General features: G+C 56.3%; 4 protein-coding genes and 2 long non-coding RNA genes across 40 annotated transcripts; 3 read left to right on the top strand and 3 right to left on the bottom strand.

Annotated features, from left to right (window-relative positions):
• Nucleotides 1-4,166: 4,166 nt before the first annotated feature.
• BRD1 (bromodomain containing 1) lies at nt 4,167-39,052 on the bottom strand. 10 transcript variants are annotated; one of them, XM_033865815.2, is made up of 13 exons: nt 38,930-39,052; nt 34,558-35,935; nt 26,797-26,953; nt 21,813-21,944; nt 21,299-21,427; nt 20,650-20,962; nt 18,916-19,176; nt 13,722-14,216; nt 7,564-7,699; nt 7,011-7,138; nt 6,585-6,694; nt 6,244-6,398; nt 4,167-5,611 (listed from the first exon to the last, which is right to left on the bottom strand). In XM_033865815.2, exons 2-13 carry the CDS (start codon nt 35,919-35,921, stop codon nt 5,428-5,430), a joined length of 3,564 nt encoding a protein of 1,187 aa, XP_033721706.1. In that variant the 5' UTR covers nt 35,922-35,935; nt 38,930-39,052; the 3' UTR covers nt 4,167-5,427. The 10 variants fall into 10 exon arrangements, 9 of the variants coding, with proteins under 9 accessions (XP_033721706.1, XP_033721708.1, XP_033721707.1 ...); XM_033865817.2 differs by having other exon boundaries at nt 13,722-13,826; XM_033865816.2 differs by having other exon boundaries at nt 18,973-19,176.
• Nucleotides 39,053-63,348: 24,296 nt separating this feature from the next.
• Nucleotides 63,349-100,769, top strand: ZBED4 (zinc finger BED-type containing 4). Of its 14 annotated transcripts, XM_073788031.1 has the most exons (6): nt 63,349-63,499; nt 65,452-65,530; nt 70,150-70,279; nt 72,444-72,646; nt 78,988-79,090; nt 84,928-100,769. In XM_073788031.1, exon 6 carries the CDS (start codon nt 85,268-85,270, stop codon nt 88,793-88,795), a length of 3,528 nt encoding a protein of 1,175 aa, XP_073644132.1. In that variant the 5' UTR covers nt 63,349-63,499; nt 65,452-65,530; nt 70,150-70,279; nt 72,444-72,646; nt 78,988-79,090; nt 84,928-85,267; the 3' UTR covers nt 88,796-100,769. The 14 variants fall into 14 exon arrangements, with proteins under 14 accessions (XP_073644132.1, XP_033721695.1, XP_073644130.1 ...); XM_033865804.2 differs by lacking the exon at nt 78,988-79,090 and having other exon boundaries at nt 72,503-72,646; XM_073788029.1 differs by lacking the exon at nt 78,988-79,090.
• On the bottom strand, nt 99,322-112,087 carry ALG12 (ALG12 alpha-1,6-mannosyltransferase). 2 transcript variants are annotated; one of them, XM_073788034.1, is made up of 9 exons: nt 109,424-112,087; nt 109,218-109,350; nt 107,678-107,851; nt 106,882-107,076; nt 106,325-106,428; nt 105,533-105,756; nt 104,886-105,055; nt 104,647-104,798; nt 99,322-103,974 (listed from the first exon to the last, which is right to left on the bottom strand). In XM_073788034.1, the coding sequence occupies exons 1-9, from the start codon at nt 109,589-109,591 to the stop codon at nt 103,930-103,932; spliced, it is 1,365 nt and encodes a 454-aa protein (XP_073644135.1). In that variant the 5' UTR covers nt 109,592-112,087; the 3' UTR covers nt 99,322-103,929. The 2 variants fall into 2 exon arrangements, with proteins under 2 accessions (XP_073644135.1, XP_019788685.1); XM_019933126.3 differs by having other exon boundaries at nt 99,322-104,646; nt 104,723-104,798; nt 109,424-112,084.
• Nucleotides 112,088-112,477: 390 nt separating this feature from the next.
• CRELD2 (cysteine rich with EGF like domains 2) lies at nt 112,478-120,912 on the top strand. Of its 2 annotated transcripts, none has more exons than XM_073788035.1 (10): nt 112,478-112,750; nt 113,070-113,152; nt 113,691-113,801; nt 114,094-114,185; nt 114,884-115,060; nt 116,586-116,681; nt 117,570-117,698; nt 118,711-118,806; nt 119,230-119,376; nt 120,634-120,912. In XM_073788035.1, the coding sequence occupies exons 1-10, from the start codon at nt 112,628-112,630 to the stop codon at nt 120,681-120,683; spliced, it is 1,104 nt and encodes a 367-aa protein (XP_073644136.1). In that variant the 5' UTR covers nt 112,478-112,627; the 3' UTR covers nt 120,684-120,912. The 2 variants fall into 2 exon arrangements, with proteins under 2 accessions (XP_073644136.1, XP_033721689.1); XM_033865798.2 differs by having other exon boundaries at nt 112,479-112,750; nt 117,615-117,698.
• Nucleotides 120,913-126,580: 5,668 nt separating this feature from the next.
• Nucleotides 126,581-136,072, top strand: LOC141275794 (uncharacterized). Of its 11 annotated transcripts, none has more exons than XR_012324105.1 (4): nt 126,582-127,110; nt 127,425-134,167; nt 134,245-134,368; nt 134,684-136,072. It is a non-coding gene; the product is annotated as an uncharacterized lncRNA (long non-coding RNA). The 11 variants fall into 11 exon arrangements; XR_012324107.1 differs by having other exon boundaries at nt 126,582-131,402; nt 132,397-134,167; XR_012324102.1 differs by having other exon boundaries at nt 126,582-132,481; nt 133,036-134,167.
• Nucleotides 135,678-137,244, bottom strand: LOC117314093 (uncharacterized). The gene is made up of 2 exons (XR_004528757.2): nt 136,202-137,244; nt 135,678-136,026 (listed from the first exon to the last, which is right to left on the bottom strand). It is a non-coding gene; the product is annotated as an uncharacterized lncRNA (long non-coding RNA).
• Between the last annotated feature and the right edge of the window lie 1,541 nt (nt 137,245-138,785).

The raw sequence follows: 138,785 nt of genomic DNA, 5'->3' as shown, positions 1-138,785 counted from the left end.
CTGTAGTTTCTCCCCAAATCTGCAGCAAAGGGCCAAGTCCCCCACCCAAGCTTGACAAATCACCACTTGTGTCTCGGTGAGCCACAGATGGAGTCTCAGAGCACTGATGAATTTTTAATTTTCAATATCTTTGTGTATATTGCTTTTTAAGACCAAAGAAAATAACTCCACCAGGATATCAAAGCATTTATTTTTAAATACAAGTCTCGTGTGTGAACTGGCGGAGATAACCATGAAATTGCGCCCACGCTGAGCCCTGTAAGTCAGCAGCAGTCAGTGTTTTGACCACACCACAGCCGAGTTTGTTTTTATTGAAATGATGCATTTGTAAGGTGAGCGTCTGGGTTATAAACAGCTGGTATGGGAGAGTAGAGGAGGCAACATGATGTGCCCCGAGGAGTTCCCCCCCGCCCCCAGTCAGCCCAGGCCCCTCCGGGCCATCCCAGTGTCCCCCGACCCGAGGCCGATTCCCTGCAGCCCCTGCTGCCCAGCCACCCAGGGGAGCACGTCTGTCCACTCGGCATCTCCATCCTTTTACACGGAGACCAGGCGCGGCTGCGCGACAGCCTTCATGGGACCCCAGGCTGGGCCCCGCCAGCCTCACTTGGAGGGACCCTCTCAGCCACCTGGCTCTGGGCACACTCAGTTCCCACAAATGCAAGCAAGTCCCCTCTTCGACACAAACAGCGGCATAGCCTGCCCATTCTTCCCCGCTCTGCTTCTTACACTTTATTTCGAAGATTTTCCGCATCAGTTTATACAGCCCTTCCTCACTCTGCGACAGCTGCCGGGGACTCCACCGCGTGCTGTGTCTCCGTTGATCTTGGCAGTCCCCTGTGGACAGACATGTAGGTTGTTTCTAACCTTTCACTTTTACCAAAATGCTGCCACCTGACAGAGTCACGTCACGCTGGTGAGAATATAACTGAAGGATCAATGCCCAGAGGTAGAAGCACTGGGTCAAAGGGCGTTAGTCTGATGACTGGTGTGGATTCCTCCCCAGGGGGATCAGCTCAGCCGCTCACCCACCAGCAGCGTCTGAGAAGGCTCGTCCCCCTCCCTCGGACGTTTCCTGTGGTTTTGTTTTCTTTGCCAACCTGACAATTTAAAAATGGCCTCTAGGGAGCAGTTTTACTTTGCATTTCTATTACTATGAGTGAAATGAAGCATTTTTTAATATGTTTAGAATCATTTGTATTCACTTTTCTGGGAAATGAGTCCATTGTTGGCCTATTTTTTTCTATCCTATTGGTGGTCTTTTTAAAACTGATTTGTAGCACTTTTATTTCTTAAGGAAATGAGCCCTCTTTCTGTGGTTTGAGTTGCAAATATTCTTCCTTGTGAGTCATGGGATGTTTTTGACCACACCCACATGAACTTTTTAAGTTTACATTGTTAAATACGTTGATACTTTCTTTTGTGGTTTCTGGAGGCTGTGTCGTATTTTAAAAGATCATCTTCACTCCATGGTAGTAAATAATCACTCCACGATTTTTTCTGGAATTTTAATGATTTCATCTTGACCGATATGAGATTTACCTGCTCTAAAGAAAACAGCTGTGGCTTTAAAAGGTAACGTTTCTATCACATAAAAAAATCTTCAGGCCTGGTAGTGTCGACAAAAAAATTAATCAGTCGAGGGCTTCCTTGGTGGCGCAGTGGATAAGAATCCGCCTGCCAATGCAGGGGACGCAGGCTCGGTCCCTGGTCGGGGAACTAAGATCCCACATGCCGCGGGGCAACTGAGCCCGCACGCCACAACTACTGAGCTCGTGCGCCACAACAAGAGAGCCCACGTGCCACAACTGCAGAGCCCACGCGCTGCAACTAGAGAGAAGCCCGCGCATCACCGCGAAGAGCCCCGCGCGCCACAATGAAAAGATCCCGCCTGCCTCAGTGAAGATCCTGCGCGCCGCAACTAAGACACAATGCAGCCAAAATTATTAAATTAAATTAAAAGTAAATAAATAAAGAAAAATTAATCGGTTGATCTACAAAAGAAATGGAACATTTTATTCGAGCCAAATTTGAGGATTATAACCCGGGGAGGAGCATCTCAGAAAGCTCTGAGAACTGTTCCACCCACTAGAAGTCAAGGCACAGTTATATAAGGTTTTTGAGACAGAGGGCTGTACATCAAATGACGTATTATTGACAATTTACACAATCCCGATCTAAGCGTCATCGGGCCCTTAGGAGATGGAGAAGGAAATTTATCTTTAAGGAGCTGTCGTGTTGATGCTGGGAGAATACTGCTCTTTATGGCTGAGCAGGCATTTCTGCCAGTGGGGAAGGTGTGGTCGATGCAACATGCAGATACACAACTCGCAGCGAGGGGGAGAGAGGGGGCCAAAGGGCAGAAAAACATTGTTTAAATTTTTTTTGTCTTGCCATAAAATATGAATTGCATTTCACAACAGGAAAGCTCTGTGCTTACGTCAAAGGCCCAAGCCCCATCAAGCCTGTGGCTCTGCCGCCTTCCACATGGTCCAAAATGGCTGCTCCAGTTCCAGCCGCCACATCCACATTCCAGCCAGCAGGAGGAAACTCCTCCCACATGGAGGACATTTCCTGGAAGTGATGCTCCCAGGTACTTCCCATTCATCTTGTCTCCTGGCCTCACCTCACTGCAAGGGAGCTCCCCTGGGGGTCCCAGGAGGGGCCGGGGTCCGAGCAAGGGTGGCAAGATCTGACCCCACAAGTCTGTGGGGTGCAGGGGTGTGTGGACAGTCCCTCCCCAGCCTGGGGCCAGCCCCTGGTTTGGGGGAAAGGGTTTGGGGGAGACCTCTGTCCCCCATCCCCCAAGAAGCCAAACCCACCTGGTCCAGGAGTGGGGAGTCTGCCCTACCCGCAGAGCACGCCTGGAAGGGGGACACCGAGAGGACACGTCTGGGGTGGGGGACCCCAGAGAGGGCTTGTTGGGGGTACGTGAGGATCCCTGTCTGCTTCGGGGAAACCCTGAGTGCCGCCCACAGAACTGGGGAGGAGGCCACACCGCGTGGTTGGACCCTGCCTGGGGGGACAGGGCCGGGAGCCCCAGTCACACGATGAGCACCGTCTACACTGCCTTGGACACGAAACGCCCCAGCGCCGGGCTGTAGTTCTGCCCCTGCGCTGGGAGCTGGATGCCGGGGCCACGCAGGCCTGCCACGTGGGCACTCCGGAGGCTTGGGCCCCACTGCTCAGACCACAAGACCCCAGTGTCCCCCAGAGTCCCCAGCCCTGCGGCCTCAAGTCTGCAGGGCCAGGGCCCCAGGCAGCTGGTCACACGGGACTAACTGCAGGTCTCGAGGAGAGACCACCGGCCTCCCGGGGGGCTGGGCTCCAGCCTGAGGCGCCCCAGTGTCCCTGCTGGGTCCTCGCCCCCAGCTGCCCTTACAGACCCCCCTGCGCTCTGAAGCTGCCCCTTCTGCCCACCTGCCCAGAGGCCCTCCAAGAAGGAAGCCACAGCCAGGAGCCCCAGGGCCCCCGGGGCTTGATCCAAGAGGGCAGTGGGACCCAGGAGGTCCTGCTAAGGACGCGGGGCGCCCTCAGCCCCACCTGCCAGGCCCCTGCTCGGGGTTGGGGCCGCGGCACAGCCACGCCCTGGGTGGGGTCGGGCGGCCAGTGCTGGGTCGAGTGAGCTTCTGAGACGGGGGCTCCTTGGGGCTGCCCCGGACTGGCAGGGGCCCCAGGTACGGGTGAGGAGCTCCCGGGACACTGACTTCGGTGCTGACACCACACAGCCCCAGGCGAACGGGGACAGGCTGGACGCCCGCCCAGTGGGCCCGAGCGGCGGCAAGGGCCAGCTCCAGCAGGGCGGGCTGAGCTGAGCGCGCAGGAGGCCCCACCAACAAGCCCGGACACGTCCTGGCGGCCAGGATGGCGGGGCTCCGTGGAAACCACAGCAGCAGGACTCGGCGCCAGAGGACACCACCAGCAGAGCTCAGGCCGCGGCAGCCCCTCGCGACCTTCAGCGTGACCGTGACTTGGGACAGTGGGGGCAGAGGAGGCCCCAGGTGCAGCTCCAGGCTCCGGCGTGAAGACCCCGTCCCTCCATCCCTCCCGTCCCTTCTCCGACCACAGCCGGGGGCCTCGCCCGCGGTGACGTGGCCCCAACAGGCCTTCCTCGAGGACCCCAGAACCACAGCAGAGAGAAAGCGTCCGTCAGACACGGGACAAAACTATCAAAGGAAGACGTTTTATTTTCAAGTTTCTATGGAGATGTTACAAACGATGCAGACTTAAAAGAAAAAAAAACATTTAAAAATTTTAAACTACCATTTTAAAATAAAAATATGATTAGGTAAGATAATAAATAATGACATCCCGCGACACTTTGAGATGAAGGTGTGTCGCGTGCCTCGGCTGCAGGGACCCTCGCCCAGCCCCGGCCCCGCCCGGCCGCCAGGCTGCACGCCCACCCGGCATTCTAATGGTGTAGGAATGAAAGGGACACACCGTCCAAATCTTGACTTTATTTTTTAATATAAAAAATGCCATTTTGGAAACCCACCCTACCTTTTCCCCTAACATAATGCTTTACCTCTTAAAAATAAAAAATAAAGTACTAATTCTATATACATCACGTGTACCATACAAAAATGTATCCAAAGTTTCTATTGCTACCAAAGTGTTCTAAATTAAAACAAGTTACAGAAAGCCCCTCATTGTAAACAAAAGATTACAAGTTACAAAATCAAAGAACACAGCCAGAGTCATCTGTACAACAACCAACACATCCTGCTCCCGAAGCAAGTTGGATTTTATGTCCTGTATAAAACGCATATCAATATACTTCTGCCAATTTATCTCTCGTTATAAAGCAAATGATACACTTTCTACAATAAATAATCCGCTGGGAGGCACGCCCGTGGGAGGCTGGCGCGGACAGGCGGAGGCTGGCGCGTGGTCGAGGCTGGCGAGGCCCAGAGGAGGCGCTGCCCCAGCCCTCACGGGGGCGGCGGAGTGTTTTTGGTGATTTGCAAGTGATGCGCGCGGCATAAGTTTATTCTCCACCTCTTTCCACAAAGTACCATTCAAAATAATGTCATTTTCTTTCTTAAAATACACATTTGTCATTGTAAATTTACATCCCGTCTATTAAATAAGTGGTACTCTGTGTAAAGAGCATGATTTACAAAATTATTAAACATTCAAAAGTCTTTAAAAAAAAAAAAAACAAAAAACAGCTACAGATCAAAGAAAGTGAGGCCGGCAGCGCCCTCTGGAGCGACCCGTGAGGGGCACAGAGCTGCACTCGGGGGACGCGCCCACGCCATTCACAGAGCGCCCAGACAGGGATGATTTCATAGAAAACTGGGAAATAAAACCTCCCCCTCCCTGGGAGAAAGAATTAAACTACACCTAAAAATCAGAATAAGTTAAGTGGTGAACAATATACAGTATGTACAGCGTATCGACACTATGGACAAGGCCACAGCCGCGTCAGTCTATGTCGCTGAGGTCACTGGCCGGCTCCCCGTGCACGCGGCTCAGGTGGTTCATGGCGCGGTCGAAGGCGATCCTCACCGCCTTCCGGATGCTGGAGTTCCTCCCCTCCATCATCTTCAACTTGTCTATCGTCTCGTCAATGCCAAGGGGAACCATCTTGGACTTCGGGAGCCACTGCCTTTGAAGGAAGAGAATGCACTGTGAGGATGCGCAAGCGCCAACCTGCCCCTCGGCCACCGCACACACACCCAGCCTCCACGCCATCGCGCACTTCAGGCCAAGCGGCACCGCGGAAAGCGCCCGAGCACGGGATCAGTGGTCACCTCCTCTATCAGCGTCACTTCCCGGGGGTCCGCTGCAGCCCTCGGCCGTCCACGCCACACCTGAGTGGCCACCACGGGGCACACGCACACACACAGACACACGCACGACACGTGCACTCACACGGCAAGGAGTGGAGGGCAGGGCCACGGGTCCGGAAGACCCACTGAGCCACAGGGAATGCAGCAAGGGGGTTGCCCGGGTCGGGGGGCAGCAAGACACACAAGCCCAATGCAGCCGCGCGGGACACCGCGGCCGGCTCCCCACCGAGCAGCCTCGGGCACAGAAAGGGCCACAGTGCGGAGGACAGACGAGCCCGGCGCCAGAAGGGCGGGGGGGCAGTTCCCGCGGGCACTCAGGTCAGGGTCTGGACCGCGGCCCGTCGGGGGCCAAGGCAGGGGCATCCGCTGGCAGAGCACAGGGGTCTGGGAGCCCGTGGGAGGCCCGTCGGGACCACACGGACCCACCCAGGGCCCGGCGGGCACTCACCAGCTTCTCTTGTTGTCGAAGAACAGGACGAGGAAGAGCTTTTCGTCCGCCTTGGTCTGCATGTGCTCGCCGACCTTCAGCACGTCCAGCGGCGGCGCCGGGATGGTGACCCCGTTGTGGTGGCCAGGCACACGCGGCATCTTGGGGTCGATGATCTGCCGAGGGAGGACACGGGGTCGCGGCGCAGCCCTCGCACCCCGTGCCCTGGAGCAGGCCAGGGCCTGACGAGAGGGGGGTCTCAAGGAACTCTGCCCACACCCCGACACCCCCGTGTGCGTCTCCCGGCAGGTGGTCACAGGACGCCTGTCCCCAGGGCCCGGGGACACGGCCACGTGGCTCACCAGGGCCGGGTACGAGGGGTAGCCGCTGCACTTGGCCCACACGACCTTCAGGGGCTCGAGGACGGAGGCCGCGGCGTCAGTTGAAATCCACATGCTGTTCTGACCAACTTCTGAGGAGAAGAGGGAGAGAAAGGAGTCAGAGGGGCAGGGCCCCCGGGACCCAACACGCTGCACAGCTGAGGCCGCCCCAGGGTGGCAAGACGGGCCTTGGGGGTGCGACCGGCCCGGCCTGAGGGCGCGAGAGCCCGGGGGAGGCAGAAGGCCGGCCCAGCGCCCACAGTGGTGCTTAGGGCCTCCGCACCCGCCCTCAAGCCGCGACTCCGAGTCGCCCTGCACCCCACCCCTCCCCCAGCTCTAAGGCCTCCGGCCCCCAGGTCCCCAGCATCTCCCACTCCGCGCACAAGACGGTGGCGGGCGTGGACGCACCGGCCGCGATCCGGGCTGCCTTGGCGTAGTTCCCGTTCTCGATGCAGGAAATCAGCGCGCTGCGGTCCTCCAGCGTGTGCCTGCGGACCAGGGCGGGCTTGCCCCGGCCGCACGGGGGCGCGCTAAAGCTTCAGGAGGGAAAGAGGGGCCCATCAGAGCCCGGCCGCGGGCCCTGCACGAGGGGAGGCGGGGAGGGGTCAGGAGGGAAGGGAGACGGCAGGGCCGTGCTGGCCACCTTTTTTTTTTGGGCCCCACTGTGTGGGATCTTAATTCCCCGACCAGGGATCACTCCCGGGCCCGGCAGTGAGAGTCCTAACCACTGGACACCAGGGAATTCCCAGCCACCAACTTGGTAAAGGCAAGACTCGGCAGGAAAACACCAAGTATAGACGTCACTCAAGTTAGACTTCTATGGGGTTTGCCTTCCCACTTCTGGTGAAATTCTACAAAGCAGATCACTGCGGAAGAGACACTGCCCCCGAGGGAGGGACGGAGGGAGGGAGGGAGGGACGGAGGGAGGGCGGGCGAGAGGGCGGCTCGGGGTGGGGCCCACCTGGAGTCGCAGAGCGGGCTGCTGCTGGAGGAGACGCTGGACTCGGAGGCGCAGCGGCGGCGGGGCGCGGCCGTTCTCCCCGGGGCACCGCCCAGCTCCTGCTCGCCCCTCGCGGCCCCAAAGCCATTGGTGAGCCCTGCAACACAGGCGCACGCGGCCCTGAGCTCAGCTCCCCGCGGCAGGTGCCCGCACCACCACCATCTCTAAACCGGGGACAACGCCAGACAATCGCGCCCTGCCCACCCCAGCACCCAGCACGCTCAGAACACGGGGACAGGGGCACGGGGGCACCGAACGGAGATGACAAGGCACGGCGAAGTCAGGGCACACTGGTCTCCAGAAGGTGCTCTTAAAAACAGGCCCCACAAAGGCAAGGAGGGCCTCCTGCGACTCCTTCCTGGACGGTCAACGCCCGCCGACAGAGGCCCCAAGTCTGGGCGGGGGCCCCCGGGGGGTGGGGGGAGGGGAGCCACGGGCTTCTGGGGGATCAGCACGTCCATGTCTAAGGAAAACCTTCTTTCAAAACAAAGCACTAGCAGGAGCCCCCAAAAACGCTCACGACCTCCTGAAATCCAAGACAAGCGTCTCGTTCACGTGGGCGCCCTGTGTCCAGACGCCACCGAGACCACCAGCACCAAGGCACACGGGTGAGGACGCGCCACCAGGGGGCCAGAACCCCCCAGCAGCCCAACAAGCCAACGGCTTCACCTTAGCACCTGAGAAGTGTTTCAATCGAGGCAAATCTCAAAGCCAAACCACACATCCTGCCCCCAAAAAGTCTGACGCCAGCAGGAGGCAGGAAGGACACCCCAGGTCAGAAGGGGCCGCGAGCTGCCGCCTTTGTCCAGCGCTGCCAGGCCCAGCCCGGCCCCTCTGGGTGCGGCGGCTGCAGGGAAGGCGTGTTTTTTCCCCAGAAAAGAATCCCACTCCTCGTGCTTCAAAATTTTTTAAATCCATTTTTTCAAAAAATTTTTGAAGTAGTTAAGCCAGATTACAGGGGATTCTCATCTGCTTCACGTTACTTTCCTGCAAACAAAGGGAGGTGAGTAAACCTAGACAGACATCCGCGGGCAAGTACAAATGCAGGAACAGAGCGCGCTCTGCTGCTCCCGAAGAGAACAGAGCCCCCGACTCTCCCTAAGCGAGCCAGTCAGACGTCCTGCTCCATCTCCGTCAGACCTAACACCACTAGCTACAGGAAAAGCTTAGCGTTTTCCGTTTCAAACCTAATTCACATTGTACCTGCAGGCAATGGCGGGTGCTGCACTCATCTTCAGAACTTGGACCAAACCACCTCAGGAAGGCAGGCCCATGAAACAGAGCGGCTGGGCCAAGGCTGCGGGGCTGAACCATGGCCGCTTCTGGTGGTCCCAGCCCGTGGGGCCCAGGTCCACCAGGAGGGGCCACGCTCACGCAGGCGCAAGCCCAGCACCAGCGCTGCTACAAGATCCCACCTGTACCCCCCGGGGAGGGCCCAGGACAGCACCCGACACTGGGCCAGGTCCAGACGCACCGTGTGGCGACAGCCCAGGGGTCAAGGTCACGCAGCCACCAAGCTGCTCCAAGCACAGCCAGCGTGGACGGCCTCCCCCTGCGCCCAACCTCCCGCCGGCAAAGCTGGCTGCCCATCCGCCTCTCCTGGCAGAGCAGGAAGAGGAGCCCTAGAAGGTGACGGGGAGTCTCACCGCCTGTGACAGGTACCCGGCACCTGGGAAGAGCTGGGGCGAGCAGTGCATGGGGCCTGCCATCCGCGACCCCCCCCATCCCAAGGCAGGAGGCGGCAGCCAGGAATGGCAAAAGGAAGGGCAGCGCACCCGTCACAGGACACGCGTGGTGAAGGTCAGACGAAGGACAGGCCTCCTGACTACGGAGAAAGGAGAGGGGAAAGCGGCCCCGGCTCCAGGGCACCGAGCAAGCCTGCACTCATGTCGTCCCCGGGAGACGGCACAGGCATCACCCACATGGCACGCATGGTGACAAGTGACACCAGGGGAGAAGACCCAGAAGTGGGGAGTCCTCAGCTGGGAAACAAGAGGACACACGCCTCCAGGGTGACCAGCTAGTCACGTATGGTTTTCCCCGTGTCACGCACTGAGCAGCAGACAAGCCCAAGGGCACGAGGCCACGTGGCCAGAGCAGGGCCAGCCTCCGCAAGCCACCCCACGCCACCCAGAGACCTGCAGGGACCTGAAATGCCACTCAGCAGGGCAGGGTCACAGGTCTGCACAGAAGTGGGCCCAGAGCCACAGGCAGACACAGGTGCCCCCGTGGTGCCTCCGAGAGCCAGGTTAGTGCCGGGTGAAAAGTGCCTTCAGGGACCGGCCAACGCCCCCCAGACATGAGCTGCACCCCCAGAGCCCCTGGGGATCAGGGCTGACGCCTCGGGCGATAGAGGAGGCACCCCGGAGTCGAAACTCCCTTCTCTGCCCCAAAGGAGGGCATGCCGAGCGGGGAGCCCCGGCCCAGCTGCAGCTCAAGGCCGTCCAGGCGCCCCCAGGCCTCCCGAGACGCGGGTCATTAGTGGCTGCAGCGACCTCCATCCTGAACGCCTCGCACCTGCCGGGTGGCAAGAAGCCTCCAGGTGCTCCCACAGGGGTGCCGAGCACCCGAGGTCCACCCCACCACGCCCTCGCCGGGCCGTGAAGACCTCCTGGACGGCAGCCCAGCAAGAGGCACAGCGACAGGAGCGGCTGCGCCCCCTGCCACCACACGGTGTGGACGCAAGGGGTCCCCTCACACGACACAGTGCCAGGGCCAGTGCGCACAGGGACTGCAGCCGGCCGGTCGGAGCAGGGGGCATGCCTGTTATTTTGGCTCCAAGATTTTATTTTTACTGTTGGCAACAGAATTGCATTTTTTATGCGTTTTTCCACCTTTCAATAAAAACACAGAAGCACATCAAGTAAGATCCCAACACCCTGCTTTTGCCCAGACCGGCTCCAAGAAGACGCAGCAGCGTGCAAGGCTCGCCAGGACGCCCAGCACGGGACGCCCCCAGGCCCGCAGCCAAGACGGCCGCTCGTGGCGACCAGAGACAGAACTGTGCCTCCCCGAGAGCCCCGGGACGAGCGGGAGAAGAAGCCAGAGGAGAGACAAGCGAGGGCGGGCGGGCCCGGCGGGAGCCAGGAGGCGCTAACAGCAGACAGCGAGGGGACACGGGGCTGATGCCACGTGGTCCGGCACCGTGTGTGGCCTGCACAGTCCTTCCCGAGCCCAGCGCCCAACCCAGAGCCCCTGGTCATCTCAGACCGGTCCTGTGCCGGCCAAGGGCGGGTCAGAAGCTCTATCCACGCGAGTCATCTGTGGACGCAGCACGCTCTCCAGGCACCTCGGCCCAAGGCTTCCTTCTGCATCGTCACCCTATCCACGGGGAGGCCGAGCGACGTCCCAGCCAGGTCCCAGACAGCTGGAGGACAGGCGCCGCCCCGGCACCTGCGGGCTTCTGGCTGACTTACAGAGGGGCGGGGGGGGGCGGGGGGCACGGCTCCTCCGAGGGCTGCTGTTTGTGTTTTTGTTTGGAGGGCGGCTGAACGGGTGCTTCCAATGTCATCCACAAGAACTGGGTGAAATGCAAGGGTGCAGGGATCCTTCTGCGTTCCAAAATGACCGCATTGCACAACTCCAGTCCAAGGTAAGAGAAAATAATTAGGATTCAAAGAGTGAACTACCCAGCGTGTTAGTTAAAACGAGAACCTGGAAACCAGCGAAAAAGCCGTTCAGTCGGAACGCAGGCCCCGCAGAGCAGCCTCCTGCCCGAGCAGCCTGCAGACACGGCGACAGACGCAAGCGCACACGGCCCGCCACGCGCACGACGGGAGCCGCGCGCAGGCATCTCAGGCGAGGAGACGGGCAGCACGGTGTCCTGGCCTGGGGCCCACGAGCCAGCGGTCACAGAAAGAAGCCGGGAGACCACGCAGGGCCTGGCGGCACGGCTCCAGGAGCAGCAGCCAGCGTGCCGACGCCGCCCGCGGGCGCTTCCGAGGAGAGGCCTGAGTGCCCGGAACGAACAAGGCGGGGTTCACCCTAACCTGGAGGCCTTGCAGCACACTGTGGACACCCGCGGGCTCCCTACGAGGCAGAGCACGCAGACGGACCCTTGGAAAACAGAAGGTTCGGAATACCCCAAATCCCGAGACTGCAAAGACTGCCGCTCGGGGCAAGGGACCCGGCCGCGGAGCCCACGAGACGCCCGGGCGACGGGCCAGCCGAGGGCCGAGCAGACACTGAGGACTCACCGCACACCACTGCAGGCACCGCCGTTCTGGAATGGGAAGCAAAGGGCTCCGTCTGAGCCAGGCCATAGGGGTCGACACCTCGGACGCGCCCCGGCCCTCATGCAAAGCCTGCGGGAAACTCCCGACCTCAACCATCACCACTGAACACCTGCAAGATCCTCGGCTCAGCCGCGAAAACCGGAAGGAGCGGACGTGATTTTCTACACACGGAAACCGGAAGGAGCGGACGTGATTTTCTACACACGGAAACCGGAAGGAGCGGACGTAATTTTCTACACACGGAAACCGGGAGAAGCGGACGTGATTTTCTACACACGGAAACCGGGAGGAGCGGACGTGATTTTCTACACACGGAAACCGGGAGGAGCGGACGTGATTTTCTACACACGGAAACCGGGAGGAGCGGACGTGATTTTCTACACACGGAAACCGGGAGGAGCAGACGTGACTTTCTACACACGGAAACCGGAAGGAGCGGACGTGATTTTCTACAAGGGACCTTTGGTGAGGGAGTCCAACAGGGCCCCGAAAGCCCGGCGGTTGAAGGCCCATGGAGGGCAACGGTTCCAGAAGAACAGCCGGGCGGCGAGGGCCACGTCGGGGCCTGGCAGCCCACCCCCCGGACACCAGCTTCGCCAGGGGCCCCTGACCGCAGTGCCCTGCGAACGGTGCACCAGAACACGACGCCCTGACTCGCCTCCCGGTGCAGATGCCGGGACCCTCCAGTGCGCTTGAAAACCAAGCCGAGGCTCTTTCGCTAAATTCGGCCGAGAAAGGCCCCAGGCTAGTTAAGGAGCCCCGAGCACTGACACAGGCTCCACTGTATCTGTACCCTGGACACACTCAAGCAGCTGGCAGCACTCAGAAATAAAGTTTTAACAAATTATCAAAAAACACCAACTTGATATTGATCCATCGAACTAAAAGCACAAAATGTAACGTTTCAATAACCCTAATCACGTGTGCAAAAGTTTACTGTGGAAGGACAGCCAGCCAAGCGACACACCTCCCCGCACGCCGGGCTGCAACCGCCCGCCCCTCCAGGGTGGACGCCCGGGACCGAGGCACCCAGCCGGCCCCACGAACCCGTGGCTCAAACTGAGTCAACCGCCGGAGGAGGAGACGCACTTCTTTGCCTGGATGCGGCAGACAGAGCAGCAGCGGACACGAGCCGGCTCTGGTCCACGTCCGGGACCAAAGGGAGCTCAGACCGCCCCCAGGAGACAGCCCCGCGGGCCCGCCGCCGTGGAGGGGCGCGGACGGCAACCGGCTAGGCGACCAGCACAGACACCCCTCGCCTCCTGGCGGCACGGCTGGAAACTGGCTCTGAGAGAGCGGGAAGGTGCCTCGGCAAACAAAGCCGGAGGGAAATTCCTGGCGCAGGGCCAGCGCAGGGGTGTCTGGGTGAGTGAGTGACACGATTAAGCCGTAGAAGATTAGTAGCAAATGAGAAACACTTTCAAGTGTTATCTCAGCAGGAGATAACCCATCGTGGGTGTACCAACCAAGCCACACAGGGCAGCGAGAAAACGTCAAAGGACGCTTTAAGCAAGTGGGTGACACGCCGCATTTAGCCCAGACCCTGTGGGCCTCAGAAGGGAGGCCTGCGGGACGCCCGCCGTCACCTGCTGCACCTGGACCCAACCACACGGACAGCACAGCCAAGCGCCAGCCACGCTCAGAAGGCGGCCTGGGTCCAGGCTCTCCAAGGGGAGGGACAAGCAGGGCCCCCAGCCCCCAGGCCCCCCAAGGTGGCGCCACCTCAGACTTATGATTCAGGGCTTCTCAAAGCAAAACACCATCTGTCTTCTTACGTGGACAACAAAGTGCAAAACACCGAAGCTGCTGGCACACCCCACCCCCCACCCCCGCCGCCCACTCCCGCCCCGCCCCGAGACAGAACGCGGCCGGCGCGGCATTTACCTGTGTCCAGGCGCTTTCCCGGGGACCCCTCCTCCACCTCGGAGTCGCCGCAGGTGCTTCGCGACCTTTTTCTTGGCTGCAGAAGAGTCTCCAACCTCGGAAGGACTACAGACAAAAAGGTTTTGGTCCCTAGCTGAGGAGAAGTTGGCTGGGTTTCAGTGTTCTTGGCAGACTTTGGGGGGCTTACACTTTTCGATTTGCAGAAGAGAACAGAAGTGCGTCTGTTTACATCGCTTGATGGCTCCGCCACCGCGGAGGCCGCCGCCGGCGCATCGCCACTACTGGCGAGGGTGGGCTCTGGAGGGTGTCCGATTACCAGTGCGCTCTGAGTGCAAGTGCTATGTGATTCATTACCAAATGTGACTCTTTTGAATAGTTTACTCTGCTCTGGGTTGAGTTCTACTGGTTTGAGGGTTGGTGGTTCTGAATTAGTCTCCGAGTTTGAAGGAAGAGGTAATGCATCTGATGGTTCAAGTTTAGGGGGAGATTTATCTCCTGAAAAAATTATAAATAAAGTGATTTTTGAAAACTGATAATTATAAAATCTATTATAAAACTTACTATAAATGTGAAGTCCACCAAAATACTAATTCAATCAAGGAAACACAGCATCACACACAACTGTCTGCAAGCAGCCGCGGGTTACCCTGTGTGCGCTTCCCTGACACCGAGGCCGCGGCGCCTGGCGCCCAGGTGTCCAGAGCTACCCTCTGAAGACAACCCTGAGGACCACCGCACGTGCGCCAGCGTCAAGTCATCATTCGAGTTCATGACAGTTTCTGCAATCAACATCCACTTACCTTGAGGAAGAAAAATATTTCACGTAACTAAGGGGCTCTAAGCGGGCATTCCCACAGTCCTGACCTGGTCCACAAGGTTAGCAGACAGAGGAAACAGCACGTAGACCTGACTTCTGACCAGGGCACTCTAAGTCGTGTCAAAACCAGGGAGTGGTGAGTGGCTGCGAACGATCCAGGAGAGCAGGAACACTTCCCACTCTGTTCTCAGATACACTAACTTCTGTGCCACCTCCAGAGACATTACAACCTAAGTTCTTTCTCCTAAGTCTGACTTTAAATATAAAAACACAACCTCTGGACAAAGACTGTTTTAACCTCTTAAGAAAAAGGCTTTAAAAGTTACTAACATGGGAACAAGACGCCTGAGAGCCGGCCTGTCAGCCCCGGGCCCCGAGAGGCTGGAGAAGCCTCCCCAGGGAGGGCTGGCCGGGGCGGGCACAGCCTCTGGGATAAAGCCACCGAGGCTGCTCTCCAGGCAAGGCGGATACTGGCTTCAGGACGTATGACATAAAACCAGAAGACACTAAGTAGTACGTATCATCACAAAGTACAGTTTCTATTTTATGAAACCTGCACAGCTCCCCAAAACCGTCTAGAACACATAAGGTTAATATTTTAAATCCAAAGTCATTCTGAAAATGAAAAGCTACACAACTTCTAAGGTTCGTTTACGTCTCTGAGCAAATGTTTCGAGAATTCTCCCAACTTATGGTGAGGAGAGCCTGCCAGGCTCGGAGCCCAGGAGGGTGGCACGGAACTGCAGGAGCACTCTGCCCAGGCAGCTGTGGTCAGGCTCTGCCCCAGAGGGGCCTTCGCTTTCAACCGCCGCTCAAAGCCTGTTAAGGCACGTGACAGCGACGCAGAAAATGAGCAGAGCGCCTCTCCTGGACCACAAGCTGTTAGAAGCATCAGTTTCAGGAGACACTGACTCATCTTGCGCATGTGTGGAAACGCTAGGGCCTGAGGCCCACTGCTGGCGCGCGGCTGGTGAGGAACCTCCCCCGCCCGCTGCTCGTGACCACGTGGGGAACACTGACCAGGTGGGAACTAGGGACATGCAGAGTGACCGCTGGGAGGCTTCCTGTCACTCACTAGGAACACCAAGGGCATCTTCCCAGGGGTGGGGCCCTCCTCCCTCCCTTTCCCCCACCCGCCCCCAGACCCACAAGGGCTCTCGTGCTGACCTGACAACAAGGTGTCAGCATCTGCCACAGCCTCAGCAGGCAGGGGGACGCAGGGGTGGCAGTGCCGCCCCCCCCCAGGCCCCCCCACTCAGCAAGCGCGCTAGGCGACCTCAGGCCCCACCCCCAGGCTTGGCCGCTCCTGCTGGGGCAGCCGCCGCCCCGCAGCCCCCCGCAGGCGCCCACGGCCCTGGCCGCCCACACACGAGGCCCCGGACCACGTGGTCCACAGCGGACTGCGCCCACACCCAGCCTGTGCCAGCCGCGGGGAACGGGGGGGCTCTTCAGAGGGGCCACCCGACCCTCCCCTCCCTGAAGGCTACGCTATGGCACAGGGCCCTGCAGTCTGCCGGGGCGGCTCACAGAGGCATGTTCCCAGGCCTCTGAGGGCCGCGCAGATGCAGAGTGGGCGTCAAGGACAGAAGCTGCTCAGGTGACCCGGTGCAAACCACCCCCACCACCAGCTGCGGGACCCTCGCAGGCCACTGGCCCCAAGCCTCCGTGCCCTCGTCCGTCAGACGAGGACAGACAGCACAGTGACCAATGACCCCGCCGCGCTCGCCACGCTCAGAGCAGGTGCCAAGCAGAGCCCTGGGGGGGGGCGTGGGGGTGCACACGGAGCCGACATGACAGCGCAAGTCCCTGTACAGTCACTGGCTGCGAACAATCACGCCGCTTAAACGCTCGTGAAAAGCGCTCGATTAACTTCTAGAACAAACGCTCTTCGTTCGTGGCATAAACGAATGCAGAGCACCTGAAATCCTGTTCACAGGAGCTCATCACACACAGAACAGCCCGGCGGCTCCACTCGGGGCACCCCACCTGCCCCACTGCTTCGGGGCATCTGCAGGGCAGCTTCTCCACCGTCCACACCCGTGGCGCCAACCCGCCCAAGAGACGCTTCCAAAGCAAAGCCACAAACGGCCCGGGGAACCAGCGAGGCACCTGTCTGGACGCCGTGCCACCGACCCTCCCGAGTCAGGGGCCCCTGTCCTCACTCGAGCCTCCAGCTGACCCTGGCAGCCCCTCTGGAGCCTCCAGGGAAAGAGACGGGCGCAGGCTTAAAACAGCGGAGACAGGGCTCGAACCCGACACTGGACCAAAGCCCCGACAGCTAGAGGCAGAGGCCCCTCAGCGACCCAGGCCCACGGCCTCGGCCATGCCGTCCTCACTGCCCTGCCCGCACCCCCCAGCTGCTCGACGGAAACCTCACCGTGTGTGAAACCGACGACCCGGGCACGAGGCTCCCCGGCTGACGGCCCCAGACCAGCACCGCACAGACGGGCAGAGTCCGCGGGCGCCCGCCCCAAGGTGCGCGGAGCCCCACGCCCGCCGCCCCTGCCTGGCGCCTGACGCCAGCATCTCCTCCCTGCTCAGGTTTCCAACAGAAACCCGTGAACATTAAATCACAACTAAGACCGCGTTTGATGTTGAGAAATCACCACTCTTTCAAGCGCGACGGATCGATATTGTGGTCCTGAGTCTTTCAGAAGATTCTTGAGTTTTGCCCCGGGACGGTGATCCCAAGTACACGTTTCTACACTCGCTCACAAACGGTTGCTTCCGCCGCCTCCACCAACCTCTGTGTCAGCCACACGACTCCAGCCCCAATGTCTGGAGGCCACGCCGCTTCTTCACGGGGGGCGCCCCCCACCCTCCCTGACAAGCCCGGCTGTTTCTCCTCTCCACCCACACCTCTCCTTCCACGTGTCGCTCCTAACCAGCACGGCTCCAGGCCTCCCTGCTCACATCTGCCGGCCGCGCCTCCACCTGCTTCCTCCGATGTGGGCCAGCCCCACGGAACAGCGAGAGGGGCCGCCAGGGACGCCTGCCCAGCAGGAGAGCTCAGAAGCTGATGGCGGACCAACCTGTCGACACATTCTCCCCCCAACCCACTCTTTTGCACAAGAAGAGAAACGCATGCCCTCAGCCGGAGGGGCAGCTCGGGCAGCGGGAAGGGGCCAGCTGGCAGGCAAGCAGGTGCCCATGCCAGAACCCACGCTCCAGGCCCACCCTGCACCCCGAGGACCCCTGAAGGCACAGAAGGGGGCACAGCCCGGGAACCCAGGTAGGCCCGGCTGTCGAAGGTCCCCTTGGGCAAGAGCTCCTCAGAACCAGAGCCCCAAGAGGCAGGGCCGGCGCAGGTGGTGGCAGGGAGGCTCCCCCAGACTCTACGGACCTAACGTAACTCCCAGAACCCAGGAGAAGCTGCAGAGCCTGCAGCTGACAGCGCAGCCATGCACACAGAGAGGCCATCGCGAGGAAAAGTCTGCAGGAGTGACTCAGGGTCGCTCTCTAAGGGAAGAGAGCTCAGGGTTCCAGGTCCTTCCTGCCCCACTGCTGCCTCAGGCAACTGGATAAAAAAGGAGGGGGACACGCAGGACCCTGCTCCGCCAGAGGGACGCCCAGCGCCAGCCCACTCATGGGCGCCCATGCAGAGGCACACGCGGTCACCGCCAGGACGTGGCAGGTCCACAAGGCTGGCACCCGTCCACAGCACACCACAGTTCTTTTAAAAAGATAAGCTGTAGAACAACCTGGCGTCTGGTTTGATTAACGTCTTTGTTATTCTTATCTGGAAGCGGTGGGGAAAAAAATCAGAAAGACCGTAAAACAGCGGCCAACTGCTGTGCTCGCAGGGAGTCTGACTCCACGTGTCGCTGCCTGAAACGTGCTGACCCTCAGGTGAGGCAAGGAGAGCATGGGGGGGGCCCTCGGCCCGTCCTAGAGCTCCAGCCCCCGGAGGGCACCTCCCAGAGCCCAGGCTGAACTGGCGTCCACGGCCCGTCCTGCCGGGGAGGGGGCTCCTCTGGGCGCGCGTCCGGCCCAGCCCTGTGCCCCACACGCTCGGCCCACGACGGAGCACGGGAGGGACCTTCGCACCCCCCAGGCCCTCCGCCCTCCCAGAAGTGAGTCAGTGAGGGCTGAGCGCACCCCGCGCAGGTCACCAGGCACCCAGTGCAACGACTCTGCTCCACTATCCTGACCCGACACACAGTGGGGCCCCTGTCACTCTCCAACCACCCTGGCAAGGCTGCGGACGACATAGACGGTGCTCCTGAAATAGTTTTCCGGAACCAAGCTGAGAAAAAAGTCTCATTCCATGCCCCAGACTCTCGTTAGTGCCCAAACGCGGCGCGGACGGCACGGACGGCCTGGCGTGTGCCCGGAGGTTTCCGAGCGCTCCTGGCCCGCGCCCCCGAGCGTGCTTACCTTCCTCCCCGGTCTCCTGCCCCAGCTGAGCACCGTCCTCTTCAAAGCCTGCAGTACCTGACTCGGCGGCCGGGGGCTGGCTGTGCTGCTGGCTCAGCTGGCTCCGAAGGGCGGCGATCTCCTTCTTCAGCAACTTGGCCCGCTTGCTCCGCGACCCGCTGGACTTCATGGAGCACGTAAGGTCCAGCATGTCCAGCAGCTCCCGCAGCTGCTCCTCCAGGACCATGTGGGCCCTACTGGCCGGGCTCAGCAACCTGTCCACTGGAAGCAGAGGCACGGCCATCAGAAGCCTCAGACCACCCGGCCGGCCCCACCGGGGAGCCCCGGGCCCCCATCTGCGCGTGGCGCCCACGAGGGCCGCCGCCAGGGGCGTACACTGGAGCAGGGGCGGCGCCCAGGGACGCCGAGCCCTCCTGCTGAGACCAGCCGCCCAGGCCAAGCGAAGACTCCGAGAAAGGGCCCAAGGGAGGTGTGGACTCCCCGAGGGCGCCAGCGTGGGGCGTCTGCGCATCGCGACTGGTGTCTGACCTCAAGTCTCAGGCCCAGGCTGCCGTCTGGCTTTTCTAAAACTGGGCTGCAAAATTCACAGATAATTTGGAGTTTGGGGCACATTTACTACAAAAACCGCTAGCAATTTCCATTTCAGCCAAACACCAAAATTCATAAAGCACAGATTATCTTAAATCAGTGAGAAGCGGGCAAGAAACAAAACAAGTCTACAGAAGCCCCTGCAGATAAAACTGGGACAAAAACGGCAGCGCGCGGCCGCCCAGACAAAGGAACACACCTCCCCCACAGGCACACCTGTTACTAAAGCGCCACCTCGTCCACGAAGGGAACGAGACGACGGCATAGGGAGACACAGCAGAAGGCACCCGACAAAAGCCCGCAGGTAAGAAGGTTCACGGAAACAGAAGGCACGTCGCTTGAGGAGCTCACCACAGCGTCTGGCCCGCCCTCGTGCACCCCAATGCTGAAGGAGGGGCGGGTTAGACTTTGCATCCCTAATTCTATCCTCAGTGAAACCTGGGTGCGGAAGCATACGCAAGCACTTGTGGTGGCTCGCCCGGCTGTTTCCTGCAAGGCCCGACCTCCGCGGCCCCGCGCCCCTGCCCGCCCAGGGCTCCTGTGGGGGCAGAGCCGTGCAGCAAGGCAGCAGCTTCCAAGGGTCGGACGAGTCAGCGGACGGCAGGCCCCCCAAGGCCACGGCGCAAGGAGTGCACCGCCGGGGAGAGGGCCCCGTGGCTGTGCCCTGCTAACTTCCAAGCACAGCGACAGCCTTGCTCTGGCCACAGACGCCCTCCCAAGTCCGTAGGGCCCACATGGGCCCAAGGCCCCGGCTACACTGCTTCCTCGTCTGTATCAGGCCGACCCAGGCCGTCCTGCTCGGGGCCACAGGCCACGCGTCTCTCTCAAGTGGGACCCTGAAACGTGGCTGCCCTGAACAGAGATGCACTGACTGTGAAACACACACCACGCAGCAAAGAGGCAATGGGAAGCCAGTGGAGGCGGCCCTCCGTGATCTTTATGTCACTTACACGTTAAAATCGCCACGAGACACGGTGGGTTAAAAACACGTCACTAAAATAAGTTTCGCCTGTTTTCCGCTTTTTCATGAGGCTACTAGGAAGCCTCAAGTCAGTGTGTGGCTCCCACCCCCTTTCTCCTGGGCCTACCCGTACGGCGTCTGCGGGGGGAGCACCCTCCCGCCTGTTCCCGGACAGCCGCGCTTACCGTCGTCCCAGGAGAAAGGCCGCCGGGGGGCCGCGGGGGGCCGCTCGGGCAGGTGCATCCCTGAGGCCTCCTCGAAGCCGACGCTGTCGGCCTGGCGCCTGGCCTGCCTGAGCACCACGCCACCCTGGTCACGCAGCCGCACGGCCGCCCGGTAGAACACCGTGTCCTTGGCGTTGTACTTCATGCAGTTGTCCACGATGAGGTCAAAGTCCTCCTCCAACTCCCTGAGAGTCCGGTACCCTTGCGCTTCTAACCGTTTCCGCATCGTGGCAAAGTCCATAGGGTGTTTAATGTGATCCAGATAATCCGGAACCTGATTCCAGGGAAGAAAACAGCCGTTTACAGACAAAACAGGATTCATCCGTGCTACGTAACCAGCACGGCTGCCACCTAAGGCAGCCCCACGCGCACATACACACATGAACACGCACACACGCCATGCTCACACAGTACCGAGCGGCAGCAGTGAGACACACCGAACTGAAGCCTGGGTCCTTCCAAGGACCCTCCCAGCCAAGGCCCCTAAAGCACAAACGCAGGAACCCGTCCCCTGGCCGGGCAGACACACACTGGGAAGGGCTCCTTCTTCATCCCTTTGGTCACCGCAGACATGAGGAAGGACGGGGAACGCGAGGGCGAGGACACCCACCTCCTTCAGGCTCACTGGCTGGGCAAATATCCGGGCCGGGTCCTTCTCCTGCAGCTGGTCCAGCACGGAGCGCAGCAGCACGGTGAGCGGGGTCAGCCGCAGCTCCAGGGCCACCTGCTCCAGCTTCACCTGGGGGCCAGCGCACGCGGTCTCAGGGCCCGAGGGGACCCTCCCGCTGAGAAGCCACTTGTTCCTGCCTCAAGTGCTCAACACCACCCTGTGGCCGACGTGGCCCACTTTACGGGCACACACGGCGCCCCTTCCTGCCCGTGCTTCCCGGGACCGCAATGGACACCACACCACCCCAGGCCAGCCAGCCTCCTTCAAGACAGGTCAGTGCCACCCCCCCAAAGCCACTGGCACCCAGGGCGACGGTCACCCGGCCTGCACGGGCCTGCACCCCTCACCAGGGAGGACGGCTTGGAGGAGGCAGGGGGGCGAGGACTGCGGGCCCAGGGGACAAGCAGCTGCACGCCCCGCCCCGCCCCCGGACGCCCCGCCCCCGCGGCCTCACCTGCTCCCTCTTGAGCTTCTCGCGCTTGCGCAGGAGCTCAATGAGCAGGCGCGCGCGCTCCAGGTCGTGCCGCAGCCGCTGCCAGTACTTCAGCTTCTCTTTGGCAGCTTGAATCTCCTCGTCGTTTTCTCTCTGAAGAGAGGAATGGAGTCGGCCTCGTCCCCCGCACAGACCCGCCGAGGAAGGGCTCCACGGCCCAGGCGCCACCTCCCCAGCGTCTCAGCCCCGCGCACGTCCTTCCTGGGGACACGCGTGCGCACCCTGCCAGCCCATCTCCAGGCCAGCGCTGGTGGGGAGGGATGGGGCTGAGCAGCGAGGGCTGGGGACCAGGGCACGCCGGTGGAGAGACCTGGCCGCCCGGGCGGCGCGCCCTCCGGGCAGCCTCGGCTAGGCGCTCCCAAGACCCTCGCCCAGCCAGGCCGCCCAGCCCTCCCACGCACACGTCCTCACTTCCTTCCCGCCCCAGCGCTGCGCAGGCGCTCGGGCCCTCAGCGCGCTCCTCCCGGAGGGTCAGGACTGCTGCCCGTCCCCAGCCCCAGGCGCCCACCCTCTACCGCCTGCGCCCAACACCACCAGGAAGCCCACGTGCCCAGGCTCAGCCCACCCTGTGCCGGCATCTCAGCGGAAGGCTTGCCTGACCACAGCTCCGGGAGGAGGGGGCAGTCGGGCTCCTCACCTCCCCACACCAGCCCCGCGAAGGCTTCCAGCGGGTGTCTGGGGCCCTCCCGATTACAGCAGTCCCGAAGCCGAGTCCGACTTATGCACGGGGCTCCCCTTCCCTGTTGCCGTCGTGGACACACGCACCTCCAGCCTCAGCTAAGGCAGCAGCGCCGGCACTGTTGCCGGAACACGCGGCACAACTCTCAGGCCCTCTTCTCTCCCCGGTCCCTTCTGCCCCTCGGGTTTCCACCCCCATCCAGACAGAGCGGAAACAGCACAGCCAGCAGGCGGGGTCCGGCCCCCGACGCTTATCGCAGTCCTATCCCAGTCCGAAGCCTGAACCTGGCAGCAGGGGGCGCTCTGCCCCGAGGGCGGAAACGGTGAGGATCGACCCTGAGGCCACCACACAGGGGTTGACACTGCCCTCTAGGACCTTGGAGTCTGAAGGCAAAGAACCAATGACGAGCTGCAAGGCACCTCTCTTCTCGCTCTACGGGGAAACGCAGCAGAGCGAGGCCCAGGAGGCCGGGTGCGGGGACATGGGCTGGCCCTGGGCCTCCTCTCCGCCAGGCGTCCTCCAGGCTCCACCAGATTCCAATCACTGGGCTTGTTTTTACGTTATCTGAAATTCTCAGGCATCAACCAGGAGTTAACAGTAACATCGGCTGTATGAACAAAGTCAGTAAATAAATACATTGAAAGGTGGGCTTAGAAAACCAAATTCCCCAAGAGCATCTGAAAATCACCTTGTCCGTTAGTCTGAAACAGACACTGAAAATATCAGCTAAAAGGATGTTTAGCTGATAATGAGGGAGAGGAAGGCAGGTAAGCCCCAACAAGCCCCTGGTGCCCATCTGCTGTGCGCACTGCCCGCTACTGCCCGGCTGCAGGGCTGAAGGGCCGCCAAGGGCGGCTCTCCCCGCGTACCACGGCCCCACCACGCAGGAACCACTGGCAGGACCTGACTGAGGCCCACGCCTCTTCTGCACGAAAGGGCCTGAGTTTCTGACTCTGCTCAAGTGGTCTTACTTCACCTAAAACCAACCCTGGGAAGTTCCACAAACTGGGGCGGTGATGAAGCCATTTCTGGTTCCAAAAAACTCTCAGGAAAGAGGCTCTTAGAGGACGGCTTGCAGTCGAGCCGAGGTCCACCCAACACAGGAGGGGAGGACACCCACCGCCTGGAAGGGAGACGCCAAGACCCCCCCCAGGGTCAGGACCACCTAGGTCGGATCAAAACCCTGTGCTGGAGGCACAGGGCAGGCCAGCTCTGCGGGGTGAGGCCCTGGCACACGCACCCGACTCCCCAGACATCACCAAGGGCCTAAAGACCCTGAGGGACAGCCACCCCGGCCCCTGAAGCTGACGCCAGCGGCAGCAAGGCAGACAGCGAGTGGCCCTGCCCCAGCAGAGCAGGACAACCGTGTTGTCCCAAAGCCACCAGAGAGCGGACAGGGGACGCTCTCCCGCCAGGGGGCGCATCGGGGTGAGTGGGCGGGCATGCTCGCTCAAAGGCAGGACAGGAGGGACAGGAGCCACACCCCACCCCAGCACTCGCTGCAGGCCCTCACCCCCAGCAGGCTCTGCAGGATGGCGGAGGACAGGCTCCAGGGAGGGTCACCGCCAAGGGGACCCGCTCTCAACAGACCACCGAGGAGGCAGCACCCAACAACCCGAGGCGCCTCGTCTGCCCCAGGCCAGCTCATTCCATCTGTCTGTCTGTCCCCAACCAGAAGGCGGCCACGGGAGGGAAGGGCTGCACGTGCCCTCTTCCAGAGCCCGGCTCAGGGCTAAATGAGTCAGCTTAACCTCTAATACCAAGTAATTTTAAGGTTTCAAAGAACATCAAAAATCACACCAAGCCCTGAACGTCCCGTGTGGAACATTAATGTTTCGGACGTCCGCACAAGTCAACTTTGCTAGAACGCGATGGAAGAAGGAGCTGGGTGCCGCCCTTCCACCCGTCCGCCTCCTGTCCTTCCCACGAAGCGGGAGCTCACGCCCCCAGCGTGGCGGGTGGCAGGCCGCCCCGCGTCCGTGTCCCTGCCCACACAGGCCACACAGCTGGGCTCTGTAAGACCCAGTCAGAGCCCTCTCCTGGCCAAGCCAAGGTACACCTCAGGGCTCAGTGTAAGTCATAAGGACCCAGATCTCTGTGGTTCCTCCCAATTCCTTCTGCCAAGAGAGCTGACGCTTCCCCTTCCCGTTTCCTGTGGGTGAATCCTCCCATCGTTACAAATCTACCTCGTGTGGGGCAGGATGGGAATACAACACGACTGGTCTCGAACCCTCGTGCCGGCCTCCTGAGAGCACATGCTCCACCAGGAGTGACCCCCCACCCCGCTCCCCTGAGGTGCAGGCAGGCCCCTCGCGTGCACACGCCTCCAACCCCCCAGCTTCCTGCCCCCAAACCCAGCCCAGGTCCCACCGGCAACCACATAGGCCCCGGGCCGCCACTCCCAGCGCGGTTCACCCTGCACCCCCCCAGGGCCCCGAGACGAGACTCCTGGGGCTGCATTCTCCACGTCTCCCATTTCTCTGCCGTCACCCAGGCGAGGACGAAGCCCTCCGTCCTGCCTCGCTGCCCCGATCTTGCGACACCTGCTTACCCGCCACCCCAGAGGCCTGCAGACTCTGGGCCCCCGCCCCCGCCCCCCTTTCCTGGAGCTCCCGAGACAGCACCCAAGCAAGCCAGCTGACCTCAGTCCCCATGGTTCCAGCCCTGCGGCCTCCTGAACGGCCCCCAGCCCACAGCTGGCCCTCCCGGCCCACGGGCACGTGTTCCGACACAGCCCTGACCGAGACCCGAACTCCAGGCCCGATGCAGAGGAGGGAGGAGCGCGCAGGGCGCCACTAACTAAGGCCCGGGTCTGACGGAAGGCTGAGGGTGAGCCCCAGGGGCCAGGCCCCCACCGGTGAGCACGGGCGCCCCCGGCCCGCAGGGTCGGCAGCACGACCAACACAAGCAGTCAGCGGTCCTGACGCTGGATGGAGGGGGCAGGCGGGCGCGGGACAGCTGAGCACCCGGCAGGCCAGCAGGGCTCAGGACGCGGCACCTCCCGGCCCCTCTGTGCGCACGTCCACCGTAGCCGCAGCCCAGGGCTCAGGGAGCCGCTTGGTGTGCAAGGTCCACCCGAGCAAACAAGGGCGGCAGCACTGCGTCTGCACAGAGGCCTGTGCCACGTCTCGGGGGAGGGGACTCAGATGGCACTGCGGGCACCAGGACCCCCAGGGGAGAGACGGCCCCAACAGCACACCCTCGGGGGCAGCGGGTCTGAGAAGCACACCCTGTAGCCTTGCGGTGCCTCCTTTCCTAGGGATGGAGGAGGGTCGGGGACACGGCCCACCCCACAGAGGCCCAGGATCTTAACGGTTCCTCTGGATTCCAGAAAGCCTTAAGACGTCAAACTGAGCGTCTAAGTGTGTTAGTAACATTCAATGACCTACGCTGTGAGCACGACAGGACTGGGAAGATCGAGAGAAGGGGCTCCCTAGCAAGGACGTCGCCGCTGGCGAGGTGGAGAGGGCAGCGCTCAGCCCGGGCCTCACGCCGGGACCAAGGAGAAGCGACAGCAGTCGGGAAGCAGCAACTCCCGAAACACCGGGATGAAAACAGCGGCTGATTCCCTCAATGTGGGGACCCCAGGGATGGGGACCCTCACAGCTGCCAGGCAGTTCTGCCCCGACCAGAACTCAGCGGAGGGAGCTCCCTTCACGCCAGGAACCCAGATGCCGGACGCAGCGCCCGGGCCCCTCTGACTGATGATGCACAGGGACAGACGGCAGAGCCTTCAGGGCGCGGCGGGAGCCAAAGCGATCCAACGGGAACCGGTTGGGGGGGGCCCCCGCTGTGCGCCCGAGTCTAGAAGGCTGCGCCCTCAGCACACACGGGCAGACGACTCTTGCTTGTTTTGGGGCATCGCACAGAGTCGACCCCTTCCTTTCTAAATCCATCCTTTCAGAGAAACGCTCTACAACACCAGATGGGTCTATGAACGCAGATCAACCGCTAAGACGTAAGCGCTAGTCTGGTTTTGTTCTTTGCTCCCCCCCTCACTTGTCTTGGCCCTCGTCGCCCTCGGCATGGCCCCCAAGTTACATCGCTCCCGCACGGCGCCCCCTGTCCCCTGCCGCTCCACCCCCGGCAGGCATCCCAGCGTGCAGAGTCGGGAAAGAGGCAGACGGAGGCACTGCCTGCACCCCCCGGGCTAACGCCGGCACGCGGTCCCCTAGCCCGAGAGGCCGGCCACACACCTGAGCCTGCCTCCTCCGAGCTCCTCGGCGGCACTGGAGGCTGAGGGACACCGGGGGCGCGGGCACGTACCTGCTGCGTGTTTCTGTGGGACTGCAGGCTGGACTGGAGTCTGCGCAGCAGGGGGGCTCCGTTCCTCGACAGCCTTTTGAGGAGCCAGTAGCTGTGGGCGCGCTCAACAAACTGCTTCTTCCGCTGAATGGCCACCTGATTCGCAATCCTATTTAATCTAGAACACGGAAAAACTCAGAGTTTAGCTGTAAAGCAAGACAATGGTGCGCTCTCATCATGGAAACGAGAAACCACAGCGTTACTGTTAACACACCGCGTGCATCCCACCGCACCTCTCAGCGGCGGTGCCCTCACGGCCACCACCGCCTCCCTGGTTCTCCGCCTACCCGCAGGCTGCGTCCACCCGTGGTCACTCCAGCGACCCTTGGAGCACACGTCTAAGAAGAAAAACGGGTGGAGCCCTGGGTGTTTCCGCTTCCTCTGAGTCGCACATCCACACGCACCGACCTCCACCAGGTGTGGCCGACCCTGCAGAGTCACCCACTCTCACGGGGCTCGGGGCCGTGGCGCCCTGGTCCCCTCAAGAGGGAAAGCAATGGCATAAATGGAGGCAGAAGCAGCGGAGGGGGGCAGCTACCCTTCCCCAAAACGACCGTGAGCGTCCCCAAGCCGCCTGCGACACTCCACCCTTTCAAGGACTGCAAAGCGTGAAGGATTTGTAACAACACTTGCACGAGGGGACGCGAAAACGGCGTAAAACCCTTGGAAGCCAGCAGGACAGCTTCCTGGTCCCTGCCGTCACCCTGCTGCTGAAACATCCTCAGGAAGACGAGCGGGGCAGCCGAGAACTGAACCTCGACAGGACAAGGAGGCTTCCCCACTGTGCACCAAACGTCAACATTTCAGGTCAGAAATTAAGGAATTTCAAGAGCACATTTTTTGAAAAGCACGATCCTGAGCTGCACAGAACTGTGCCGACACCCTCGGCTCTGCCGCGTCCAGACCCACGACGGTCCTCCTCCTTCAAGCAGTGGATGCGGCTCGAGCCTCGGTGCCGAAGGCCACGCGCCACACAGGGCAGCCCTGCCCAGGGTGCCCGGGGGAGATCCACCAAAGGGGCAGCTCCACACCAAGCACAGGCCAGGGGTCAGCGAGAGCAGCCAGGCAGACGCAGAGCCCAAGCCCCAGCGTGCCCACAGGCCCACCCGCTCGGGACACCTGGTCACGCGTTGCTACCAGAGGCAAGGCTGGAATGCCTGCCAGCAGCGGCCAGAGCATCTCCGCTGTCCCATGATGGCTCTAGCAGAGGGCACCGGGGACCCCAGGGCTCCTCGTCTGCGGACGGGGCTGTGTTCACCTTGGGCACCCCGGAGTCGCCCTTCCGTTGGGGGCTGTTTTCACCTTTTTGACAGCGGCTTGACGGAGGGGCAGCAAAGTGCATGCATCTTAACGCACAGAGCTCGGGGGTCTCTACACACGCAGACGCGTGTTCTAACACGCACTCAGTTATTGCAACAGTCAAATGGGGCAGCACAGATACAAGGCTGACTCGTCATGTGCTGAGCACCCCACTGAAGAAGTCAGGAAAAGACAAGACAGGAAGGTCCCAGGACCGCACACAGGTGGCGGCAACTGCCCCAAGGCCGCGCAGCGCCCTGGAAGGCTGCTGAGGGGAGCTTCCATTTTCTCCCCACCACAGCAACAGCACGGCAGGTGAAGGATGAGCGAACCGACCTCATCCTGCAAACACTCACAACATGGAAGTGATTCGAATCATCGCACTTACGATGTTATGTGTCAATTAAATCTCAATAAAGCGAAGGAAAGAAAGACAAAGAGCAAAAAATCATGAAACGGGAAACAACACACAAGAAAGTCTCAACAAGACCAGAACCGTGCTCTCTAAAAAGACTAGTAAAGAAACAAATGGGGGCTTCCCTGGTGGCGCAGTGGCTAGGAATCCGCCTGCCAGTGCAGGGGACACGGGTTCGAGCCCTGGTCCGGGAAGATCCCACATGCCGCAGAGCAACTAGGCCCGTGTGCCACAGCTACTGAGCCTACGCTCTAGAGCCTGTGAGCCACAACTACTGAGCCCACGTGCCACAATTACTGAAGCCCACACGCCTAGGGCCTGTGCTCTGCAACAAGTGAAGCCACCACAGTGAGAAGCCTGCGCACTGCAACGAAGAGTAGCCCCCGCTTGTCGCAACTAGAGAGAGCCTGCGCAGCAGCGAAGACCCAATGCAGCCAAAAAAAAAGAATGAGAAGATAAGCTGAGGAAAAACACGTGATGAGCACAGCCAAACAACCTGCCACCCACAAGCTGAGCCCGGGAAGAGAGAGACCCACCACCGGGAGAGCTGGGACTGACTCTGGCGTGCTGGCACTGCGTCCAAGGGCATCGCCCAAGCCCACCCCGGACTGCAAGCCCCCCGGGCAGGAAAACCAGAGGAACCCACCCCCATCTACAACGAGCGGTTGCTGTGACCGACGAGTGGTGGGCTGACGCGACAGGAGGGGTCCCAAAAGCGAGTGGTCATTTAACGTTTGTTTCTTTTTTTTGGCTACATTTGATAAACAACGTAACCATCTAGTTTTTAAAATCTTTATATAAAAGTCACGACAAACAGGCACAAATGGCATTAAAAGCCATCCCCACCTGACACACACAGACACTGGAGGAGCACCTGGGCCACCCCGCCGGCGTCTGCAGGGAGCGGGGTCCACCCTCCCTTCTCAACACCTGCTCAGCCAGCTGGGAGGTCGGGGCACATGAGTGAAGTCCACCCGCCAGACCCGAGGAGCCTGGAGTCGGCCTCTGGAGGGAAGCGGTTCTGGGCCACACTGGCTCCGGGGTGCCCCCCGCCCGACCGCATGGACCATAGGCAGGAGCCCCAGGACCGCATCCACACCTCCCAGCCAGACCTCACCAGCACCCATGGCCACGGCCACAGCCACACAGCCAAGGCCAGGTGGCCGACCGCCCCGGGGGCCTCCCCTCGACCACTAAGCAGGTTGACAGTGACAGTCAGCTGGGCAGAGCCTCCTTTCCTGAGAAACCCCTCTCGAGCTGCCCACCTCAGTGCCCGGGCCCACAGGGCAGACCCCTCTGACACCCACACCTCCCGGTCCACGCCGGCGGGTAGAGAAGGACCCTGCTGACGGGATGCTCCCTTCCAGCCCTCGCGGGGAGGAAGGCCAGGAAGAAAAGAGCGACAGGCCACGTGGAGAGGAGCCGTCGCCTCCAGGGGCCCCCGGACCCCGGATCCGACGCCAGAAAAATCAAGAGCAGAAATCATCCGGTAGAGGCACTGGTGACACATCGGTCACCAAGGGGCAGGGGACGCCACTCCCTTCGGGTGGGGACGCAGGGCCCCGCAGTCCCAGGCACACCTCTGTGAGCCGCGAAGGCCTGTCGCAGGGGACACAGAGGTCTGGGGATGCCCAAATCAAAGGAGGCTGAGTGGGACTGGTCCTGACTGGAGGCAGGAAGCCTCCAGGGGAGGCCGGCCCCACCCTGGGAGACACGCAGGGGCGCGTGGAAACCACCCCCAAGAGGGTAAACGGGTTATTGGCAAGAGGGGACTCTGGGTAAAGAGCGTTTGGGTGGGGTTTTTTTTCGACTTTTGCAACATTTTATAAATTTGAAGTTATTTCTGAACAAAAAACTGAAACTGAAATGAAGACAAGACGAGATGCAATGCCGGTCTCTGTGCCTTGGAGGGGGAGGGTGCCCAAAGCACCAAGGTCCATCCCGCCATCCACTCCAGGCAGCGACTCCAAGTGCTAGGATGGAAGAGAACTTCAATGCACGTCCGCCCCATCTCTGCGGAAGCAGATACGGTGAACGCGACCAGAAACTGCCGGATCCCATGACCTCGGCAGACCCTCCCCGTGGGCCGGGCCTGCTCTGTGCGCCCGGATGCGCGGCTGCGGGACGTGTGAGCACAGCAGGCCTGCTGAGCGGGGGTGACGCCAGGGCCGGGCCCAGCAGAGACCACCAGGAGGAGGGGGGCGGGGGTAAAGCGAGCAGGGCACCAGCCAGGGGGCCGCACGCCTGAGGGACACGGGGCGCGGCCCACAGCACCACGCTCAGCACTCGCTTCAGTCCTACACACACAGGAATCCCCGAGGCTGACACGCGTCAGGAGAGCCCGCGACGCAGCGGAGACATGTGGCAAGCATCCAGAGTCCTCCCCTGCGCTCCCACGCTCCCCGCCCCGCCCCAGGAGGGCCCTCGCAGGTGCAGAGGCCGGAGCTGGCAGCCGGGACGGGGGACCTGCCCGGGGTGACGCCAGTCCCCCAGCCCCCAGTTCAAAACCAAGGAAAGCAACGAAGCCACAGGAGGGTCGGAACTAGAACACTCAGAGCAGCTCTGGGGAGACACACTGCTCGGCCCCACATCAGGCGGCACGAGCCGCCAAGGCCGCCTCCGCTGGGCTCGCCCGACGTGACCAGGAGGGACACCTGCAGGAGCGGGACACGCGGCCCGGCTTCTCCACACCGCGTGCGTTTCACGACCCGCACTTCTGACTTCTGGCTGGGTTTGTAGGGCTTCTCTCCAGGAGTCGCTCCTTAAACAGCCCTTCCCCGAGGACCCGGGCAGGCGGGCGGAAGGGCTGCCCGGGAGGGCTGCCCGGCGGCGCCCACAGAGCAGAGGTGGCACCCACATGCACGGGGCGCCCAGAGCCAGGCTCCCACCTGCAGGGGCTGACAGGCTTCTCCCATTTCCCCAGGCCACAACCCATGAGAACTTCCATAACACGTAATAAACTTAACTGCCAGAAACATGAAAAAAGACATACAAAACTCAAGTGCAAACTTCTTGCTGTTAAGTTCAACAGGCATTAAATTTGTCTGCCCAACGGCTCCCAAGCACCCGCTCTCCAGCCGTCCTCAGCTGGTGTCCCAGCGGCGCCCTCAAGGGGACAGAGCCGTGACCCGGATCCTCCATGCTCATCACGCACTTCCGGTTACAGCTCATTACGCAGGAACACGCGTATCAACGAGGCCAGGCCGGATGCTCCTCCCTCGAGGCCCCTCCTCCCCAGATACACTGGGACACCCATAGCGCAACCAGAGAGAGCACAGTGACCAGGTTAATTACCCCAAGGGACCCAGGTGGCTCCAACTCCATGAGTCCCTTCACCTGGCCTGGCCCCTCCCCGGTGCCCACCTCCACTGGCCCCGCCCTTCCCCTCACGAAGCAGAGGGAATGGACAAAGAAGCAGAGAGGATCCAATCAGAAGAGCGGCTACTCGAGGAAAAGGCAACACTTAACAAAGAAAGAGCACAGCACCAGCGCAGGCCAGAAAACGGAGAACACACGCCTGTTCTCCCTTCTTCAGCCCTGGCTTTTCGTATCTCCCCCAACTTTAAATATGCTGCTTCTGGGCTGGGAAAAGCATTATTCTGGTTTGAGAACAGGTGCAGGAAGAGAGACACAGACAGGCGGGCACAGCTCCACGCCACTGGGACAACTGCTCAGGAGCAGCTCATCCTCGCTGAAGGCTGGACCCTCACAGGCAAAGGGACCGAGCAGCCACGAGGACCCCGCCGGACCCAACCCACCCGCCCAGGGCAGAGCACAGCATCCCATCAACGCGCCCGCGCCACTCCTGGCCATGCGGCAGCCTGCAAGGCCTCGACCGCCCCAGCCAGCCGGCCTGACCACAGGCTCGGAGTCCTCGAACAGGTGGGCGAAGCCTCAGAACACCCGCATCTTTGTTCCGGAGTCTATTATTGAGAGACAAGAAAAGTAATCTTTGTAGCTCAGAAACACTAAACAATAAAACAAATTAAACCGACCATCTCCCTCTTGTTGAGAACAGACTATGATCTCAAAATTAGTTGGTCTGAGTTATCTTTCTTACTTGAAAGCTTTTAAACTCCTCAAGTCACAAAATCACTTACAGTTCCTGCCACACCCCCAGCCTTCTCACAGCCAACCCTCCTTCCTCTCTGCAGGGAATAAGGGGGATCCTCCTCTTCTTAGATCTCCAGAGCCCCTCTTCCAGCCCCCCCGCCCCGGGCCAGCTCCCAAGCTCGCTCAGAACGCCCACCACCCTGGTGGCAGCTCTAGGCGGGTCCTGAGCCAGAGGCCGTGGAGAGCATGGAGCGTTACTCCCATCTACACGCCACTGTGCCTGGGTCCTAAGAACGGGACCAGCAGCCCAGCCGCAGCTCAGGCCACAGCTTCGGGACGAGAGCAGTGGCTGTGAGCCTGGGCCTCCCAGCACCTGCCCCGACACGCCACAGGGTGGTCTGATGTCAGGGTCTCCCGGAAACTCTGGGCAACACTGACAGCAAAGCCTGTGGCCGCGAGCACTCATCCAGGTGTGCCGTTTACGTCTGCTCCAAACCGAAGTCACAGTTTGTTCCTAAATTAGGAAAGGACAAGACGGAGCATGGCCCAGCTACTCCTCCAGCACGTGGATCAGCTCCGTCACCTGAGCTTAAGTGTTTACTCCAAAGCAAGTCGTCCTCTCCACCAGACCGGGTCATCTCAGACTCCAGGTACCCATGTTTCCCAACCGCAGATGCTTTCTCCTGCGGACGGGCTGGCAGACCCTGGGGCCGGGAACCAGGCAGGGCTGGACAGACAAGGCAGCACCTCAGACTTCTGGGTTTTCAATTTACTAGATCACATTTTTTGTTTCATTTACTTCAATTTCAGTAAAGCTGAAAATTTCGGGCTCTTAGATAGAAGCTCTTGATACAAATCCTATACTTTTTGACCTACAGGTAGAAATCCAAGTGAAACTGTCTTTTAAAAGTGAGACTGGCTTATTTGCAAAGAGACACCTTGATTTTAACAGAAGGCTTCTCTGGATAAAAGGGATTATAAGCACTTTGTATTCGCTTTGAATTTACTGATTCTGTAACAGAGGTACTGTTCCGTAAAGACAAAAAAATGTCATTCTGGGAAAAAGGTCACACTTCTTCAGTAGCAGTTCCCACCACATCTCACGACCTGACAACATCCCAGAACCGCTCTCGGGAGCAGACACCCACTTACGTCTTCCCTTCATCATGCTGATGCTTTGTTTTCTTAACCAGACTGTTCTAGAGACCCATGCCCTCCCATACAGGGCTTCACTTCCTCAAAGCTCAAGCAAGTGTCTGCGTCTCTCCCAAACCACACGCGGAGAGAAGTTCATCGAGCCACTTACCTCGTACTCCAAACAAGAGCGTTCTCAGGCACAACAAGATAAAAAGCACAAGTCAGTACCAAGGAGAACCAGCAGAGGAGGAAACAAGTCCAGGGATGGGGGTGGCCAGCGGGGTCCTGACCCCACCACCGCGCACAGCTCTAGGCAAAGAACCCAACACTGCCCAGGCAATGCCGATACCACGAGAGAACCAGGAAAACCAGAAAGCGTGTCCCACGACAGGAAGGAGGCCAGCACCTCCCGCCTCGCGGCTCCTGTCGCCCCACTCTGATCTTTGCCCCAGGGTCAGCCTTACCCAGCCACGCTGCTTAAGTTTCCAGCAAATTTAAAAATCCCACAAGATTCCCAAATTTTGGGGAGGGAGCAGGGTGAGGAACGGTGTTCTGTCGCGTCAATGACAACAACTCCTGGGGCGCCGCGGGGCCCCAGGCCGGGGTGGCTGCAGTCGGTGTGGCCGCGGGCGCGCGCGGGCATCGAGGAAACCAGACAGACTTCCCCGTCTCACAGACTCAAGTCTTTTGCAACATCCATGCTCCCGTGAAGCGGAGACTGAAGGAGGCCACCTTGGAGAGGACCGTCAGGGCCGCACAGACAGCACGCGGTCAGACCCTGCGCGCCCTCCCAGCAGGCCCGGGCCCGCCACGCTTACCTCTGAGGGGGAATGTAGGGCGCGCACACAGGCGGCAGGGCCACACAGGGCTCGCGGAGCGTCTTCTTGGCCTTCTTCGCTTTCTTCCTGACCTTGGACGTGGACCTGACCGTTTTGGCTGAGCTCTCCTTCCGGCAGATGCCGTTTTTCACCTCGACGTCCCCATAAATGTTCAGGGGCCGCCGGGTGCAGCCCGGGGGCGTGTGGACGTCACAGTACGCGGTCTTCCTGACGGAGAAGGTGGCCGCGCCGCCGGCCAGCTCCTTCACGGGCTCCATCTTCATGTAGAGGCCGGCCCGCTGGGCGCACGTCACGTGGAAGGCGGTGTAGCAGTTGGCCTTGTGGCACTGGATGCAGGCGCCCACGCCCTTCTGCTTGCAGAGGTAGCACGTCAGCTTCCAGCGGGCGGGGGGAATGTTCCGCACGCCGTCGATGGGCTCGATGAACACCGTGTTGGCGAAGCCGACCTCGGGGATCCACAGGGCGCACACCACGTGGCCCCAGCGGTCGTCGTCCGTCTTCTTGAAGGCGCCGCCCTTGTTGGGGCACAGCACGCAGTCAGCCGGCCGGGCCCGGGACTGCAGGCAGTGGCGGCAGAGCCACTGGCCCTCGGGGATGTACGGCACGCCGTAGCACTCCTGGTGCACCGCCAGGTTGCACATGTCGCAGAAGAGGATGGCGTTGCTGTTCTGGCACTCGCCGTCCATGCACACGCAGCACACGGCGTCCTCATCAATCAGGCACTGCTGCTCCCCTTGCTTCTGCTTCTCGCAGTGCGACGCCTTCTCGAAGCGGTCCATCAGGAACTCGAACGCGCCCTGCGACACAGCCGCCACGCAGTCGCCCCTGCGCTTCTCGTTGACGATCTCCAGCCAGGCGTAGTCCTCCTCGTCCATGTCGTACTCCACCTCGTCGTCCAGCTCCTCGGCTGACTTCTCCACGAACTTGTAGTACACGGGGGGCCGCCGGGGCGCCGCCGGGGGGCTGTACTCCACCACGCGCACCTTGGGCTCGGGGAGCGCGCTGGCCGGGGTGGGGGCGCCGTGCGCGCTGGGCGGGGCTTCGCTTTTCTTCTTGACCCTGTTGTTCTTGTGCCGCTTAGTTCTCAGGCACACGGGCGGCCTCTCGCTGTTTTCTTTGTTGCTGTTGCACTCGCTCATCTCCTGAGCAGTGAGGTCATCTTCTAATATGATCTCCAGAGGGTCGAAAATACTGATCCTGTGCAGGCGGCCCTCGATCTCGATCTCCACCATCCTCTGCGCTTGCGCGTAGGTCAGCGTCTCTCGCGTGGGGGAGTGCTTAGTGCTGCCGGGGGAGGAAGGGTGCCTCGCTGCAGCGCGATGACCTCGGCCTTTCCTCCTCATTTGGTACTGACTCCCTGAAACGGACGCAGAGGACACGTTAACTCCACACAGAGGACACGAGAGGCGAAAGCCACCAGGTACGCTTGGGCAGACCTAAGCAACTCGTGCTAAATCGAAACAAAACTCCCGGCAAACCTATCTCTGAGGTTTCCAAAATCACTCATCCCGGGACTCACAATGGTATCTCAACAACCTTCAACAGCCCGTTGCCCCGAGGCTGCCCCTCCCCAGGGACTCCCGGGACCAGAGGAGAGGGCAGGCGGTGAAGAGGGGCTCCCAGAGGCACACGCGATGACAAGTCCTTCCAGGATGCTGACGCCCACTGCTCACCAGTCACCTTCTTGGATCCACAGGTCACCGAGCCGACGGCCACATCCCTCACAAGCAGGGGTCGCAGCCCTGAGCTCAGGACAGCACACACACAGGGCTGGACCCCGGCAGGCTCTGGCCCCTGGCTCCCCTACTACTGCTGCCCAGGAGAGAGCCCTGAGCCCCGAAGTGGAGGTCCCGTCAGCACCCCTAGGGAGCCTGGAAGCCTCAGCAGCCTGACCACAGCCCCGTCCATCCTCTCGAGGAACGCGTCCTCCACAACCGTGTTAGGGCACAGGGCCACCAGCCACTCCGGGGCTCAAGAGGGAAGCCCCGTACTGGCCTGGGGGCAGGCTTCACCCCTGGAAGGCCTCCACCCAGCCTCTACAGGGCTCAGGAGTGGCAACCACGAAAAGCCCCCACGGGCCAGCCACCTGCCCTGCCCCTCAGAGCACTTCTCAGCTGCTGGCTTGACCACAGTGCCGGGCCCACCTCCTGCCACAGCAAGGGCCACCCCAAGACCCCCTGCGCCGCCCACAGAGGCGCCCCCAGCCCCCCCATTCTCAGGTGCCCGAAATCTGGGCCACAGAGACTTATGAGCATTTGCTCTTTTCAGACGTCCGCCGTCTGCCACCAACCGCATCTACTACAGGACTCACTCGTGTGATGACTCCTGACTCTGGACCACTGCCCGCCAAGCAGGGTGGCACCTCAGGAACTGATGACAAGGACCCCTCCTCCCTCCAAACGACCACATTTTACTAACAGGAAGCAGAGTAACATTTAAGAGACTGGCTGACAACATTCCAAGGTGGAGCCCAAGGCCCGCCACGGGATGGAGCCCCGAGGAGCTGGCACGGGGCGCCTCCGCACAGCGACCCACCTGGCCTCCAGGAAAAGCCCTCCCAGGGCCAGCTTCTCTGTCTCAAACCCGAGCGGAAACCCCAGCGGACCCTAAAAATGCACTTTTTAAGAGAGACCCTTCCGATTGTGGTTTTCTCTTCTGTCAAACAGAAATCCACGTTTTACGTGCAATTTGACAGGCACGGAAAACAGCACGAGCAGCCGACCCGCCGCTCACCTGCATCTCGGGGGTCTCCAGGGGCCCACGCAGCCCTGGACTCCTGTTGCGCGGTCAGCCAAGCCGCTGCCCAGCTAGCCCTGGCCCCGCCATCCCTTCTGGGGGAGAGGGGCACGGCCCCCCCACTGTCAGCACCGCAGCCTGCACGGAGGGGACGCCGGTGCGCCAGGGCACAGCGCACAGCTTCAGGGGTCCTTACTGGGGTGGGGCAGAAGCGACAGTCGGTTACTCAGCAGATGCAAAGCGAACGTGTAATTTTCTCCTCGGAAGCAGAGAACCAACAGTACTAAGCAAAATCGGCCCTTCAAAACCCACGCTCTCCCAGAGGGCACTGAAGCTCTGGACACTTAGTACCCGCAGAACAGCACTTAACGGTCGTGCAGCTCCGCAACTTGAAAGCTAGATGGTGACAGGGAAAGGAGGCGCGGGTCACTCTGCAGACCACCTCACCCGGCCATCACTTCCCGATCTCTGGCCCTCGGGCTCCACCCACACTTGACCCTTCCGCGCGGGGACAAGCGTACCCACGAGAAGGCGATCAGCAGCCTCTCCAGACCCTACTGATAGATGCACCTTGAAAAACCATGTGGCCGTAAGAGAGGCAGTCGGCACCCGGGGCCGGCTCACCTTCTCAATCAGTGCCTTTCCCGCCTGGCTTCGGACAAGCCACTTACACCCTCGTGCAGGGACGGGACTGCAGGCAGGTGAGTGCACGCAGCGCCCTCCACCCACGACCCTTCCCGGGCGGTGGGCGCCTTCTCCACGGGGGCGCCTTCTCCACGGGGGCGCGGCCTTTCGTCAAAACTCCACTGCGCACCCGCAGCGCGCGCGTCCTCCGTAAATTACACCTCAGTCAAGTTACTTCTTCCAAAGGGCCCCGGAGGCCGCTGAGTCCACCACCGGCTCTCAGCGCGGGATGGGGGGAGGAGGGGGCGGCGGCCCGGGTCCGCGCGCCCCTCGAGTCTTTCAAACGCGGCTCTGGAACGGGGAGTTTCCCGTCCGGGCTCAACGTGCCCAGAGCGTCCGTTACATAACGCGACCCTCGGGCAAACGCTCGGCCGGCGGACCCGAGACCCAGGCCCGCTCCCTTCTCGCCGGGCGGCCGGGCGGAAGGCGCGGCGGGCGGGACGGGCCCCAGCGCCCAGACAGCCCGCACTCCCTCCCCGTCCGGCTTCCCGCCTGCCAGCCTAGCCTCCCTCCCCGTCGGCCTCCCCGGCCGCCCAGCCTCCCGGTCCGGCCTCCCTCCCCGGCCTTCCAGCCTCCCTGCCCGGCCTCCAGGCTCCCCACCGGCCGGCCTCCCTCCTTCCCGGCCGCCCAGCCTCCCAACCCGACCCGGCCGCCCGGCCCGGCCTTCCAGCCTCCCGGTCCGGCCTCCCCGCCTCGACAGCCCGGCCTCCCCTTCGGCCGGCCTCTCTCCTTTCCGGTTCCCCGGCCTCCCCGCCGCCGCCCTGACACCGCGGCCTCCCTCGGCCCCGCCGCCCGCCGCCCGCGGACAATGCGCCGCCACGGCGGCCGCCAAACATGGCGGCGGCACCAGCACCGAGAGGCCGGCGGCGGCGGCCCGCGGGAGAGGCGGGCAAGGCGGCGGCCCCGGCCCCGGCCCGTCCGGCGCACTCACCTTCGGGGCCGCGGCCGCGGGAGCCGGGCGGCGGGCGCGGGGGCCGGCGCGGCCGAGGCGGCGCTAATGGCGCCCGCGGCTCCTCCGCCAACGGCCGCGCAGGCCCGGCCCGCCGCCGCTCTGGGCGCGGGCTCCTGGCGGCGGCGGCCCGGCCCGGCTCGGCTCGGCGGCCGCAGGCTCTCGGGCGGCGGCTCGCGCGGGCGGTGGGGCCGGACGGAGGCCCGGCGCGGGGGCCCGGCCGGCGGGCGGCGGCGGCGGCGGCGACGGCGACGGCGACGGCGACGGGGCGCTGGCGCGGGGCTGCTCGGACGCCCGGGCCGGCTCGCTTGCTCCCCAGCGAAGCAAACAATGCGGCGAGCGCTCCGCCCGGCGCGCTGCGTGCGAAACGCGCCCCGCCCGCCGCCGCCATGACGCGCGGCCGCCGCCGGGGCCGGGGGGAGGGGACGGGAGCGGAGGGGAGCGGAGCGGAGGGGAGGGGAGCGGAGCGGAGGGGAGCGGTGCGGAGGGGGGAGGGCCTGGGGGAGGGGCGAACGGGCAGAGGTGGGGGGGGCGACCGGCCAGAGGGGCCACCGGCCGGGCGATGGGGCGCCGGACCCCGGGGCTGGGGGATCATCGGAGGTGGCGCGGGGTTCAAGGGAGAGGGGCGCCGGGCGGGCGATGGGTTCGCCGGCACCGGGGCTGGGGGGGTTATCTAAGGGGGCGCCGGACACGGGGGCTTGGAGGCCTGAGGGGGCGCGGCGTTCAAGGGAGAGGCCAGCCGGCGCTGGGCAGAGGGGCTGGGGCGCGCCTGAGGGGGCGCGGGATTTGAGGGAGGGGTGCCGCACACCGGGTCTGGAGGCATCTGAGGGGGTGCCAGGCGGGGGAAGGGCGTGAGGGGAGGCCCCTGGGGAGGGGATGAAGAGGTGGGGGCCAGAGCGGGAGAAGGGGGCACTGGATGGGTCAGGCCCGGCTGAGTGTTCGGGGGACCTGGGGGAGTGCCGGGCGTGGGGCAAAGGGAGCCCAGACCACAGCGTGGTGGAGACCCGAGTGGGCGCCCCATGGGGTCGGGCTGGGCCAGGCAGGGGATTGGGGGGAGCCCGAGGGGCCCATGCTGGGCAGGATTATTCGCTGGTGGAGAGGAAGCGGGTGCTGGTAGGGGTGGGGGAAGCAGCGGGGCGCACTGGGGAATGGGGGCTGCAGGGCGGCCCAGCTGGCCCTCCTTCAGGAGTTACAGGCCTAGGATGGGGCCTATAGGTCCGGACCACCCGCTTGCGCTCCAGGTAGAACAGAAAGGGCCCCTGCGCAGCAGTAGTTTAGAGACCTGAGTCTTGGTCGCTGCCACTGGCTGCTTCCACTGTGGCCTTTGCTTCAACGCCAAAATTCAGAGGTTTCATGACAGTTTTCATCCCGAGATTAGTCCCGAAGGGCTTTGGGAGGAGGGAGAAACCTAGATGTTTCCTTGGTTTCCGTGAGGATTTGAGGTTAGTGCAGTGGCCGTGAAGGAGCCCAGCCCTGGGGAAAAGGAGCAGCAGGTGCCCCCCTCCCCGACAAGCAGGGGAGGCCCCTCAGTAGGAGGAACATGCCCCCCAGGCAGAGGCTGGGTCCTTCTGAGCCGGTGAGACCTTACCCCGCGTGGGCAGGCAGGGCGGGCTCCGCTGCTTAGGCTCTTCCAGCAAACGCGCTATCGAGAGCAGGCTGGCCACGTCCACCCAAGTGTCCTAGCTGGGGGCCCTTTGCTGACCAGAACTTGTGCCCCATTGCATCCAGTGTACAAGTAGGAAAGTGAAGGCTTGGAGGGTCACTCAGCCAAGGTCACCCAGTGGTCAAGTTCCTGAGCAAGGTCCCACCTCCAGACACACCCTTGAGCCAAGGTGAGGCAGGCCCAGCAGTGGGCCCCGACCACGTCTGCACCAGAGGCAGGAGCCGCAAGTATGTCCTCCGCTCTTCCAGATGTCTGCTATCTGGGTCAGTGGAGAGCAAGCACACGGGGCCTGCACCCTTCTCCACCCCAGGCAAGGCAGATGCAAACCAGGAAGCTGGAGGCCGTGTTGTGAAAGAAGAGAGACAGGAAACAGGAGAGAGGCGGAGAGGATGGCTTCTCCACCAACCGAAGTGACGCCCAGGAGGAGTGAAGGCATGTCATAGTGGCCTTCTGGAATTCCAAGGATGAAGACACTAGCCTAGTCAGAGAGGGACTTCTCTGGTGGTCCAGTGGGTAAGGCTCTGCGCTGCCATGCAGAGGGCCAGGGTTCAACCCCACATGCATGCTGCAACTGGAAAACAAAAGATCCTACACGCTGCAACTGGGACCTGGTGCAGCCAAATAAATGAATAAATTGTTTAATTAAAAAAATTAAATTGGAAAGAAGAGTAAAGTTATTTTCTAAAAACCCTTCAGAGAGGAAGGATCTTCTTTAATCAGACTGAACCTGATTGTCAGTTGGCAAAGGGGTGAAACTGTCAAAATCCTAAGAGAATTTTTTTTTTTTTTGGCCGCGTTGGGTCTTCATTGCTGCGCGGGCTTTTCTCTAGTTGCGGTGAGTGGGGGCTACTCTTCGTTGCAGTGCACGGGCTTCTCATTGCAGTGACTTCTCTTGTTGCGGAGCACGGGCTCTAGGCACACGGGCTTCAGTAGTTGCAGCACGCGGGCTCAGTAGTTGTGGCTTGCGGGCTCTAGAGTGCAGGCTCAGTAGTTGTGGCTTATGGGCTTAGTTGCTCCGCTGCATGTGGGATCTTCCCAGACCAGGGCTCGAACCCATGTCCTCTGCATTGGCAGGTGGATTCCTAACCACTGCGCCACCAGGGAAGCCCATCCTAAAAGAATGGAACCTACAATTCCATACACAGTGAAACTAGCATTCAAGTGAGACAGCAAAATAAAGGTGTCTTCACAACCTGAAAACACCCATACACTAAGTCTCAAAGAGGACGGAAAGACATTCCCAAGCAAAATGAGATGCGAACCCAAGAGAAAGACCTGGACGCCAACAAAGAAACTAGCTTAGACTGCTCAAAGAAAGTCAAATAACAACTTGAGAGAAAATCCCGCATGAGCTCAACATGGCATATGGCAAGGGGAAGGAGGAGCAGGAAGGAAAGGCGCACGGAAGTTCTTGTATAGCTAGAGGATTTTAGAATCGATAGAAAAAAAGTCTGAAATACCCAAGTTTCCATGAGAAAAATGGAAACAGAATTTACAGATTTCAAAACAGCTGGGAGAAAACTGAAATGAAGAAAAATGGACAGTGCCAACAAAAAGCAGAAAAGAGAGAAAGAAAAATACATGATAAATGAAGAACACAGCATGAGGTGACAGTAAATTCAAACGTTTGAGTAATCAGAGACATGATGGAATTAAAAATTCATCTATTAAAAGCAGAGACTCGGGCTTCCTTGGTGACGCAGTGGTTGAGAGTCCGCCTGCCGATGCAGGGGACGTGGGTTCGTGCCCCGGTCCGGGAAGATCCCACATGCCGCGGAGCGGCTGGGCCCGTGAGCCATGGCCACTGAGCCTGTGCGTCCTGAGCCTGTGCTCTGCAACGGGAGAGGCCACAACAGTGAGAGGCCCGCGTACCACCAAAAAAAAAAAAAAAAAAAAAAGACAGAGACTCTCTAATTAGAATGTAAATACTGTTAAATACGAGAAACACACCTAAAACTGTGGATGGAAAGTATGTGTCATACAACTTATGTTCCTCAGAAGACCATAAAGAGAATGAAGAACCAAAAGCTAGGAAGTATTTGCAACACATACACCTTGCAAATGATTAGTATCCAGGATATATAAAGAACCCTTCCAAATCCATTGGAAAAAGACAAACACGCCAAAAGAATGATGGACAAATCCTGTAATCAGTCTCCTTGCAGAGAAGAACATGGAAAGGGCCAATAACCTCACTAGCAGTTTTGGAAATGCAAACTAAAACCACACTGAATGAGCACAACCATTAAAGTTGGACACATACCCTGCTAGCCAGAGCATCAGGTGGTACATTTATCTTGTAAACAATATGGCATTCTCCAAAGAAATCGGGTGTGTGCATCAGTTAGCTGTTGCTGCATAACAAACCACCCCCCAAACTTTGTAGCTCGAAACCACAATAATCGCTTCTTTCACTCATGGATCTGCTATTTGGGGAAGATTCAGCAGCACAGCTGGTCTACTCCACGCTGCAACCGCTGGGGCATCTCCACTGGGGGCTGGACAGGCCACATCCAAGACGGTGCACCCATGTGGCTGGCAAGCTGGTTCAGGCTGTGGGCTAAGGGCCTGGGGGACGTCCTCGAGGGAGGGTGGCCAGGTTCCAAGAGCAAGAGTCCCAAGAGAACCAGGTGGGCCCAGTATGACTTTTTATATCACAGCCTCAGACATCATGTAGCATCACTTGTGCACAAACCTGTCCAGATTCAGTAGCTAGGGGGACAACACCCCCTAGTTCCTGTGGAAAGAAGTGTCAGAGTCACATTTTAAGAGGAGCACGTGGCAGGGAGAAGTGACTGTGGCCGTTTGGGAAAATGCAAGCTGCCTCGATGTGCACACCTGTTCCCAGCTCTAGGGCTAAGTCAACATACATTCCTAGGTACATCCTCTGCCTACTGCATGCCAGAGAGACCTGCACTGACCCATCAGACCTGTCAACATTCAAAGCAGCGCTGTCTTTAATAGCAAAACCACTGCGGGGGAACCCTTAAGTGTATGTGGACAATAAAATGAATAAAGCGAGATACGTCTACACAATGGACTAGCACGCAGCGATAGAAATGAATGAATTGCACCACTTGGATCCACGTGGCTGAATCTCAGACGCGTGATGCTGAACAGGAGAAATATAATGTCATAATGATAATACAAAGTGTGATTCCGTTTGCACTCAGCAGAGAGAGCTCGGAGTGCATAAGTGTGTGCACACGCAAACACACACCTGTATCTTTTCCGATATCTATAAACAAGCCTTGAGCTCATACTGATAGCTTCAGTTCTAACATGACAGATCTCATTCTGTCCTTCCCCCTTTCTATGTTTATAACTCAACAGGGAGAAGCCTCTATGCTTTCACCTGGTAGCTCCAGCCCGATTGTCTGTCGGGCTATAGCAGCCAGACAGTTGGCCCCAGATGCGTCAAGCAACGCGGCCCTCAGTTAGATGCATCAGCCCAGAGCTCAGCTCTGGGGACGTCCCTGCCTCCTCTGGCTCCGTAGCCCTCCCAACCCCACCCCCACCCCATTATATCTGCAGCGGAAAGCTTGGGCCCGACAAAGGCAAGGACACAGGTATTGGTGCTTTTTCGTACATTTCTATTTTCTGGCAGAAGTAAGATAAAATCCTTCTTCTTTCTTCTGTCTCTAACCTTACATTTAGTAGACTGTGCTTTTGCAAACAAATGAAACTTTTTTTTTTTTTTTGCAGTTCTGTTATTTATTTATTTACTTATTTATTTTTGGCTGTGTTGGGTCTTCGTTTCTGTGCGAGGGCTTTCTCTTGTTACGGCAAGTGGGGGCCACTCATCATTGTGGTGCGCGGGCCTCTCACTATCGCGGCTTCTCTTGTTGCGGAGCACAGGCTCCAGACACGCAGGCTCAGTAATTGGGGCTCACGGGCCTAGTTGCTCCACGGCAGGTGGGATCTTCCCAGACCAGGGCTCGAACCCGTGTCCCCCGCATTGGCAGGCAGATTGTCAACCACTGCGCCACCAGGGAAGCCCAAATGAAACATTTTTTAAATGGTACTTTCTTACTTCGGAATTCAGGAAAAATCGTTTTTACTGACTATTCAATTTTAATAGAAACCTAGTTACTTGCATAGGTTCAATAGAAATCAGTCCTCTTTTTTACCAGTATATAATTAGACAAAATGATTGTGCCGCTGCGGCCTTAAGCGGGTGTCATATTTGAGAGCACGTCTCCTGTGATTCAGGGTGACACACCCACCTTCGGAACAAGGATCGTAACCTCTGCGTTGACCCGGTGCCCACAGACCCACACCAGTGCCCGAACGACGTTGTATCAGGTCTCAGCTTCACAAGTAGTCAGGCAGACAGGAACTGTGGCAGACACCTAGGTCCTTGTGAAAAGAGAAACTCACCTACACGCACAGGTGCTGCAGGCAAGAGCAACGTGAACCCCAGACATGCTAGCGGCTCAGCCGCACATTCCTCACGGTGGCGTCTCCAGACAGAAGTGCATTTTGCGGCCTTGGTCCTTGGGAAACCCCACGTGGCTTCGTTGTACCGGCCCCACAAGGAGGCTCAGACGTGCTAATTGCCACTTCTTTCAGCACCTGTGTAGATGAATCAGGTCCAAACACAGTAAGACCAGCTTTCTGTGAAGAACAACCTTCGTCCCAAGGTGTGTCTGTGTGGGGGGACTCATAAAAATTTTCCAAAACGTGAATGGGTAAGAGGATGGCGGTGGGTCCTTTCGGTGGGAGGCTGAGTGTGGTCCAGCAGACCCACCACGGGCACTTTTTGATTCTCTAGGGTGTGCCTCTGTTTTACTGCCTACTTACTATTATGATTTTTAATAACACGGTAAGGGTAGATTTTAACTTGTAGAAAATGGAAGGCTAGGCAATGTGATTCTTGTCTGATAGCAATGCAAATGAACTTTGCCCAGCAGTAAGTGACAAAAATTATCTCTGTAGAAAAGATTAGTTGGAAGAGGTTGCAGTTTTACGGCCCTGTAGAACATTAACCAGCTTTTAATCTACATTGGTGAACTTACTCAAGCAAGCTTTTCTTCAGCCACTGCAAATCCTTCCCTCTCCCCAGTGTTTTCAACCAGCCTCACCATTACACTGGTTTCCTTGTTAATGATTTCAATAAACCTTGGACACATCCTCACTTTAGAGCCGCAGAGCCATATTTTTAACTTTTGAAAATCATGCTTTGGCAGCTCCTGCATCTCGCTGCCTCCTCAGCATCTCCGCTGTGATGGCTGACGGACATCCCAAACTTAACATGCCTGATGCTCAGCTCTTGGCCCCCATCCCCGAACTGCCCCCCTGTTGTCTTCCCCATCTGTTACGGGTTGAATTGTGTCCCCCCCAAAAAAAGACAGGTTGGCATCCTAATCCCCGGTGCCTGTGAACGTGACCCTACTTGGAAATAGAGTCCCTGCAGGTGAGCAGGTTAAGAACTCACTGGGGTGGGCCCTGACCCAATGGCTGGTGTCCCTATAGGTAGAGAGAACTTCGGACACAGGCTCCAGGGAGAAGGCCATGTGACAAACAGAGGCAGAGGCTGGAGGGACGCAGCTGCCAGCCCAGGAACGCCAAGAGTGACAGCCACCAGAGCCAGAAGAGGCAGGAAGGATGCTCCCCGACAGGCTTCAGGGGGAGGCAGCCCTGCCGACACCTTGATCTCAGACATCCAGCCCCCAGGACTGGGAGACAACGCGCCTCTGGGGTTGAAGCCGCCAGGTCTGTGGCGCTTTGTCACGGCTCCCAGGGTACTAATCCACCTTCTCAGCTAATGGTGATGCCATGCTTCCTGAGTGAGAGGCAGTCCTACTGTTCACATCTGATCCATCGGCAAAGCCTGATAGCTCCCCCTTCAAAACATGTCCAGAACCAGTCCTCTGTCACCACCTCCTGTTACTACCCCAGGGCCAATCACTGTCATCCCTCACCTAGATTATCTAGGTGTCCAGACTGGTCTGTCTGCTTCCCCCTGGCATCTCTGTAGCTTTTCTCTGCAGAGCAACCCACGTGATACTATCACTCCTGTGCTTGGAATCTCCCAATGGCTCCCCACCTCTCTCAGAATAAAAGCCAAAGTCCTCAACTCAATAACCCAAAAATAACCAAATTAAAGAATGGGCAAAGGACTTGAATAAACACTTCTCCAAAGAAGACATACAGATGGCCAATAAGCACGGGGAGAGGTGCCCGACATTATCAGCCATCGTGGAAATGCAAATCAAAACCACAGTGAGGTGTCACCTCACACCCTCTAGGATGCCTACAATCAAAACGTCAGGGCAATTCCCTGGCGGCCCAGTGGTTAGGACTCCAATGCTGGGGTGTGGGTTCGATCCCTGGTCAGGGAACTAGGATCTTGCAAGGCAAGTGGTGCAGCCAAAAAAAGTCAGATAATAACAAGTATTGGTGAGCATGTAGAGAAACTGGAACTTTCTTGCATTGCTGGTGAGAATGAAAAATGGTATAGCTGCCTCAGAAAACAGTTGAACAGTCCCTCAAAATGCAAACCACGTGACCCAGCAATTCCACTCCTAGATATGTGCCCAAGAGAAAGGAAAACACACGTCCACACAGAACTTGTACATGAACATTCATAGCAGTATTGCTCATAATAGCCAAGAGGTGAAAACAAACCAAATGTCCATCGACTGATCAATGGATAAATAAAATGTGGTCTATTCATAAATGGAATATTATTTGGCAATAAAAAGAAATGAAGTACTGAAATGTGCTACCACAGGGATGAATCTTGAAAAACGTCCTGCCAAGTGAAGGAGACAAAGGTCACATATCATATGATGCCATTTATATGAAATGCCCAAAGCAGGAAAATCCATGGAGACAGAAAGCAGGTTAGTGGTTGCCAGGGCCTGGGGCAGCGGGAGGGAATGGGGAGTGACTGCAAGTGGGTGTGGGGCTTCATCCTGGGGCAGCGGGAGGGAATGCGGAGTGACTGCAAGTGGGTGTGGGGTTTCTTGGGGGATGAGGAAAATGTTCTAAAATTGACTGTGGTAAGAGTTGCACAACCCTGTGCATATACTAAAAACTATTGAATTTTAGTGTTTGTTTGTTTGTTTGTTTGGCCACACCACATGGCTTGTGGCATCTTAGTTCCTTGACCAGGGATTGAACCCAGGCCACAGCAGGGAAAGCGCTGAGTCCTAGAAACTGGACCGCCAGGGTCCCTTGAATTGTATATTTTAAATGAGTGTACTATAGGGTATGTGAATTATATCTCATTAAACCTGTTTTTAAAATACATTGAATAAATAATTACATAAATTAAAAAATTAAAAATAACACCAGAGAGTAGATAATGTAGACTCATCTCTTCCTGCTCCTCCAATTAAATATAACTTTAAAAACAGGGAAATAATACAAGAGACCAATCATAGACCTCTGGTAGGAAGAGAAAGGTAGGCTGGCTGAAGACCTCGGATTGAGGAAAAACACTGCAGCCCGGAGTCTCCCATCCCCCCACCCCCCAGGAGTATAAGGCTGCCCAGGTCCAGCAACTCCTGGCCAACCAGTGGCTGAAAGCAGCCCAGGCCCAGTGTCTCCCCACCCTCCCACCCAGCAGCTAGGAGAAGTCCATCTATCCTCCCATGGGGAAGTCAACGGAGGTGGAGCAGGAACCCTGGAGGTACCAGGTCTCAGAAGCACCTCCATCCCATGGGTGCAGCCTCTCCCACTCCCCACCCACTGGCTCTAGGCAGCCTGGAGAATCTCTGTTCCCACAGGCAGCACCAGCTGAATTAAGTGGAAGCTCCAGTGGCACAGATGAACAGAACATACCAGAACAGAAATGCAAGGGCTCTGAAAACTAAATTATCATTGGAACCACAACCCACAAAAGGAGGCCAGGATGTGCTGCACCTGCACACAAGCAGGATGACTGCCTGCTAAGATGGAATGTTTCAATAGGACCCAGAGGCTCCCAACATAACTTCCAAACTGTTTAGATTACAATTGGGAAACCACTTGTCAAACCAAGAATTTAAATGAGAGGAAAAACCATCAACAGATGCCAGCGGTGAGATGAATCAGATCCTGGAATCATCTGACAGAGATTGTAAAGCAGCCACCACAAAAATGTCTCAACAACCAGTTACAAATTATCTTGAAACAGCAGAAAAATAGAAAATCTTAGTGCATAGAAACAAGTCATTAAAGAAACAAATGGAAATTATAGAACTGAAAAATACACCAACATTTAAAACTCAATGAATGGGCTCAATAACACAGTGAACATGACAGAAGAAAGAGTCCATGAACTAGAGGACAGAAGAGCAGAAATTACCCAATCCGAACAACCAAAAGAAAGTAGACTGAAGGAAACAAATAAACAAACAAACAAAGCTTCAGGGACCTGTGGGAGTATTAAAAAAAATAAAATAAATCTAACGTTTGTGGAATTGGATCCCAGAAGGAGAGGAGTAAGAGCAGCAGGCTGAAAAAAATATTTGAAGAACTTATGGCAGAAACTTCCCAAATTTATAGAATAGATAACCAACAAGGACCTACTGTAGAGCACAGGGAACTGTACTCAATATTCTGTAATAACCTATAATGGAAAAGAATCTGAAAATATATATATATATATGTATGTACAACTGAATCACTTTGCTAACACAACATTGAAAATCAACTATACTTCAATTTAAAAAAAACTTTCCAAATTTAGCAAAAGACATAAACCTACACATTCAAGAAATTGAGTGAACCCCAAATTAGATAAATCCAAAGAAATCTATACCACACACATGATTAAACTTCTAAAACCCAGTGACCAAAAAAAAAAAAAAAAAAACCTCTTGAAAGCAGACAGAGAGAAATAACACATTGCCTATAAGGGAAAAACAATTGGAATAACATTGGATTTTTTATCAGAAACCACAGAGGCCAGGAGGAAGTGGCACATTTTTCAAAGCTGAAAGGAAAGGACTGTCAACCATGAATTGTGTATCTAGTGAAAATATGCTTCAAGTATGAAGGGGAGGGAATTCCCTGGTGGTCAAGTGGTTAGGGCTCTGTGCTTTCACTGCTGAGGGCACAGGTTCAATCCCTGGTCCAGGAACTGGGATCCCACAAGCCACACGGCACGGCCAAAAGAAAAAGAAAAAAAAAAATGAAGGGGAAATGAAAACATCCACAGACAAAGAAAACTAAAAGAATTTGTCACTAGCAGAGCTGCCCTTAAAGAGTGGCTAAAGGAAGTCCTTCAAACAGAAAAGAAATGATAACAGAAGGCTCAGAGCTTCAGAAAGGAAAGAAAAACAATGGAATGGGTAAGATAGAGGTAAATATAATAATTACCCTTCTCATCACCAGTTTCTTATGTATGTTGGGTGACTGAAGTAAAACTTGTAACACTGTCTGATGTGGCGTTAAATGTATGTGTAAGAAATATTTCAGACAGTTATATTTTGTAAATGGGGATGGTAAAGGGAGTTAAATGGAAGGAAGGTTTCTACACGTCACTCAAAGTGCTGAAATTATATCAATAGACTCTGATACCTTAGGTGTGTATAGTGTAGTACCCAGAGAGTCGTTGGGAAAACTATACAAAATGTTATACTCAAAAACACTACAAAAAATCAAAATGGAATTCTAAACAATGTTCAGTATCCCACAAGAAGGCAAGAAAAGAGAAAGAAAGGAATGATTAAGAGAGGAAACAAACAGAAAACAAATAATAAAAGGGCAGACTTGAGCCCTTATATATCAAAATTGTAAATGTAAGTGCTCTAAATACACTGAACAAAACACACAGATTGTTAGAACGAATTAATAGAAAATCACAACCCAACCATATGCCGTCTACAGATGGCAAACATGATGACATACGTAGGGTAAAAATGAAAGAATGAAGAAATATTTATAATTCAAATATTAGCCAAAAATGTAGGAGTGGCCATAGTATTTTATTTTTTACATATTATTATACACATTATGTATTATTTATTATACATTAAAATCAGATAAAGTAGATTACAAAGCAAAGAAAATTACTAGGAACAAAGAGGAACATTACATAATGATAAAAGGATCAATCCAGTTGGAAGACATAATGATCTTAATTATTTGTGCACCAAACAACAGAGTTAAAAATATATAAGGCAAAAAATGATAGAGCTGAAAGAAGAAATAGACAAATCTAAAATTACAGTTAGGGATTTCCACATCCCACTCTCAGCAACTGATAGAACTTCTAGACGGAAAGTCAACAAAGATCTGGAAGAACACGACACCATCATCGAGCAACAGGATCTAAATGACATTTACAGAACATTCCACCAAACAACAGGAGAATGAACATCGTTTTCAAGCACGCATGGAGACCGCATCCTGGGTCATAGAACAAACTTCAACAAATTTAAAAGGGTTGAAATCATATAGAACATGTTCTCTGATCATAACAGAATCAAACTAGAAGTCAATAGCAGAATACCACAGGAAAATATCCAAATACTTAGAAACAAAACTAAATAAACTTCTAAATAATCCATGGGTCAAAGAGCATTGTTCAAGGAGATTTTAAAAATATTGAACTGAATAAAACAGAAATACACTATATAAAAATTTCTGGGACACAATTAAAACAGTGCTGAGAGGGAAATCTGTAGCACTAAATACATATTTGAGGAATGAGGGAAAGTCTCAAATCAATAATCTGAGCTTCCACCTAAGAACCTACGCTTGCACACACCAAAAAGAGCAAAATAAGCGTAAAGCAAGCAGAAGGAAGAAGATAACTAAATAAGAGTGGAAATCAGGACTTCCCTGGTGGTGCAGTGGATAGGACTCCAATGCAGGGGGCCTGGATTCGATTCCTGGTCCGGGAACTAGATACCACACGCGTGCCGCAACTAGGAGTTCACATGCTGCAACTAAGGAGCCCACGTGCTGCAACCGAGACCTGGCGCAACCTAATTAATTAATTAATTAATTATTTTAAAAAAAGTAGAAATCAATGGAATTGAGAACTGAAAAACGAGAGAAAAATATTTTTTTTAAAAAGCTGGTTCTTTGAAAATATCAATAAAATTGTCAAATCTCAATCAAGACTGACAGAGAAGTAAAAAAAAGGGAAGACAAATTACCAATATCAAGAATGAAATAGGAAGGACTTCCCTGGTGGTCCAGTGTTTAAAACTCCACGCTCCCAACGCAGGGGGCACGGGTTCGATCCCTGGTCAGGGAACTAAGATCCCACATGCCACACAGCGTGGCCTAAAAAAAAAAAAAAGGGATGAAACAGGAGATATCACTCCAGACCCTACAGATGTACAGTAACAAGAGAGATGTGATGGTTAATTTTATGTGTCAACTTGGCTGGGCCACAGGGCCCAGATATTTGGTCAAACATTATTCTGGAGGTTACTGTGAGGGTGTTTTTGGATGAGATTTAAATGCAGATCAGTAGATTCTGAGTAAAGCAGATGGCCCCCATAATGTAGGTGGGCCTCATCCAATCAGTAGAAGACCTGACTAGAACAAAAGGCCGCCCCATGCAAGAGGGACTTCTTCAGGACACCGACTGCCTTCTGATTTCATCTGCAACATCAGCTTTTCCTGGTTCTATGGTGGACTACCTTTGGACTTGAACTTTAACTCCTTCTTGAGTCTCCAGCCTCCCTCATCAGATGTTGGGCTCACCAAGCCTCTGCAATCTCATGAGCCAGTTGCTTAAAATAAATAAATAAACACACACACACACACACACACACACACACACACACACACACACACATCCTATCGGTTCTGTTTCTCTGGAGAACCCTCATACAAAGAAGAAGAAAAAAAGAAAGACAAATTAACAATATTAGGAAGAAAATAGGGGATGTCACTATGCGCCCTCATGCAGTAAAAAGATAAGAAGCAAATACTATGAACAACTCTACAGACATAAACTTGACAACTGAGATGAAATGAACTAATCTCTTAAAAAACACGAACTACCACTATTCACCCAAAATAAAGGATAATTTAAAGAGCCACGTAACTATTAATGAAGTTGAATTCATAATTTAAAGCTCAGAAAAGAAAAATCTCCAGGCCCAGATGGTTTCAGTGGACACTTTTCCCAAATGTTTAAACAAGAATTAACACCAATGCTACACAGTCCCTTCCAGAAAACAGAAAAAAAGGGAACACTTCCAAATTCATTTTATGAAGCTAGTATTATCCTGATACCAAAACCAAATGAAGACAGTATCAAAAATGAAAACTACAGACCAAAGTCCCTCATGAGTATAGACACAAAAATCCTCAACAAAATACTAGCAAATATAATTCAGCAATGTGTGTGAAAAAAACTATACACCATGACCAAGTGGGGTTTATTCCAAGGCTGCAAAGATGGTTCAATATTCAAAAATAAATTAACGTGATCCATCATGTTAACAGTCTAAAGTAGAAAAATTACACAATATCAATCAAATATATTTGATTGATAAGAAAAGGCAATTCAGGGCTTCCCTGGTGGCGCAGAGGTTGAGAGTCCGCCTGCCGATGCAGGGGACACGGGTTCGTGCCCCAGTCCGGGAAGATCCCACATGCCGCGGAGCGGCTGGGCCCGTGAGCCATGGCCTCTGAGCCTGCGCGTCCAGAGCCTGTGCTCCGCAACGGGAGAGGCCACAACAGTGAGAGGCCCGCGTACCATAAAATAAATAAGTAAATAAAAATTAAATAAATAAATAAACTATAGCTAACATATTTCATGGTGAAAGACTGAATGGTTTTCTCCTAAGATCAGGAATAAGGTACGTATGTTGCTCTCACTACTTTTAATCAATCACAGTCATGCTGGAAGTATCATCCAGTGCAACATGACAAGAAAAGGAAAAAAATGCGTTTATCTCTGAAATGAAGAAATAAAACCACCTCTATTTTATTTGCAGATGACATGATTATCTACATAGAATATCCCAAGGAATCTACCAATAAAACTCCTAGAAATAATAAGTGAGTTCAGGCAGGTCTCAGAAGACAATATAAACATTTTTAAAGAATCATTTGGGGACTTCTGTGGTGGCACAGTGGTTGGGAGTCTGTCTGCCAATGCAGGGCACACAGGTTTGAGCCCTGATCCCAGAAGATCCCACATGCTTCAGAGCAACTAGGTCCATGCACCACGACTACTGAGCCTGCACTCTAAAGCCCGTGTGTCACAACTGCTGAGCCTGCGTGCCACAACTACTGAAGCCCGTGTGCCTAGAGCCCGTGCTCTGCAACAAGAGAAGCCACCGCAACGAGAAGCCCGCGCACCACAACGAAGAGTAGCCCCCGCTCGCCGCAACTAGAGAAAAGCCCAGGCGCAGCAACGAAGACCCAACGCAGCCCAAAATAAATAAATAAATATTTTCAAAAAATCATTTGTATTTTTACATACTAGCAATGAACACAAGGACACTGCAATTAAAAATATAAGGCCATTAACAGTGTTTCAAAATAAAATTAAAATGCTGAAAATGATAAAATCCTGATTTGAAAAATCACAGATCTAAATAAATGGAGAGACATACCACTTTCATGGTTAGCAGACTAACACTAGTGAAAATGCCAGTTCTCTCCAAACTGATAGACAAGTTAACACAATTCCTATCAAAATCCTAGCAAGGTTTTTTGTAGATACAGACAAGATTATCCTCAGATGTACATGGACTGGGAAAGGAGCTATAATAGCCCAAAATTTTTTGAAAAGAAGAAAAAAGTGGGGGGACTCAGTCTAACCAATTTCAAGACTTATTATCGCTATGGTAATCAAGACGGTGGTATTGGCAGAGGGATAGACACACAGATCAATAGAACAAAACAGAAAACCCAGAAATAGACCCACATAAATGTGTCCAACGATTTCTGACAAACGGGTAAAAGCATGTCAGTGAAGGAAGGATAGCCTTTGCAACAAATTGTGCTGGAGCAATTCGACATGCATAGGCAGGGAGGAAGAGGGGCCGGGGTGGGAAGGAGAGGAGGGGAGGAAGAGGGGAAGGAAACCCAAGCGTTTCACAACTTATACAAAACTCAAAATGGATCATGAACTTTAATGTAAAGTTATAAAACATTTAGGGAAAAATGTAGGAGAAAATCTTTGGGATCTCGGGCCAGGCAAAAAGTTCTTAACTTGACACAAGGCAAAAGACGTAAATGAAAACATTGATAAAGTAGATCTCACAGAAATTTAACACTTGCTCTGTGAAAACCCTGTTAGGAGGAAAAGACAATCTGCAGACTGAGAAAAAATATTTGCAAGCTGCCTACCTGACAAAGGACTAGGATAGAGAATGTATAAAAAGTCTAAAACCTCAGCAGTAAAAAAATAAGTAACCCAACTTTAAAAATCAGCAAGCGATATGAAGAGACATTTCAAGGGAGAACACATACAGATGTCAGTTAAGCATATGCAGGGATTCCCTGGCGGTCCAGTGGTTAGGACGCCACGCTGCCACTGCATGGGGCACGGGTTCAGTCCCTGGTCGGGGAACTAAGATCCCGCATGTCGCATTAGCCTCTAAAACACGATGAGATATCACACCTATTCCAATGGCAAAGTAAAAAGTTATGACACAAGTGATGCTGGCAAGGATGTAGAGAAACGGGATCACTGATACATGCTAGTAGGGATGTGAAAAGGTAGAGCTTGCAGTTTCCTCAGGAAGTAAACATGCAACTACCATATGACCCAGTTGCTGCCCTCTGGGCACCTATCCCAGAGAAACGAAGACTTCTGTTCTCACCAAAACCTGTTCACAAATGTTCATAGAATCTTTATTTGTACTAGCCCAAAACTGGAATCAACCCAGATGTCCTACAGCAGGGGATGGCTGAACCAACGGTGGTCCATCCACCCCACGGAACACTACTCAACGGCCATGCTTGAACAAAGGGTGATCCATCCACATCACAGAACACTACGGAGCATCGCAAAGGGATGGGTATTGACACTCACACGACGCGGTTGAGTCTCCGGGGAATTATGCTGAGCAAAGTAGCCAATCCCAAAAGGTTACTTACTATCTGATTCCATCTATGGAACACTAAAATGACACAGTTTTAGGAAGGGAGGACACGTTAGTGGTTGCCAGGGATTAGTGACAAGGCCAGGCAGGAGGGAGGTGGGTGTGGTTATAAAAGGACAAAATAACAATCCTTGTTGGAACTCTTCAGTATCCTGATTGAGATTTCACAAACCAACCTGGCTGATAAAATTGTACAGAATTTAATACACACACACACACACACACACACACATACAAGTAAAACTAGGGAAACTGGAATAATATCAGTGGATTGTATCAGCACCACTCTCCTGGGTGTTAGCTGCCACTGGGGAAACCTGGCTAAGGTGTCCAAGGGCTCCTTTGTATTATTTGTGAGAATTGCATGTGAACCTCTAATTATCTCTGTAAAATTTTCAATTAAAAAAAAATCCTAGGGCTTCCCTGGTGGCGCAGTGGTTAAGGGTCCGCCTGCCGATGCAGGGGACGCGGGTTTGTGCCCCGGTCCGGAAAGATCCCACATGCCGCTGAGCGGCTGGGCCCGTGAGCCATGGCCGCTGAGCCTGCGCATCCGGAGCCTGTGCTCCGCAGCGGGAGAGGCCACAGCAGTGAGAGGCCCGCGTACCGAAAAAAAAAAAAAGAAATCCTATTGCTAGTAATGTTTTCTGAAGAAATAACCAACAAGCAAAGAGCACAAGAGCATCGTGCTCCTCTGAGAACTGTTGATGCCGGGGTACAGGGCACAGCTGGCATCCTCCCGCAGAGCCGTGTGCTCGCCGTTAAAAATTACCCCATGCGTGGCCATAATCAGTGTGTCTACGTGTAAAGAGCTATTTTGTTAAGCGAAAACAGTAGCTTCAAAAAGAGCATATAGTAAAATCTTTTTTTTTTTTTTAATCAACAGCCTTGTATATAAAACCTGGGCAAGATATAGTCTAGTTGTTTTCAAAGTTATCTTGTCGGGGGTATGATCATAGTTAGTTCTCCAGTTTGCTTTATTTTGGTGTTGGCGGGACCGTTAATAGGGGTCAGCATTCCTATTATGATTAGGCCTGCTAGATGAAATACAGTATACCAGGTTACTTTTTTTTTTTTTTTTTTTTGGCTGCGTTGGGTCTTTGTTGCTGCGCGCGGGCTTTCTCTAGTTGCGGCGAGCGGGAGCTACTCTTCATTACCGTGCGCGGGCTTCTCATTGTGGTGGCTTCTCTTGTTGTGGAGCACAGGCTCTAGGTGCGCGGGCTCAGTAGTTGTGGCTCGCGGGCTCTAGAGCGCAGGCTCAGTAGTTGTGGCGCACAGGCTTAGTTGCTCCGTGGCATGTGGGATCTTCCCGGAGCAGGGCTTGGACCCGTGTACCCTGCCTGCATTGGCAGGCGGATTCTCAACCACTGAGCCACCAGGTAAGTCCCCTGGTTACATTTTTAAATCAAGACAAACAACAGTTTTTTAGTATGAGGAGGTCCCAGGCAATACTTACACTTCTATCTGCTAATCCTGCCACTCCTAGCTATGATCATAAACTCTGAGTCATTTCCATCTTGGGAAATAAAACACAACTAGCCATCATGGACTGGTGGCCTCCATGCCTGACGTCTGGGGGCCAGGGTGTGAGCCTGCCTGAACCCTCTGCCCCAGTCAGGGCCTGCTCCCACCTGGGCATCCCCTTCCCAAGCCCTGAGTCCCATGTGCTCTCCCCAGGGACGCCTCCTGGGATTCCCTCGGCTCTCTCCAGCAGCCTCTCTCCCACGAGGTCATCCTGTCTCCATCTCTTGCCCTCCCTGGACCCCAGGGCCCTTGGCCCTCAAGTCCTTCAAGCCCCTCCTTGATCTGGCCCCTTCCTACCCGGCTCACCGCCCCACCATTCACACAGATGTCTCCCCTGCCCCAGGGCCTTTGCACCTGAGCACTCTGCATGCACCTCCAGCACCCCATCCCAGCCACACTGCCCCTCTTTCCCGACTGGTGGCACTTCTGCTGTTATGTTTCCCTGCCGCCTCCCCTCAAAAAGGTAAGTGAAGCTCTGTTCCCACGCACTCCTGTCCCACCGGGGGTCATCACCACTTGCTAGGCATCCCACCTGCAACTTCTCTCCAGATCAGTGCCTTACTGAACCCTGCCACTTTCTCCCTAACGCCCTCTGGAGTGCCTCCTGCAGGGACTATGGTCCGCACCTCACTGCCACCCCAGTCCTTCAAGTCCCCTCCTCTGCACCCCAGGAAGGGGCCAAACTCCAGCTGAGCACCCCGGGACCTGTCCCACCGCCACTCCCGCGTCCTCACCTTCTGAGCCGGCTGGGTGGTTCCACCCTTGGACCCCGACCTGGGCGGGCTCTCCCCATCCTCTGAGAGGGGGCACCGGTCTGGAGGAGCAGGACACCTGGCAGATGCGGCTCTCCCCCCCCACCTCTCACTGTCCTCCTCTGCCCCATCCAGAGGTGGTTGGTTCAACCATCATTCCCACTTCTCAGGTGGGGGAGCGGGGCCCCCAGAGATCCTGGCTGCAGGGTCGACCGGGGGCCCGGTGGGGGGCCCGTCACGCCATCAGTAAGGGCTCGGGGTCACTGTTCCTTGCATACCTACCCTGCGCCGGGGGGCCCTGGATCGCCTGTTTCCGGTCTTCACTCCCCAAGCTGGCAGCACCATGACATCAACAGCACCTCCTGCGCGGAGACAAGGACCATCTGGTGCCGCCATGAGGTCCCAGGGCCGGAGGAGTTAAGTGCAGGCCCTGCAGCTCCTTAGCCCCAAGGGAGGAAGGCCACGCCCGGCCCTGCGCTCCCTCCGCCCCAGAGAAAAGCCACCGGGACACGTCACACGTCTACTGCAAGGGCTGGAGCTCTCCTGCCTCCCACAGCACAGCACGAAGTGGTGATGAAACCAGCTCAACAGTGGAAGCCGCAGAGGCACTTCCTCTCTGCTGGGCCTGGGGGCCTGGAGCCCCACTCTAGGCCCCGCCCACCCCACGAGGCCGGAGGGGTGCTGAGGTGATACCTGGATGCAGTGGAAGCCGCAGAGGCTCTTCCTCTCTGCTGGGCCTGGGGGCCTGGAGCCCCACTCTAGGCCCCGCCCACCCCACGAGGCCGGAGGGGTGCTGAGGTGATACCTGGATGCAGTGGAAGCCGCAGAGGCTCTTCCTCTCTGCTGGGCCTGGGGGCCTGGAGCCCCACTCTAGGCCCCGCCCACCCCACGAGGCCGGAGGGGTGCTGAGGTGATACCTGGATGCAGGGGTACCTGCGTGGGGATGGTACGGAGCCTGGCCCCCTCCCCGGCTCTCCGGCTGACTTAGGGTGTGGAGCCTGGAGCAGGGTGGGAGCGAAGCCATGGGAAGGCAGGTGGGCCGGTGGGCGGGCAGGAGTGAGTCTGTGGCCTTGGGGTCCTCCCTCCCATCCCCTCAGTCCCTCCCGTAGCCCGGACCCAAGCCCAGGAGGGCTCACTCTCCCCCCATCCCTCTTCCACCCCGCCCCCCCACTCCAACCTTGCAGCCCTCCAAACCCTGAGGGCATCATCCCAACTGGACTGGGCAGCCACAGAGCACCCAGGGAAAACTTCTCCTCCCCAACCCAGGCTGCCCAAGGCCCCCTTGGGCTCCGACACCCCTGCACCCTTCCTTCCAACCTGCCAATGCCCCAGCTCCTGGGAGGCCTAGGGTGGGCGCAGGGTGGGGAGGGCAAGCCTGGCCTTGAAGGGCCCGCCCCCAGGTGAGGAGCTGGGGTCAGTGTTGCAGAATGACTCAGGGGTTCCGTTCAGAAGAGCCTTGTGGAGGGCCCCCCGGGGGACCCCGCTGATGCCTGCATGGCACGGGTGGTCCTTGCAGGGGTTCCCAAGCCCCTGCCCACCTGGACCCAGAGTCACACCCGAGACCGCCCGTGGCTGGGGCTGTTCTGTTCCCGCTGCCCCGATTCCACACCAACTTCAGGGAGACGCCTCAGAACCTCCCCCTGGGGCCCCAGCATGGCGCCCCAGACCTTGTGTGTACCAGCTCCGCCCCTGCCAGCTCTGTGACCTCGGGGAAGCCCTCACCCCCTCCAGCTCGGGGTCCTCTTCCCCGACGTGAGCAATGACACTGCTTTCTGTGTGGGGTGGGGGGTCCCACGGACAACGGGGACAACGTGGTAGGTGCTTGGCACCCTGGAGCCCCCTCCTGCAGCCTGATGGCTTCCCTTCCACCTGGACCCACCTGGGGTCTTGCCCACGTGGCCTGCTGGCAGAGCTGTCCCCCTCCTGCACACACACACACACACACACACACACACACACACACACACACACACACACACACACACACACACACACATTCTTGCTGCCCTGAGGGAAAGGCAGGGACGTGTGCTGAGGACAACAGAGGTGGACCCCTTTCACGGTCCCGGAACCACAAAGCCCTGCACTCCAGGAGGTCCATGGACTCTGAGTTCTCAGCTGCAGGGCTGCCCACGGCACCCGCAGCAGGAGACAGGCAGGTGTCCACCCCCAAACCACGGCGCTCCACGGTGCAGCTGCCCTCACTTCAGGCCTGGCCCTCAGGACCCTAGATGCGGTCACCAGGGCCAGGGGGCCCAGCTGCTTCCACACGTGACACCATCAACCTCACAGCCCCCGAGCTGGGCTTGCAATCTCAATTCACATTTGAGAAACTTGCCCAAGGTCACGTGACGGGAAGCTGAGCATGAGGTGAACCCCCTCCAAGGACCACAGTGCGGCCCACACGGACAGAGAGCCATCAGGGCCACCGAGGGTGCTGCAGGTCAGTCCTCTGCCTCGGTGGCCTCAGTGACCTCAGAGCAGGTGGTCGGTCACTCTTTATTCCCCATGTTGCCTGAGCGTAGACTACACATCGCGCCCAGTACCAGGCAGGGCACAAACCCCTCCCTCTTTCCCGGGGCTCCAAGTCTGTGCTCAAACTCGGATAAAATCCAGGAGGTCACACTTTTGTTCAGTTTAAATTAAAAATAAGATCCAGCATCTTGGGCACACAGAAAGTGCTCATCAAGGATTTGATACATGAATGCCCCGCAGCAGCTGGCAAGGCCACACGTTGTCCTGACTCACTGGAACAGTCCAGTTTATGTTGGTGCCAGTCTCATGAGTATAGCGCCCCATTTCATGCCCACGGTGCCCCATTTGGGCATTAAGTTATATGGCCACCCTGGGTTCAGAACAAAAATCCTTCCTAGGTGAGGTCAGAGCAGGCCACACCTGACCGAACTGCAGGATGTGAAAGGTACATGTGGCTGAAGGACAGAGGGTGGGCCTGGTGAGTCCCTCGGGGAAGAGCTGCCATTCTGCCAGGAGAATCTTTTATGTCCACATCAGATCAGTGCCGGGCAATGGTGGGGACTCAACCAACCCATCCCGCCAAGACTCAGGGGGTGTTTCCTCTTCTCAGCGCTGGGCATCGTACATCGCACAGGAAGAGAAGGCCCTGCTCTCCTGGAGCGTTCATTCTACTCAGGGAGGCTGACCATGAACAAGTCAACGTCAGAGAAGAATGAGGCTGGGTGGGGCACTGCTTTACAGGGAAAGAGCAGGGAGAGCCCCCCGTCCCAGGACAGTGACGTGTGGGCAAAGATCTGAAGAGGTAAGGGGTGAGATGGGCAGACATCTGGGGAGGAGCATTCCAGCGGGGACACAGCCAGTGCAAAGTCCCTGAGGTGGGACCCAGAAGAGGACGGTGTGGCTGGAGCAGAGTCAACGAGGGCCGGGCAGTGCCAGGGCAGTAGGAGTCAGGCAGTGTGGGCCTGGCCACCATGGCTGTAAGAACTCTGGCTTTGACTCTGAGACAGGGACCCCCTTGAGAGAGTCAGTGGAGGAATGACCAGCAGGGGAACCAGGTAAGAGGCTGCTCGTTCATCTAGCGCAGGAGTTGGCAACTTTTTCTGTAAAGGGCTGGATAGCAAATATTGCTAGCTTTGCCAGTCATAGGGCCTCTACTGCAGCTCCTCAACGTGGCCTGCATGGCAAAAGCAGCTGCAGGTGGCCCGTGAATGGGTGGGCACGCCCGTGTTCCAGGAAACCTCGAGCGAGCACACCGACATTTGCATTTCACAGAATTTTCATGTCATGAAATATTATTATTGTTTCCCCCAGCCATTAAAGACTGAGAAGACATTCTTAGCCCGGAGTCTGAACCAAAACAGGTGGCGGCAGGATTTGGACGGTGACCATAGTCTGCTTCCCCCTCAGCTCTACAACAAACACCCACCACTGCCCTGGGCCAGGCAGCGCCAGCAGGCAGCGCCAGCAGTGAGAACAAAAGAGCAAAACCCTGCTGCCGCTGAGATTTGTAATAAATAAGTGAATTAGAGAGGGTGTGAGAGGTCCTAAGTTCTCCCCTGCCTGGCTCAGGCACAGAGGTCAGGTCCCTGAGGCTGGAGTACAACCAGTGGCCAAGGAGGCAGCCAGAGTTGGGAGCGGGTGGTGGTCGCGGAGGCCGCGGGAGGGTGGCGAGGGGAGCCGAGCCACGGAGGAGAGGGAGTCATGGAGGCCGCGGGAGGGTGGCGAGGCGAGCCACGTGGGGGGGGGGGTGTCATGGAGGCCGCGGGAGGGTGGCGAGGCGAGCCACATGGGGGGGGGTCATGGAGGCCGCGGGAGGGTGGCGAGGGGAGAAGGGCTATGGGGAGAAGGGCCCCTTACACGCCCGACTCACCCCTCTGAACTAGTCCAATAATTGTTGAAAGACTTCCTAATCATTACATTAAGACTTAGGAAATGAACATATTTGTCTCGTTTTCATTCAAAATAAGCTGTAGTCTAAAACAGGGTGACAAAGGAGAGGCCTCTGGGCCAAAATCACTCTGCAGAATTTATTTGGTCTGCGCATAAATTTGTATTAGGAAACTATACGTGAAATGTCCGGATCTTACAAATACCGAAAGCGAGCCCGAGTTCCGTGTGTTCAGCACCTGCTGCGCTGGGCCTCTCCCGAGCGGCTGCTCGGAAGCCCCAGCCCGCCGGCCCGAGGCCCCTCCGGCGCCGGCCACTTCAGAGGAAAGGGCTCTGTTCAGCCGGCCCCCACAGGGGTTAAGTTTTAATCCCTGTTCTCCGGCGAACGAGGCCGCGCATAGCAGCACCTTATCGCCTTAGACTTAGGGCTTAAGTGCACCCAGCACGTCGCGCAGAGCCCTTCGGAGCCCCTCTGCGGGAAGGACGCGCGGCGCTGTTCCGGGGTAAGCCGAGCTCAGGGCTCCCGCACAGGTGGGCCCCCCGCCCTCTCACCTCCCGAGGCTCCGCGGCCGGCCGCTCTGGGGGTCGCGCCCCGCGCACCTGCCGGCACCTGCGCGCACCTGCAGGCAGAACCGGGCGCCCGTCACGCCGCAGCCCTCGGCGCCCCGGCACGTATGCGTCCGGTCCGCCGCCAACGGCCGAGCTACCAGCAACACCGCAGCAACCCAACCCGCCGACGACTCCAAACCCGCAGCCGCCCGGCTGGCCTGACCCGGGGGCGGGGCCCGGCGCGCTGGAACTGCGCCTGCGCGGTCGGCCCGCAAGGGCCGGGGGATGGGATTGCGCCTGCGTGGTTGACCCGCACCGGCCAGGGGGCGGGACTGCGCCTGCGCAGTCAGCAGCACGTCGGCCCCTCGAGCGGCGGGACTGCGCCTGCCCCGTCAGCACCGCCTCGGCCCCTGGAGCGGCCGGAGCGGCCGGGCCCCAGGGAGGGACGGGCATATGGGCACTGCGCCTGCGCGCGCTGGTCCCGCCCCCTTCCCCGCCCCGCGCCGCGCGGGGCCCTGGGAGGGGTGCAGCGTCCGGCAGCGTCGCGGGCGGGCGGGCGGTGGTGGCGGCGGCGGCGGGAGGGGCGCGGGGGCAGACAAAGCCGCGGCTAATGAATGGGAGTGAGTCCGCCTGCGCGGCCGTCGTCCGCAGCCGGGCGGGAGCCGCCCCACGCCCGGCTCCCGCGGTGAGTGCGCGGCCGGCGCCGACTCTGCCTCAGCTGCGAGCTCGCGACCCGGGCCCGGCCGTCCTGGCGCGTCGTCGGGCCGGGGCCGGGGTCGCGGGGGTCGGGGCCGGGAGTCCGGCTGGGGGCCGGAGGTCGCGGGGGTCGGGGAGCCGGGCCGGGGCCGCGGCCGCGGCCGGGGTCGCCGCGATGTCGCCTGAGCCGGGCCGGGGGTTGGGGGGCGGGGGCGCGGCCTCCCGTCGCCGGGACCCCGCCCGGGCCGCTCGACTCGACCACGGTGCCCGAGCGCCGGGCCCGCGCCCCCGGCCCGGCTGACAGCTGGCGCGCGGTGGGCCCGCGGACGGTCGCACCCGGGGCGCGTGTTCCGGGCTGCAGGGTTTGGTGGAGGAAACACCTGAAGTGGTGGAAAGTTGGTGCGGACACCCGGCCCGGCCGCAGCCGCGGGGATGGGATAGACGGGGCACGGGCCCAGGGACTCGGGAGAACGCGGGGGCAGAAGTGCCCGGCCGGTGTGAAGTTTACGCGCTGACCACGCGGGCGCCTGTGCGCGTGGGGCGGGACCGGGCGCCGCAGTCGTGGGGGAAGCCCGGTGCTGGGGTGGGGGGCGCCGGACAGCGGCCGGGCGGCTCCGCGCAGCAGCAGACAGGTGCTCTTTGGGCGTCTTTCCTGAAGTCCTTTGCCCTCCGCCACTACAGCGAATCGCCTTACAAGTTACGTTTTTAGGATTTTCCTCTAGATACAGTATTTTATTTTCAGTGCACTTCCAGGAAGAGGCACCCAGGGGCCTTATTTACGTTTGTCTTAGGAAGCAGATGAGACCTTCCTTATTACTACATGCTTCTGATGCTTTTTAGCTATTGTACGTGTTTCTGGGTAGGACCATTCAAGTTTAAGTAGTGAAAATATGAATCAAATTGCAAAGCATAATTTCAAGTATGTTTTCCAATTGCGGTTGTTTTTCTAGACCGAAGTAAAGGTGGAGTCATTTGTGTATCTTCTTTTGTGTTTTTTCTGTGACCCACACCATCCCTGTTACTTAAGAGAATTGCCAGCCCCCTTGACTCTCCTTGTATTTTGGGTGAATTTCAGTAGACAAATACATGCACCTCTCTGGAAGCAAGTCCCTGCCAAGCTGAGCCGTCAGGAGAAACTTCTGTTGGCATTCTCATGTTCCTAAAAAAGGGAAGTTCTTTGCTTTGAAGTTAACTCTGATCAGATCAGTCCATAGGTTTTTTTTTTTCTTCCAGCTTTAAGATCAAGTCCATAGTTTTGAAGAAGCCACTTTAGGTTTTCATGAGACGAGTGTGGTCACGCACCAGTATGATAATGGCGCAACCTTGTGACTTTTTATATTAATTTTTGAGGTTTTCTCTATATCATGGTGATAAAATTAGGAGACGATGAAGGATTTAGTTGGAGTTTTTAGAAAGTGCTCTGAATAAGCCAAATTTCAATTATGAATTAATTTCCATACAAAGTTATCTTGTGAGAGGAAACCGTGTACTCAGGGTTTTCCAATGGGCTGTCCGTGCAGGGATGCACACTTCCTGTAATCCTTAAACAGATCATATCTGCTCATCATGATTTACATTTTCTCAGGAAAAGATCTAGAAAACTTAAGAGAGAGTCTGTGACTCTTCAAGAAGGTAATCTCCTATCTTGGAAGAAAGCTCAGACTTGCGTTCACGTCACAGGTGTTTGCTTGACACCCCTTCCTCCTCCACTGTTCTGGCTAATTCCCGATGGTTTTGGACATGAAAACTCTGCCCTGTTTTTCAGTGTCACCGCACAGAGGAGGAGGTTTGTGAGTAACTCAAGCTGTGCAGAGAATGTTCCTGACGCATGGGGAAAGGTTTTAAGTGAATTTTTAGGGTCACCGATTGAATTCTGTGTTTGCGCGAAGGAGCCGATGCGGAATTTACGTAGCAAAGGAAACGTGTGTACCTGTATTTCAGATCCCTGTCTGGCGAGGAGTTTGGAGCGTGGCCAGCACCGGGCAGTGGAGCTGTTGCGGCATGAAGAGCGGTGACGGCGGTCAGTGCTGTCCTTCCCTCTGTGTGTGTGTTTCTCTTTGCCTGGCTTCCGCTCCTTCATCATCTGAACTCTGGTCTGATCTCCTCCTTCAGTGTGAGGTCTGCCTGGCGAGGGGAGGGGGGCAGGTGAGCGACTCTGAGGCACAGTGAGGAGCCTCTGATGGTTGGTTGGGGGCCCCCGTGACTCTCCCTCACCAGCATTGTGTTTCCTTCTGAGCTTCTCTGCACAAGGCTTGCGACTGAGAGACAGCGACTGTTATTCTTCTAGTTACTGTTTGATATTTAAGGTGCTGTTTACATCTCAGTACTTGACATAAGCTGTAGGAACCATCGTTCGTATGTACGTTTTGTGTTGGATGAATTTAGCTGCATCAAAAGGCACAGTTTGCCTCTAGCCCCGACTGTCCTGCAGCCTCTCGGTCAGGCCTCCCTTCAGTGTCTGGGTGACAGCGGATTTCTTGTCAGTCACCTTCCAGGTGCTCAGCCCTTTCCACAGCCCTGTCTCTCCTGCCCTTCTCCCTCACCCTACTTGTCATTGCCTGACTTTGCATCATTCTGGAATAGTTCACATCACTTCCTAGCTAATTGTTTGATGTGTGCTTTTGGTAGTTCAAATCCTGGAAGGCGTTGTTAGGAATAAAATAAAGTCTTTTCTTCTCACGCCCCCTATTTCTGAGGTAGAGGGGACCAGGAGAGACAGAGGTGCTGGACTCTGCATGAGGTTTTCTCACCTCTCTACTCTGCACCTGGCCCTGTCCTACCTGCTGGGGGCAACGGTGGTTTTTACAAGAAGGCCCTGCCATTGGAGAACTTAACGTAGTGATGGTGGGATGGACTCCAACCAGAGAAGGGAGCTCCAGGAGGAGCACGGGCAGGCGAGGGCGGGGGTGATGGCAGTGTGAGAAGCGTGCTCCAGGAAGACCTCTTTTAGCGGGAGAGGACCTCTGAGCCCCGCCCTGCAGGGTCTGGGGGTGATGGAGTGGAGGCCCTGAGTAAGAAGCAGCAGGGCCTCCACTGCTGTGGGAGAGGTTGGCCCCTCCGTTTGAGCCCATGTCCTGTCGTAAAGCCCCCTTCCCAGCCTTGATCAGGTGCCCACTCTGCTTGGTTTCTGCTCGCATTCAGGTGAAGGCCTTCCAACCGCCGGGCCCCGCCCTTCCCCCCCCCCCCCCCCCCCCCGCAAAGTCTGTGTCGTAGAAACCACTGATGCTGGGCTGGGCTGGGGTGTGCCCCGCTGACCCGCCGGGTGCTCTGTGTGATGGCTCTTTGGTCTGTGTGGCCTGCGCCCCGCCCCCACAGATGTAAACCAAGGGACTGCGTTTTCATCCAAGGCCACGGCTAACTGAGCCTTACCTTGTGGCTCTCGTGCCACAGAGGCAGCAGCGGAGGGAGCTGTGTGCTGTTTGGTGAGAGCTCCGGTTACTCTGCCGCAGGCCATGTGCCCCATCTTGGAAGTAAAAGGACTCCAAACACTCTTCCAGCAGCTTCCAGCCACGGCAGCAATTTCAAACCTGTCACTGGTGGGACTGCCCTGTACGCCGGGGAAAAGGTGCTGGTATTGGGTAAAGGGACCCTCAAAAAGACAGAGCGGAACAACCCAGATAGCCCTGGTCTGTGACCCAGAACGTTTCAGGGGTAGAACAGGGACCAGCCGCCCCGAACGGAGTCTGTTTGCCTCCTCTGGAATGTGCTTTGTTTCCAGGGTGGCCTTATCAGGTTTTCTGGCCATATCTCGTGGAAGTGGCTCCGGTTCTAGGTCTCTGAGTTCGCCTCTCTGCGGTGGGCTCTGGCTCTGGTCTGGGTCCTCCGCCTCAGCTCGGCCAGGCCTGGGGGGTGGCTTCTCCATGTGAGTGGGTGCTGGTACTTCTGCATGGGAGGCAGTTGACGCTGTTGCCACCCCTGGAATATGTGAGTCATGGCTCTCCACCCTCAGAAGGTGCTACAGTTACTCAGACGTGGACCAGATCTTAATTTATAGCCTTGGTGGAAAGACTACCACGTCCAAGGGCGAGCCAGGCAGGGGTGCCGGCGGCGGCGCTGATGCCCTCGGTGTACTTGCAGCTCTTGGGGAGCACGTGGACTTTGAGCTGAAAGCAGATACACTTCTGTGTTTTAAAGGCTGTGCTGTGGAGAGTTGGAAGAACAGTCCGTGGTGCTCTCCGACCTGCCCCAAGATGGAGCACGTGTCACGACGTTGCCGTGGCACTGCCGTGGCTGCCGCCTCCGCCTGTCTGGTGCTTCCAGACCTTCTCTAAGGAGATTGCAGATGTCACGGCACTTCACCTCTAAGTGTCCTTTTCTTCTAAGGAAAGGCAAAGGGAGGAATTCCCTGGCGGTCCAGTGGTTAGGTCTTGGCGCTTCAGCACTTGCATTGCCGTGGCCTGGGTTCAGTCCCTGGTCAGGGAACTAAGCTCCCGCGTGCCGCAGAGCGTGGCCCCCCAAAAAAGAAGAAAAGGCAAAGGGATGTTCTTCTCTCTCACCAGCAGTCCAGCTGTGAAGGAAATGAACGATAATCCCTCATCACATTCAGTGGCCAAGCCGCAGTCCGATTTCCCTACTTGTGTTTATTAGCTTGTTTGTTCCAAACCAGAATCTAGTCCAGGTCACTGCACTGAGTCTGTCTCTTTAGACTTTTTTTCTGGAACAATAACCCGCCCCCATTTTTTTCCGTGACACTGACTTTTTGAAGAGACTAGGCCAGCTGTCTCGCGAATGTCCCATGTTCTGGGTTTGTTTGCCATTTTCCTTCTTTGTCGTTTACAGTTGACCCTTGAACAACACGGCCGGCGGTTGGGGGCGCCACCCTCCGCATAGTCGGAAATCCAAGGATAAGTTATAGTCGGCCCTCGGTGTCCACAGCTGCTTCCCATCCTCGGACGCCACCAGCCGGGGACCTGCACGTCTTCACGCGGGTGGTGCCGGGCTTCCTGTTTGCCACCCTCAGAGGCTGTCCTTTTGGGACTGACGCCCACTTTCTAGGGCTGTTGTTCTTTCTTTCTGTATTTCATCTGTGTTTCCCTTGCCCGTTACATTCAAGGAAGACAGGAAAAGTGCTGAATTCTCTCCTTGTATCACCTCTTTCTGGGGAGCAGTGGCTGTAATATTCACCTGCATTGTGGCAAATGTTTTTGTTTGTCCTTTTTCTTCTTTGAGTATCAGTGCCGACTAACAGGTTTTCATTTATTCATTACATTGTAATCTATTAAAGTCCTCTGGTTCTGTTTCTCTGGTGTTCAGATGGTTGTGACTGACCCGTCGGGAGCCCCGGCGAAGCCGGCTCCGGGTGCTGCTTTGGCATCATCCTGGCAGCACTTCCCTTCCGCCACCTTCCGTTCCTTTGCCAGAGCTGCAGTCAGCTCTTTCTGCAGAGCACTTTGGTTCCCTTTAGTGCAGAAGGTATTTAGAAACCAAGATCTAGGTATTCGATCTGTTTGTTGTCTTTGGGTATTATTGCAGCTTTAAGTGTTGGTCTGGTGCACAGAGCTAGGAAATGTATTTTTACAACATCAAGAGTTATATTTTCAATGCAGATTTAAAATTATATAGTTTTACTTAATTTCTTTGATTTTTAAAAAATGTCTTTTTCTTTTCTTTTTTTTATTAATTAATTTATTTTTGGCTGCATTAGGTCTTTGCTGCTGCACGCGGGCTTTCTCTAGTTGTGGCGAACGGGGGCTACTCTTCGTTGGCGGTGCGCAGGCTTCTCATTGCGGTGGCTTCTCTTGTTGCGGAGCACGGGCTCTAGGCGTGCGGGCTTCAGTAGTTGTGATACACGGGCTCAGTAGCTGTGGCTCGTGGGCTCTAGAGCTCAGGCTCAGTAGTTGTGGCACACGGGCTTAGTTGCTCTGTGGCATATGGGATCTTCCCGGGCCAGGGCTCGAACCTGTGTCCCCTGCATTGGCAGGAGGATTCTTAACCACTGCGCCACCAGGGAAGCCCCTATAGGCAACTTTTTTTTTTTTTTTGCGGTACGCGGGCCTCTCACTGTTGTGGCCTCTCCCGTTGCGGAGCACAGGCTCCAGACACGCAGGCTCAGCGGCCATGGCTCACGGGCCCAGCCGCTCCGCGGCATGTGGGATCCTCCCGGACCGGGGCACGAGCCCGTGTCCCCTGCATCGGCAGGCGGACTCCCAACCACTGCGCCGCCAGGGAAGCCCAGCAACCGTTTTTATTTCTGCTTTATCCTGCAAAAATAAGCACACACGCATATATTTGTAACTAGCCCATGGAAAGGATCCTCTGATTAGCTACCGCTACTTTTAGGTGTTTTCGGCTTTGAAACTAAAAAATGTAAAGTGAATTTCAGAAAATGTGGGTTTTGGATGCCTCCTTTCTACCCCTCATCATCCTCTCCCTCCAGTCTCTGCTCATAATTTAGGATCGCCGTGCTCACTGTTCAAGTGTACCTGTATTTTCTCAATCTCCTCGGTGCTTCAGAGCGGTCCTCTAGCTATCAAGAGATGAGTGGGGCTGAGTGAGACGGGGCACCCTTCGCCCTGGGGGCCAGGGGCTGCGGGCAGCACCCACAACAAGGAAACTGATGGGATTTGTTCTAGAAGGACCGTTTCCCTTATTGTCATTGATTGCCCTATTTAATACTCATGCTGATTGATTTTATTTTAGACTAAATCTGATTTGCTGGAGAACAGAAGCAGAACCACGGAAAGGCTGGTTCCAGATGCCGTCCAGACGCATGGTGAATAGGTAGCCCTCGCCTTTCAAGGCCAGAGTAGCCTCCAAAGTTTTAGGACAGGTGACAAAAACCAAATTGTTATTCACACACATAGAAAATTATCAACAATGCCTCAGCAACATAATCCTTTTGTGGTTGGAAAACTAAAGCTAACGTGCTTTTTTGTCTTTTTGAAACTTTGGTGCTAAAATAGTAGAAAAATTATTTTCTTCAGTAGTAAGCTGCTAGAGCAAATGACAGCATTTTTCCTAAAATAGAAACAACAGGGACTTCCCTGGCAGTCCAGTGGTTAAGACTGCATGCTTCCAATGCAGGGGGCCCTGGTTCCACCCCTGGTCAGGGAACTAAGATCCCCCATGCTGTGCGGTGTGGCCAAAAAAAAAAAGAAAAAGAAACATCATTGTTATCTATGATTTTGAAATAATATGTACAAAACTAGCCCAGTAGTAGAGAAATACATAAAATAGAAGGTGAAAGTCTCTCCTGATGACCACGTTCCAGATGCACGTTCACATGTGTAGGTGCGTTTACACCCCAGGCCCGCCTGACCCTCCCATCTGTGCCGAGGGCAGTGGGGTGGGGCCTCCCTCCTGCTGGGATGGTCCTTGCCTGTGTCACGATAGTTTCATGAGGTGTTTTTTTGTGTGTGTGTTTTTTTAAAGTTGGAAAAAATATTTTATTTTATATATTTATTTATTTTGGCTGCGTTGGGTCTTCGTTGCTGCACACGGGCTTTCTCTACTTGTGGTGAGCGGGGGCTACTCTTCGTTGCGGTGCATGGGCTTCTCATTGCGGTGGCTTCTCTTGTTGCAGAGCACGGGCTCTAGGCGTGCAGGCTCAGTAGTTGCGGCTCGCGGGCTCTAGAGCGCAGGCTCAGTAGTTGTGGCACACGGGCTTTGTTGCTCCACAGCATGTGGGATCTTTCCGGACCAGGGCTCAAACCCGTGTCTCCTGCATTGGCAGGTGGATTCTTAACCACTGCACCACCAGGGAAGCCCCTCATGAGGTTTTTAAAAACCTTTTTTTCTTTTTTTAAAACCTTTTTATCTTAAAGTATAGCACAGGGGGACTTTCCTGATGGTCCAGTGGTACAGAATCCACCTTACAATGCAGGGGACTCAGGTTCGATCCCTGGTCAGGGAACTAAGATCTGACATGCCACGGGGCAACTACTGAGCTCGTGCGCCTCAACTAGAGAGCCTGCGTGCCGCAGACTATAGAGCCCACGCACCCTGGAGCATGCGCGCCACAACTGGAGATGAAAAAACCCGCACACCACAACTAGAGAGAAGCCTGTGCGTCACAACGGAAAAGATCCTGCATACCTCAACAAAGATCACGCGTGCTGCAACTAAGACCTGACACAGCCTAAGATAAAAATAAAGTATGGCACAGAGACAAACTGCATAAATTAATAGCTTGATGGATTTTGATAAGGTGGACACTTTTGTAACCATCCCTTGGGTCAAGAGAGAAAATTCTGCCCTCCCTGGCATCCTTCCACGTGCCCTATCCCAGCCACATCCCTCCCTTTGATGCCAGATACTTCCCTTTCTTCGTAGTTTTATGACGGGATTGCACGTCTTTAAGCAGTAGTTAAGGGTTGCCTGTTTTTCACGCGACGTTTCAGTCCCTTACCTACAGGGCACCCCCTCCTCCCGTGGGAGTTTGGTGTGGAAGAAGCCAGGTGGCTGCACTCGTGTTTCTCAGTCTGGATTTTGCCAGCCACGGCCTCAGGTGTGGTTTAATGTGTTTGCCTGCTCTTGCCTGATTTCCTTTAAATTGGTGGTGGATCTAAGGCCTGATGAGGTTCAGCCTCCTTCCTGGCTGCTGTGATGCTCCCTTAGGAAGGACCTCGTGTGTGAGGCTCTCGTTCTCTTTGCTGTTGGCAGCCAGCGATACACAGACCTGCAGGCATTAATCAGTAAAAGTTATGGGACAGGGACGTTCCGGCTCAGTTACTGCGTCTTTGTTCACGAGCTGGTCTTGGAGTAAGAGGACCCTGTCCTTAGCTCCTCCGTGGTTATCTGGTGCTGTAGTTTATGTAGGAAACTGAAGAAAAACTCTTGCTTCTTTATCAAGTTTCCCATCATCCTCCAAAGGTGACCAATTGAGCATTTTATTTCGGTGATATGCACTCATAGATTTAACATATTTGATGTGCTTTAATGCATTATTATGACAGTCCTTATTTACGTTCAAATTATCTCATTTTTTTGGACAGTGGGAGCCCTTACAAGTTGGCGCCTAGATCCTTCTGACACAATTCTCGTCCTCTCTCAGAGGTTCCTTGCTCTCTGGTGTGCCAGAATATTCTAGGCTCATTTTGTATTCTTCCTGCCCAAGACCTGCAATCAGCCATTCCTTCAAAAGCCCTGGTCTTCTTTAATGGGAAATGATGTTTCACAACTATAGTCTGGATGTCAGGTAAGCTCATTCCCATTGGGTTGGTCACTGTTTTTAGGTCTTTGCAGTGAGCAGAGCTGGGGTAGGTGTCCTGCTCACCGACTGTAGGATGTGCATTTGACCTTTCTTGCCCTGGGTCTCTGTCTCTGTCTGAGGATGCCGGTTCTCAAGGACATGGGAGGTGACAGTCTTGTGCTATTGCTGGTCACTCCTCTGCTTCACTTTCACTGTACACACCTCAGTCTCCGAGTAACAGTGGCTGTGTCGTTACTGAAAACAGGTTGATACTTTTTGCCAAAGACTTCCCATTGTCTTCCCATCCCTCTTTGCAGTGATTCGGGCTCTACGTGGAAGCACGGTGACCATTGCCTACTGTGCTCTCTCCCGGAGACCCTCACTCGGTCTTAGTCCTGCGAGGAAGTGTATACTGAGCACTCACACGGTCCTTTGATCAGTGTTTCTCTAGACTTTTTGGTTGAGGTTCGTTCTCTGTTAGATTTCTCTGGGAGGACTCAAGGAAAAATATTTCCTGAATTCTTGCACGTTGATAATAGTTTTTCTGTGTCTCTTATACTTGTAAGCCAGGTTGACTGGATATAAAATGCTTGGCTCACATATTTTTTCTTCAGATATCTTAAATATGTTATTCTGTTGTCTTATAGCATAAAACATAGCTGTCAAACTCATGACAATTTTATTTTCTTTCCCTTGTACGTGACCTTGGTTTTCCCCTCAATGGCATTTCTTTTTTTTTTAAGTCCAGTGGTTTTCCTAGAATATACCTCAGTGTTAATTGTTAAGGATGGATTTTCTCAGCTTTACGATATGCTCTTTCAATATACGTAGTTTTACAATTTTTATTTCAAAGTGTTTAGTGTTCTCTTCTTTTGCTTTGTGCCCTCCTTTTTCTGTGGGGGATGCTCTGATTATACATGTGTTAGATCTTCTTTGCGTGTGTTTTCAATTGGCCAGCTTCTCCTGAGTCTTTTTTAGCTCTTCATTTCTTCTTCATTAAAAAACTTTATTTTCTAAACTCTTCTGTTTATCTTAAGAAATCATCTGTGGGGTTTATTTGTTCTTATGTTGCTTCTAACTTAGTCTTTATTCTTAAAATGGCATTTTACTTTTTGTTTTTGAGCGTGTGTGTTTATTTTGCTGAAGATTTCAGGTTACAGGGAGGCCGTATACACAGCCCACGGCCACCACCCACCCTTTTTGCTGGCTTCGTTCTCTTGTTTGAACAGATAGGGCTTTCTCTTTCTTCCCCCTCCAACTTTCCCCTTCTTCTCTCCTAGCCTCATGATTTGCAATTTGTAAAATGACATTTTACTTTTATTTGTAATATTTTCTTAGGATCCATAACCTCATTTCAGTGTTTTTCTATTCTGATTTATTTTGTTCTTTTGTATTATTTTCTTAATTTCTTTAGCTTCTTTTGAAATAAGTTATAGTTTTCATGTAATTTGTGCTTATATTTTTCTAGTGTGCTTTCATTATCTATAGAGATTTTTTCTGGTCTTCATTTTTTTTCTCTTATCCTTTTGTAGGATTTGACCTTAATTCTTTCCTGTTGCTTATTGTTTTAGTTTTCTAGTGCTGCTTTAACAAATTATCACAGAGTGGTTGAAAACAGCATAACTTTGGAGGTCAGAAATCTGAGATGGGTCTCACTGAGCTTAAATCAAGATGTTGGCAGGCTGCCTTTCTTTCTGGAGGCTCTAGCAGTGAATGCTTCCTTGCCTTTTACACTTTCTAGAGGCTGCCTGTGTCCTTGGATGTGGGCCCCCCCCCCTCTGTCTTCAAAGCCAGCAACACTGCATCTCTCTGACCTTGTGAAGTCTCTCTTCTGCCTCTTCTTCCCACTTTTAAAGGTCCTTGTGGTAACATTGGGTCCACCCAGATAATCCAGGATAGTCTTCTTATTATCCTGGATCAGTAACCTTAATTCCATCTGCGTCCTTATTAATAATCCTACTTTGCTTTGTAACCTAACACAATCACAGGTCTGAGGATTAGGACGTGCACTTCTTTGAGGACCGATTACTCTGCCTGCCACACTCATTTTTATCTGATACTAGTTTTGTTTTGTTTTTTAAATAAATGTATTTATTTATATTTTATTTTTGGCTGCATTGGGTCTTTGTTGCAGCGAGCAGGGGCTACTCTTCATTGTGGTGCACGTGCTACTCATCATGGTGGCTTCTCTTGTTGTGGAGCACAGGCTCTAGGTGCACGGGATCCAGTAGTTGTGGCTCACGGGCTCAGTAGTTGTGGCTTGCGGGCCCTAGAGTGCAGGCTCAGTAGTTGTGGCTCACAGCTCGGTAGTTGTGGCTCGCAGGCTCAGTAGTTGTGGCTCGTGGGGCTTAGTTGCTCCGCGGTATGTGGGATCTTCCTGGACCAGGGCTTGAACCCATGTCCCCTGCACTGGCAGGCGGATGCTTCACCCCTGCACCATCAGGGAAGTCCTGATACTAATTTTTCACATTCAAGAAGGAGAGGTGGCTGAGGATGACTTGTCCTAACTCATGGTGCTTCCTAGTCTGCGGTCTTTATCTACTACTGAAAAGGTGGCGGCTTCCACTTTCATGTTTTACGTTGTGTATCTAGGAATATCTGTAGTTTTCTTGTTATGTCTTTGGCTTTGGTACCCAGGTGATACTGACCTCTTAGAATAAACTGGAAAGTATTCTATCCTCTTCCAAAGAGTTCATGGAGTATTGATATCATTTCTTCTGTAAATGATAAAATTCACCAGTGAGGCCATCTGGGCCTACATTTTTCTTCATGGGAAAATTTTAAGTTACTAATTCAATGTCTTTACTTGCTATAGGTCTATTCTGATTTTGTTACTTCTTGAGTCACTTTAGTTAATTTGTTACTTTGTAGGAATTTTTCCATTTCATGTAAGTTGTTGAATTTGTTGGTAGACAGTTGTTCATGGTCCTGTCTTACATTTCAGTTAGTTACTTTTTTTTGTTGTTTTAAGGTTTTTTGATGTGGACCATTTTTAAAGTCTTTATTGAATTTGTTACAATATTGCTTTCTGTTTCATGTTTTGGTTTTTTTGGCCGTAAGCCATGTGGGATCTTATCTCCCTGACCAGGGATCAAACCCACACCCCCTGCACTGGAAGACAAAGTCTTAACCACTGGACCGCAGGGAAGTCCCTCATTTAGTTTCTGAGGAGGCAGTGGTAATGCTCCCAGGTTTTCGCAATCTATGTCTTCTTTTTCTCTTGGTTAATGTAGCTAGGGATTTGTCAATTTTGTCAGTGTTTTCAAAGAACCAACTTTCAGTTTCATTGAAGTTCTATATCACTTTTCTGTTTTCTATTCCATTAGCATCCACTCTAATCTTTATTATTTCCTTTTTCCTACCTTGGTTTGGTCTGTTCTTTTTCTAGTTTGCTTTTGTTTTCTTTTTATCTGGAGGTGAATGTTTACATTATTGATTTGAGATCTTTCTTCTTTTCTAATATAGGTATTTAAAGCTATAAATTTCTCTCTGAGCACCAATTTAGCTGCATCTCATGTATTTTGGTTTGTTGTGTTTTTATTTTCATTCAGATGAAAATACTTCCTAATTTCCCTTGTAGTTTCTTTTTGACCTGTGGGTTATTTAGAAATGTGTTATTATTTCCAAATATTTATTGATTTTTCAAATTTTCCTCTGTTACTGTCTTGTAATTTAACTTCATTCTGGTTGAAGGATATGTTTGTATCATTTCAGTTCTTTTAAATTTATTAATATTTGTTTTATGGCCCAGCCTCTGGTCTGTACTGTGGAATGTTTTGTGTGCAGTTGAAAAGGATAAGTATTGTGCTGCTGTTGGATGGAGCCCTGTGTAGATCTGCCAGTGCAAGCTGGTTAACAGCACTGTTCAGGTCTTCTGTATCCTCACTGACTTTCTGTCTTGCTGTTCTAGTTGGCCTCCCTTCAGGTTTGCTGATTCTTTCTTCTGCTGGCTACCACGCCCCTCTAGTGAATTTTTCATTACAGTTATGCATTTCAGCTCCATAATTTCTAATTTCATAATTGGTTCTTTTTCATAATTTTTCTCTCTATACTGATACTTACTTGGGGAGACATTGTCCTACTTTCCTGTAGTGTCTTTATATGTGGTTTCCTTTAGTTCTTTCAGCTTATTAGAGTAGCTGATTTAAAGTCTTTGTCTAGTAAGTCCAACCTCTGGACGCCCTCAGGAACAGTGTCTTGGTTCATTTTTCCCCCATGTGTGGGCCATACTTCCCTGCTTTTTTTTTGCGCATCTTGTCACTTTTTTGTTTTTGTGGAAAACTGGACATCATTTGTTATTGCTGGGGGTTTGTTCTGGTTTTGCCTGTTTGTTCCCTTAGTGACCTTCCTGGACTAATTCTGAAAAGGCTGTACTCCTTGTAGTGTTTGGACACTTCAGTCTCTGCCTGGTTAGCTTGGTGTCAGTGATTTCCTGAAATCCACTGAGCTGAATGATTTCCTTAAACGCTGCCAACAGATGCACTTGCCATCTTTGCCAAGAGCTGCGTGTGCCTGTGCCTGTGCCTGTGCATGTGCGTGTGTGTGTTGGGACAAGCATTAACCTTCTCCTTGCACAGGGCTTCAAGGTCAGCCAGAGGTGAGAGATGGGGTGGCCCCGCAGGTCTCTCCTGGGCTTGTTCTTCTACAGCTGCAGGGACGTGTCAGAGCCTTTCACAGCTCCCTGCAGACGTCTTGTCCCCCCCATCTTCCTTCTCAGCCTTTGGCCAGGCTCTTGTTTGCCCCGCTGGAGTTGCAGGGTTAGGCAACTGTGATGTTACAGAAGTGCAGCTGTTTGCTTTTCAGCAGAAGCCCAGGGAGAGGGCTTTTCCCATTGAAGGCTCTGAATCGGGTCAAATAACTACCATGCCCTGTGAGCAGGGCTTTTCCAGGGACCTGTGACAAAGGTCACATGGTGACAGTGCTGCAGACAGTGGGACTTTCTGAGGGACCGCAGGCCAGGTCTGCCCCTCTGGTGGCTGCAAGGCTGCTGTTCCTCACAGCTCCCGTGGTCCTGTGGTTCCTGTGGGGAAGGAAGGATGGGAGTGAAATGTTCTAACGAGCTCCCACAGTTCTTCTTAAATAAATGCTCCTCGGATTGCTGCAAGCCTTTGCTTAACCCCCAGGGTTGTGAACAGTTTGATGTTGACACTGCCTAGCGCTGCCTTTGCTGTCCTGCAGCCACTGGGTCATGGAGGTCCTCACCTACCACTCTGAGCAGTGCCTGCGTCGTGAGAGTTCTCCTTCTCTACCCTTCCTTTGCTGTTTCTTTTGTCCCTGAACTGCTCAATTTAGAGTCTGTTCCCAGCAGTTCCTCTTTGAAATGGGTCTTTGTCCTGGAGGAGGCATGGGCTGGGTGGTTTTTCTCCAGCCTCTTTGGACCTTACGCTGGACCCCTGACATACGTCCACTCTGCTGAGTGCAGAGAGCCCCTCCCAGTCTCAGCAGCTTGGTCCTCGGGGCTTCCGGTGAGTATCTGTTGGCTCCTTTGGGACTATCAGTAACCACATGCCCAGGGCTGCTTTCTCTTTCCGCCTATACAGATCTAGTACCGCATGGGCCGTGCATACATTCTTGGTTTGTCCTGTTGGCTTGTATTTTGGAGGGAAGGAAATCCCTCGTCAGGTTTGTCTTCTTGTTGGTCTCATCCATGAGGTTGTGGGTTTGCTCCTTTAGTTCTGTGCTGTATTGCCAACTGAAACAGTGAACTTAACTGAAGTTCAAGTGCATGAATAACTACACTTAAGAGGAAAAACTGACCCGAGAGACTCTTGGACACGGTGCTTGTTTGTATACCTCAAGCCCCAAGACAAAAAGTATAAACTGATATTTCTGTCCAGAAGCTTGTGTTTCCTCGGTGGTATGGGTCAGCGTTCTGAAAGTACTTTCTGAATATTGAAGGATTGAGCAAATGAGCAAGTCTTTTAAGGCTAGTGGGAGCCAGATTTCATGCAATTGGAGAAAGAAGTTACAGATACGGAACTGGGGAGGCTCGGGTGATCCTGGGATGTTGGATTGAAATTGGAGGCGTCAGCGTGAACATGTGGTTTTTATCCACCTGTGCGTGTGCATGTAGGCGTACGTGTGTATTAATGGTTTTTACTTAATTCCATTGAAAGGGCCTAGAAACAAAGGCACCGCAGTGACAGCGGGCGCAGCAAGCACCTCGCTCTTTACCCACCATTGCTGTTTTGTTAACTCGTGTCGTTTTCTGTGCGTCACTGAATTTCCAGGTGGGATTATTTCTGCCTGAAGAACACTCTTGCATTTGCTTCAGTACAGGTCACCTGGTGACACATTCTGTGTTTGATTTGTCTGACGGTGTTTTTATTTCATATTAATTCCTGCAGGAGTATTTTTGCTGAGTATTGAATTCTGGTTTGGCTTTTATTTTTTCACAACTATGAAGATAGCATTCCTTTGTCTCCTGGTTTACGTTGCTTCTCTTGAAAGGTCAGTAGTCTGTCTAGTTATGTTTTCTTAAAATAATTCCTATGGAAGTGGTGTAATATATACTAGTGTGATGACCTGTGCACTCATCACCTGGCTTTAACAATTACCAGCTCAGGGCTGCTGTTGTTTCATCTGTGTCCCTCCCCCCACCCAGTTATGTTAAAGCAGGTACCGGAAACCATATTTCATTGGGATAGTTTTCAGTAAGTATCTTGAAAAGATGGGATTCTTTGAAACGTTTTATCTACAGTATCTTTATACCTTGATAAATGAAGAATTACTTAATATCGAATGTTACTTCAGTATCCAAGTTTCCCACATAGTCTAAAAAATGTTCTTGTACAGTTTGCTGATTCAGACCAGAATTCAAGTATAATTTGTTAAAGAAGCTGGGTTGTTTGTCTTGTAGAGTTTCCCAGAGTCTGGATTTCGGTGGTATTTACAGGTGCGCCTCCCTCCCTGGTCACTTTTATCTGCTTTATCTCTTGTTTTTAACACTGTTTGTTTCTTTTTCTTTAAATCTTGCTTGGGGTTTGTAGGGACTCTCGAATCTGTGCTCTGAAGTCTTTGATCTGAACTGCCTTTTTTTTTTCCTGGTTTTTCTCTGTTGTGGTTTATCACAGCATACTGAATAGAGTTCCCTGTGCTGTACAGTAGGACCTTGTCGTTTATCCATCCTATAGATGCTAGTTTGCACCTGCTACTCCCAAACTCCCAATCCTTCCCTCCCCCGCCCGCCCTCCTCCTTGGCAACCACAAGTCTGAGTCTGTTTTGTAGATAAGTGCACTTGTGTCGTATTTTAGATTCCACATATAAGTGATCTCACGTGGTATGTGTCTCTCTCTCACTCACTCAGAGTGATCATCTCCAGGTCCGTCCATGTCGCTGCACTCACAGCCACATCTCTTCTTCTTCCTGCACTCCTGTCTTCTGTGCACCGCTCTGGCCCCCCAGGGCTTCCAGTACTCACTTCTGCATGTGAGCAGTGGCCTGTCTCCACCCGTGTGCCCTGGACGTGTTTCTCACCCTCTCTAAACCTCAGGGTCCTCGTGTGTAGAAGGAGAAATCGCAAACTGAATCTTCCTCGAAAGATTTTCATGTGGTTTAAGTGAGACAACGCAGGTTGAACCCACGGTAAACAGTCACTGTTGGCTCTCCCATTCTCGTCACGCCGTGCTCTTGCCCCAGGAGCGTCTCCAGAGAGAGTCAGAGTCAACCGGGGATGTAATGTTTGCCATGAAGGGAGAAGAGCTGGTTTCTCCCAGACCCGGAGAGAGGAATGAGGACGAGGCTGCCCAGGACTGAGAAGACATCCGGGCACCGAGGCCGTAAGGGAAGGAGCTGCAGGGCAGAGTGACCTTGAGCCTGTGACCTTCCTAAGCATACTGAGGTCCAGCACTTCCTCACAGAGGCCTTATAACCTTTATTACATAGGGGACTGTGTCTTCTGTGACTAAAGCAGTGTGACCTTTCCTTCCTGACCTGCCTCTTGCCTGGACCCCCAGTGTGACACTGGGTGCAAGTGTGAGGCGGGGGTGGGGGGTCCTTGCCTCGTTCCTGAGCTTTCCCTGCCCAGCGTGACGGTAACCGTAGAGCGCTCCTAAAAGCCCTCGTAAGGTTGAGGAAGTTCTCCTCTCTTCCTACCTTGCTGAGAGTTTCTGTCGTGAATAGGAATAGAAATGATGTTAAATGTTCTTCTGCATCTAATGACATGACTCTATGGTTTTCCTCCTTTTTTCCATTAATGTGGTGAATTCTGTTGGTTGAACATTGAAGGTTAAACCAGACATGCTTATGGTGAACCCCTCTTACTCACGGTGTATTATCTTTAATGTGCTGAATTTGATTTGTTAAATTTTTAAGAACTTGCTACATTTTCTTAAGGTTTTTCTATGATCATAGGGGTATGAATCTGATTCTTGTCTTCTAATGTCTTTGCTTGTTTTAGAGTCAGGGTCATACTGCCTCTTAAAAAAGACTTGGGACGTGTTCCTTCTATTTTCTGGAAGAGTTTGTGTTTCACCAGGCTTTTTTTCTTTAATGTTTGGTGAAATTCACCAGTGAAGCCATCTTGGCTTGGAAGTTTCTTTAAGGGAAGGTTTTTAATTACAAGTTCAGCTCTTAAAAGAGATAGAGGGCTGTTCAGGTTATCTCTTACGTGAGTTTTTGTAATGTGTGTCTTTCCAGGATTTACCCGTTTCATCTAAGCTGCTGAATTTACCATCATAAAGTCACTCATCTATTTCCTTACTATCTTTTTGCATTTGTAGGATCTTTGGTGAAAAATCCCCTCTTTAGTTCCTGCTATAGGTAATTTTATGTCTTTACCATTGTTTTCTTTAATCAGTCTGTAGAAGTTTGCCAATTTTGTTGATCTGTCGAAAGAACCGGTGTTAGGTTTCATTGATTTTTTTTTTTTCCTCCCCTGCCTCTTCCCCCACGCCCCCAATTTCAGTGATTTCAAATCTTTTCTTTATTGTGTCCTTCCCTTTGTTTGCTTTGGGATTAAATTTGCTTTACTTTTCCTTGTGATTTTTTTTCTTTAACCCTCGGCTTAATATAGAAGTGTTATTTATTTGAAGATATTTAGGATTTTTCCAGATGTCATTCTGATGTTGATTTCTCATTCTGTTCCCTTATTGTCAGAGACCATTCTTCGTTTGATTTCAGTTCTTCTAAATGTATTGAGATTTGCTTTACTGTCCAGAGAACAGTCTGTCTTGATGAATGTTTTGTGTCCACCTTTAAGTGATATTCCGTTGTTGTTTGGACTGTTCCATCAATGTCATTTAGGTCAAGCTGATGATCGTGATTTAAAGTCTTCCGTTATCTTTCCTGCCGTTCTGTCTAATTGTTCAGTTAACTACTGAATGGGGGTGTGAAATCCCATCTGTAATTTTGGTCAAGTCTCCCTTTAGGTCTGTCAGCTTTGCTTCATGCATTTGGAAAGTCTGTTGGTAGCTGTGTGCATGCCTGATGAACTGACCCCTTTGTCATCCTTCTGTGTTGTTCTTGCATCCCCACCTCGCGCTGACTTAGGCGCGCCAGCTTGCTCCTGGTTGGTGTTAGTGTGCCGCACCTTTTCTGTCCTTTTGCTTTGAACCTATTTGTGTCTTGATGTTTAACGTGTTTTTTGTAGGCAGCATATAGTTCGTCTTAGTTTTTTACCCAACCTGACAATCCCTGCCTTTCTTAAAATACAACTTCGTTGGTTGTGTAGGCTGTGTCCTGTGTCTTCTTTCCTCTGATGCTCTCCTCCCAGAATGGCTTCACGTCTGGCCACCGATATGTGGTCTTGTGTCCACGCTGGCCGTTCTCCAGCACCAGCTGGCTGTCCCTCAGTTCAGTTCTGACACCACCAGCTGAAGTCATCCTCAGATCCCCCAGGTCAGGGCCTAGTCCCACAAGACCGCTCCCATTCAGACACCAACCCCAGTTGTCCCCTGTATTTCTGACCAACCGGCTTAAGTCTGGGTTCCCACAATAAAGTGCTAGGGTGGCTCACAGAACTCAGGGAACCCTTACTGACACGCATTGGTTTATTGTAGGAAAAGGATACGATAAGGGACACAGGTGAACAGCCACGTGAAGATGCACAGGGCGAGGTCTGGGAGGGTCCTGAGTGCAGGGGCTTCTGTCCTCCCGGAGTTGGGGTGCGTCACCCGCCCGGCACGTGGTTGTGTTCACTAGCCCAGCAGTTCCCCTAACCCCCGACCACTGGGATTCTATAGTGGTTTCATCACATGGGCGTGGTCAGTATTAACTCAGTCTCCAGCCCATCCTGGGGGGTGGGGGTGTGGCTGAGAGTTCCAAGTTTCTGGCCGCGGCTCTTTCTGGTCCTGGGCCTCCATCCAGGAGTCACCCCGTTAGAACAGGAGATGTTCCTGTCACTCAGGAACTGCCAAGGGTCTTAGGGGCTCTGTGCCAGAAACTGGGGGCACAGACCAGTGTACATACACATCTCATACTTTTTCACATTGGGTGTAACTGACATACAATAAACTGCACTTATTTAAAGGGTACAGTTTGTTCAATATACACACACACTTATATCATGTTTATACACATAAACAGTTTGCTGCCAACATTTGTGGACAAATCATACGAGCATAGGCACTCACATGCAACTAATTTCCAGCGAAGTTACAAAGGCATCCTTTTGTTGAGAAGGATGGTCTTTTCAACAAATGGTGTTTGAACAATTAGATATTCATATGCAAAACAATGAATTTGAATCTTTCAAAGATCTAAGTATAAAATATAAAACTTCTAGAAAACACAGGAGAAAACCTTTCTTAGATACAACCCCAAAAGTACAGTCCATGAAAGAACAAATTGGTAAATTGGACTTCACTAAAATTAAGGGCATTTCTTTTCCAAAAATACTGTTAAGAGAATGAAAAGACGAGCTACAGACTGGAATCATATACCTGATAAAGGGCTTCTTTCCAGGCATGTAAAGAACTCTAAGAAAATACACAGTCTGTGAAAACGTGGGCAAAACACGTGAACAGATGCTTCACCAACGGAGAGAAGCAAATGGCAAATACACACATAAAATGTTCAACATTATCAGTCATTAAGGAGATTGCCAATTAAGGCCGGAATAAGATACCTTTACACACCTGTTAATTAGAAGGGCTAAAATTAGATGGGTGGACCTTACCAAGTCTTAGTATTTTCTCTTTACCATCTTTTTCTCACTTTTTGGATATATAGTAATGTGTATATGTTACTCCCAAATTCCTGATTTTCCCTCCCCCCGACCTTTCCCCTTTGGTAACCATAAGTTTGTTTTCTATGTCTGAGAGTCTGTTTCTGTTTTGTAAATAAGTTCATGTGTATCATTTTTTTAGATTCCACATATAAGTGATATCTTATGATATTTGTCTTTCTCTTTCTGACTTCACTTAGTGTGATCATCTCTAGATCCATCCATGTTGCTCCAATGGCATTATTTCATTCTTCTTTATGGCTGAGTAATGTTCCGTTGTGTATATGTGCCACATCTTCTTTATCCATTTTCTGTCAATGGACATTTAGGTTGTTTCCATGTCTTGGCTACTGTAAATAGTGCAGCTATGAACATTGGGATGCCTGTATCTTCACCTATGGTTTTCTCTGGGTATATGCACAGGAGTGGGATTGCTGGATCATATGGTAACTCTATTTTTAGCTTTTTTTTTTTTTTTTTTTGTGGTACGTGGGCCTCTCACTGTTGTGGCCTCTCCCGTTGCGGAGCACAGGTTCCGGACGCGCAGGCTCAGTGGCCATGGCTCACAGACCCAGCCGCTCCGCGGCATGTGGGATCCTCCCGGACCGGGGCACGAACCCATGTCCCCTGCATCGGCAGGCGGACTCTCAACCACTGCGCCACCAGGGAAGCCCTATTTTTAGCTTTTTAAGGAACCTCCATACTGTTCTCCATAGTGGCTGCACCAATTTACATTCCCACCCACAGTGTAGGAGGGTTCCCTTTTCCCCACACCCTCTCCAGCATTTATTATTTGTAGACTCTTTGATGATGGCCATTCTGACAGGTGGGAGGTGGGACCTCACTGTAGTTTGATTTGCGTTTCTCTAACAATTGGTGACGTTGAGCAGCCTTTCACGTGCCGTTTGGCCATCTGTGTGTCTTCTTGGGGGATTATGTCTACTTAGAGGGTATTTTCATTGTGTAACTGGTTTGTAAAAGAAGTCAAGGAACAAACTTTTCTGTTTTAATTTCCCATTACGGAATTCCTTTCTATGCATACCTCGAGGCTCGTATATCCATGACAGTGTGGATTTGAAGCGTGACTGAGTCCAGTGTCTGACTTGATCTCCTCTTCTGTAGATAACGCAGAAGGATCGCTGTGCCACCAAGATGACGGCGATCCTGCGTCTGAGACAAGCAGGTCCCCGCTGCGCGAACGCGTGTCTGCACCGTGGAGTGTTTAAGAGTAGAACTTCTGGAAGGCAGCGGTCCGCACCCTGATGACGTGCTCACCAGCTCCCTGGTCTACTCCTCAGTGAGATTTATGATTGGCCATATTCATAAACATCCCGGAAGATAGGATTCTCCTGAAAGAACTGAAGATAATGTACATTTGGGGGCACGAAGGAGCATTTGCATCAGTTTTCTACCAACGCAGGCGGTCAGCATCGTGAGGCAGCCAGAATAGTTATGGTCAGTCATGGAGAATCACCAGGAGACGCGTCCGGAAGCGGGCAGGGATTTTGTTTCTGATCAAATACATTTTAAAATAGAAGAGGAAGATGACGATCACATCGCTGATCACAGTTTGGAAAGAATGGACTTTAGAAATGAGCAGGAGAACAGGAAACGGGCTGGCAGCGGGGATGAACGGGCAGAGGGCAGAGAGGCGAGCTGTGGCTGCCAGCCCCCGGGGAGGCGCGTCTCTCCTGACCCCGAGGACGACTACGGGGCCCTATTGTCACAGTATAACAGCACCCTGTACAGCGTGGCCATGGAGGCCGTGACGCAGAGCCTGCTCTCCGGCCGCGGCATCAGCTCCAGGAAGAAGTCCCCGGCTTGGAAGCATTTTTTCATCTCACCCCGGGATAGCACGAAGGCCATCTGTACGTACTGCATGAAGGAGTTCAGCAGGGGCAAGAACGAGAAGGACCTGAGCACCAGCTGTCTGATGCGGCACGTGAGGCGGGCGCACCCCACCGTTCTTGTGGAGGAAAACGGCAGCGCGCCGGCCCCGGCCCCCCTCCCTGCCCCTCTGCCGCAGCTCCCGCCGCCGCCCACTGATGCCGGAGACCCGGGCACTGTCCTGTCACCTGGCAAACTCGTCCCCAGAACGGCCTCTAAGAGCCCGTCTCCCCATCAGGTGACAGAGGAACTTGGCTCTGTGGTTTCTTCCGAAGAGGCCCCCTCCGACGTGTCAGTCTCTGAGAGGTACAGCAGGGATGAAGCCCTGGCGGGGCCGCCTCCCCAGCCCCCCAGCCTCCACTGCGACGAGCCTGCAGAGAACGGGGCTGAGAAAAACCTCCCCCTGCCCAGGAGCGCATCCGGGTCCAGGAGGAGGTCTGCCGTCTGGAAGCACTTCTACCTGTCGCCCCTGGACAACTCCAAGGCCGTGTGCATCCACTGCATGAACGAGTTCAGCCGGGGAAAGAACGGGAAGGACCTGGGCACCAGCTGCCTCATCAGGCACATGTGGCGGGCACACCGCTCCATCGTGCTTCGGGAAAACGGCGGGGGTGCTGGCGTGCCGCCCCCCTACTCTGCACCCCCAACCCTGCTGCCCACCCCGCCGCCGCCTGACGGAGAGCCCAGCCCCACGTCCTCGTCTCCGGGGAAGCCGGTGCAGGACTCCACCTCTGCGCCCTCCTCCCCCGACCGGCTGGCGGAAGACCCGCCAGCACACTGGAACCTCGGAGACACGCAGGTGGAAGACGCGTGGGCGTTGTCCTCCTCCTCTGACGTGGGTGAGGCCTCATGGGCGTCCTCTCCCGAGAAGCAGCCGGGCGACACGCCCAGCCCTCGCCCACTCGAGTCCGGTGCCGTGTTCCAGCAGAACAAGAAGGTCATGAGGAGGCTGAAGTCGGAAGTCTGGCATCACTTCTCGCTGGCCCCCACGGACAGCCTCAAGGCTGTGTGCAGGCACTGTGGCTGCGTCATCAGCCGGGGCAAGAAGGGTGACGTGGGCACGAGCTGTTTGATGCGGCATCTCTACAGGCGCCACCCGGAGGTCGTTGGGAACCAGAAGGGCTTTCTGGGGGCCAGCCTGGCGAATTCGCCATACGCCACCTTGGCTTCTGCAGAAACTTCCTCCTCCAGATTAACTGACCTGCCGACCATGGTCACAAAAAACAATCAAGTTATGTTTCCCGTCAACAGCAAAAAGACCTCCAAGTTGTGGAATCACTTTTCTATCTGCTCCGCAGACCCCACGAAGGTCGTGTGCTTGCACTGTGGCCGGACGATCAGCAGAGGCAAGAAGCCGACCAACCTGGGCACCAGCTGTCTCCTGAGGCACCTGCAGAGGTTCCACGGCGGCGTGCTGAAGCCCGACGCCCCCAGGACGGCGCCACCCTCCCCTCCTGGTGCCCGTGGGCCCCTGAGCTCAGAGTCGGCAGGCGCCTCCTCCTGCGATGACACCAGCGAGAAGTTTTATGATTCGCATCCAGTTGCCAAAAAAATAACAAGTCTCATTGCTGAAATGATCGCACTTGACCTCCAGCCGTACTCGTTTGTGGACAACGTTGGCTTCAACAGGCTGCTCGGATACTTGAAACCTCAGTACTCTCTGCCCCCTCCGTCCTACTTCTCCAGGACGGCCATCCCAGGTATGTACGACAATGTGAAACACATCATCATGTCACATCTCCAGGAAGCCGAGAGCGGTGTGGTCCACTTCACGTCTGGAATCTGGATGAGCAGCCAGACCCGGGAGTACCTGACCCTCACCGCCCACTGGGTCACCTTTGAGTCGTCGGCCCGACCGCACCGCGAGGACCACCACTGCTCGGCGCTGCTGGACGTGTCGCAGGTCGACTGCGACTACAGCGGCGGCAGCGTCCAGAAGCAGCTGGAGTGCTGGTGGGAGGCCTGGGTGACGTCCACTGGCCTGCAGGTGGGCATCACAGTCACCGACAGCCCCAGCATAGGGAAGGCGCTGAACGAGGGGGCCCGCTCGAGCGTGCAGTGCTTCAGTCACACGGTCAGCCTCATCGTCAGCGAGGCCATCAAGAGCCAGAGGATGGTCCAGAACCTACTCAGCACCGCACGGAAAATATGCGAACGGGTCCACCGGTCGCCCCGGGCGAAAGCGAAGCTGGCAGAGCTGCAGAAGGAGTACGAGCTGCCGCCCCACCACCTCCTCCAGGACGTCCCGTCCAAGTGGAACACGTCGTTTCACATGCTGGAGCGGCTTATCGAGCAGAAGAGGGCGGTGAACGAGCTGTCTGTCGAGTGTAACTTCCGGGAGCTCATCAGCTGCGACCAGTGGGAGGTGATGCAGTCCGTGTGCCGTGCGCTGAAGCCCTTCGACGCCGCCAGGCGGGAGATGAGCACCCACGAGTCCACGCTCAGCCAGGTCATCCCCATGATCCACATCCTCAACAGGAGGGTGGAGATGCTGTTCGAGGAGACCATGGGCATCGACACCATGCTCAAGTCCCTCAGGGAGGCCATGGTGAGCCGCCTGTCCGCCACCCTCCACGACCCCAGGTACGTGCTGGCCACCCTGCTGGACCCGCGCTACAAAGCCTCCCTCTTCTCCGAGGAGGAGGCGGAGCAGTACAAGCAGGACTTGATCAGGGAACTAGAAACGCTGAATTCTACCTCAGAGCCCACGCCCGTCTCCAACGGATGCGACCCGGGCTCCCCACCGCGAGACTGTGCCGGCGAGGAGAGCCTGTGGTCACTCATGGCCAAGATGAAGAAGACCGAGCCCAGAGGGAGGACGAAGGTCCCGGAGGACATGGTGCTCGCGTACCTGGAGGAGGAGGTGCTGGAGCACAGCTGTGACCCGCTCGCCTACTGGAACCTGAAGAGGGCGGCCTGGCCGGGCCTCTCCACCTTGGCCGTGCGGTTTCTGGGCTGCCCCCCGAGCATCGTTCCCTCCGAGAGGCTGTTCAGCACACCCACTGAGAACGGCAGCTTTGGCCAGTCCCGGCTCACGATGGAGCATTTCGAGAAACTTATTTTTCTGAAAGTGAATCTTCCCTTAATATGCTTCCAGTATTGAAGCTCACGGTGGAGCCACCGGACGAGAAGCAGCACCGGCCCCGGGCTGGCGGCTCGCTGCGGTCGGGGCCCTGCGGGACAGCAGGCCGGGCGCTCAGGTCCACATCCACGGGAGGTTCCCGTCCCGGCCCTCGCCGTCACGTCCACATGTGCCTTACCCAGTCCTTCAGGCCAGGTACCACGGTGTGTTTTTTAAGAAGTCCAGTAGAAACAGCCTGTCTTGTCAGTTATGAAATACAATGATTAGGTTTTCATTAGTAACTGTAAAATTGTTTAAAAGTTGGGGGTTAGGAGTTTGTTTTACTAGAATGGCGGAGGAGATATAAGCAGTTTTATTCAGTAGGCTTCTTATTGGATTATGTAAAAACCACAAATCAGGTACTGTACTTTAGTTTAAAATTGCTTTAGTTGCAACAAAACTGCTCTTGTGGCTGTCAGACAAAACCTGTGTACAGGAGGTGGAGTTCAAGCCATCCCGACCGAGCAGTTCCTGGCTGCGGGCTCCAAAGTACGTTCAGGGGACGGTGAGTGTTCTGGGAGGTGACTGTTTACACGACAGAGACGTGGCTTTCGAAGACAAGCCTGCACTCACACGTATCCCGGAATGTCAGTCATGTAGGGTTCAGGGGAGAGAGCACTGCCGTTTCAGGGGTTTGCCCTCGGTGCCACGTGGGCTGTTAGCTCGGACACATCCCCGCCATTCACAGTGAGCGCCGGTGGTGCCTGCTGTGTAGCTAGTGCACAGCGTGACGCGTTTACAGCATCCTGTTGATGGAATCTCCAAGCCTCTGGCTCAGTGGCTCTACACCATGAAGCTATCTTGAAATTTGTGCACTGACCCCCAATTTGATCAAATTATGTATACAGTCCTTTTTAGAAGAGGTGGCTTATTAACAGGGAAGAAGATTGCTATAATACAGTTGTAAGAATAGCCTTAGGTGTTTAGATTTTCTTTTTGATAATAGGGAAGATTCAGCCATCAATGGGATATTTTAGAATCCCAAGGACATCAAAATGGAGTATCAGTCATCAGGTTTTTTTAACAATAATACGTCTTCAAAGTTTTTGCCTCAGTGTCTAGAAAAGGGTTCATTTTCTTATTTCAAACCAGGTAAATATTCTGGGTGAAACAAGCCACTGATTTGCCTGTGACCTTTTAGAAAAGTTGTCGTTTTGTTAAAATACTGTACCTGTTATTAATCTGAATTTGCATTGACTACGTTTTAGTGTATTTATAAATGGTGAACCCAGTTTCTGAAATTAAACTTTTTATTTGCAATTTTCTACTGCTGGAGGACACTGGCTTTTTATTCTTAGGATAATAAAACAGTCCTACTCTTGGGGGCCAACATACACAGAAACCACATTCATGCAGCCTTTGGACTTTCACCTTAGCCCCAGGTGGGACCCAGGGGAAGTGGAGGAGTAATTCTTACAACAGCATTTCTGATAGCGGCAGTGATGTATGAGAACTTTCCGGGTCTTGTGTTCAGAGCGAGCGCTGTGCAGCCTGTGGTGCTGGAGGGGAAGAGCAGCCACTGTGGAGAAGAGTATGGAGGCTCCTCAGAACATCACATGCTACCGTATGACCCAGCATCCCACTCTTGGATATTTTCCTGAAGGCAAAAACACTAATTTGAAAAGATATATGTACCCCCATGTTCATAGCAACATTATTTATGATCGCAAGATATGGGAGCAACCCAAGTGTCCCTCAACAGATGAATGGATAGAGAAGATATGGTGTGTATATATATATATATATATACAATGGAATATTACTTAGCCATAAAAAAATCTTGCCATTTGCAACAAAATGGATAGATCTGGAGAGTGTTATGCTAAGTGAAATAAGTTGGACAGAGAGAGACAAATACCACATGATTTCACGCAAATGTGGAATCTAAAAACAAAATGAAACAGGAACACACTCATAGATACAGAGAGTAAACTGGTAGTTTCCAGAAGGGAGAGGATGAGGGATGAGTGAAACAGGTGAGGGAGAGGAAGAGGCACAAGCTTCCACTGACAGAACGAGCCACCAGGTTGTAATGTACACCATAGGGCATATAGTCAGTAATATTGGAAAAGCTTGGTGTGGTGACAGATGGGAACTAGACTTATTGTGACCATTTTTATAACGTATAAAAATATCGGATCACTATGTGGTATACCTACATCGTATGTCAGTTACAGTTCAATTAAGAAAAATCCATTAGTGTCAGAATGAGAAAGGGTCTGGGGAGATGGCGCAGTAGGGGCACCGCAAGCCCCCATCCCCTGCCGGAACCGGTCTGCCATCACTGTCGGGAACGCTGGAGAATGCAGAAGGCTTGTAACGCCCAGGCGAGACTTGCAGGGTGGCAGCGCCCCTCCCCCAGCCCCCCGGCAGGCAGCTCCCCGTCTCCCACCCTCGCGGCAGGCGGCTGTGCATGGGTCCTGGAGTAGCGTGCACACAGCTCGCAGGCGCCAGGGCGGGGAAAGAAAGGACCCTGTCCTCCAGATCCTGGGGATCTGTGCTCTGATAGCTCAGCACTGCTTCTGATCTCACAGGTGCAGAGAAAGAGGCAGGCGCCGTTGTTGTACCGACCCCGACCCCGCACCCCTGCATTGTTGCAAGACCCTCTGCCTCTTCTCTTCCAGGGGATTTAAAGGGCCAGAGCCCTTTTTTTAAAAAAATATTTTTTATTTATTTCCTTTTGGCTGCACTGGGTCTTCATTGTTGCGCATGGGCTTTCTCTAGTTGCGGCAAGTGGGGGCTACCCTTCGTTGCGGTGCATGGGCTTCTCATCACGGTGGCTTCTCTTTTTGTGGAGCACGGGCTCTAGGCACACGGGATTCAGTAGTTATGGCACATGGGCTCAGTAGTTGTGGCTCACGGGCTCTAGAGTACAGGCTCAGTAGTTGCGGTGCACGGGTTTAGTTGTTCTGCGGCATGTGGGATCTTCCTGGACCAGGGACCAAACCCGTGTCCCCTGCATTGGCAGGTGGATTCCCAACCACTGTGCCACCAGGGAAATCCCCAGAGCCCTTTTTTAATCCCCTGTATTTTTTGCTTTTCCCCTTTCAGGAGCCAGACATTAAAGACTAAGGACATATAAAAATAACTGCATATATGGGGAGAATTAGAATGTGACTACTTGTGCCCAGGGAACGGCTCAGAAAACGCTTAAGAAGACATTAACTTTACGCCTCAGGCTGACCCTTGGCACAAAGACAATCAAAAACAAAACCTAGGGAAAGCACAAAGCCTAGGGAAGAGGAAGAATCTGATTTCCAGAGTCACCAAGTTGTTAAATGAAAATGTCCAGTGCACAACAAAAAAATCGCAAGGCATCACACAAAGGCACACAAAGAAGCAGGGGAGTGTGGCCAAAACACTTCTTACCCGAGGGAGAAAATAATTCAACAGCCTCTCCCTGAAAATGACCTGATGGTGGATATACTGGACAGAGACTTTAAAACAGCAGTCTTAAAGATGCTCAAAGAACTAAATAGGACATGGAGAAAGTCAAGAAAATAATGTATGAAAAAGGTGGAAATATCAATAAAGACATAGAAAACCTAAAAAACCAAAATGAAATTTGGAGCTGAAAAGTACAACTGAGATGGAAATTTTCACTAGAAAGATTCAAAGGCAGATTTAAGCAGAATGAATAAAGAATCAGCAACTATGAATATAGTACAATGGAAATCATCAAGTTTGAGAAACAAAAAAGATTGAAGAAAAGTGAACAGAGCTAAGGGATATGTGGGCACCACTAAGCAAGCCAACATACGTACTGTGGGAGTCCCAGAGGAAGAAGTTATGGGTGGGGGCAGAAAGAATATGTGAAGATATAATGGCCGATAACTTCCCAAATTTGATGAAAGACACAAATATAAACATCCAAGAAGCTCATGAACTTCAAGTAAGATGAACTCAAAGAGACCCACACTGAGACACGTTATATAATCAAACTGTCGAAAGGCAGAGAATCTTGAAAGCATCAAGAGAAGTGACTCACCACACACAAGGATCATCAATAAGATATTAGCAGATTTCTCACCAGAAACCTTGGAGCCCAGAAGACAATGGGCTGATATATTCAAAGTGCTAAGTGAAAAAAAATTGTTGATCAGGAATTTTATATCTGGCTAAACTATCCTTCAAAAATGAGGGAGAGGGATTTCTCTGGCAGTCCAGTGGTTAAGACGCCACACTTCCACTGCAGGGGGCATGGGTTTGATCCCTGGTCTGGGAACTAAGATCCTGTATTCCGCGTGGCGCAGCCAAAAATAAAACGAGGGAGAAATTAAGACAATCCCAGATACGCAAAAGCTGAGGGAGTTAGTGACCACTAGACCTGCCCTGCGAGAAATGCTCAAGGGAGCCCTGCAGGTGAGATGAAGGGACATCAGGCAGTGACTCAAAGCCATGTGAAGAAATAAAGTGTTCAGAGAGGTAAATGTATACGCAGCTACAAAACCTAGTATTGTTGTGAAGTGCGTTGTAACTCCACTTTTGTTTTTTCTCCCCCCATGTTTAAGAGACTAATACATTAAAAAAGAAAAAAAATTATATATATATATATATACATTCACACACATATATATATACTTCCAGTTTTGATATCTGCATGTGAGGAGCTTGGAAATTGCAACTCCATCCCAACAAGTAAAAAGCAGAACAATCTAAAAAATCAAAAACTCTTCTTGGCGGACACAAGTCAAACTGTTACATCCAAGACTGGGGAGACAGGCAAGTACAGTGAATCATGGTTTACCAGAGTAGAGAGTCAGGAGTGCAACCTGGCCTGGGAAACCAGTTCTGGGGCAGAAAAACTTAAACTGCAGTTGATGGATTTCAGGAGACTCAAAGTTGTCAGCAACTGTGAGAGTTAAAACCTATGGGGGGCCTTCCCTGGTGGCACAGTGGTTGAGAGTCCGCCTGCTGATGCAGGGGACATGGGTTCGTGGCCTGGTCCGGGAGGATCCCATATGCCACGGAGCGGCTGGGCCTGCGCATCCGGAGCCTGTGCTCCGCAACGGGAGAGGCCACAACAGTGAGAGGCCCGCGTACCACCAAAAAAAAAAAAAACTCCAGGGGACCCAGTCATGAGGGAGCCCACACGGTACTGTGAGATTTACCCCTGGAGCCTGAGCAGGTTCCCAAGTAAATATCAGCAAAGCCCCCTCAAGCTTTCTGCAGGGGGAGGGGAGGAACCATCTCCTACCGCGACAGAGCACTCTGCTCTCCTTAACAAGGCTGCGCTCAAGGGAAACTCGTTAACCAGAGCCTGACCTGCTGGGGTGTTATCAGAGCCTAACTGACCAGGGGAAGGGAAATGCCCAGCTCCAGCCTCTCTGGGCAGCCCGTCCCAACCAAGGGGAGATAAAGGACTGAGAAACACTTGTGAAGTTCACAGTCCAGAGGCACAGGCTCAGTAAAAGAACTGAGGCCTGATCACAGGACCGTAGAAGGCGTCTCCTCTCCCACACCTCACCTCCACATTATTAAGGCCTATCTATAGCAGTTCCTTTCACCCAGTACATCATGTCTTGCTATCAGGAAAAAATTACAAGGCAAATTACACAATTAAAAGGCAAAAAAACACAATTTGAAGAGATAGAGCAAGGTTCAGAACCAGATATGGCAGAGATGTTGGAATTATCAGACTGGGAATTTAAAACCATTAAGTTCAATACGCTGAGGGCTCTCATGGGTAAAGTAGACGACATGTAAGAACAGATGGGCACTGTGAGCAGGGAGTTGGAACTCCCGGAAAAGAGCTGAAAAGAAAAGCTTGAGATAAAGAAACACTAACAAATGAAGCCTTTGGGGGCTTATTAGCAGACTGGACATGGCTGAGGAAAGAACCTCTGAGCTAGAGGATGTCTCAATAGAATCCTCCAAAAGCAAAAAGTAGGGAGAACAAACACTGGAGAAAACAATGTCCAAGATCTATGGGACAATTACATAAGGTGTAACTTGTATAACAGGAATATTGGAAGGAACGAAAGAGGAAGAAACAGAAGATTTAAAATAACGACTGACAATTTCCACAACTGAAATGTCAGACCCCAAAACAGGAAGCTCAGAGAACATCAAGCAGGATAAATGCCAATAAATAAATAAATAAAACAAAAAATCTACACCTTTACGTATCATTTTTAAACTAAAGAAAATCAAAGACAAAAACCTCAAAGAAACCGGCAGGGTTGGGGGGGGGAATACCCTACCTACAAAATAACAAAGATAAGAACTACAACTGACTTCTCAGAAATCGTGCAAAAGAAAGAGGAAAGTGGACTGAAATATTTAAAGTGTTGAGAGAAAAACCCCACCAACTTAGAATTCTATACCCTTTGAAATTATTCTTAAAAATGAAAGAGAAATAAAGACCTTCTCAGAAAAACAAAAGTCGAGGGAATTTGTGGCCAGTAGACTGCCTGGCAGGAAATGTTAAAGGAAGATCTTTAGAGAGAAGGAAATGATACAGGTCAGAAACTTGGATCTACGTAAAATAAGGAAGAGCTCAAAGAAGGAATAAATTAATTTTTAAATTCTTAATTGATCTAGGAATTAACAGTTTGTTCAAAATAATAATACCAACAGTATATTCAATTCTGAATGCTTATACATGTATGAATATATGAGTGTATATTATATATATATATATGTATATATGTGTGTATGTATGTGTGTGTGTTCATGTGTAGCTGCTATATAAGTGAAATGAGTGCCAACAATGATACAAGTGATCCGAGGGAGGAACTGTAAGTCTGCACATGGACATTAAAAAGATAATAAAAGAATACTGTGAACATCTCTGTGAACACAAATTTGATAACCTTGATAAAATGGGCCAATTTCTTGGAAGACACAGTCAGCCAAAAGTCACACAAGGAGTAGACTATCTGAATAGGTCTATATCAATTAAAGCAATTGAATCAAGAATTAATAACCTTCCAAAACAGAAAGCACCAGATGGGTTCACTGGTGAATTCTATCAAACATTTAAGGAGAAATTATACAAATTCTCTACAACCTCTTCCAGGGGATAGAAGCAAAGGGAATACTTCCTCTTTCTATGAGGCAAGTATTACCCTAATATCAAAACCAGACAAAAATATTACAAGAAAAGAAAACCACAGGCCCATATCCCTTAAAGAAACTATAAAACTCCTTGAAGATAACATAGGAGAAAACCTAGATGACCTTGGGTGTGGGGATGACTTTTTAGATACAACATCAAAGACATGATCCATGAAAGAATCAATAGCTAGACTTTGTTAAAATTAGAAACTTCTGTTGACAATGTCAAGAGGCAAGCCACAGACCGGGAGAAAACATTTGCAAAAGACACATCTGATAAAGGACTATCATTCAAAATATACGAAGAACTCTTAAAACTCAACAATAAGAAAACAAGCAACCTGGCTAAAAACAAGGGGGCTTAAAAAAGCAGGAAGGGGCTTCCCTGGTGGCGCAGTGGTTGAGAGTCCGCCTGCCGATTCAGGGGACAGGGGTTCGTGCCCCAGTCCGGGAAGATCCCACATGCCGCGGAGCGGCTGGGCCCGTGAGCCATGGCCGCTGAGCCTGCGTGCCTGGAGCCTGTGCTCTGCAACGGGAGAGGCCACAGCAGTGAGAGGCCTGCGTACCGCAAAAAAAAAAAGGGAGACTGCTTCACCAAAGAAGGCTCTTCACCAAAGAAAACATATAGATGCCAAGTAATAATATGAAAAGATGCTCCTCATCATACGTCATCAGCAAAATGCAAATTAAAGCAAGACACTACTACACACCTATGAGAATGGCCAAAATCCAGAACACTGACACCACCAAATGCTGACGAGGACGTGGAGCAACAGGAACTCTCACCATTGCTGCTGAGAATGCAACACGGTGCAGCCACTTGGGATGACACTTTGGTGGATTCTTACCAAAAACTAGGCATACTCTTACCACACGATCCAGCAATCGTGCTCCTCAGAATTTACCCAAAGGAGCAGGAAACTTACGTTCACACAAAAACCTGCACACGTTTACAGCAGCTTTATTCATAATTGCCAAAACTTAAAATGTGGAAGTTCAGTTTGTGGCTTCAAATCTCAGAGGCCAAGATGTACCTTTAATAATGTACGTTTAGAAAAAGATACAATTAGGCCTACCCCTCACACTGCACACAAAAGTAAACTTCAGGGACTTCCCTGTGGTCCAGTGGCTAAGACTCTGCGCTCCCACTGCAGGGGGCCCAGGTTCGATCCCTGGTCAGGGAGCTAGATCCCACATGCCGCAACTAAAGATCCCATGTGCCACAACTAAAGGTCCTGTGTGCCACAACTAAGACTGGGCACAGCCAAATAAACAAATAAATAAATATTCTTTTTTCTTTTTAAAGCAAATTCCAACTGGATCAGCAGGTCTACATGCAAAAATGAAAATATACAAGTACTGAAAGAAGGCAGAGCTGAGCTCCTGAGTGTGGGGAAGCTTCCCAACTAGGAGCAGGTAAAGAAAAGACTGATAACATGAAAACATACAATTGACAAAAATTCTGCATGGGAACAGGACTTCAGAAGCAGATTCAAATGACAAACGGGGAGAAATTATTTTCAATATATATTGGATATAAAGGGCAAGTACCCCTATTAATTGAAGAATTTTTATAAAGTGAGGGGGAGATGACCAAAAATACAATGGAAAATGGACAAAAGCTACAAACAATTTACAAAGACAGATGGCCCTTAAACCTATGAAGACATTCAGCTCCACTCATAGGGAAATGAAGATTAAAACTATACGGAGATGCTACTGCTTACCCATCAGACAGGCAGACTGAAAAAGGTTAACATATTCTATGGGCCCTGTGGAAATGGGAAATGGTACCACCCTTGTGGAGGAGAATTTGGCAATACCTAGAAAAACTACCATGCATGTACCCTTGGCCCAGCATTCCCACTTCCAGGAATTTGCCCTAAAGATATACCTCAAACAATTTGAAAATACAAATGCATAAGCTTATTCTTTGTAGCATTATTTGAAGTTGCAAACTATGGGCAACCACCTCAATGCCCACATGCAGGAGATTGACCGAGTGCATTAGTGCACGTCCGTATAAATGCCCACATGCGGGAGGTTGACCGAGTGCATTAGTGCACGTCCGTATAAATGCCCACATGCGGGAGGTTGACCGAGTGCATTAGTGCACGTCCGTATAAATGCCCACATGCGGGAGGTTGACCGAGTGCGTTGGTGCACGTCCGTATAAATGCCCACATGCGGGAGGTTGACCGAGTGCGTTGGTGCACGTCCGTATAAATGCCCACATGCGGGAGGTTGACCGAGTGCGTTGGTGCACGTCCGTATAAATGCCCACATGCGGGAGGTTGACCGAGTGCGTTGGTGCACGTCCGTATAAATGCCCACATGCGGGAGGTTGACCGAGTGCGTTAGTGCACGTCCGTATAATGAAGTACTGTGGTTCCAAAGGATGCGAGAAATCCCTGTGAATGGACGGAGCGATTTCTAGGAGATCTCCAGGAGATGTGAAAAAAACAAAGAGCGTATGGAATGCCACTACCCTTCGGGAAGAACGAAGGGGAATAAAGAATATGTGTATCTGCTGGTCTTTACAAAAAGAAACACATGAAGGATAAACCAGAAAACAATGGCATTCGCTACAAAAAACGGGGAGGAGTTACGGGAGGGAGGGAGCGACTTCCCTGAGCACGCCTTCAGGAAGAGTCCGGACATCTAGAAGAGTGTGTGGTCACGTTCTACCAATGAAACAGGAGGGGGAATCGGATCCTGGGGCTGAAAGCAAATGAAAAGTGAATCAAAAGAAAAACGTAACACACTGAGGTGGGTAATCCAAGGAATTTATAAATGCAGTATTGACAGTCGTGGGCAAGGGAGCAAAGTGCATGAATCCAGACGTCTTGTTTGTATGGCAAAGGGATCCCGAAACTATTTATCATCTTGAGCAATCACAGTTGACCCTTGAACAACACAGGTTCGAACTGCATGGTCCACTCATACGTGGATTGTTTTCAATATATTGGAAAAGTTTTTGGAGACTTTCGACAGCTTCAAAAAACTCACAGATGAGCCATGTGGCCTACAAATATTGAAAAAACTAAAAAGGTGTGTCGCGAATGCATAAAACATATGTAGACGTTAGTCTATTTTATCAGTTACTACCATAAAACATACATGAATTTATGATATAAAGCCAAAATGTATCAAACCTGGGGCACAGGACTTCCCTGGTGGCGCAGTGGTTAAGAATCTGCCTGCCAATGCAGGGGACATGGGTTCAATCCCTGGTCCGGGAAGATCCCTTATGCCGCGGAGCGACTAAGCCCGTGCACCACAACTACTGAGCCCATGTGCCACAACTACTGAAGCCCGTGTGCCTAGAGCCCGTGCTCTGCAACAAGCCACCGCAATGAGAAGCCCGCGCACCGCAACGAAGAGTAGCCCCCGCTCGCCGCAACTAGAGAAAGCCCGCGCGCAGCAATGAAGACCCGATGCAGCCAAAAATAAATAAATAAATTTATTTTAAAAAAAAACAAACCTGAGGCACACAACACATGGCTCCACTTGAAGTGCAGAGGAAGGAAGCAAACGTAAAGATGCCGCACGAAGTCCTCACTGCATGAAGTAACTGTAGCACGTACAGTAATAGTGCTGCAGCCACCCCTGCTGCTGCTTCCGGCGCGCGTATTCCCCGCGTCCGCCTACAGCGAGCGCCGTGTGCGCCCCCCCGCCTCCGGAGCAGGTGGTCTCTCCAGTAAACCGCAGTCTCTTGTGGTTCTTGCGGATTATTTCATTGTATTTAGTGCAACACCGGGAACCTTGACCACCACCACGGGACCCACGAAGTGCCCTGGCAATGCTGCAAGCGCTCCCAAGACGCAGAGAAGAGGAAGACGTGAAGAGAAAAAGCTGAATGGCTTGATGTGCGTCGCAGAGTGAGGTCTGCAGCTGCGGCTGCCGCCACTTCAAGATGAATGTAAAAAAGGAAAGGAAATCCATGAAGCTGCCACTGCAGCTACACCAGCAGGCAGAAAGCCTTGCACTTCTTGTGAAATACCTTTTTATTTGAAAAAGCAGCTGTTAGGCGGGCGCGGGATTGCCATAAGAAAGGTGCACCTATATAGAATCTAAGAATGATTCGAGAAAAAGCAAAGTCATCATACAACTTAAGCGAAAGTGAGGGGAAGGTTGTAAAGCTGGAGACTTGAATGCCAGCAAAGGATGGTTTGATGATTTTAGAAAGAGATTTGGCTTTAAAATGTCAAGGTAACGGGAGAGGCGGCACAGACACGTTCTCAGACGCTGTGAAGAAAATCATTGGGTAGAAAGGACATCTGCCTGAACAAGTTTTTAATACAGATGAAACTGCCCTATTCTGGGAAAAAATGCCACAAAGGACATTCATCAGTAAGGAGAATCAAGCAGCAGGATTTAAGGCAGGAAGGAATGGGCTGTCTCGATTATCCTGCACAAACGTGGTCGGGTTTACGGCCAGGACTGCGCTCATCTGTAAAGCCGCTGACCCCCAGCCTTGCAGGGAGAAGAGGAGCAGCAGCTGCCGGTCTTTGACTGGACATCAAAAGGGCCTGGGCAACCGGTTCCATCGATTCCTTGTCCCTGAATTCAGGAAGCACCTTGTCAGGAAGGGACTGCCTTTTACAGTTCTTTTGATACTGGGCAACGCGCCTGCCCGCCCAGAACCCCATGAGTGCAACACCGAAGGCGCTGAAGTGGTCTGCTTGCCCCCAGACACGATGTCTCTATTCAGTCTCTAGGTCAGGGGGCCATAGGACCTTCAAGGCTCATTACACACGACACTGTGTGGAAAGGAGCGTTAACGCTATGGAAGAGAACCCTGATACAGAGAACGTCGTGAGAGTCTGAGAGTCTGGGAGGATCATACCACTGAGGATGACATCGCTGTTATTAAAAAAAAAAAAAAAAAAAAAAAGCCGTGAGAGCCATCAAGCCCACAATACATTCCTGCTGCAGAACCGTCCAGATGCTGTGCATGACTTCACAGGATTTATGACACAATCAAGGAAATCATGGGGAGCTTCCCTGGCGGTGCAGTGGTTAAGAATCCGCCTGCCAGTGAAGGGGACACGGGTTCGAGCCCTGGTCCAGGAAGATCCCACATGCCACGGAGCAACTAAGCCCACATGCCACAACTACTGAGCCTGCACTCTAGAGCCCGTGAGCCACAGCTACTGAGCCCACATGGCACAACTACTGAAGCCCACACGCCTAGAGCCCATGCTCCGCAACAAGAAGCTGTTGCAATGAGAAGCCCACGCACCGAAGCTAGAGGAACCCCACGCACAGCAACAAAGACCCAACACAGCCAAAAATAAATAAATCAATCAAGGAAATCATGAAAGAGATTGTGGGTTTGGCAAATAAAGTGGGCGCGGGGCGGGGGTGAACGGTTCCGAGATATGGGTCTTCAAGAAATTAAAGGACTGGGACTTCCCTGGTGGTCCAGTGGTTAGGACTCCGAGCTTCCACTACAAGGGGCCTGGGTTCGATCCCTGGTTGGGGAGCTAAGATTCCACAAGCCACGTGGCACAGTCTAAAAAACAGAAAAAAATTCAAGGGCTACTAGGCAGCACACCGGAGGAACCCACAGAAGACAACCTGATGGAGATAGCCAGAGGCAGACGATGAGACAGGCGCAGAAGAGGCAGCGCCAGGAAACAAACCGACATCAGACTGCCTGGCAGAAGAGTTCCAATGAGTCAAGACGACTTGACTTGTTTTACAACATGGACCCTTCCGTGATACGGGTACTGAAGCTAAAGCAAACGGTGGAAGGATTGGTAGTAGACAGAAACACTCTAGAGAAATGAGAAAGCAAAAAAGTCGGGCAGAGACTGATGTGTTTCTGCCAAGTTCACCGAGTGCACCGGCCTCCCCTGCTTCCACCCCCACGGCTCTGCTGCCCGAGACAGCAAGACCTCCCCTCCGCTTCCTCCTCCCCAGTCTCAGCGTGAGGACCAGGGGGATGAAGACCTGTGACGACCCGCCTCCACCTAGCGCACAGTGAACAGTCACACGCTGCGGCTCAGAGACCTCTGTTGTGTGCCTCGACGTGAAAACCTAACAGCTGTACAGCGTGTAAGACACACATTGAAGTGGACAGTCCGTCCTCACACAGGCATAAGCTGAGTGATACTGAAGTTAACAATGTGCTGTTTATAACCTTGCTTTCAATGAATTAGGTAGTCTCCCTCCCTCCCTGACTCGTAATTGGAGAAACTGTGTAACAGTCTATCATCGTAGGTTTTCTTTTTAATGTAACAGTGTTCCCAATACTGTATCATGAATATGACTGCAATACTATAAGCCATAAAATCTTATGACGACCCACGCATTAGTGTACAGGCCGGGCTGCCTGGGAGCGATCGTATCGATCACACTAGGCAGCCATAAAGCAGTCATGTTGCTGCTGCTTCATCATCAATGCACATATCGTTGTGCCTGGAAATAAACGTGAATTTCCTTTTCACGTTATCCTTTCCTCATTGATGTCTAGCATGAGTTACATGTGTAACATCTACAGCCTTTCGTGTCGTCTAAGACAATAATGATGTAGGTACTGACTATTCATCTTGGAAACAGATGACAAAAACTCATGCTGTTGATAAACACAGTACAGTACTACAAATATTTTCTTTTTATGATTTTCTTTTTTTTTTTTGGCCCACCGCGCAGCTTGCAGAATCTTAGTTACCCGATCGGGGATCAAACCCAGGCCCCCAGCAGTGGAAGCACAGAGTCCTAACCACTGGACCGCCAGGGAATTCCCTATGATTTCTTTTTTTTACTGAATTTGTTACAATATTGCTTACGTTTTTGGTTTTTTGGCTGCGAGGCATGTGGGACCTCAGCTCCCCGACCAGGGATCGAACCCGCACCCCCTGCACTGGAAGGCAAAGTCTTAACCACTGGACCGCCAGGGAAGTCCCCCTATGATTTTCTTAATTAACATTTTCTTTTCTGTAGCTTACATAATTGAAAGAATACAGCATCTGACATATAACATATAGATATGTGTCATCGACCGTTCATGTTATGGGTAAATCTTCCACTCAACAGGAGCTATTAGTAGTTAAGCCTTGGTGGGGGGGTCAAAGGTTATATGCGGATTTCCGACTGCGTGGGGGTCGGTGTCCCTTGACACGGGTCAAACGTACGTTGATGTTTTCGGGGTCAGGATTCTCACTGCAGGGAGAGGACATGCAGACGTGGAATGAGGGAGGCAGACACACGCCCACAGAGATGGGGTGGAACTAGAGGTGTCAGCATGATGCCGTGACCTCTCACGCCTGTGCACGTGCATAAGCGTGTGCCCACGTGCAGGCGCGCCTGTCCTCTCGCTCCGAAGGGCCTAGAAACACGGGCGTCCTGATAGCAGTGAGCACACTGTGCACATGGTGCACAGATATCGTGCACTGTGCACCCAGATATCGGTCTCTGAAACCAGTTCCTGCCAGAAGGAGCCCGGGCCCTCCGAACGGCCGACTCCAGGGTGGAGACAGAGAGGCCCGAGGAGCCTGGGTGGGACTCCCTGTGCCAGGAAGCAGGGAAGTGCTCAAAACCTTAACGACGGGGCACGCAGCCGGGACAGCACGGCTTGACAGGCCCCCCGGGTGAATCTGCAGTTTGAACACCAAGGCAACCGACAGGGCAGCTCACGGCCCATCGAGATCCGGCAGCAGTCCACGCGTGCAGGCTGACGACTGGGGGCCACATCTAAACACTGAGAACTGCCGATGACAGGGAAGTAACAAACGCTCATGAGAAACAGGCAGGAATCACCAGCGGGTGCTGTGTCGGGGAGGTTTGGGGAGGGGCCCGCACAGACTGCTTGTCAGCTCCAGTGGAAAAAACAGTAACTAAAGGTCAGGTGCAGGCAACTCCCTCTGGAATGGCTCAGGAAAGACTGCCTGTGTCTACGCACACGTGTGTAGCGTGCGTGCATGTGCACGGTGTGTGTGCACGCGGGCAAAGCACGCTCCGTCCCCTGCATCGTCTTCAGTGCCTGGTGAAGTCAGACACGTGTCAGGAACTCGGTAAACGCTGTTCAGCGACGTGGGCAGGTGCCCAAATCACTTAAACAAAACCCAGGCGGAAGCAGACTCTGGCGGCAGCACCTGAGATCAACGGTAAGGAGACATTTACAATTTGACTCTCACTCCTTTTGAACGAGTTTATCTCCTAAAGCCTCATCTGAAATGGAAACGGCTGCCTGTGACCACAAAGGAGGCCCCACCCCGAGGGCTGGGTGCTGAGGTTCTGCGGTTACGCTGCCCCAGGGGGACGGCCTTTCAGGGGCCGAGAGGCCACAGCCTGCTGCCCAGAAGCAGCTCCGCGGGAAGATCCACACCCCGCTGCGGTCTGGACGGCGAACAGCATCCCACCCACCGTCACCCTGGCAGGGGTGCCAGGCCCCTCGTTCTCACAAGTGGTGGGCAGCGTGGACGTGGGTGCCCCGGCTGTGGCTGTGGCCGCGCCCCCGTGAGGGCACACCCGTGGTCCTCTGCGCGCTTCCGCCTCGTCCTGCCGGTGTTTCTGGAGGGCCCCTGGCTCCTCCTCAGGGAGGCCCGAGAAGCCTCTCCAGGAGCACCAGCTTGGTCTGCAGGTTCACGTCAAAGGGGGGCAGCCTGCTCAGGTTGAGGCTCAGCCCGGTCGTGCCTGGGACGCTGGCCAGCACCCGGTGCGTGTCCCGGTAGGGGGCCAGCTGCGCGGGGGCGGCCTCCACGAGCAGATGCGTGTAAGCCAGCATGCGCTCGGAGCCGGGCTGCACGTCCTCTCTCTTATCGTACCTGCAAACGAGAGCAAGGCTGTGCACCGCCGGGTCCGTGGCGGCCCCGGGCGCCCGTGCACGAGACGAGGACGTACCTCCAGGCACTGTTGACTTCCAGAAACCGGGACACACCTGTCTGGGCAGCGGCCACATCAATGTGCACAACGACATCTGTGGAAACCGCGTCTGCTCGGTTAGCGCTGCGAATCCGGCACCTCTGGCCAGAGCCGCAGCCGGTAGCGGGGGCCGAGCGCCTACCTGTGCGGGAGGGCACCAGCTCGTGCAGCCTCTGCATCGCCACGCCGCCAGGGTAGTTGAAGTGGGACACGTACAGGCCTGTGGCCGAGTATGTGGCGTTCACCACGAGGTGTCCTATCACGAGGAGGGACCCCACTTTACACAGCCAGGACTTCTTATAGTTAGTCAGCCTGTAAAGAGCAGTGCACCTTGCGGAAAGGCAACGCAGCAGCGGAGCAGAAGCCCGCCGGCCGCTGTCGCCGGGCGAGTCATCCCCGAGCCGGCAGGCGTGGCGCTGCCTCTCTGAAATCCCACCCAGACGCCAATTTAAACCTGAGATTACGTTTTCAAGCATCCCACGTCATTACTTGGGTCAGAGCGTAGCCTCCGGGCCAAATACCGCGCTGCCTGTGTGGAGGTGAAGCGGACGGGATAAGGCCGCCGTCACAGTGCACAGGCAGGACCGTGGAGCCCACGGAGCGAGGCGCTCAGCATCTGTCCTTTACAGGCCAGTTGTGGGCCCTGTAGACTCGGGCTGGACCCTTGACCAAAGCCTGGCCAGGCGCCCAGTTAAACACATTGGCTCACCCTAAGCACCTTCCCCTCTGTGAACCAGTAAACCGCCCCCAGGGGAGCCCAGGCAGCAGCGTCTCGGTGGTGGCACTCACACGCGGGCGCAGCCCCTGGCGGCCACGATATTGAGCACGGGGAAGGCATAGATGATGAAGCGCAGCTCCTTGTGCGGGAGAAGCGAGTACAGAGCCACGAAGCCCAGCGCCGGCAGGAGCAGTGCCAGGGCCCTTCTGTCCACGGCGCCCAGGGGCACGAAGAGCAGGCTGCAGCCCAGGCCGCGTGGCAGGGCCGAGTAGAAGTACCAGAGCAGCGGCGAGGTCTGCGGCAGGAGGGTTAAGGAGGCCACGCACCAGCCACAGCTGCCCGTCCCCGGGCCGAGCTCAGGCGGGAGCCAGGAGCGTGCGGGAGATGCAGCCCTGATGACGCCCCTGCCTGCAGCACCCAGGACCCCCGCGCCTCGGGCCACGGCGTGACTGCTTCAACATGCGGACCGAGGCTGGGACTCGGGTGTCGGTGCCAGAGCCAGGCCGCAGATGGCGAGTGGGGCTGTGCAGAGTTCTTTAACTTTTCCCTCCATTTTTCACCGTAAAAACAGATTGTCCCAGGGTGATGGGCCCACTCGGGACTCAGTATTCTATTTGCGTGCGTTTAACTACTCCAGAATAAAAAGTGAAAAAAAGCAGATCACCACGAGGACAAAGGAGACACCTCGGCTACAGACAACGGGTGGCAGCCACTGGACCAGGGGAGGCCCAGACTGCGGGGAAGAAGGCGCCAGTGCCGGCGCTGCAGCAGCCGCCGTGCTCCATCAGGTGCGGACACAGGAGGAGAGTGGCTCAGCGCACAGCCCCGCCCCGTGGGCCACTGTGCAGACACTGGAAGGATACACCCCAGTTGGAACTTTTGTTCAGGACGGTGTTGTACCAGAGCACCTTTCCTTCTGGCCATACGAGGTAGCGCCAAAAATAGGAGTCCACGGCCACCGTCAGCCCTACGAAAAGAAGACCTCAGGAAAGAACACGGCCACCTGGGAAGCTCGGACCTCGACGCAGCCGGCTGGACGGCAGCTGCGGAGCCCTGGTCACAGTCCGAGACGCAGCCCCGTCAGCACAGAAACCAGGAGCCACCAGCAGCTTCACGTAAAGGAGCTGAGGCGTCGGGACCTACCCCCGAACGAGCCTCTTCACTCAGGTCCCTCGTGGCCGCCCGGCCTGGCTGAGACACACAAGGAGAAGAGCCCCTGATGGAGGCCCCGGGCAGCAGCGGGTGGGGGACCTTGGGCAGAGCAGCCAAGGACCTGCACCGAGACGTTTTACCACCACTGAAGGTGAAGGTAATTTCATTTAACGAAAAACAAAAATAAAACCTCCCGAGTTTCGTCTCCATAAAACAAGACAAAGAAAGCACAGGCCCCCGACAGCGCGGCCGCGGTGACCCAACTCACCTAAGCAGAGGATCCCAGCCGGCACGGCGCAGCGCAGGGCCCGGGCCACCGAGACCTTCCGCAGACAGAGCGGCAGCAGCAGCGCCAGGCCCAGGAGCAGGCTCAGCTCGGCTCTGAGGACCAGGATGGCGAAGGCCGAGAGCCGGACGAAGCGCGTCCACCTCTGCTGCAGCCAGGCTGCGAGGGCTAGCAGGACTGTAAGGCACAGGCCAAGAGGCAGGCCGCTTACTCCTCCCTCGGGAAAGCCACACAGAACCCTCCAGAAGACAGCCAGCACCTCTCAGAACCAGACCCGCCAACGCGGGCCTGAGGCTGCACCGCAACAGTCCCCCCCGCCGGCCCGCGTCCTGCGCTGTGACATAGCCCGAGGCACTTCCGCAGGCCAGACGGCCCCAGACGGCCCCAGACGCCGGCATCCATGCCACTTCCCGCCTCCTCCTCAGCCTCGCACTCGCACGGCCAGTGCCAACCTCGGCCGCCTCCTCCCCTCTCCTGCCGGCTGCCTCTCCCGCCCGGTCCCTCCAAGGTCCCTGCTCCCCGCACTCGGCCTCCCGAGGCTCCCGGAGCGTCCGCACCGGCCCCGCATGCGGCTTGCCCTCCTCCCAGCTCCGCGGACCAGCTCCAGCTCCAGCCCTGCTCAAGAGAAGCTGAGCCCTGGAAGCCGGGCCTCAGTCCAGCGCCGAGGACAGGGCCCTGCTCCCCTCGCAGGGTTTCTGAGACGCCTGGTGGGGAGCAGCTTTCAACGGGCAGACACCTCGGAGGGACCCCCAGGCAGGCCGGCCAGGTAGCTACATACCCACAGGCAGGGCCAGCACGTTGGGGAGTGTCCGCGTGCAGTAGAACATCAGGTGGAACTGCGAGGCCGTCACGCAGCAGAACAGGGTGGCCACCGTGGCCCCAAACTGCCGCCTCACTTCTTTTTGTAAAGTCCAGAGTCCAAAGATCACGCCGAGTCCAAGGACGGCCCTGACTGAACAGAGAGGGCGCTGTGTGCGCGACAGCGGTGAGGCGGGGCCCTTAGCGACCACCGGGTGTCGAAATGGCCCTGAGGGAGGGGAGCTGCCTTCGGTACTAAAAGCAGGCTGGGTGTACACGGCAGAATAGTACTCAGCCATAGCAGAGGAAACCCTGCCACTGCAGCGACGTGGAGGAACCCAGAGGTGATCAAACTAAGTGAAGTCAGTCACACAGAGAAGGACAAATATCACATGGACTCACTTCCGTGTGGAATCTAAAACATGCCACACATGAATCTATATACACAACAGAAGCAGACTCACAGACACAGAGAATAAAGGTATGGTTACCAAAGAGGAAGGAGGAGAGGGATAAATTAGGAGTTTGGGATCAACAGACACACGCTACTGGATATAAAACAGGTAATTAACAAAGGTACACTGTATAACACACGGAACTATACTCAGTATCTTATAATAACCTATAATGAAAAGAATCTGCAAATATACATATAACGGAATCACTTTGCTGTACATCTGGTACAATGCCATGTTGTGAACCAACTACACTTCAATTAAAAAAACAGACGCGTAAAATGAATGAAACTAAAATACGTTAATTTAAAGTGACAGTATATTTTTCACTGAAACTAGCATTAGGTGAATTTGTTCATTTTGTGTTTCACTCGATATTAACTGAATTCTTTTAATTTTGAGTGTGGTGGGCCACATTTCGTGTCCTGTCACATCGTTTATTAAACTTTTGAAACTGTCAAAAAAATGGGCTGGCCGTGGAAGACGGACAGCCTAGACCCTGGCCCCCCGGATCCCAAGGCGGGGGCCTGCGGCACTCAGCCGCTGGGCAGGCCAGGAGCAGCAGGACGACAGCCCAGCACTGACCCCAGTGGCCCCGCCACCTGGCCGATACCTCCAGGGCCACGTTCACCAAGGACCTGATGCTCAGACGTGGCCCCCAACTCTCCCATCGAAGGCTTCCTGGCCCCCACCACGTGACCACAAGAGCCTAGAGTGAGGGTGGATTTCCGTTTCCTCATCTTTCGAGAAGCAGAATTGCTTCTTCCCCAGGAACGTGCAATTCTTAACGCTCTCCATACAGGCCGGACCAACCAGCCGTGAGATGTGTCTGACTCAGCTGGGAAACGCGCTGCTTCTGCTCGGGGGACGGGGCTCGGCCCCCACTGCAGTCACGAGGGCACAGCCCGGCGGGGCTGACGCTGTCCCCACTCTGAGTCCCTCTGCCGAGTGGCCGAGATTCCAACAGGTGGACCCTCCTGCACGAGGGACCCTCAACCTGGGTGACTGAGACCCTCTGACAACACTGCAGTTCTCCACCCCGTCCCCACTGGAAGACCCCCTTACCTACTAGCTGAGAATAGAACTTGGACGTTTCCAAGAGCGAAAGCACGTAAACGGCGGGGCTGGAGAGTGCCGCGATCACCAGCGGCCCGAGGAACGTCCTGGGGACCACGCCGGGGAACTCGAGATGGTCAAACTGCGGGGAGAAGGGCAGGTCAGCAGAGGCCCCAGGAAGTGGGGGTCGATGCACGGCTTGGGCGGGAACTCACCTTGTCCACATCCAGCCGGTGGTAGAGCAGGTCGTGCACGGCCTGCAGGTTGAAGCTCTCCTCCACTTTGGTGTAGGGGCAGGCAACCAGGTGGACGGCGGCTACCGCCACCAGCAGCGCCAGGAGCCGGCGCTGCTTGCCCAGGCCCGACAGCCTCTTCCCGGCCATCCTGCACGTCAGCCTCACGGACCTTCATCCACCGTCGGCACCGCCACTCGAATTGTTTTGAGAGAATAGAGTCACAGGTCCCCAGGCTTCAAAACTCACACTCGAGTTAACACCTGGGAAATGTGTTTGAAGGGTAATGGGAATCCTTTGAACTGCTGCAGCTTCTGTAATCTGAAAACACATCAAAATAGAACGCTGAAAGAAAAATCACGCTAGGGAAGCTTTCGTGCTTTAACCAGCCTTCTTACGCTTTTAAGTTGTGCGAATACTTTTCCAGCAAGAAAGACCTGAGTTGCAGGACACGAGTTTAGTCCACTGTGCAGCCGGGCCCTGGGCCAGCCCGGCACTGGAGGGCAGCAGGACGACCCCCGTGCTCGAGACGCTGAAATCTGGCGGAGAGTTAGGAACAAGCTGGGCTCGGCCCGCACGGTACTGGCCGAGGGAGACGGGCCGGGAGGCTGTGAAGTAGAAGGGCGGGAGGGGTGCGCCTGGAGAACTGCAGAGGGACAGCCACGAGAGGACAGGAGGTGAGGCGCAGGGCTCAGGGCGCCAGCAAAGCCCTGCACCCCAAGGATGGCGAGACAGGGCCGCGGACACCCACCCGCTGTGCTCTGAACTTCACCCCCTGAGCCTCTTAGAGCCCCGGGGAGCACCACGCTGGTCGTGAGCACAAACTCGTGGATACGGCAGAAAGCAAGAGTGTGTTCCTGGGGGGGTGGGGATGCAGACAGACGTGCCTGCAATGGACCACCCAAACACCGACAGCGCTTTGGGGGGCACCCCATGCCACGAAGCTTCCTGAGAAAACCATGCAAGTGTCTGGGGCAGTTCCTACTCGTGGAAGACCTCCATCTTTCAGTCTAGCGAGGGAAGGAAGACGGCAAACTCTTCCTGTTTCTGGCTTGTCTGAAAACAGGTTTGCTTTTATTTGATCAAAACCAGAAGGGCAAGAAGTGAAAGGAGAGAACCACGGTGCTTCCTGTTTGTTAAAACTACTTTTTGGTTCGAGGGAGAGGTATGAAGTCTGTACTCTCCTAGGATAGCAAGTGGGGAATCAACAACTGGGGGAACAGGAATCCTGTCTGATATGGTGGTGAGGTGAGGGAAGTAAGGGGGTCAAAGGGCTCTAAGAATTACCAAAATAACGTGCAGTTCCCAGGGAAGTAACAGAGCTTTTCTCTTACCAAATGTAAGGGCGGGATTTTTCTGTCCCCCGCTGCCCACTGTAACCTCAGCAAGGATGGACTCTGGTCATCACAGGGGCCATCCGTCTCCCCTGCTGGGCTCACAGCCTGAGGGCAGGGCTGACTCACTGCTGTATCAGCACAGCCTGGCGCATAGCAGGTGCTCAATAAACTACTTGAAGAAGAAACTCATAAAAACTAAGCGTGGATCTCATCACACCAGTTTACATTTTCATTAAAGAAACGTTCACGCTTTAATGTCCAGTGAAGCCGAAGAGCCCACGGAACGTTCGTTACTCCTCTCTGTTCTCTTACTGTCCGAGGGGAAAAGAGCCTAAAGAACTAGGAAGCATCTCTAAGGCCAGGCGGTTGGAGCAGCTGCGCAGGTGCTCCGTGGCAGGAACCTCGCTCGGGCTCACAGCTGTCCCAGGCCAGTCCCTGCACACCCCACTCCACACCTCTGCCCAGAGGAGGTTCCCCTGCGGGAAGATCTAGACTCTGTTATTTCACGAGCTGTGGGGTGAAAAGGTACCTGCCAAACCCCGCTCCGGGCCCCAGGAGCTTCTCACCCAGATGAGAGTGTGCTCTGTGCTGATGACCAACGGCAGACACCAACCGGCAAAGCGGCTTATGTTGGACGGCGCTAGCGGCACCCTGCATGCCCACCCGGGACCACGAGGAGACAAACAGGACATAAGCAAGTACTGAAACCGTGGTCAACCCCCACCGGGCCCGAGACGGTGAGCAGACGCACGTGCACTGGTCCACACCTGCTTGCAGCTGTTGGGGTTGTTAATCTCAGGCACCCACAGGCCAAAACAGGCCACGACTTTAAAACACGTCGTTTATAGGACGGTGACCCCTCAGATTAGGTGCAAAGGACTTCTCGTCCCCGTCTATTCGGATTCTAAGGTCTCTACTGAAACTGGTCAAGTCAGATGTTCACGTTATTAATCCCTAGCTGGAAACACAAAGGAACTGGTACAAATTCGGCCAGAGAAAACTCTATCATTTGTACTGCTTCCTTCTGGCAGTTCTGTCCTACTAGAAACCAGGTAATGCCCACCTTCGTTCTTCCTAACTTAAACCACGGGTTCCAGTGCCAATTGCCTCGGGCACGTGGGGAAATGCAGATGTCTGGAACCCCAGAAACACACTCATCAGGCCCTGGGCAAGGAGCCCCAACCCTAGGTGAGGAGACTGCCCCCAGGTGAGGAGCCCAACGGTCGTCCCGCGTGGCCACGCACGGTGAGGCCCAAGGAGCACCGCGAGAGCGCCGGCCCGGGGTCCCCGCATCCCGTCCCGAGAGCCCCAGCCGCGCACGCTGACCTCGCCAGCCCACGGCGCGGTCCCTCGAAGCGCGTCCGCCTGGGCTGCCCTCAGCCGGAAGTCGGGTGGCGGAAACCGAGAATAGAGGCGACGCCCTTGCCCGAACCTAACATGGCCACTAAACCCCGGCTGCCGTCGCGGCGGGCGCCCTCTCTGACCGGAGTAAAGATGGCCGCCGCGGGCGGTGCAGGCGAGAGGCGGGCGCGAGGGGTGGGCTCGGGTCTCCACGCCCCCTGTGCCCAACCTTCCCGGCGGGACGCTGACCCGGGGCCTTCCTATTGGTCGCCTCTCGTGGCGAGCCCGGATTGGGCCACATGGGGACGGGGTGGGCCCAGCCGACCAATAGCGATGGAAGGACTGGCGCGGGGCGGGGCCCCGGCCGGCGCCGTCAAGTAGCCCCGGGAACGGCCGGCTCTTCGGAGCCGGTGGGCGGCCGGAGGCCGGAGCGCTCGGCCGGTTCCCGCTGGACCTCGGCCAGTGCCCGTGCGGCCGCGTTCCGCAGCGCTGTCCACGTCGGCCAGCCATGCGCCCGCCGGCCCCGGCCGTGCTGGGGCTGCTGCTTCTGACGCTGCTGTCGCCCGGCGAGGCCACCAAGAAGCCGACGCCCTGCAAGCGATGCCGGGAGCTGGTGGACAAGTTCAACCAGGTGGGCCGATCACCCCGCGGGGACACGAGGCCAGGGGTCTGGCCGGGGTCGCCCCGCCGTGGACCAGGGTCACCCCACCATGGACTAGGGCTGTCCCGCCATCTACTGGGGTTACCCCCTCCGTGAACTGTGGTCACCACACCAGGGACCCAGGGTTGCCCCACCATGGACTGGGCCATCCCACCATGGATCTGGGGTCATTCCACCATGGACTGGGTCACCCCACGATGAACTGTGGTCACCCCACCATAGACCGGTCACCCCACCATGGACGGGGTGAGGCAGCAGTGCTGAGCTCTGTGCGGCCATCTCCCCGCAGGGAATGGTGGACACAGCAAAGAAGAACTTTGGTGGTGGAAACACGGCTTGGGAGGAAAAGACGCTGTCCAAGTATGAATTCAGGTGGGCGCCCTGCTCTTACTGGCCCAGCGCCTGCCTTTGGTGCCTGACGTGTTCCTGGGAGCGTTGACAGACACAGAGCGTCTCTTGGGGCTTGTCACCTGTCCTTGCCCGGGGCTGGCACGCTGGCTCCTGGCTGGCCTTTTGGCTCGCACACTTGTCCCACTCGCCCTCCACTCGGCAGACACGGTGGTTTCTTAAAAACATAGGTGGCGTAGATCCCTCCTGCCCCCCCACCCCGAGCCCCGGCCTCCTCCGGCCCCATTGCAGGGCTTCCCCTGGCACACCCCACACCCGAAGTCCCACCGTGAGGACGGACAGGCCTCCCTGACCAGCCCCACCCTCCATGTTTAGTTCTCTGCCTGGCACTGACTACCCCTGGCCCCAGTTGGGTGTTTGCTGAGGGTCTTTTTCCACTGAAGCGCCACTGTAGTCGTGGCCTGGCCGCAGGTGGGGCCTCGGGACATCCCTGGGGAGTGGACGCTGACCACTGAGGTGCCCCTTGCCCCGGCCTCGCCGTGCTGACGGCCTTGTGTTTCAGCGAGGTCCGCCTGCTGGAGATCATGGAGGGCCTGTGTGGGACCAGCGACTTCGAGTGCAACCAGCTGCTGGAGGAGCACGAGGGGCTCCTGGAGACCTGGTGGCTGCGGCTGTGAGTGCCTGCGTCCCCGGGGACCAGTGCCAGCGACTCCTGGCTTTTGAAATGATGTCAGGTTTAAAAAGCTACAAAAATAGTAGGGGTTTCTTCCGTACCCATGTTCCCATCCTTTATCACCAAAGTGCGACCCTCCAGACGAGGGTGTCAGCTGGAAGAGTCTTTTGGCGCCCAGACCCTCGTCTCCCAGATCCCACGATCCTCAGAAGCACGTTACATGTTCAACTGTGTTTCTGTTTTGAGGAAATCTGCCGCGTGAGATTTACTGAACACTCTTAAAAATCCTCAGGAAGAAGAAGTATCCTGACTTATTTGAATGGTTTTGTGTGAAAACACTGAAAGTTTGTTGTGCTCCAGGAACTTATGGGCCAGACTGCCTGGGTGAGTTTTCTGCGGGGACTCGTGAGCGTCCTGTGTGTTTCCGGTTAGCCCTGTCGTGATTCCCGGCTGGGCAGGAGCTCGGGTGGGAACGTGGGCCCTGTGCAGCCTCCTCCCAGCTGCAGAGATCTTCGCCTCTGGGTGTCTGGTCCCAAGTATGCTCCTAATTCAGGGCTCCACAGACCCCTGGTCGCCCACCTGGGTGCCGCCCTCTGGGTGCGGGGAGGTGTCCATAAGCAGCGAAGCCCGTGTGAGAGGCCGGGGCCAGGGGCGTCCAGCCTCCGGGGGTGAAGAGACTGAGTGAAGCCATGGCCGCCGCCCAGGCGTCACCAGAATGTTCACGTGGATCAACTGGGCAAGGGGCATGATGCCGGCGCTCAGGCCCCACCCTGGCCGAGGCTGCCCCTGCCTGTCCCGCCGGTGTGGCGTCACAGCACGGGCCCTCACTGTCCCATCCTTGGCCCCGTGTCCCGCGTGAGGCGAGCCGACGCGTCCTCCAGACCCCTCGCCAGCGTGGGGCTCCTGCGCTCCCAGACAGAAGGGCTGAAGCGGGACGCAGAGAGCTGCCAGCGTGGGGCTCCTGCTCCCAGACAGAAGGGCTGAAGCGAGACGCAGAGAGCTGCCAGCGCGGGGCTCCTGTGCTCCCAGACAGAAGGGCTGAAGCGAGGGGTGCGCTCTGAGCGGGCTCGGGGTCCCCGCAGCGTGCCAGGGCGGGTCCGAGCGGCCCTGCAGCGGGAACGGTCACTGCAGCGGAGATGGCAGCAGACAGGGCGACGGGTCATGCCAGTGCCACCTGGGGTACCGGGGACCGCTGTGCGCCGACTGCATGGACGGCTACTTCAACTCACTGAGGAATGAGACGCACAGCATCTGCTCAGGTACCCAGAGCTGCCTGTGTAGATGGGAGGGGGACCCGGTGACCGCTGACCCAGGCTTCTGGGAGCTGAGGGGGAAGGCGTGGGCCCTTGTACGACGTAAGAAGGGACATGACAGGACCAGCAGCCAGGAATGGTCTCGCTTCCTGTCTCCAAACAAGCCCCAGGAGGGACGTGTGAGTTGCTTACCCGCGATGTCCTTCTGGAGAAGGGCTCGGAGGGTGGACGTGTGAGTTGCTTACCCGCGATGTCCTTCTGGAGAAGGGCTCGGAGGGTGGACGTGTGAGTTGCTTACCCGCGATGTCCTTCTGGAGAAGGGCTCGGAGGGTGGACGTGTGAGTTGCTTACCCGCGATGTCCTTCTGGAGAAGGGCTCGGAGGGTGGACAGTGTGGCACCTCCAGCTGTGTGACGTCCACGCTGGTCCCGGGGCCCCGGACCTGCACCTGGGGTGTTGGCCCAAGCTTGCTCTCCCCACGGCTGTCCCAGCAGGAGGCTCGGGTGTCCTTGGGCGCAACTCGGGGATCAGAGGCTGGTGTCCCCGCTGTCACTCAGGCTTAGGGTCTCGGAGTGAGCAGAGGCAGGCCGAGTCTGGCCACGTCAGGGCACCAGCAGGGTGGGGAGGTGGCCCAGGTGAGAACCGGGACAGCGGAGGCCACGCAGTGTGACCTCCTGGCCCCAGGTCCCCGTGTAGAGGACGTGCCGTCTTGGTCACCCTGGTGTCGGGTAAGGTGGGCTCTCCCACCTGGGTCTTCAGAGGTGCCCTGGCTGTCGTTCTGGGCGCCCCCGTGAGTTCTGAGATGGGCCGTCGGGTTGCACGGGTGGAGCCTTCTCGGCTGTGATGGGCATGCTTCTCCCTTCTGGTTGGGGAGGCCCATGCCCTGCTCGTGAGGCTGCGTCAGCCCAGGATGGCGTCCTCTGACGGGGTGTAGATGTGCAAGTCCAGGGAGGAAGCCATGAGGCGCACCCTGTCTCGATGTGTTTTCTCGTTGGTTGTCACTGATGTACAGGAAGACCTTTTGGGCGTCAGCAGTCGTGTTGAATTCTCCCGTCAGGGTTGGCGGTGAGGCTGCACTCCCTTGGGCATCCCCGTGGAGAATGTGCTGGGTGCCTGGGAGGCCAGCCTCTCCGATTCCTACCCCCAGGCCTTTCCCGGGCCCAGAACGTCCACGCGTGTTGGCGGGCGGCATGCACACACCCAGCTGGGTGTGGGCTCCAGCATTTGGGAGGCTACCTCTGCCAGGTTACGAGCAATTCCTCTGGAGTCCTCGTTTGCTGAGAATTTTATCACCCCTGGGCGTGGAAATCCCCGTGTGTTCTCTTCTCTCGTTAAGTTCAGGGATGTTGTGAATCACACGAGTTTCTCTGTCGTTGAACGTATCTTGCTCCACTGGGATTTTTTGCTGGTTTGCGGTTTTTGTTTTCACCCTATGAATGTCAGCTCCTAATTTCCGAAACGCCCTTTGCATCGAGTTCACTCCTGAGACGGGATCCCCACGTACTGATGGCCATCCCCCCTCTGCCTTCCAGCCTGTGACGAGTCCTGCAAGACGTGCACAGGCCCTACCAACAGAGACTGCGGCCAGTGCGAAGTGGGCTGGGCGCGGGAGGATGACACCTGCGTAGGTGAGGCTGGCGGCTGCCCTCCCCCACCCCTTCCCCCTACTCTCTCGTGGCGTGTGCGCAGCCCCCAGCTACCCTCAGGACACCCCACTCCTGCCCCCTGCCCCCTCTGACTCGTGGGGACGCGGCCTCCGACGTTCCAGGCTGTATCGTACCAGCCGCGGCGTGGAGGCTGGGCTTGCCTGCCTGTGGGCTGGTTGCTGTACATGAACCCTCTGTGGCCTGGACTCTGGGCTGGGAAGGTGGCCCCTGTCCCCCGTCCTTGCCATCAGGTGGCCCCGGTGGTCCTGTTGGCTCAGGGCCCAGGAGGGAAGCCTGGGACTTAGGCCCAATCGTGTGTCCTCGGGCCCTGGTTTCATAAAAGAGACAGACGTGGGGTGGGGGGCTCTGGCCGGCAAGTGGACACTGCAGGGCGTGGGCAGCCTCTGACTGTGGTGGACTCTGCACGGCCCCTCGGTCTAGAGGCCCTAGCCGTGGCGCGTGGCTCTCCCTGTCCACCGTGCCCAGCCAGCTGGGGCCCCGCCTGTTCCCGGGGTGTCTTCTCCTCGAGCTGCAGCCCTACAGCCCGGCCGCCAGCATCTCGGCCCTGCCCGAGTGCACGCAGGCCCAGGTGCTGGCGGGGGCGGTGGGAGGCGTGAGGCCTCCCGCCAGGGCCTCGGTTTTGGTCTCGTTCTCACAGCTGCTCAGCTGCAGGCAAGTCGGGGGCCTCACGTCCCACATTGGACGGGGAGGGTGGGGCCCCCCCCAGCCCCCCCCAGCCCCCCGGCCCCGCCTTGGAGCTTCACCGAGGCCCCGGGGAAGCACTCACGGGTCAGCCGCTGGTCCCACCTGCACGCGGAGGCCCCCGAGGATGACTGACCGTGTGTCCCCCACGGCGGTCCCTCTGGCCAGCGGTCGGGGCGCGGCTGCCGCCCACAGCTGTGCCGTCCTCTCCAGATGTGGACGAATGCGCGGTAGAGCCGGCCCCCTGCGAGGAGCAGCAATATTGCGAGAACCTCAACGGCTCGTTCGTGTGCCAGGGTGAGCGCGCCGCCCGGCCTGCCCGCTGCAGCACTCCTTCCCCCGAGATGTTTGCGGTGTGTCTGCAGGACCGCTGTATGCTCTGCCTACTTAAAACACTGAAGGTGGCAACACAAGTGATAGATGTTTCCTGAAGAAGAATCAGAGAATTCAGATAAGTTGAAAAGAGTTGACCAGCATCCAGTCCCTGGGGAGGGCCCCTGGCAGGCCGGTCGAAGCAGCGCTGGTCTGAGCGGCGCCTTGCTACCTGTCTGTTTTTCATTCAACGGTATCGTGACCGCCTTTGCACGTCACATTTCTGTACATAGTGGTAATTATTTTGGAGCACGCTGTTATTTCACAGTTTCTTCAACAATCTGTATCTTTGAATATTTGTCATACACGGTTTCCCACAGTCACAAACTTTGAAGACCCCCGTAGGTAAAGCTTTTTACATTCTTCATTATTTTCTTTGGATGAGTTTCCGAGTCGGTCAGTTCAAGGGAATGTGGATTTTAGGGCCACCCAGCCCCCAAAAGGTTGAAAGGTGGTGCCGATTCCTCGCCTTCCCCCCCACGTGCCCCCTCACCGTGTCCGCGGCCATGCCGTCCTGTCCCCATGTTTGTGGACACACAGCTTCAATGAGACGCCCCCAAAGCATCACACGTTCTCTGCCATTGTTGGCACCAAGCTCCTAGCAGTGTCACAGCTGGAGGCGGGTTTTGTTTGAGAGAAGACGCTGCCCCCCATCCTTCCCGTGACAGAGGTCATGGAGGGGCCCCATGCCTGCTGCTCCCGCAGCCCGGCCTGCACCGAGGTCCCTCAGCAACACAGGACCAATGGTCAATCGGTCAATCGCAGCTAGTGCGCACTTTGCCTCAAGCGCACGCTGTCTGCTCCCCAACGCCCCCAGGATGGGGACACTGGGCTCTCCCGGCCGCAGAGCCTCCACCATCTCGTGTGTGGTTTCAGGTCACACTTTGCCCACAGGATGGGGGTCTCATGTCGTCATCTCCTCCCCTCTTGTTTCCAGAATGTGATTCCACCTGCGTGGGCTGCACAGGGAAGGGTCCTGGACAGTGTAAAGAGTGCCTCCCCGGCTACTCGAAAGAGAGCGGCCAGTGCGCAGGTCAGTGGGCGCATCTGCGTTCAACTTGGGGGCGGGAACCTTCCCAGAGGCCATGCGCGCTGGTGGAGACGGGACCCTGGGCTGCAGACGCTGATTCTCACGCGCCCATGGGGGTGGGGGCTGAGCAAGGGCCTGCAGGCTCCGTCTGGGCGTCCACCTCGACAGTCGAGCCCGGCTGGAATCCGGCTGGAGAACCACCGGGCTCCCGCCCTCACGTTTGCCTGGACCGTCTCTTCTTCCCGCCCCCGACGGCCTGGCTCTGGGGCTCCTGTTAAATCCTCCCCTCTGTCTCCTTTCTCTAATGGGATGGTTCCGTCTCTGCGCTTCCTGTGTGTGAGGGAATCATGACGTGTGCATCCCTCGATCCCCGGTGTGCATGTTTGCTGAACGAAGTCACCTGGTCAGTGGAATGTGTTTATTTAGACATTGACGAGTGCTCGCTGGCGGAGAAGCCCTGTCTGAGGAGGAACGAAAACTGCTACAACACACCCGGGAGCTTCGTCTGCGTGTGCCCCGAGGGCTTCGAGGAGGCCGAGGACATCTGTGTGCAGACGGGGCCGGCGGGGGCCGGTGAGTGACCGCTCACCCCACGGCCACCCTCTGCCCTCTGCCCTCTGCCCTCGGCCGCGGGGCCTCGGTGCGCTGCCACCTGTCCCCAAGTTAAGAAATTTACACAAGAAGTGGCCCTGGGATGATGGGAGCCGGGTTCCTGGAAGGCAAGAGCGTGAAGTCCTCTAGGGGACGAAGCCCCGGGGGACTCCCTCTTGTATGGACGGAGGGAGACGCAAAGGAAGGTCAGCAGACGGGCCGCCAGCTGAGCAGGCCCCGGGTCCGCCTGAGACAGACGTGCAGGGAGGCGGCGGGAGGGGCAGACGGCTCCACGGGGGCTCCTGGGAGCCGTTTCAAAGCGCCACAGACCCGGCGGCTTCAACCCCAGAGGCGCGATGTCTCCCAGTCCTGGGGGCTGGATGTCTGAGATCAAGGTGTCGGCAGGGCTGCCTCCCCCTGAAGCCTGTCGGGGAGCATCCTTCCTGCCTCTTCTGGCTCTGGTGGCTGTCACTCTTGGCGTTCCTGGGCTGGCAGCTGCGTCCCTCCAGCCTCTGCCTCTGTTTGTCACATGGCCTTCTCCCTGGAGCCTGTGTCCGAAGTTCCCTCTACTTATAGGGACACCAGCCATTGGGTCAGGGCCCACCCCAGTGAGTTCTTAACCTGCTCACCTGCAGGGACTTTATTTCCAAGTAGGGTCACGTTCACAGGCACCGGGGATTAGGATGCCAACCTGTCTTTTGGGGGGACACAGTTCTTCCCACAGTCATCTCATACAAGTTCTAGAACAACACGGAGAACAGGAAAGAAGCCACGTTAAAAAAGACAATGGCTCAGAGTTTTCCCAAAGCAGTAAGACTTGGGAGGTTCCAGAAGCTCCCTGGGTCCCGGCAGGATAAAGAGAAGCTAATGCACACGTAGACGCCCTGTAGGAACCGAGGGGCCTGACGGTCAGCGAGGGCCGCGGAGGGGCCGCAGCCGCACACTGTCTGTCCCCACACATCACGCAGGCTGTTGTCTCGTCCCAGCTGGTTCTGGGGGCACCCCATCGGCTCCCATCGCCCGTCTCTCCCACAGTGGTGTGGCGGCTCTGGGGTGCCGTCGGGACACCCCAGCCGTGGGGTGCTTGGGGCTGCTGCATCCAGAGGGAGCCTGGCGCCACCCCACGGCCATGGGCAGCGTGTCCACGCGTTACCACGGCCCCAGCGCCCGCCTCATGCCCGCGTCCTCAGGACCTTTCGTGCTAGGATTTTACGGACCGATCTGTTTGTTTTCTGACAGAAGTCACGGAAGCAAGCCCAACACAGCCGCCGTCCCGGGAAGATTTATGATGTGCATCCAGGTCAGAAGTCACACCCGCCCTTTAAATTATCCAGACTGTCGTCCTGGACGTGGCCCTTCATGTCACACCGTCGCTCCAGGGGAAGCTGCTTTCATTGAAAGGGCTGATGCCTATTTGACCCTTCAAGCTGCATTTCTTGGTTGTTCTTAAACAGATTTGTATATTTTGATACCGTTCTTTATAATAAAATTGGCCGCTGAAGGCAGTTGGGCAGACAACAGGTGTGCGTTTGTCCCCTTGGAAGCGTGTGGACCTTTAGAACGGAGCTTGCCCCGTCCTGCTGGAGCCCCCAGGCCTGCGGGGGTTTGAGGCAGCACAGCCAGGCTGTCCCCAAGGGGCTCCTGCCACCACCCCCCAGGCTTGCAAGCACCATCAGAACCTTAACTGGGTGAGTTTCAGGGCCCCACCTTTGGGCCGCTAGAGTGTTGCCAGGGACCCTGGGGGCTAAGCTGGAGAAAAAGTCAGTCGTGAGCCCCAGGGCCAGGTCGTCACGTGGGAAGAAGGCTGCATGGACCCCCCGCAGCCCAGCCCAGCCCGTTCCCACCAGTCTGTGTGGCGGTCAGACCGCGGCTTCCGCCCCAGCCCCCCAGGGCTGCCCCCCAGTGAATGCCCAGTGGCCACCACCCCACCCACTCCCCTCGCTCATGCTCCCCCAGCCCCTCTGGCCTCCTGTCCCCCCCGCCCCAGCCAGGCCTCACGTCATCCCTGTAAACGTCTCCCACTGTCCTGGCGCCAGTGGCCATCCACCTGTCCCCGTGCTGCACCTGTGCTCTCCGAGCCCGAGCTGGGCCCTCTCACCTGGGCACTGGGACAGGGCACCTGCAGGTGGGACTCTGCCCCAGGGGTCCCTGCTGGCCGCACCCCGGTGCGCCTCGGGCTCTCCCCGGCCTCTCGTCTCTGCCACGGCAGGGGTGGAGCTTCCAGTGCCAGGCCCGGGGGGGACCCGATCCCCTAGAGGGGGCGTGGAGTCCAGTGGGCTCAGCCAGGCCAACGAGCAGCACGGGCTGCAGGCTGCTGTCGTCTGGTCCAGGCCTGGGGGTCCACACTGGGGGATGGCCAGTCATCAAGCTGCCACAGTCCTCTCGGAGATGGACATGGCGGTGCAGGCTGAGGGGCAGGGCACATGGGAGGGCGCGGCCACCAGCGGGGGTGATGGGCGTGACGGCTGCGTGTGGAGGGCAGCGAGGGGCCAGGCGGAGATGAGGGGACGGGGGTCCCTGGGGAGCCTGCAGTTTGGGGGCTTCCAGGAAGCCATGTGGGCTGGGGCCCTGCGGATGGATGTCAGGTGGGTGTGGCCAGGTGCGGTGGAGGTGCTGACCAGTGGGTGGACGAGAAGAGGGAGGCTTCTGGCCTGGGGCGCCTCAGGGAGGCACGGCTAGAAGGCTCCCAGGAGGTGGAGAGAGGGGAAGCCTTCCCTGTCAGCTGGGGGCGGGGGCAGCTCCAGGCCAGGGCGGGTGGTCCCTGCCCGGCTCAGGTCCTGCACGCGGGGCCCAGGCTCAGGTGCCGAAGCCATCCCGCGGGTGGGGCCTCGTGACTGCACTGGGGAACTGACCCCCTCTCCAGCTGGAACCGGATGGCCCCCGTCCTCACTGCAGGCCCTGGGACCGAGCGCACGGTCCCTGGGTGGCACTGTCCCCCCACACACGGTGGGGTCACCTGGGTGGCTGCCCTCCCCCCACCGGAGCTCTGTGGGTGCCATTGCCCCCTGCCCCCTACAGGTGGCATCAGTAGGTGTCCTGAGGGGGCCGGAGAGTCACTTGGCAGTGGGGAGGGGGTGGGCCCTGCTGCTTTGGACACTCGAAAGCTGGCCCCGGCCTGAGCCCTGCGGCTGGCTCCCCTGCGACCACTACGCTGACCCATGGGGCCCGAGGGGTCCCCTGCCCGGCCCCTACGCTGCCTTCCTGCTGGTAGACCACCTCCACCATTGGGCACTATTGGCCCTGGGTGGCTTGAAGAGGGATGAGGCCACAGCCCAGGGGGCTCCCTTGGCCCTCACGTCGTTCTGCTCTGGGACCCCCGCTCAGGCCCCCCAACCCTGCCCCTGCCCCACTAGGGCAGCGCAAGTCAGGCTGAGCTGGTTCCTTGACAGCGCCGTGCTCGGTTCCCCCCCCCAGAGCCTTTGCACTTTTGTCCCTCCTGCTGGGGACACGTGGGAGGGCCCTGCTCCTACCGCTCCCTCCCTCCAGGGGGTCCCTGCTCAGCTGTCACCCTCAGAGGTCGGCCCTAGCCCCTTGCCCACATTGCACCCTTCTGTGAGCCCCCACCGCTCCCCAGGGCCGTGTCTCTGCACCCAGCAGGGGATCCTGGCCCCCTCTGAGCCCGAGGTCTGGAGTCAATGGTGGAACATCCCGTCTCGGCTTTCTCATCTGTAAACGGGAGGATATTCCCAGCCCAGGAGCTGGGCCGGACAAAGCGGAGGTGGGTGCTTCGGCTCGGGCAGGGAGGGGGACTCGCCCCCAGCAGGGCCGCACCAGGCCGGGCTAGGGGCTCAGGATGCAGGCAGGGTCCCGGGACTACCGTGGCTGGGGGTCCACGTGCAAGGGTGTGGGGATGTGGGCGCGGGGGCTTGAACGATGCTGTCCTTTCAGAGGCTTTGGCTCCGCCTGGGGCGGGGCGGGGGTGTGACTTGGCGGTGACCCCTGCCCAAGTCCTGCGTCCTCCCCTCTGGCCAAGCAGATGGACAGGTCCGGCCCCCTCAGTGGATCAGCCACTGGGCCCGGGCCCGGAGGGGCGGGTGCGGCCAGCAGGTGGCGCTGTGGGACCACTCCGGGCCCCTCGCTCTGGACGGCCGGGGGGTGGGGTGCTAGCCCTGGGCCAGGAGATCCCGGGAGTAGAAGGAAGCGGGGCTGGGGCGGGGCTGGGACAGAGCCGGAACGTCACACTGGAGCCTCAGAGGCACCCCCGCCCCGGGAGCCCGGACCCCTGGCCGCTGGAGTTACCCGGTTGCAGGAAGGGCCGCGCCTCTGCTCCCTCACCCCACCTCGGGTGCTGCCCAGGGACGGGAATGGACGGGGCTGCCGGGGCAGTGAGTCACAGCGCCCTCCACGGTCCCACACTGCAGGGACCCCTCCGCACACCTCCTCAGGGTCACGGCATGCAATGCCGTCCTGCCAGTCAGGGTCAAGGACCGTGCCCCGGTGGCAGTTCTGCTCGCCCACGGGGCCCTGCACGAGGTTCCTGGCAGCCCATAGGGGGCACTCTGCCGCGGCCCTTGAGGGAGCCAGGACCTCGGCTCTGCGGGCCCTGGAGGCCCAGACTCCCGGGGCTGCTCCCACCCGCCCGCGGCACCTGGGCCCAGGTGCGCACCATATGCAGGTCCTGGGGTGGCTTCCCTCCCCACAGAGCATGGCCGTCCACCTGGTCTTCAGCAGGCTGTTGTGCACCCCGTGGGTTAGGAGCTTCTGGAAGTGTGGTGCCTGAGTGCCCGTGGTCCCAGCCCAGCCCAGTCCTGGCTTTGCTGTGAAGTGGGTCCCTTGGTCTGACGTGGGAGCCTGTGTCACAGGATCAAACGCTTTGGAAGCCAGCAGTTCTCAATGGGTGGCGCCGGGGACACAGGCCATGCCTGGGGACACTCGTCTCACGGGGGTAACGGGGTTTCTGGCTCAAGCGGGTAGAGACCAGGGATCCTGCTCGGCACTGGCCAGAGCCCAGGACACCCAGCCCCAAGCGTCGGCCTCTGGGGAGACGACGGCCGCAGCCCGTGGCCAGGTGCCCCCTCTCCCAGGGGGAGCCACGGCCTGCAGACCGCCTGCCGCTCTGGCCCCCGGGGTCATGTGGAGGGCCTCCCCTTCAGCCACCCACGCCTCTGCCCCCCGGGATGGGATTAAATGCAGCGGCAGGGACACCGCGCTGCAGCCTTCCTGCTCTGTGCCGCGTCCAGCTGGGGGCCGTTAGGGGCCCTGGGCATTGGAGCAGAGCCCGAGCCCGGACGTACTGCTCCAGAACCCGAAGCCTCCAGACCTGCGCGTCCTCCTTCATGGTGGCACGCACCTTGCTTTGGGGGGCCCCAGGCCTCTGCCCCTGCGCGGGGCCCACCTCTCCCTAGAGCGCACGTGTCCTACAAAGGCCCAGTGTGTTCGCCACTTCCTGGTCACCTGGCCTGTTGATAGGGAGGATGGGCAGCCGGTCCAGGTGACCGCGGGCTGGAGAGTCCCCGTGGCCTGGGGGCCGTGAGGACACTGTGGGCCTCCAGGTACCAGCATCACCTGTGTCTAGCAGTCCTCAAACGCTCGGCATCTCTCCTCCGTGTGCTCAGTTACGGGGTCCAGGGAAGGGCAGGGGTAGGTGTGCCGATGTGGCAGACTCCGCCTGCCGGGGACCCAGCCTGCCCTTCAGTGGGGGTTCTGGGTCTGAAGCCTGCCTCGGGCCTGGAGACGGGGCAAGGGTCACGACCTTTCACGGGGGCCTCCTGGTCACGCACCCGTGGCTTCTCCTCCTCGGCCGCCAGTCCAGTCCCCGGGAACACAGTGTTCTGTCAACCACGACCTCAGGCGCCTCGGGCCCTTGGCCCAGCTTCAGCCCTGCCGCTCACGGAAGCTGCACGCACCGGCCCCTGACGACCAGGCGCCACCACCCCCGTCACCCTCCATCCTGTGACAGCCTCTCCCACTGGCAGCGGGGCCCGCGGGAGCCCGGGCAGGCTGCCTCTCCCCGCTCCAGATGGCTGCGTCCGCCGGGCCTCACACCTGTCCCGCGCCCGAGGGCGAGGTCCCAGCAGCTGGGCACAGGCCTTACCTTCCCCCCCGCCCCATCGCCAGGCCCCAAACCCTGGCGCCTGCCTAGAGCCTGCTGCCCTTCTCACGCCCGTGTCCCTGTGTGAGGCCCACAGTGGAAGTGGGGGGCTGCCCCTCCCCAACTCCACTACACCGGCTCCCTGAGGTGCCCCGGCCCAGGGCCAGCCTCTGCGGGTGATCCTTCCTGGGCTGCTCACTGACCACCCGCCGGGGGCCTGGAAGAGTGCTGGCTCCTGGGGCCTCCTCAGCCACGGCTCCGGCTCACAGATGTTCACCCCAGCTGCCTTCCCAGACCCCGCTGGCTCTGCCCTCTAGCCCCCCAGGTACTGCTGGGCTCTCCTGCCTCTGCTCTTCATCCCCACCCGGCGGTGCCAGGGTCTTGCAGACAGGCAGGCCTAGGGGTGGGAAGGGGCTCCACAGCCAGCCCGATGGGCCCCGGCATGGGGGTGCCTCAGGGACCAGGCAGAGGGGGCACTGGAATCCTGGGCGGGGAGCACAGAAGGCCTCGGTCCTGGGGGCAGCCATGGGGGCAGACGGCTCCATGCCGGGGCTGGGTGGGACCGCCTTGGGCCTCTCTGGGGACGGGCTGCTGTTCAGGCCACACACCCCCTCCCAGTTCAGGGTCCTCAAAGCCCTCGTTGTGCTGGGGTCATCCCAGACGCCAGGCTGGCTGGCTCCACACCACTGGCCTGACGGGGCGTGTGCAGTGCGGGGCGCCCACCTTCTTAGAGAGGGGCGGCCCGTGGGCTTCAGTGTCCCTGCTCCGGACTTGGGCGCGAGCGGGCAGAGGACCCTCTGGGCAGCTCAGCCCTTCGGGAGACCCGGCGCCTAAGAGGGCGCGGACAGGGGCACACCTTCCCCAGCCCCCCTCCCCGCCTCCCTCCAGGCCCGACCCGTCGATGCCTTGCCCTCCCCTCCCGCCCCAACCTCCCGGACAAGGGGAGGGTTAGCCGCCACCCCTGTGTCCGCCCTCGCAGGGCAGGCGCTGCGGCGGGGCGGGGAAGGGCTCGGCCTGCGGGCGGGAAGCGGGGCGCGGCCATGCCGGGAAGGGGGCGGCGCCGGAAGCGTCGGCCAGGCTTCGGCCGCGGGAGGGGCCGCGGGGCGGGGGGAGGGGTGGTGGGGGCCGGAGAAGTCGGGGGAGGGGCGCGATCGTCCCGCGCGTCGCGTCCGGGGTAGGGCGGCCGGAAAGGCTGGGGTCCGCCCGCGGCCCGCCCGCGCGTCCGGGCCCTGGGAGCCCCCTTTCCCCTACCCGAGGCTGTAGTGATGCAGGGGTGATGACGCCGACGGTAAAGCCCGAGGTTTCGGGGACGTAGGCACGGCGCGTGCGCGGTGGGCCGCGACCTTCTTGGAAAGCGCTTGGCGCCAGGTGGCCGCGGGCGGGATGCTCGTGCCCCGCTTGACGTCATCGCGGGTGGGGGGGTTCCCGAAAGAAACAGGCCGGGCGGAAGCAGGCGGGTGAATTAGATGTGAGGTCGAGGGTGAGCGGCCCGGCAGATCCGTCCCCGCGTCCTCCTATGGGGGTTGCGGCGCGGGGTTTCAGCCCCGGAAGGAGCTGGCGGGGCCCAGGGGCTCGGGCCTGATGAGCGCCGCGGACCCGCACTGGCTCTCGGGGCGTAGAGATCCCGTCCCAGGCACTGAGGGTCTATTCCCCTGCCGTCCCCCGCGTGTCCTCCAGGACCTCAGGTCAGGCCCTGCCTTGGGGAGGGAGGGGGCCGCGCCAGGGCTGGTCTCAGCAGGGCCTGCGCCCGCACAGCTTTCCCTCCCCGGGGAGCTACGGCCGGCCCCTGGGCCCCTGGACCACAGCCCACCCTCCCGATGGGCGCCTCGGGGGACCTCCGACTGGGCTCCGGGAGAGGAGGGGAGCAGCCCCCGCCCCGTGAGGCTGGAGAGTGGGGCTCCAAGTGACGGCCCGCAGGCAGCCCCACTCCATGCTGCACCCTTTCTGGGGTCAGGTCTGACCTTTTTACCAGGAGCTGAGTATCCCTTTGTGGTTTCAGAAAACAGTCAAAGAGAATGAAGCTAAATCGGGCAGACCCGGGGGTGAGCAGCGGCTCCCCATCCCTTGGTGTGGTCTGCTGCCCCGCCCCCATGTACTGCTCCCTGCTGGAGGCGGGGTTGACCTGCGAGGTCAGCGGGGACCCTGTGTCAAAGCCACTTCCGGTCGTGGACTAGAAATGAGGTGACAGAGCACAGGGCTGGGGCTGAGGGCTCCAGCCCCCTGCGGCCCCTCGTCCACCCTCTCCCGTGTTGCCACCTGACGCCAGGTGTGGGGGCCCATCTAAGCACCCGCTCCTCCATCTGGGGCCCCTCCTAGCCCTGCCCCTCCCATCTCACACTCCCCAGCATCAGCACGTCTCTCCTTGGGGTGAAGGGTGGCTGGCCAATGGCCCCCTGGGAGAGCAGGGCGCGGGGCACCAGCCTGGGCCCCCCCCAGCCTGCTGCCCCAGGTGAACCGCAGGCCCTGGCTCAGCTGCTGACTGGATAACAGTGGCCCTTGTCCAGCCGCCGGGGTACCAGCCCCGGGTGTCTCGGGCAGAGAACGGCGCCCGCCCCCCACCCCACCCGGAGGCATATTGTTCATTCACCCGCCACCCTCACTATTAATAACGCCTCTCGTCAGCGGAGCCGCTATAAATAACCCCCACCAGCCCCTCACACGAGCCAGTCCAGGCGCCCGCCGCCTGGGAGCACACAGTCACCCACACACGCCTGCACACGGGCCCCCTCGGCCGCATGCCCGGGCACTGACTCCTGGCCGGCTGCATGGCCAGGACACGGAGGCCGCTCCCGCCGCCTGGCTGGGGCTGCCCTGCACCCCTCAGGGGTCCTCCCCGAGCCAGGGCCAGCCAGGGAGTGTTGCTTCTGTCCCCATGTCGGTGACCCTCTGAGGCCACCCGGCCAAGGGGCCTGGAACCGACATTCCGGCCCTTCCCCTGCAGGGCCTGGCCTGGCCTTCGTTCTCGGGGAGGGAAGCGCACCTGGTCTTCTCCCGAGGGCCATACTCAGGGGCTTGGGCATGTCGGAGGCCCTCTCTGACCCTTGAGCTTTCGCATTTGGGGGGCAGGCACTGTGGTGGTGTCCACCTGGCTGAGCACCCAGGCGCAGCTCTCCCAGCCAGCCTGGAGGGAGAGCCACTTGCAGGCCAGGCCGGGCCCCTGCTGCTACCTCTCAGGAGACCCAGCTCCCGTGGGGACTTAGCCCTGCCTTTCTGCTTGCAGGGCTGCTGGGTCAGGGCCTGAGGGTCACAGAGCCCTGCCAAACCCCAAGGGGGCCTAGGCTCAGCACAGCCCCTGCCCACCCTGATTCTGGCTTTCGTGGACCCCAGGCTGCTCTGGCCTCCCACCTGTCCCAGGGGGCAGGCACCACTGAATTCCTGTCCCCTGCTTGTTCTGGGGGCCTCATCGAAGCCGGCCAAGCCACAACCCTCATTCGCACGGTGGCAGGTTGGCCCCTGTCCCAGGACCGTCTCCCCTACAGGATCCTGTGGCTGGTCGTGCCCGTGGCTGGGATGGGGGGCTTGGAGACCGCCGCTCCTGTGCCATGAGGAGAAAGGAAACAGCCCTGTTTACGGAAAAGGCACGTCCGCCGCTGCTGGCCAGCAACCTCCCCGCGGGACAGAGGCCCTTTGTTGGAAAAACAGGAAGCGAGGATTTCCAGGACCCGTCGGGCCACCCGCCGGCCACCCGCCCGGCTTCCGCCAATTCTCAGCAGCTTCTGCCCGTCACCAGCTGCTTGTCTGTCCATCTACTTGTCTATATGTCCCTCTGAGCTGGAGGCCCAGGCTTCCAGCTTTGGGGCAAATCTGTCATCTCAGCCCGTAGTCAGGGAGGTCACCTGTCTCCTGCACGGTGCACCCTGGTCGCACAGGGACGGACACCCGAGAAACACCCCTGGGTGCCCGCCTTCCAGCAGAGCTGGGAGCACAGCAGGCCCAGCCAGGCCCTCTGAGTGCTGCCACCCTGGAGCCTGAGACCCATGCGGAAACCCTCAGAGAGGTCAGCCCCACGCTGCAAGCCGCCACGAGCCAGGAAACACACGTCGGGGTGGGGCCTCTGTTAGGTCACAGCCAGCAGGGGCGCCCCTGAGGGCATCCTTGGACCTCAGACCCAAGGGGCACAGAGAAGGACAGTGCCGACAGGACAGGACGTGGGGGAGGAGGTTCGGGGAGGAGGGGATAAGGGGGAGGGTTAGTCAGCTTAAGGTATCCTCCTTCCTCCACGCACTGCCCCTCCCTGCCCAGGGGCCCTGTGGGTCTTGGGGTCAAAGGTCACCATGTCGCTGCTACCCAGGCCAACGTCCAGCCCATGGTTCACACACTGCTCACGAGCTGGACCCCCCATAGCACGGGCAAGTGTGCACTCACACGAGCACACCCACGCACATGCGGTCACATGCATCCACACACGTGTTCTCACACACACAGGCACCGATCGTCAACATAGTCCCCGCGTCCCCATGTGCAGGACACCGCAGCTGCAGCCACTCCTCCCCCCACCTCTGATGCACATCTGCTGGAGGAGCGGGGGAGGTGCCGCTGGCTCACCCCGCAGCCCACCCCGCGGGCACTGGCCCGAGCTGGCCCGTGAGTCTCCCAGCCCGGCGCAGCTGTGAAGTACCACAGGGTGCCTGGCGCAGGGCGGGAGCCGGGCCAGCACCGAGGCAGGGTGCGCGTTCCCCACCCCCGCCCCAGCACGGCGCCAGCCCTCCCTGGCCCGGGGCTCGTCTGCCTGCTTCGTGCCCTGTCTGTGACCGCAGTCCTGTGGGGTGGGTGTCCAGGGGAGTCAGGGAGGAGGGACGTCGAGTCCGTGGGAGGCTGGGCGGGCCCTGGAATCCTGGCCTTCACGCAGGTGCCCGATAGCCCTCATGCCATCCCTTGCCCACCTGTCCTTCCCGCTGTCCACGTGCCCACCTGTGTCCCTGAGGGTGGGCAAGAGGTGATGCTGTCCAGAGGGGGAGGGTCTTGGACTGGAGGGGCAGCCCCAAGCCGGGATCTGTCTGGGCCTGGAGGTCAACCCCTGCCCCTCCCTCGTCCTGATGCTGCCGCGTCCTCAGGCTGCTGGTGGGACGGTGTTTGGACCCCCACCCAAGCGTCCTGGCGTTTTCCATTGTTCTTCCTTTTGTTCAACCATTGAAAGAAGGGTGCTGAGCCAGTTCATGCCAGGCCCTGGACCGGCGGGGTGTGGACTGAGGCCTGGAGAGCGACCCTCCCAGGCTCACGGGCAGCTGGACACCAGCGACATCCCTGGTCCCGGTGCCTGGGTCTGCCCCCTCAGGAACAGCCCCTGCAGGGGGGCTGCCCAAAAGCCCGCAGGGGTAAGCAGACAGGTGAGAGTTCCCCCGACACCACTGTCCACGTGGCCCTCGGCTCAGCTCTGGCCCTGGCACGGTCAGGGCTGAGGGACAGTGTGGGCACAGAAGACAGCTGGGCGTCCAGGGGCCGAGGGTCCCTCCTGGGGACTCCTGCCCCTCACTCACCATCGCTCTGCTGCCCACCTTGGTCTCCGGCGGGTGATGGGTGCCAGGAGACCTGGCAGAGGTGGGGGGACCCTGGGTGGGGGGAGGGGACAAAATAGACCCCGGCAACGTGGCCTGTGAGTTAGAGGCCAGGGTGGCGAGAGCAGACTGGCGGGAGGAGGGGTCCGATGGGGGCGGGTCTCGGAGGACTTGGCTTCTCCCCTGTGGGGTGGGAGCGCAGGGGGGCCGTGATCTGACCGAGGTTCAGGGGGTCCTTCTGCTGCGTAGTGCGGGGCTGGGCGGGGGCGCTGCTGCGAAAACCCCGCCTGGAATGAGGGCTCCAAGCTTTGGGTCAGAGGGCCAGGTTCAAGGTGGAGGCTTCAGTTTGGACCTGTTGCCCGTGGCCTGGGTCCAGCGTCGTGGTCCCTGCGCCCAGACCTCTGCGTGCTGCCGTGGCCACGTCCTCCGTGGGCGTGCTGATGCCACGTGGGGAAGAGCGGGCACCAGGGGACTGGCTTCAGGTGACTGCTTCAGGGATGCCTCGGCAGGAACCCCAAGCCAGGGAATTTATGTGTCCGTGTGTCTGTCTGTCCGTCCATTTATATGTCTGTGTGTCCATTATAGCCACGTGTCCGTATGTCCATGTGCCCATCTCTCCATCCATCCAGCCATCTGCAGTTCTGCAGACCCATAGGCCCTCCAGAAAGTTTTGTTTAATGGTGAATAAATGAATAAACCCACCTGCCTGTCCAGCCACTGCCCCACCCGTCCGCAATCTGACCGTGGTCCTGAACTGGGCTCTCGGGAAAGAGCTACTTATTGAATGACTGAGTGAGTGAGAGTGATGCGTTGGCTGTCCAGCCCCGAAGCTGCCCGCTGCTGACCCCTGTCCAAGCCCCAGGTCACACTCCCAAGCAGCAGAGGAGACGCGGCCTCAGTGCCGCTCCTGTAGCTTCTGAGGACGCAGCGGGCCTTGTGCTGGGCGGCCATCAGGCTTGAGCCCTGCCCAGGGCAGCTGGACCCAGGCTGGGCTCCGAGGGGTGTGGGGCAGCCCCCTGGAGGCTCCTCCGCCCTGGGCCGAGGGATGGGTGATGGGAAGGGCCATCGTCACCCACCAGAGCCCCCAGGCCTGGAGTCAGCCCCACCGGAGTCCGGGCCAGCTGTCGCAGTGGGAGGGGAGGCGGGGAGGGTGCTGCCCCTGCGTGGGGGCCAGGCATCTGCCGCCCACCAGGCTCAGGCCCTGGGGGCCCAGGGAGACGTGGATGCAGGGGAGCCCTGGGAGCAACCTTGGCAGTTTTGAATGCTTTCCCTGAAAATCAGTTTCCCTAAAAATCACCCTCAGGTACCTGCCCTGAAGCCCCACACCCAGAGCAGAGCCCCTGAAGCGGCAGCCGTCTGGGGGCTGATGAGTGGGTAGGGGCACTGTGGCTGGAAGGGCACATAGCCCACGGCCACCCTGACCTTCCAGGGCCTCCCTGCCTGCAGCCCTCAGCCCCTGCCCCCTTCCTGCCCCAGGTCTTCGGGGAAGCACCCACAGGCATGTCAGGGACGGAAGGTTTTCTCCATTAACGAGGATCCCTCCTTTGGGACACTCCGGCCAGTGAGTCCTCCCTGACCCAAGCCCCCGTCCCTGAGGGGTCTAGCCTTGGTGGTCACACTGGGGCGGGGGTGAAAGCAGCCCCACCTCCCGCCGGTCAGGGCCCGCCTCCTCCGGGGCGGGGTGAAAGCAGCCCCACCTCCCGCCGGTCAGGGCCCGCCTCCTCCGGGGCGGGGTTGAAAGCAGCCCCACCCCCCGCCGGTCAGGGCCCGCCTCCTCCAACGAGGTGGCCGCCGGCTCACCTGCTGCTCTTGGGCAGCTCGGTTGTGTTCCTCGCTGCGCGCCCTGGAGAGATTGGGCCTCCTTGGGCACCAGGATCTCTGACCTGCAGAGCCTGGAGCTGCGGGGACAGGAGCATAGACATGGGGGTGGGGGGACGACACCGGGAGTGGCCACTCGTGCTCCCGTTCGTGGACCCTGGCACAGCACCGCTCAGGTCCCATTGTGGGAGGCAGGCTGTGCTCCAGAACCTAGGGCCGTGCTGTGACTCTCCCACCGTGGGGACAGTGCGACTTTCTGAGGGGTCCCCGTCCCAGAACCTTACTATACCAACGCAGGAGCCTTGACGCAGCCCTGGAACAGGCCTGGAGCGCACACACGGCCGGTCCTTCGTGGCAGCTGTGCCTGGTCCTCTTTCTCCATGGGGACAGCAAAGGACACGTTCACCAAACCAGGGGCGATGCCCCTCCACAGAGGCTACTGACTGCCCTGGCCTCCCCGCCGCACTGCTCAGCAGCTCCTTGGCAGTCTGCAGCCGTCCAGTCTCTGCCAGGATTAGGGTTAGGGCCAGCGTGGTGACTGGATGGGACTGGGGTGGGGACCACCTGCACCTCAGGGCTGCAGGGTGGCACTGGGCTCTACCACATCACCTCCCCGGAATGTGGCACTGTTTACCGTCTTGGCTGGGGTGAAGTTTCCACCTGGCTGTCCCCGCCACGAGAGCTCTTCCCTCACAGGCTGAGAATCTAGTTCAGGGGTTGCCCCAGCTGGACGGATGTCCCCCCGGTTATACGTTCAGGGGCTGGGGTAATGGCCGTTGTGGTCCGCGGGTCTCCTGCCCTAATTAGGGCCCCACTTGCCCCTGCTCTAATGGGCCGCGACACTCTTCAGGTTTCCAGGCACCAACGTCAATGCAGACCCTGTGTCCGCCCTACAAGATACCCCGCTGGAATCCTGCGGGGCTGCACCGTCCTCCCCCCAGCACCGGCCACTTCTTCGGAGCTGCCAGGGGCTTCAGCCAGAGGTGGAGCTGGGGTGGAGCGGCCCCTGGGAGGACTGGGGGCAGAGCAGTGGCAGGACAGTGACTCAGTCATCGCAGGCACCCTGGCTGTCCTGCTGGGGTGGAGGCGGGGAGGCCAGTGGGGAGGGGCACTGGGGTCATCCAGGCGACACGGGATGGTGACAAGGACCGGGGGTGGGTGGTGAGCGCCAGGCAGATTCTGGATCCCGGCCTCCCGGTCTCCTGCCCTGTGCTGTCGCCTCCCATCCAGCATGGACCCGGCGGCTGGTTCCCAAGGTTCTGGCAGTCGCTCCGTGGAGGGGCCCACGTATGTGGAGCTGAGGGCGGCCCCGCCGGCGAGGACCTGGTCCGGCCACACCGATGCCTTCATGGTCGAGCCTCCCCATGAGACCGCAGCCCTGCTCAGCACGAGGGAACGGCCACGCCTGGATTCCAGACCCACAGGAGCCGTAAGACAATAAACCTGTGTTGTTGTTGCCATTAGGGTTTGGGGTAACTCGAGACACAACAAAAGATGATGTTGCAGGCGGAGCCAGCTGCGGGTGTGAGAGGAGACCCAGGTGCCCAGGCGAGGGGGCAGCGCCCGCCCCCGCTCAGCACAGCAGGAGGGAGGCCCAGAGAGGCTGTCGGATGAGGCGGAAGCCACACAGGTCTCTGTCGGACACGGTCGGGGGGACTGATGGTGGGGGAGGGAGGGGCCTGTGAGGGGCTCGCAGGGCGGGCGGGAGGGGTGCAGAGGACGAGAGGGCTCAGGGTTTGGGAGGGGGGGAGATGGAGTAGAAGGGGAGGGCAGCGGGGAGGGTGTTCCTCCATACACATCCAGCTGCCCTGAGTCGGGGGTAGTGGCCCGAGAGGGGCCGAGGGGGAAAGGGGGCGCTCAGGGGGCCCAGGGCTCTGAGCTGGGCGAGAAGGACAGTGAAGACAGGGAGAGGGTGTCAGACAGTGACAACCTGGGGCGACTGCAGATCAAGACCCCCCTGAGACGCCACATCACGCCCACCAGGATGGGTGCCACCAAAGAAACGGAAAGTACCAAGTGTTGGCAGCCTGTAGTAAAATGGTACCCTCGTGCACACAGCTGACGCGATTGTGAAATGGTGCAGCTGCGTGGAAAACACCACGGACGCTCCTCAGGATGGGCTTGAGTCCCACACGACCCAGGATTCTGTTTTCAGAGATCTGAAAGCAGGGTCTCTGACAAACCCTTGCACACCCGTGCTCATGGCAGCATCCTTCACAACAGACAAAGACAGGAGAAGCCCACGTGTCCATCAATGGATGGAGGGATTAAAAAAAATGTGGTCTCTACACACAGTGGAATATTACTCAGCCTTTAAAAGGAAAGGAATTCTTTTTTTTTTTAAGTAATATTTCCTAGCTTATTTATTTAGTTATTTATTTATTTGGCTGCGTTGGGTCCTCATTGCTGCGCACGGGCTTTCTCTAGTTGTGGCGAGCGGGGCCTACTCTTTGTTGCGGTACGCGGGCTTCTCATCGTGCTGGCTTCTCTTGTTGCAGAACACGAGCTCTAGGTGCGCAGGCTTCAGTAGTTGTGGCTCGCAGGCTCAGTAGTTGCGGCGCACGGGCTTAGTTGCTCCGCTGCATGTGGGATCTTCCCGGACCAGGGCTTGAACCCGTGTTACCTGCATTGGCAGGCGGATTCTTAACCACTGCGCCACCAGGGAAGCCCCAAGGTGGGTGTGCTTAATGCCCCTGAGCTGTATACTCAGTGGTTGAACGGCAAATTTTATGTTACGCATATTTTACCACGATGAAAAATAAAAACAACTGAGTTAGTTTGGTGCAGCGTTTCACCACTCAGGTAGGAACGAGATACACCCCCACGAGCTACGAAATACTGTGTGGCTTCAGCGCCTGCAGTGAGGTCACCGCCCTCATATCTGCTTTAAAGCTTGCCCTGCACAATATTATAATAAAGGGGAACGTTCGTGACAGTGATTTTTTTTAGTGATTTTTAAGTTTAATCTTTCTTTATTTAGAACATTAAATAAACATATTAAAAAAAAGGACCATGACAAATCTGTGCTCTTTTCTGCATGCTACATTTAACAATTAAAATGTTAAAATATGTATTTTTTTTAAAAAAAGACATTTCCTGGGTATATCTCCCCACCACCAAGAGGCCTCCGGCCCCAGGCTTGGGAACCCAAAGGTGCCCTGGGATCACCAGGGTGGCCAGTGAGTCTTTGGTTGGCGTTCTGCATTTCTAACAGGCTCCCGAACCCCAGCAAGGGTCCACAGCGGCACCACCCGTAGGGCCCCTCCTCGCCGGTGAGAACTGAGCCACCTGCAATATGGGAGGCACAGGCGGTTTAGGCTTCAGTAGGAGAAAAGATGTAAACTGTCTCATTAATGCCTGTTTATACTAACTATATGTTGAAATGATAATATTTCGGAGATACAGGGTTAAATAAGATCAACAATAAACTTAACTTCACCTGTTTCTTGTTACGCTCACTTACTCATGTGAATTCACTTTTTATTGCGTGGAGCTGGTCTTGAGGGCTCCTCTCCTCTGAATCAAGACCAGATCGCCTTTATCTTTTTTTTTTTTTTTTTGCCTCACTTCGCAGCACGCGGAATTTCCCCAACCAGAGATCGAACCCACGCCCCCTGCAGTGGAAGCGCAGACTCTTAACCACTGTACCACCAGGGAAGTCCTTCTTTTCCTTATTTTTAAAAAAAAATTTATTTATTTTATTTATTTATTTTTGGCTGCATTGGGTCTTTGTTGCTGCGCGCGGGCTTTTCTCTAGTTGCAGCGAGCTGGGGCTACTCTTCGTTGCGATGTGCGGGCTTCTCATCGCGGTGGCTTCTCTTGTTGCCGAGCACAGGCTGTAGGCGCACGGGCTTCAGTAGTTGTGGCTCACGGGCTCGGTAGTTGTGGCTCACGGGCTCTAGAGCACAGGCTCAGTAGCTGTGGCGCACGGGCTTAGTTGCTCCGCTGCATGTGGGATCTTCCCGGACCAGGGCTCAAACCCGTGTCCCCTGCATTGGCAGGAGGATTCTTAACCACCGCACCACCAGGGAAGCCCCTCTGCATCTTAAATGTTCATGCCTGTGGCATGCCGGGCACCTGACTCTGCGAGCTTTCGCGGTTCCTTCTTTTCCTTTTTTGAACGTCTCCCAGAGGGCCTGCAGAATAACAGAGTTTAGACAGCAGGAGACTCTGGACCCTAAGTGTAAGCCCAGCCTCCCCAGAACACAGCCAGGCCTGCCCTCCCCGAGGGTCCTGGCGAGCCCCATTTAACCACGCTCCCCGCAGCCAGACACCCCCCGTCCAGTCTGACCCAGGCTGACCTTCGCCTGTTCCTTGGCACCATCACCGGTTCCTCAGTTCATCCCCACCTTGGTCTCCCCACGCCCTGCCACCCCCCTGCCCATGCTCCCCCCACCTTCCAACCTCCCCTTACCCAACCTGGCCAGGTCTGGCCCCCTTGAGCCCGTCCCAGAAGCTGGGGACCAAGAATCTGGGAGGAAGCCCTGGGCATCTGCTCAGAATCCCCCTCACCGGTCTCACAGCCCTGTAGGCCCGACAGCAGACGTGGCCTGTCCTGCCGAGCTGCGGGACCACCACCAGGGTATAGGGACACGGGGCCTGGGTGAGGTCTTCCTAACTGATGAGGAAACTTCTGAGCCCACTGGGGCTAGGCCCCGGCTCTGTGGCCCAGATGGGGCTGCCTCTGTGAGCAGGCCTGCGAGGACGGCCAAGCTGTGCACCCTCATGCAGGAGGATGCTGTGAGCCCATGCGGAGCGCGGTCAGGCCTGCCGTCCGCAGACACACACACGTAGACACACACGCACAGACACATACACGCACACACACACAGGAGCGCCAGCTTCCAGGGCCCAGCAGCCTTCCAGGGAACCCATTTGTCATGCAAATGCCCTCTCCTGGGGCCTCCCCAAGGGAGCTAGAGAGCTGTTGCCTGTCTAGGGTGGGGCCTGAGATCGAGACAGGACCCCTGCTGGGCTCTGTTGGGTCCTGCAGCCGCTCCCCTGCAGCGGGTGGGAGTTGGGGCGCGGCAGAGGGGCCTCAGCTGCAGACCCACACTGGCCTGAGATCTGACCGCCTCTGCCCAATGCCGGCTCCACCCTTGCGCAGCTTACCCTCCCTCCTGGCTTCCCGGAACATGGCTGGAGGCCTAGGAGGGCCAGGCCTCTTCTCTTTTCTCAGCTGCCTCTGGGGCTGTGAAGCAAGAGCGAGGGCGCTCTGCTCTGTGCCTACCCCCGCCCCCCTGCAGGGCCGGGATGCAGCCCACATGCCCTCCCAGCTGAGCCTGCAGGGCCGTCTCCCCACAGAGCATGTAAGCCCCGCCCCCCACTCCCGCCCGCAGACCCCAGTGGCCGGGCGAGCCCGCCAGACCTGGGCTGGGCCCTGTGCCGGGTCGGTTGGCCTCTGAGCCCAGTTGCCATTGCCACACGGAGCCAGGATGGCCAGGCCCTGGGACAAGGGCTGAGGGACACAGGCCACGGCCACCCTCTGAGAGAGGAGCCGGAGGGCCTGGTGGGGCGGCCGCGGTGGAGCCGCCGCAGTGGAGCCGCGGGGAGCCCGGCGGGCGGGACGCTCCAGCCGCCGCGCGTGCCCAGCCCCGCTGCGCCCTCCCCGCTGGCCCGGCGCCGCGGCCGCCCGGCCCAGGACACGGTGTGCGGCCGGAACAGGGCGGTGTCCGCTCAGGGCGCCGGCTGCCGCATCGGCACACAAGCGCCCATTGTGTTCCCGGGCGCCCCCGCCGCGACCCCCACTTCCCGCTGCTCCGGCCCCACCCCGAAACCCAGCTCCCCCGCCCCCCAGGGCCCCCTCGCCTCCCCCTGGCCTTTCCCCCACCCCCGCCGCCCCTCGACTCCGCCCCAGCCCCCCTTGCTCCGCCCCGTGTGTCCTGCCCCGTCTCTAGCCCTGTCCCCTGCTGGCCCCGGGCCCCAGCCGCCCCCCAACGCCCGCACTGCCCACCGACCTTTATACCCCTCGACATGCGCCCCCCGACTGCCGTTCGACCGCACCGCCCTACAGGTCTCCCCGTAGTCCTCCGGCCCGGGACTCCCCA

The sequence above is a fragment of the Tursiops truncatus genome, chromosome 11, assembly GCF_011762595.2.
Source record: "Tursiops truncatus isolate mTurTru1 chromosome 11, mTurTru1.mat.Y, whole genome shotgun sequence".
Taxonomy (NCBI): Eukaryota; Metazoa; Chordata; class Mammalia; order Artiodactyla; family Delphinidae; genus Tursiops; species Tursiops truncatus.
This window is presented reverse-complemented; position numbering and strand designations above follow the sequence as displayed.

What these genes read in the sequence shown, in the direction of transcription:
- BRD1 (XM_033865815.2), bottom strand. Translation starts at nt 35,921, where the DNA reads ATGAGGAGGAAAGGCCGAGGTCATCGCGCTGCAGCGAGGCACCCTTCC. An exon ending in AGCCAGTGAGCCTGAAGGAG is followed by an intron (nt 20,963 to 21,298) that starts GTGGGTGTCCTC and finishes CCCTGGAATCAG; the next exon opens with GTTCCGGATTATCTGGATCA. An exon ending in TTCGACAACAAGAGAAGCTG is followed by an intron (nt 5,612 to 6,243) that starts GTGAGTGCCCGC and finishes CTTCCTTCAAAG; the next exon opens with GCAGTGGCTCCCGAAGTCCA.
- ZBED4 (XM_033865805.2), top strand. Translation starts at nt 85,268, where the DNA reads ATGGAGAATCACCAGGAGACGCGTCCGGAAGCGGGCAGGGATTTTGTT.
- ALG12 (XM_019933126.3), bottom strand. Translation starts at nt 109,591, where the DNA reads ATGGCCGGGAAGAGGCTGTCGGGCCTGGGCAAGCAGCGCCGGCTCCTG. An exon ending in CGTGCTGGCCCTGCCTGTGG is followed by an intron (nt 107,077 to 107,677) that starts GTATGTAGCTAC and finishes TGTGCCTTACAG; the next exon opens with TCCTGCTAGCCCTCGCAGCC. An exon ending in GAAGTCAACAGTGCCTGGAG is followed by an intron (nt 104,647 to 104,722) that starts GTACGTCCTCGT and finishes TCTCGTTTGCAG; the next exon opens with GTACGATAAGAGAGAGGACG.
- CRELD2 (XM_073788035.1), top strand. Translation starts at nt 112,628, where the DNA reads ATGCGCCCGCCGGCCCCGGCCGTGCTGGGGCTGCTGCTTCTGACGCTG. An exon ending in AGAGAGCGGCCAGTGCGCAG is followed by an intron (nt 118,807 to 119,229) that starts GTCAGTGGGCGC and finishes GTGTTTATTTAG; the next exon opens with ACATTGACGAGTGCTCGCTG. An exon ending in GACGGGGCCGGCGGGGGCCG is followed by an intron (nt 119,377 to 120,633) that starts GTGAGTGACCGC and finishes GTTTTCTGACAG; the next exon opens with AAGTCACGGAAGCAAGCCCA.